Source organism: Theropithecus gelada, chromosome 10 (genome assembly GCF_003255815.1).
Source record: "Theropithecus gelada isolate Dixy chromosome 10, Tgel_1.0, whole genome shotgun sequence".
Lineage (NCBI taxonomy): Eukaryota > Metazoa > Chordata > Mammalia > Primates > Cercopithecidae > Theropithecus > Theropithecus gelada.
The window spans coordinates 7,389,503-7,528,219 of NC_037678.1; the positions used below are offsets into that span (position 1 = coordinate 7,389,503).

Here is a 138,717-nt window from a genome sequence, read left to right on the forward strand (position 1 = left end):
CCCTGTCATGGGGGAGCAGTTAGCTGGAGGGAGACAGAGACCCACCAATGGAGGGGCTGTGATAAGGGGTTCACCAGAGCAGAGCAGGATCTTGGGAGGGGAGGGAGGGCGCAGTCAGGGAGGCTTCCTGGAAGAGGGGACACAGAGATGGGTCTCAGAAGGACACGCAGGAACCAGGGTTGAGGGTAGGGAAGGGCCTCGGAGGCAGAGGGAACAAGCACGAAAGATGAAGCTGTTGTGTTTGGGGTACCAGGTGTTCGGTGCACGTGCTGGGTGGCGGACTGGATGGGAGGCAAGCGGCCTAGGGCAGGAGGAGCTGCCTACCTGGGGCAGCTCAGCAATGGTGCTTCACCTGCAGCCTCGCCCACGTCCATCACCACCTATGAGACCTGCCAGACCTACGAGAGGCCCATTGCCTTCACCTCCCGCTCCCGGAAGCTCTGGATCCAGTTCAAATCCAATGAAGGCAATAGCGGCAAAGGCTTCCAAGTGCCCTATGTCACCTATGATGGTAAGACCCAACTGTCTTCACGGCCCACTGTGCACGGCTCAGGCAGGGCCCTGGAGACAGAGATGAGTCGCACGTCCCCACCCTCAGGGAGCTGTGACCTGGCAGGTACAGACCCGGAAGCAGAACGAACCCTGTCAGGGGCCAGAGTCAGACAAGCCGAGGGTGGTACCGGGTGGTACAGGCAAGGCAGCAGTGAGTGGCATCTGCAGGCTTCAGCCAAGATGCTGCCCAAGCAGGGTTTTGAGGGCTAAATAGGGGGTTCTTAGCGAAACCCCGAGGAGGACAATACAGGTGGAGGGAGCCCCAGGTTCAAAGCCAAAGGCAGAGCTGTGGCCAGCCATAGCCTGGAGCCCGTGGCTGGAGCAGGGGAGGGAGGGCAGAGGCTGGAGGTGAAGGGGGAGCATGTGGGTCTCAAGCCCCTTGCCTTCCTCTCCCCTTGCTGACCCACGGCCCAGAGGACTACCAGCAACTCATAGAGGACATCGTGCGCGATGGGCGCCTGTACGCCTCGGAGAACCACCAGGAAATTTTGAAAGTGAGTGAGTTTATTGGAAGGGAATCCATGTAACCCTGGGATGGGGCCTGTGATGAGCCAGGACCGCCCCTGCCCCAGCCCTGGCCCCTGGAGGAGCAAGGGAGGGTGGGTGGTGATGGGAGAGGAGCAGGAGGCGTGGGGGTCCCAGAGCCCTAATGGTGGGGACTGGGCCCTGCATGTCTATCCCTCCAGACCAGGAGGCCTGAGGGAAGCTGTTTGGTGGGGATGTGGGGACCAGGACCTGGTGATGTGGCCTCGGGCACGTTCCTCACCAGCTCTCAGCCTCACTCTCCTCATCTGTAAAATGAGGGTATTCTGGGGGGTGTCTCAGAATCAGTGGGATCTACCCAGTGCCCCTGTCACTTGGAGACCCCCTGCCACTGGGACTGGGTTCCCTCCTCTTCCTGCTTCCGGCCTGGAGAGGCAGGGCCACCTGGTGTGTCATATGGTGGGTACTGGCCGGAGGCCCAGGGACCCAGGACTCACCCAGCTTAGCCCTGAGCAGCAGCACCGTCAGCCCAGGAGCCCAGGGGTGTGGAGGACGAGGGCAGAGCTGGAACGCTCCCGCTGTTGCCTCGTCTGAGGAAAGGATGCTTTGCAGAGTTTGGGAAGATTCACTTGAGTCTCCCCATAGTCTGCCAGTCGCGTGCTGCCGCCCTCGGCTCCTGATTTCCTCCTCAAGCCGTTTGGGTGGAAACCAGGGATGCGTCCTGGGTTCTCTCCCCGCATCCCTGTTCCCCCAGCTCTGCCCTGGGAGCATCACTCCCAAACTGAAAGCGTCCTGATGCTGCTTTGGGGACATAAACCCCAGCCAGGGGGCCGCCCTCCTACACAGCAGTTCCCAGCTCCTCACACTCACCAGGGCCCCTCGGCCCATCCTTCCTTCCCCAACCTCTTTCCCCAGCAAACGTCCCCCCAGCCTTCCGCCCTCAGCTGGGACATCCTGTCGTCCTCTGGGCAGCCTGCCCGGACCCCCTGACCTGGGTACACCCTTCGCAGCCCTTGGGCCCCACGCGCCCCGCCTTCCTGGCAGCCACCAGCACTCACTTTAGCTTTGTTCTGTGAATATTTAGTCCCCGCCCCCCTTGCGGGGGAGGAGCTGCCAGGGTTCATGGTCAACGCTGCCTCCAGCGCCGGCCCCGCCCCAGCACAGAGGAGGGCAGGAGTGTCTGTCTCCAGGGTGTGGCTTCAGGGCACGCGTGTGTGGGGAGTGTGGGGAGTGTGCTGTGTGGTGTGTTCATGGAGGCATGTGTGCTGAGTTTGGAGGTGTTCAGTGTGTGTGGTGACTGGTGTGTGTGTAGGGGTGTGTGGTGGGTTTGAGTGTGGGGTGTGAGTGGGTGTGTGTAGTGTGTATGTAGGGGTGGGTGTGTGGTGGGGAGGGTGTAGTGAGTGGGGGTGTGGTGGGCGTGTGGTGTGTATGGGGGTGTGTGTGGTGAATGGAGGTGGGGGTGTGTTTGGTGAGTGGGAGTGTGTGGTGTGTCGGGGGTGTGTGTGTGGTGAATAGAAGTGTGGGGGGGTGGTGAGGGGGGTGTGGTGGGTGTGGTGTGTGTAGGGATGTGTGGTGAGTGGGTGTATGGTGTGTATATAGGGGTGTGTGTGGTGAGGGCGGTGGTGGGTGTGTGGTGTGTGGGGGGGTGTGTGTGGTGAATAGAGGTGTGTGGGGGAGTGTGATGGGGGGTGTGGGGGGTGTGGTGTGCGTAGGGGTGTGTGGTGAGTGGGTGTATGGTGTGTATATAGGGGTGTGTGTGGTGAGGGCGGTGGTGGGCGTGTGGTGTGTATGGGGGTGTGTGTGTGGTGAATGGAGATGGGGGTGTGTTTGGTGAGTGGGAGTGTGTGGGGGGTGTGTGTGGTGAATAGAGGTGTGGGGGGTGTGGTGTGTGTAGGGATGTGTGGTGAGTGGGTGTATGATGTGTATATGGGGTGTGTGTGGTGAGGGCGGTGGTGGGTGTGTGGTGTGTGGGGGTGTGTGTGTGGTGAATAGAGGTGTGTGTGTGGGTGATGAGGGGGGTGTGGTGGGTGTGGTGTGCGTAGGGGTGTGTGGTGAGTGGGGTATGGTTTGTATATAGGGGTGTGTGTGGTGAGGGGGTGTGGTGGGTGTGTGGTCTGTGTAGGGGTGAGTGTATGGGGAGTGGGGGTGTATGATGTGTGTAGGGGTGAGTGTGTAGTGAGTGGGTGTATGGTATGGGGTGTGGTGGATATGTACGCAGAGATGAGTGTGTGCCAGGACAGGTCCACCCTAGGCACAGCAGATGCAGCCAGAGTCAATAGGACGAGGAGCCCTCACGCCCCAACAGGTGGTGGTCACCATTTGCTGAGCACCTTCCCTGGGCCAGGCTCTGGGGACTCTGTCAGGAACCAGACCTACGCCAGGCCTCACCTCTGCTCCATAGTTTCTGCCCAGGGTGGCAGCCAGTGCCCCACTAGAGAGACGAGAGCCTGGGGCTCAGAGAGGGTAGGGACTGCATGTGCCCTCCAGTGACTGCTCCAGAGGACAGCCCCCGTTTGCTGCCTAGATCCCCACAGCAAACCTGTACTGAGCACCGCTGAGGACAGGCTCTCTGCTCACGCCAGTGCAGACCGTTTTCCTCACAGCCCCAAGAAGAGGCATCTTCTGTGCAGGGAAGCTCTCTGTGCAGGGAAGAATGAAATTCAGAGCAGCAAAGCTATGTCCCTGAGGTCCAGCGGGCCAGCTAGCAGGCCTGAAGTGATGATTTGGGATCTGCCGGCTGCAAAGCCTGTGCTCTTGGCTGAGTGTTCTCTGTTTGCAAATGTTGGTTGTGTTGTGTTGTTTTGCAGTGGAACCCTTTGTTAGTAAAATCTTTTTTGTTATTTGTTTTGAGACAGTCTAGCTCTGTCATCCAGCATGGAGTGCAGTGGCGTACTCTCGGCTCACTGCAACCTCTGCCTCCCGGTTTTAAGGAGTTCTCATGCCTCAGCCTCCCAAGTAGCTGGGATTACAGGCATGCACCACCACACCCAGCTAATTTTGTATTTTTAGTAGAGATGGGGGTTTCGCCATGTTGATCAGGCCGGTCTCGAACTCCTGACCTCAGGTTATCTGCCCGCCTCAGCCTCCCAAAGTGCTAGGATTACAGGTGTGAGCCACTACACCTGGCCTTTAGTAAAATCTTATTGGAATCCCAAGAGTTAATGCCAAGGATCTATTTAAAAACCAGTTACGGGCCAGGCGCAGTGGCTCACGCCTGTGATCCCAGCACTTTGGGAGGCCGAGGTGGGTGCATCACCTGAGGTCAGGAGTCTGAGACCAACCTGGCCAACATGGTGAAACCCTGTCTCTACTGAAAAGACAAAAATTAGCCAGGCGTGGTGGCACATGCCTGTAATCCCAGCTACCCGGGCAACTGAGGCAGAAGAATCACTTGAGCTCAGGAGGCAGAGGTACAGTAACCCAAGATCGCGCCACTGCACCCCAGCCTGGGTGACAGAGCAAGACTCTGTCTCAAAAAAAAAATTAAAAAAAACCAATTATACTATTAAAACCAAAAGGTCTGTGGGGTCCTGAAACCCACGAGCCAGCCCAACTCTCTCCCCTCCCCCAGCCTGGCAACACCCCACAGACCCTACAGGCCCCAAGCCTCCCCCACCTCCCACCCACCCTATCTTACAGGACAAGAAGCTGATCAAGGCCCTCTTCGACGTGCTGGCCCATCCCCAGAACTACTTCAAGTACACAGCCCAGGAGTCCAAGGAGATGTTCCCACGGTCCTTCATCAAACTGCTGCGCTCCAAAGTATCTCGGTTCCTGCGGCCCTACAAATAACCGGGGGGAGCGGCCCTGCCTGGGGGTGGTCTGGTCCACGGAGGGCGCACCTGCCCTCCACAGTGGGAGCTGCATGGGCCACCTCGTCGCCTTGGGAACCCCATGGCACTGCTCTTCAGGGAAGCCAACCAGCCCATGGAGACCGAGCCCAGGCACCCTTCGGACCCGCTGCCCCTGTGGGAGCACCCTGCTTCAGGAAGCCTCCCTCCCTCCCTCCGCCTCCCTTCCCCAGGACACCAACAGCGCCCTCTCCTGAGCCCTGGCGGACGGACTGCAGGTAGCAGGATTGCAGGACCTCCGCCTGGCCTGGCATTTTAGGAGAGAGGGGAAGTAGGGCCTATGCTCTGGGAGGCGTGGTCATCCGGGACAGGAGGCCAGGGCAGACAGGAGGGGACAAAGGTGCTGTCTCGGGGAGGTCGATGAGCCTGTGCTAGCATCCGCAGGCCCCACGCTCTGCCAACTCCTCCAGCCACAGGCAAGGCCATGGCTCCGGGCTGTTACGCTCTAGGGGTTCTGTGATGGGATGGAACAGAGCTGCTGGGGAGGAGACTGGAGGTTTCTGCGTTCCTTCAACAGAACATTTAATGAAGTACTCTATATATATATATATATAAAAATATAAATATAAATATATATATATACACTTCTATTTGTGGGTACTTTAGGAAAACGCTCTTTGGTCACTGTAAATATGAATTGTGACCCCATCCCTTCCCGCATGAGCCCAGTGAGTCCTAGCAGCTCTCAGCCTCCCTGAACGATTCAACAGCTCCTCCCAGCATCTGCCCTTCTGTTTCTGTGAGGCCGGCAGCCCTTGGGGCTGGGGAGAGCACAGCTTGCCTTGGACTTGCTTCCCAACACGAATTTTTCGAGAACTAGCTCAGATGCTCTGCTGGAGTGCTGACCTCACCCGTCCCCTTGCCAGCATCATCACTGCCCTTGGACAAGACTCAGTGGAAGATACTTCCCCTTGGACCTGTTCCTAGGAGGTGGAGGGGCCCCGCAATAAACTGCAGAAGGGGCCTTGGCTCTGACCCTGTGGCAGTGACCTTGGGGTCCGTACTATGCCCAGGTGTCAGCAGGAAACAAGGCCTTGCTCACAGGAGCACAGGCTGTGCCACCACAAGGAGACTCAGAGCGGCCAGTGAGGAAAGGGGAGAGAGAGGAGCTGGCTGTCAGAGGCCTGGCTCCCAGCGCAGCCTCCTCTTGCTACACCATGCCGCCCGCCCCCACTTAGAGGGAAACCTCTTTCCTATAAAGGAAAGAGGTTGAATTGACTCAGAGTTCAACATGGCTGGGGAGGCCTCCGGAAACTTACAATCATGGCGGAGGGTGAAGGGGAAGCAAGCACCTTCTTCACAAGGTGGCAGGAGAGAGAAGCAAGCAGGGAAATGCCGAGGGATGGAGAGTCTGGACTATGACCGAGTGCATGTGTCCCACCCAGCCGGGAGGCCAGCGCTGGGGATGCCGCCAGCAGAACTCCGCGCCGAGGTCCAGGAGGCCATGCCTGCTCTTCATCTGCCTGTGCGCTGCGGGACCTGCGTGGGAAATGGTCTGTATGTTTCAGGTTAACAAACACTGAAAATCCCAAGGACCTGGGAGACTCTTAAAATGAACTCCATTCTTCGGCTTGAAGTTGCCTCTAGGGTTCCTCCTGGTCACCCCTGGGCCCAGCCTGGCTGGCGAGACATGAACACGGTTTAAGAGGCTGTGGCACACTGAGGACTGCACAGATGGAGGCAGGCAAGCGAGGTCCCTGGAGATTCAGGGCTTGGTGACGAGGTAGGCCGGTCATCACATATTCTACAGCCCAAAAGAGGGCTTGGAGCTCAGGAATTATGCTGTCACGTGTGCCCACAGCAGCGGGTTCCCTGGCCTGGCTCCTGCTGCCATCAGCTGCCTTCTCTGCTGAAGTCCGACTCAAGGTGGAGAGAGAGTGGAGCCTCTGCACTTGGTGGGTAGGTCAGTGTCAACTAACAAGCCCTGCCGGGGGCCACTGCCCCTCCTCTGGCCACAGTCCACGCAGGCCAGCCCTGGTTTCCGGAAAGAGGCCTCCCTCCCTCCCTTTGTGGAGCCATCAGTCATCCCCAAGATGAGAGGCGAGCGTCCTCCTGAGTGAGCCTGCAGCAGCAGCTCCTGAGGGGGTGCCGGGACGGGTGTCGCCTCTTCATGAGTGTTCTCCAGAGAAACAGAACCCAGAGGATACAGACGTAGAGCTGTGAGGGGCTGCATTATGGGAATTAGCTCACGGATTCTGGAGGCCAAGAAGTCCCACGATCTGCTGTCTGCGAGTGGGAGACCAGAAGAAGCGACACCGTCACTCAGTCTGAGTCCAAAGCCCGAGAAGCCGGGGGCCACCCTGTGAGTCCCAGCATCCAAAGCCCCGAGAACGAGGAAGACGGATGTCCCAGTTCCAAAAGGGAGGGTTCTCCCTTCTTCCCCCTTCTGTTCCACTGGGGCCCTCAACAGATGGGATGGAGTGGATGTCTTCACTCAGTCTGCCGGTTCCCATCCTAACCTCTTCTGGAAACACCCTCACATGTTTTCCCAGCTAGCTGGGTATCCTCCACCCAACCAAGACAACCATGCAATCAACCATCATACTTAAGGGTTTTTGGTTTTTGTTTTTTGTTTTTTGAGATGGAGTCTCGCTCTGTCGCCCACTAGAGTACAGAGGCACGATCTCGGCTCACTGCAAGCTCCGCCTCCCGGGCTCACGCTATTCTCCTGCCTCAGCCTCCCCAGTAGCTGGGACTACAGGCGCCTGCCACCATGCCCAGCTAATTTGTTTGTATTTTTAGTAGAGATGGGGTTTCACTATGTTAGCCAGGATGGTCTCAATCTCCTGACCTCATGATCCGCCCTCCTTGGCCTCCCAAAGTGTTGGGATTACAGGCATGAGCACCGCGCCTGGTCAGGGTTTTGTTTTTTTTTTTTTTTAATCCTTTCCAAAAACAGAAAGAACTCTTAACCTCTCTGAGCTCTTTCTGCAGTTCCTTTGGGTGGTTTTGAAAGTTGCCACCCACATACCCACAGATCCACTGCCCGCCTCCCCTCCCCTCATGTTCCAGGACTCACCACCGTGGTCAGACCGTGCCCAGCGTGCCCAGGGCAAAGTTGGATGGGCAGGTGCAGACGCAACCCAGCCTTCATCTTGCTTTCCCTCGCAAGCCCTTCTATAGCTCCCGGCCCACGGGAGAGGCCGTGAGGAGCGCAGGGTCGCCAGCAGTCCCCCTGGGCCTCCCACACCATCTGGGTGACTTGAAGTCCAGGGTTGGGCTCTGTCTTGAGTCTCCACATCAGTCTCACACTGGGGAACTTGGGGTCCCCCTGTTAAAACTAGAGCTGACCCTGGGCCTCAGGGCAGGATGGTCCCAAGGAGAACTCTGTGGACAGCAAAGCGCATTTCTTCCAGTTGGTGTGTTGTTGAAGCCAACGGCAGCTTGATGTGAAGTGGCTATTCCACCTGGTTCAAGATGGAGGTGTAGAGAAAAGAGAAGTGGGGAACAAGGACTGGGCCAGGTAGGATGGATCCACGTAACAAAGCCCAAGAAAAGATGGAAGCTGAGGGCGTAGAGTGCAGGAGGCCCCTATGCTGTCTGAGGGGGAGGCCAGCACAGCCCCTCCTCGACTGTCGCCTGAGCAGCTGATGAGGTCCCCAGCGCCGCACACTGTGCTCCAGGGAGAGGCGCCAAGAAGCGAGCAGGCTGCTGAGAGTCTCCGCCCTGCTATCTGGCTGGGACGGAGGCAGATGCCCGGTCTCCAGGCTCCTCTGAGCTTGGGTCAGCTCCTAGTAGAGCACTGCACCCCAGGGAACCGAAGGACCTGTGTGAAGACAGGCATGGAAAACCAGAGTGTCTCCCGTACAGCTTCCCAGGAGTTAGGGGGAACCCAGGTGTGGGGGGACTTTCTGCCTCACATTCCTGGCATTCCCCCCAAGTTTGTTTCCACTTTCCAGAAACAAACCACGGGAAGGGAAGGAATCTGCAGCAGGGTTTCGAAGCCAGCCAGGCCCTCCGTGAGTGAGGGCTCGTGTAGCTGCTGAGGGTAGCCTGCAGCCAGGCGGCCTCATCCGCTGCCCAGATTAGGCTGTGCCTTTTCCCATTCCTTCCCCGCGCCAGAGCGTCGCAGCCACAGCCACGCCAACCTCCCTCCTCCTGCTCTGGGCTCTGCACCGTCCTCTCAAGCAGCAGAATCAGCCTGCGCTCCCCAGCCTCAGTGCCTCTGCCCCACACAAGTCGCACTGGCCAGGCGGTGACCAGTTTCCCAAACGCTGGCTCCCCAAGGGGACAGTGTGGCCCACTCCTGCCCTGCCTCCATGGTGGCCCAGGCTGCAGGGCCCACGGTGGAGGCCTCGGGCAGCTTTCTCTCCGGCTACCCATTGGCTTGGGACACACAGATAAAATAGAGCTGAAACATGGGCCAAAACATCCCAGACAAGGATGGCACAAGAGGCCAAATTTGAAAGCCCTAGGAGAGAAGCCATTTCCCCCACTTCTAGCGAGCATGGTTTCTGTCTGAACGGCCTCCCTCTCATGCTCATTCTCCAGAGACGCGCCGTCCGCAGGCAGCCTCTGCATGAAGCCGCTCCCCGGGCTTGTCCACGGCAGGAGGCCCCTGGCCTGTCTAAGCCATACCGATGCTTAATGTACATTTTTGGAGTTGAATATTATTCCGGCACCTCCACCACCCCCAGCAGAAAAAAATAAGATACTGAAATAAGTTGAGTCATTTAGCAAACATTTACTGAGCACCTCCTGTGTGCCAGGCTCCTAGAAAGACAGGGAGTTGGTGCCCTGCACAGACGACAAACTGCCCCAGACAGCAGACAGACAGACAGACAAACTGCCCCCGACAGCAGACAGACACACTTCTCCGGACAGCAGACAAGCTGCCCCAGACAGCAGACAGACAAACAGACACGCTCCCCCGGACAGCAGACAAGCTGCCCCGGACAGCCTGCTCACCTTGCCTGCCACAGTGCATGCCCCGCAGGGAGAAGCTTTCCTTCTCACGCAGGGGGTCCAGCCATTTTCACCTCCCCTGGTCCATGCTCAGGAAGTCTGGTTGCCCTGGCAAACTGCAGCTGACATTGAGGTCCCTTTTCACCAAAGATGCACAAGGTGTCCGTGCCGAGCTGACATCATTCAGGCTAAGGGCAGAGGATGTAATGAGGGGTGAGGGAGGATGTGGAGAGAGAGCAGAGAGCTCCTCCTATTCTGCTGCAGCTGCCTCTGCCCCCACAGCACCCACAGATCCCTGGCCCTTCCAGGAGTAAGTCCTGGGCAGGCAGAGCTGGGGTTGGCCTGATCCCACCTGCTTTGCTCTTGGAAAGGACATCAGGTGTGTGCAAAACATCCTTGGAGCCCAGACAACACAGGCATGGCCTGCGTGCCCTCCCAGCACCTGCTGCGATGGCCTCAAGGCCTCTCCAGTCACCTGCTGTACCATGCCACTCAGAGCCCCTGGGTGAGCCCCCTGGAACTGTTTGCATCCCCCAAGCCCCAACAGGAAGAAGGGAAGAGCAGGGAAGCTGACGCTCACTCACTGCCCACTGGGTGCCAGGCTCTGCGCTCAACCCTCTAATATCCACACATCCCATCCTCCCAGCCCCGTGTGGATGGTGGGGTTAAGACCATTGTTTAGATGTGGAAATGAAGGCTCCAGGAGACCACAGGACATGCCCAAGGCAAAGAGCTGGTAGTCCCTGGATTTGGGAATCAAACTCAAGCCCATCTAATCCCAGCGTAGGAAATGTCTCTAAAACGTTGATCAATCGGAAGCTTACAGACTGGAAACTGGGCCAGGTCAGCCCTCGCGGTGGAGTTCAGAGACAGAGAGAAGGTTGCAGGGAGGGGAGAGAACAGGAGGATCCGGGGCCAGGGTGACTTCAGTGACATTCCCTCCCTCCTTCACAAGCACGAAAAACTCGTTTGGAGAGAAGACAGCTTCTGCCTTCCCTACCAGGCAGACAGGGCATTCACTGTGCCAGTGTGAGCAGACACGGCCCGAGGCTCAAGTGCCCTTGCCGAGTGTCCCCACTGCCCTTGGGGAGGCCCCGGCACAGCCCTGCAGAGATGCGAGTAAGAGTGCCCAGTGCCCTCAGCAGATGGGTGGCAGAAAGCAGGAGGAGGAAGAGGGAGCTGACCAATGCCGGGTGTCTTGTTCACTGAGATCAGAACCTCCAACATGCCGAGCAGACCCAGGCCACGTCGCTCGGGGAACAGGACACCAGGGCATTGTGCTCAAGGCCCGCAGGCTTCACTTCTGGCTCCTGCGAGGGCACTGTACGGTCCAGGCGCTTGGCAACGACTGCCTACAAATACCGACATAACCACATCTTCCTTTTAGTTGCCACCAATATTCAGTTTTGTTTTATCCATCATGTCCTCCATATGCATGTAATGAAACATTTGTGAAAATCACTTTAATAATAAACAGGAAATGAACCTAAATATTGCTCTTTTCTCTTATTCAGCAGAAGTCATGAGTTGAGGGGAAATGCTAACTGGAATCCAGAGAAGAAAAAATAATGGAAGAAATTTCATGACGCTGTTGAGGACTGAAAGCTACAGTAACCTCTGGAAAACAAAGCAGCGAGCTGGAGATCTAAGTGCAGAGGCAGGGGGCGCCCACATTGAGGGAACAGACATGCTCCTAACTGGCAGAAGGCAAAATGTCCATATTGCAAATCCCATTTCCCCTCATAACTCATGATGAAATGAGAGTTCTTTTTTTTTTTTTTTTTTCCAGACAGAGTCTCGCTCTGTCACCTAGGCTAGAGTGCAGTGGCGCGATCTCCGCTCACTGCAAGCTCCTACTTCCGGGCTCACGCCAGTCTCCTGCCTCAGCCTCCCGAGTAGCTGGGACTACACACCCGCCACCATGCCTGGCTAATTTTTTGTATTTTTTGTAGAGATGGGGTTTCTCTGTGTTAGCCAGGATGGTCTTGACCTCCTGACCTCATGATCCACCCACCTCAGCCTCCCAAAGTGCTGGGATTACAGGCGTGAGACACCATGCCCAGCCAAGAGTTGTTCTTTGACACTGGGCCTTTAATCTGGAAGTCATGGTCACAGTGAGCCTCAAGGAATGTACAACTCGTCGAAATTAGGCACACAATGCTGTGTGTGTGTGTGTGTGTGTGTGTGTGTATGCGCATGCACAGATACACATTTCTATTTCTCTGGGAATATGGCCCACAGCGTTCCTCAGGTTCTAAAAGAAATCTAGGGCTGGGTGCAGTGGCTCACACCTATAATCCCAGCACTTCGGGAGGCCAAGGCAAGAGGATCGCATGTGTCCAGGAGTTCGAGACCAGCTTGGGCAACATGGCGAGACACCCATCTCTACAACAAATGAAAAATAAAAAATAAAAACTGAGCAAAAGACATATACATGCATTTCACAGAAGAAGAAACAGGATGGCCAATTACCTTTGAAAAAGTGCTCAATCTCGTTAATAATAATGGAAATACAGGCTGCTCTGCCTAGGAGTAGTCATGCTTTTGTTTCTTCTCTGATAAACTTGCTTTCACACACACACAAATGGAAGGATAAATTAAGACAACAAAAATATACCATGGTAGCACTGGGTTGGCAAAGAAAAATAAGTGTGATAAAATCAGAATCAGAGAGGATATAGATCAACTGACTACATACAAATGGGGAATCTCTTTTACATATATGTTCCAGGAAATATACAAAAATATTCATAGCTTCATGTTTATTAGAGCAAAAAGCTTAAGATAACCTAAGTCTCTTAGTGAAAGACTGCATCATAGTCACATAATTAAATATTATGTAGCTATGACAGTTAACATCCTGCAACAAAAGGGATATGTCTTAAAAACATCACGTGCAGGAACAAGACCAGGATGTGTGCCCGCACCACTCTGCTGGAGGTCTAGCCAGGACAAGTAGGCAGGAAAAAAATATAAACGGCATCCAGACTGGAACGGAAACAAAATTACCCATTTCACATGTCCTGATCTTGTATATGGAAAATACTTAAGGAATCCACAAATAATTACTAGAGCTAATGAAATTCACAAGGTTACAGGACATAAGATCAATATATAAAAATCAGTTGTAGGCTGGGCACAGTGGCTTACCCCTGTAATCCCAGCACTTTGGGAGGACAAGGAAGGTGGAGAGCCTGAGCTCAGGAGTTCGAGACCAACCAGGGCAACATGGCAAAGCCTTGTCTCTACCAAAAATACAAAAAATTAGCCAGGCATGGTGGCACACACCTGTGGTCCTAGCTACTGGGGAAGCTGAGGTGAGAGGATCGCTTGAGCCTAGGAGGCAGAGGTTGCAGTGAGCTGACATTCAGCCACTGCACTCCAGCCTGGATGACAGAGTAAGACCCCGTCTCACAAAAAGAGAAAAGAAATTAAAGAATATTTGTATTCATGGGTTGGAAGACAGTATTGTTAAGATGACAGTACTCCCCAAATTGGTCTACAGATTCAATGCAGTAATGATCAACATCCTAGCTGGCTTCATGCACAAACTGACATGTGATTCCTAAAATTCATACAGAAATGCAAGGGACCCATAGTAGCCAAACAGTCTTGAAAAAGAACAAAGTTGGAGGATTCACATTTTTAAAACTTACTACAAGCTTACATTAATCAAGATTGTGTGGTACTAGCAGAAGCATAGACCTATAGATCAATGGAATAGAATTCAGAGTCCAGAAATGAACCCTTAAATTTATCATCCATCAGTTAGTTTTCAACGACAGTGCCAAGATCATTTAATGGGGAAAAAAAAAATAGTCTTTTCAACAAATGGTACTAGGACAACTAAATATCTACATGCAGAAGAAGGAAGTTGGACCCCTACCTCGTACACAAAAAATCAACTCAAAGTGATCAAGGACTGAAATGTAACAGCTAAAACTATAAAACTCTTAGAAACTAAGACAGATAAATAAGTCTTTGGAATCTTGAATTAGGCAGCAGCTTCCTTTTTTTTTAACCTCAATTTTTTATTTCCGTTAAGTTTCAGGGGAACAGGTGGTGTCTGAATACATGAGTAAGTTCTTTAGTGGTGATTTCTGAAAACTTGGTGCACCCATCACCCAAGCAGTATACACTATACCCAGGCAACGGCTTCTTTTTTTTTTTTTTTTTTTTTTTTTTTGAGACAGATTTCGCTCTTGTCACCCAGGTTGGAGTGCAATGGTGCAATCTCAGCTCGTCGCAACCTCTGCTTCCCAGGTTCAAGCGATTCTCCTGCCTCAGCCTCCCGAGTAGCTGGGATTACAGGCACGTGCCACAACGCCCGGCTATTTTTTTTTGTATTTTTAGTAGAGATGGGGTTTCACCATGTTGGTCAGGCGAGTCTCGAACTCTTGACCTCAGGTGATCCGGCCGCCTCGGCCTCCCAAAGTGCTGGGATTGCAGGCGTGAGTCACTGCGCCCAGCGGCAATGGCTTCTTAAATGTAACACACAAATAATAAGCCACCAAAGAAAAAATATATAAATTGGACGTAACAAAAATTGAAAATTTGTACTTCAAAGGGCTCTGTGAAGAAACTGGAAAGATAACATAATAGGAAAAAACCTTTACAAATCATGTCTGATAAGACTCCATCCAGTATCCAGGATATGTAAAGAACTCTTACAACTCAACAATAAGACAAATAACCTAACTTAAAAATGAACAGGTCGGGAGCAGTGGCTGTAATCCCAGCATTTTGGGAAGCCAAGGAAGGCGAATCACCTGAGGTCAGGAGTTTGAGACCAGCCTGACCAACATGATGAAATTGCGTCTCCACTAAAAATACAAAAAAAAATTAACCAGGCGTGGTGGCACGCACCGGTAACCCCAACTACTTGGGAGGCTGAGACAGGAGAATTGCTTGAACCCAGGAGGAGGAGGTTGCAGTGAGCCAAGATCGCACCATTACACTCCAACCTGGGCGACATGAGGGAAACTCCCTCTCAAAAACAACAACAACAACAACAACAAAAAGAGCAAAGAAGGCCAGGCACAGAGGCTCATGCCTGTAATCCCAGCACTTTGGGAGGCCAAGATAAGAGGATCACTTGAGGCCAAGAGTTCAAGACCAGCCTGGGCAATAAAGCAAGACCCTATCTCTGTATCAACAACAACAATGGACAAAGAGGCCAGGCACAGTGGCTCACATCTGTAATCCAGCACTTTGGGAGGTCGACACCAGTGGATCACTTGAGGCCAGGAGTTCAAGACCAGCCTTCACAACATGACGAAACCCCGTCTCTACAAAAAATACAAAAATTAGCCAGACATGGTGGCACATGCCTATAATCCCGGATACTTGGAAGGCTGAGGCAGGAGAATTGCTTGAACCCAGGTGACAGAGGTTGCAGTGAGCCAAGATCGCACCACTGCACTCCAGCCTGGGCAACAGAGCAAGACACCATCTCAATATAAATAAATAAATAAATAAATTTTATGTATATATATACTTACCAGTTTATAAAAAACATTTGGATCCAAATTATTTTTCTGACAAAATGGGAAAAGATTAAACTTTAAGAATTTTTAAAATACGCCAACTTATAAAGATTGTGAGCCAAATTTTGGGTAACACAGCCTAAGTCAGTTACCAATACACTGGGTTGCACCGAGAATAGTGAACTGTGAAAACATGACTGCATTATGTGAGGAGGCCTAAAAGATAGAAGTGACTCCAACCAGTCTGCACAGTATTCTCCTGGACTCAATTTTTTCTCCTTGAAGAAAAGAGTGTTGCCCTCTCTTTTAGTATAGGGAGGAAGTCTTTCCATGAGAACTTAATCTTTTGCTTTTAAGAAACAGCATGAAGTGCATAATGATTTTCTTTTTGTATCTCCTGGTTGTCAAGTGTTTTTACTTAAATAGTCAGTATTCTGTCTTTCTCTCTTCTTTTTTCCAGTGGTGGGGGTGGGGGGGATTGGTGGCGGTAATGGGAGGAGACAGGTAATTTTATGTTGATTAAATACACATTCAGTGCCTCTTTAGAATATTTCCCCTGAGAAGAATGAGTCAGGATTAACAAAGTGAGCATGGGGGAAAGGGCTTTCTGGCAGAAGACAGAGCACAATGCTTTCCAGGAGCCGAAGACAACCAGAGAGACAGGGACTCACAGCGTGAGGGGAAGAGTGTGATGAAAAGAGGCTGGAAAGGTTGGCAGTGTCCGCTCACACAGAGCCTTGGAGCTCACATGAAGAGCTGAACCACAAAGGGTTCCACGTAGGGATCTGATACAACTGGGTTTACATTTGGGGAGGAGCATGTAAAAGAGGCCTGCCCTGTCAGAGCCTCACATTCTCCTGGTCAAAGGGGCTGGGTCAGGAATGTTCACATGATCTGACCAGTACCTGAGACAACTAAGACTCAGGCTGTCTTCCCCAGCAGGACGGGATACCTAGGAGAATGTGGGCTGGGCAGGAGCCGCTGAAGCTATCTTATTACCACAAGAGGATGGTCTACTGGAGAGTGAAGCTGAAAGAAAATTATGACAGTGAAGGAGATCTGGCCTGACCAAATCCATCTTGCCTTTAACATCCAAGCTGCCTGTATTAGTTCATTTTCACACTGCTGATGAAGACTGGGCAATTTACAAAAGAAAGGGTTGAATGGACTTAGAGTCCCACACGGCTGGGGAGCCCTCACAATCATGGCAGAAAGCAAGGAGGAGCGGCCGGGCGCGGTGGCTCAAGCCTGTAATCCCAGCACTTTGGGAGGCCGAGACGGGTGGATCACGAGGTCAGGAGATCGAGACCATCCTGGCTAACACGGTGAAACCCCGTCTCTACTAAAAAATACAAAAAACTAGCCGGGCGAGGTGGCGGGCGCCTGTAGTCCCAGCTACTCGGGAGGCTGAGGCAGGAGAATGGCGGGAACCCGGGAGGCGGAGCTTGCAGTGAGCTGAGGCAGGAGAATGGCGGGAACCCGGGAGGCGGAGCTTGCAGTGAGCTGAGACCCGGCCACAGCACTCCAGCCTGGGTGACAGAGCAAGACTCCGTCTCAAAAAAAAAAAAAAAAAAGAAAGCAAGGAGGAGCAAGTCACGTCTTATATGGATGGCAGCAGGCAAAGAGAAAGAGCTTGTGCAAGGAAACTCCCATTTTTATTTATTTATTTTTTTATTGTTTTTAGATGGAGTCTCGCTCTATTGCCCAGGCTGGAGTGCAGTGGCATGATCTCAGCTCACTGCAGCCTTCACCTCCCAAGTTCAAGCAATTCTCCTGCCTCAGCCTCCCGAATAGCTGGGATTACTGGTGCCCACCACCACGCCTGGCTAATTTTTATATTTTTCAGTAGAGACAGGGTTTCACCATGTTGGCCAGGCTGGTCTCAAACTCCTGACCTCAGGTGATCCCCACCCTGGCCTCCCAAAGTGCTGGGATTACAGGTATGAACCACTGCGCCCGGCCTAAAAATAAAAATTATAAGACTGACAAAACAGACTCCTTGTTGCAATAAGATACCGAATTTCAACCTGACTCTGGCATTGCATCACATGCTCTCTGAGGGCTGCCACCTAAGAAACTTCTTAGGTAACAACGGCCTTGGCTTCCACAATCCCTTTATCTTAAGCATTCTTTTCTACTGACTTCTTAAATCTTTAGACAAAGCTTAACTCTGTCTGTCAGCCAACTGCCAATCAGGAAATCTCTGAATCCACCTGTGACCTGAAGCCCCCTTCCCAAGATACTCCACCTTTTTAGATGGAAGCAATGTACACCTTCCAGGTATTGACCTATGTCTTTGCTTGTTAACAGCTGTCTCCCTAAAATGTATAAAACCAAACTATAACCCGACCGCCTCAGGCACACTTTCTCAGGACCTCTTGAGACTGTACTCTGGGCCATGGTCACTCGTATTGGCCCAGAATAAACATCTTTAAATATTTTACAGAATTAGTTTTTTCATCAAGTGTCAAAGACAACAGGTTTCAGTTTGTATGGTTGCTGATAATAAAATAATTGTGAGTATGACATATACTATCTACATAGTCATGACTATAAGGCATGAGAAATAATATAGTCAGGCCATGTGCAGTGGCTCACGCCTGTAATCCTAGCACTTTGGGAGGCCAAGGTAGGTGGATTGCTTGAGGTCAGGAGTTTGAGACCAGCCTGGCCAACATGGTGAAACCCCATCTCTACTAAAAATACAAAAATTAGCCGGGTGTGATGGTGCGCGCCTGTAGTCCCAGTTACTTGGGAGGCTGAGGCAGAAGAATCGCTTTAGCCCAGCAGGCAGAGGCTGCAGTGAGCTGAGATTGCACCGTTGCACTCCAACCTGGTCAACGTGCGATACTCCATCTCAAAATAAATAGATAATATAGTAAAATAGCATCACAATGCTGGGCATGGGGCATGCTGGCTCACACCTGTAATTCCCGCACTTTGGGAGGCCAAGACAGGAGGATCGCTTGAAATAAGGAGTTTGAGACCAGCCTGGGCAACAAAGCAAGACCTCAACTCTACAAAAGGAATTTTTAATTAGCCAGGTGTAGTGGTACACACCTAGTGTACCTCCCAGCTACGTGGGAGGCTGAGGCAGGAAGATCTCTTGAACCCAGGAGTTCAAGACTGCAGTGAGCTATGATAGAACCACTGCACTCTAGCCTGGGTGACAGAGGAAAACCCTGATTCAGAAAAAAAAAGAAAAAAGAAAAAATATATATATATGGAATTTTGCAGTGATCAGGTCTATGAAGAAGATATTTCTTACCTAATTGCAATATAATATTGTTATTTACTGAATAGTCACAGTGAGATCCTTCTGCCCCTGCCTCCTTACAACCTGAGTTGTGCCTGTTCTGTGTCCTGCAAGATACATGGAGCCTTAGGGAAATGATAGCTCAGGTGTAAATGAAATGTGTGGGAAATGGAGGCAATGGTTCCACTCTACATTGTATAGAGAAGGCTGAACACTTTTGCGGCCATGGTGGTTTTGTCCCCTTTAATGTGGTATAAGTCTAGTTCATACATTAATATTTAATATTTTATTCCTACTGTGCAATATAACTTTTTCAGGAGCAATAAACTAAAACAAAAACATTCCAGAAACTCATATTTCATTATAAATTAAGTTCTGAATTTCGATTTCTCAAAGTTGATTATGAAGGTGAAACTTCCACAAAATGTCAACCTTTACCTTCTATCATGGAGGTCAAAGATAGATCACCAGCCTCAAACAAGATGATACAATTCTGATTCAGAAGCATCACATCTATCAAAAGTTAGTAATTATTTTAAGACTGTGCCTGAAAACAAGTGGATCTGCAGAAGTGGATTTACATATCATCCTGTAAATCGTGACTCTTCTCTTAGATCAAATTTTTCCTCAGAAAAGTACTTCAGTGTGGGCCGGGCGCGGTGGCTCAAGCCTGTAATCCCAGCACTTTGGGAGGCCGAGACGGGTGGATCACGAGGTCAGGAGATTGAGACCATCCTGGCTAACACGGTGAAACCCCGTCTCTACTAAAAATACAAAAAAAACTAGCCGGGCGAGGTGGCGGGCGCCTGTAGTCCTAGCTACTCGGGAGGCTGAGGCAGGAGAATGGCGTGAACCCGGGAGGCGGAGCTTGCAGTGAGCTGAGATCCGGCCACTGCACTTCAGCCTGGGTGACAGAGCAAGACTCCGTCTCAAAAAAAAAAAAAAAGAAAGAAAAGTACTTCAGTGTGATAGTATTAACAACACGTTTTTCTGACTGGGCGAGGTGGCTCAGGTCTGTAATCACAGCACTTTGGGAGGCTGAGGTGGACGGATCACTTGAGGCCAGGAGTTTGAGACCAGCTTGGACAACATGGTGCAACTCTGTCCCTACTAAAAATCCAAAAATTAGCTGGGTGTGGTGGTGCATGCCTGTAATCCCAGCTACTTGGGAGTCTGAGGCACGAGGATTGCTTGAACCCAGCAGAGAGAGGTTGCAGTGAGCCAAGATTACACCACGGTACTCCAGCCTGGGCCACAGAGCAAGATGAGACTGTGTCTCTAAAAACAAAAAGGCCATTGCAGTGCCTCACACCTGTAATCCCAGCACTTTGGGAGGCCAAGGAGGGTAGATCACCTGAGGTCAGGAGTTCAAGGCCAGCCTGGACAACATGGTGAAATCCCGTCTCTACTAAAAATACAAAATTTAGCTGGGCATGGTGGTACACACCTGTAGTCCCAGCTACTCGGGAGGCTGTGGCAGGAGAATTGCTTGAACCTGCAAGGTGGAGTTCCAGCATGGGCGATAGAGCCAGACTCCATTTCAAAAAAAAAAATAGGCCAGGCGCGATGGCACACGCCTGTCATCCCAGCACTGTGGGAGGCCGAGGTGTGTGGATCACCTAAGGTCCTAAGGTCAGGAGTTCGAGACCAGCCTGACATGGTGAAACCCCGTCTCTACTAAATACAAAAAATTAGCCAGGCATGGTGGCACACACCTATAGGCCTAGCTACTTGGGAGGCTGAGGCAGGAGAATCACTTGAACCCGGGAGGCTGAGGTTGCAGTGAGCCGAGACTGCACCATTGCACTCCATCCAGCCTGGGCAACAAGGGCAAAACTCTGTCTCTAAATAAATAAATAAATAAAATGCTTTTCTCTGCAGCCCTCGCCAACTTGAGTTCGGAAATTTGAGCCTTTGCAGAACCACCTGCTTCCTACAATGGAATCGAACAAGTCCTCTGAACTGGCGCATTTCGTTCAAACTCAGTTCAAACATGTTATCAAAATAGCATCTGAAACTCAAAAAAATTCTCAGCCTTTGTTTTTTTAGCAAATTACAATTCTTACAATATTGCAAACAGGAAGACATTAAAATATATCCCTATGGAGCAATAAAACTCAATGAAAGTTCAAAAGAGAATGTCTTTTAAAAGTCTGTAACTGAACTGTTTTTGTCTTTTAAAGAGGGATGCGGAGGCTGGACTTGAATTCTTGGGCTCAAGCGATCCTCCCGCCTCAGCCTTTCGAGTAACTGGGACTACAGACGCCGCCACCACCGCCAGTTCAACATCCTGACATGTAGGAGTAAACTCTTCTGACAGGTACACTTGGTCTTAATTGGATCAAATGACATTCCGAATCCAAATATAATTGACAAGGGCCACGATTTTGCAGCATCCAAATCTGGTGAAGCACTCACAAGAATCGAGAGTTCCTTACTCCCCGGGGGCGGGGGCCTGCGAGCCCTGTGTGCCTGGTGCAGGAACAGCAGCGCCGCGTCACCCAGTTCCCCCTTCCCGGCAGTAGGTGGAGCCTCTTCCTGTCCTGACAGCGCCGGACATAGGCACCCCGCCCTCCCGGCATTCCCCTGGGTCGCCGCAGGCTGAGCGAGAAAAGCTCCGCCCCCATCGGGTGCGCGTGCGCACACGGCGGCAGCCAAACCGCAGGCGCCGCCGCAGGCGCGCGCCCCCTCCCCGCAAGCTCGCGCGCTCACGCCCGCGCCCCGCTGACGCGCAGGGCCTGCCCGGGGGCCGCGGCGAACCGGGCTGGAGGCGGGCTGGGGGCGGGACGAGGGCGGGGCGGGGAGGGCCGGCAGGAGGGCGGGGCCGAGGGGGGCCGGGAGGAGGGCAGGGCGGGGCGGGGCGGGGCAGGGCGGGGTGGGGGGCGGTGGGGAGGAGGGCGGGGCCTGAGGGGGCGGTGCTGGCGGCCGGGGGCGCCGAAGCGGGAGGGCAGGGCCAGCGGGCGGCGCTGGAGTCGGCGCGGGTGCAGGCGCCATGGAGGCCGAGTGGCGTCCGGAGCGCCCGCCTGCGGAGCGTAGCAGCCCGGGCCAGACGCCGGAGGAGGGCGCGGAGGCCTTGGCGGAGTTCGCGGCGCTGCACGGCCCGGCGCTGCGCGCTTCGGGGGTCCCCGAACGTTACTGGGGCCGCCTCCTGCACAAGCTGGAGCACGAGGTGCGGGGAAGGGCGGCGGGCACGTGCGGCTGCCGGGGTGGGAGCGCGGCGGGAGCCCGCGGCGCGGGGCAGGAAAGGGCGCTCGGGCGGCGGGAGCCGCGCTGAGCCACCCCGACCGCGTTCTGGGCAGTTCTGGAGCGGCGTGGAGTTGGGGGCCGAGGAGTGACAGCAGGAGACCAGGGTACCTGTGGCCCTGATCTGCCTGGGCCCGAGGCCGGCCGAGGGCTGCGGTGGAAACTTTAGGTCCTCCACACACGCGAGCCTCACAAAGCCCTTTGAGGAGTGAAACTCATCTCTCCCACTTCACAGATGAGAACACTGCGGCTCCGAGGGTCCCTTCAGAGGGATTCTTTCAGCCGCTGCCTCACAGGGTCAACGGGAACCCCGTGAATTTGTGTGACTGTAAGTGTTGGGTTCACCGAATTCAGTGTTTTTTCATTTTATTTGAGCCTCGGGTTCCCCTCATCTTGCAGATTAAAGAAAACAGGCTGTGAGAGGTGGAGGAGAAATCTTAAGAAAAATGGAAAAGGTCGAGAAGCCTCTAGGTTCTCTCCCTTTTTGTGAGGACGGCCCATCCTGCTCACCTGCCTCCTCCACTCCAAAGCGTTTTCCACTGTCCTGGCTGGGGATGAGCCCTGAATTTTGATTGCGTGCCCAGGGGCTGAAGCCACAGCGCCTTCCCGGGCTGGCTGGGGGGTCTTTTCTTTAGCTGGGACCCGGCATCTCCTCCAGGTGCCGCCTCCCCGACTGAGATGAGCCAAGTGGCGCAAGTGATGAAGTGGAACCCCAGAGCCAAGAACAGGGACCCGGGCCGGGAGCTAGGAGTCCCTGAGCCTGGCTGCTGGCCAGACCCTACGGTCTCTGAGCCAGTTTTTCTCTGTGTAATCCTGTTTGGACTAAGAACCTTCCTGCGGGAAACGTACAGTGAGTGGCACCTCCTTATGCTACAGTGTCACACGGAGTTTCCTCTGCCCCTCACTTCTGCCATATGCTTTCCGAGGCCCACTCTGGTCCCAGGCCTGTGCTGGGTGGAAGGGACCCTGGTTTGTTCGTGAGGACAAAAGATTTCCCATGTGCTGCGTGAAAGGAGCACAGTGGGAATGACCAGCTCCTCCTGCCCAGCCAGCTTCCATGGCAGCACGCCCTCCCTCGGGCAGTCACTCGCCCATCTGAGTCCTGTTCTCCATCCGGGAAGGGGATGGTGAGACTCCAGCTGGCTCCCACAGTATTGGAGGGATGGGAGGTGGCATGAGAAATATGCCCAGCACACAGGATGGTCGCCACTGCATCGCGTCCCCTGCCCAGGCTGCCCTGCCTGCTGTTGCCCTACTAAGGGGCAGCAAGTGTTTTTACGTGACCCTCCCCAGCCATTAAGGGCAGAGCTGAGTCACTGCTTTACCAGACACAAACTTGCAGCTCTTCCGAGGGAAGCCTCCCGCTGCTGCTGGCCCAGGTGTGGGGGAGGCCGCCAGAAGCAGCAGCACCGCCTGCCAGTGCCGTGGGCCCTTCCACCCCTGGCCATCAGCCCTCCTGCCTCACCTTAGGCTGGCTGCCCTGGAAAGGATGGGAAGAGATTTTTTTTTTTTTTTTTTTTTTTGAGACGGAGTCTGCTCTGCCACCCAGGCTGGAGTGCAGTGGAGTGATCTCGGCTCACTGCAAGCTCCGCCTCCCAGGTTCAAACGATTCTCCTGCCTCAACCTTACCTAAGTAGCTGGGATTACAGGCGTGCACCACCACACCTAGCTAGTTTTTGTATTTTTAATAGAGATGGGGTTTCACCATGTTGGTCAGGCTGGTCTCGAACTCCTGACCTCATGATCTGCCCTCCTCGGCCTCCCAAAGTGTTGGGATTACAGGTGTGAGCCACCGCGCCCGGCCAAAGAGATGTTTTTAAAATGTCTACTCTTCTGTCTGCACAAGAAACCACCCCCCTTATCTCCTGGGGAGCTCTTCCAGTCCTGCCATGAAGGGGTTGTGGTTACCCCCATTTCACAGCTGGGTTGAAGCCAAGGCAGGCTTAGGCAGGCTGTCTCCCTCAGCCTCAGACTGTCCCCTGGGGATTTGGGGTACTGGGGCGGAAGCCTGAGGTCTGGATTCCAGCCCTCTGAGCCTCCCCCCACTCCTAAATTGGAGAAGGCAGTAGCCTCCCCGGACCCACCTTGAGGACTAAAGGAGAACTGGACGCCCCTTGTCTCAGGTGCCTTGTCTCTCACGTGACCCCTGGTTTGCTCCACCCTGGGCTATCTGCCTCCAGGCCTTCGCTCTTACTCTTCCCTCTGCCTGGAGTTCCTTTCCATCCTCACCCTGTAGCCTCATGTTTAAATCTTCCCTCTGGCTATGGTTCCTCAGCCATAAAGTCTTCCCAGGCCCTCCAGGCCCCAGAGCAATTTACCTGATACTCTCAGGTGACCTAGAACTTACTCAGCCATGAGCTCCCTGAGCGAGACCATGAGTGATTCATCCTCATGCCACCAAAGGGCAAGTCCTGCCCGGTGCACAAAAGCTGCCTGCACCTGAGTAGTTAACTAGTTTCCAACTGCCGTTTTTAATCGAGTCGTGGGAAATAGGTGATCAGGAGGAACTGGCCTTTGTTGAGCCTCCACTGTGTGCCGGGACTTTATGCACGCTGTTTGATTTCATTCCATCAGTGTCCTGAAAGGTGGATGACACCCATTCTCACAGGTGAAGAAAGTCTCAGAAGCGTAACAATGGCACCCCGTGCTTATAGAGCATTTGCTGTGGCCGGGCCCGACTCTGAGCTCTGGGTATGAATCATCTGATCCTCCCAGTAGTCCTCAGAGGGAGGTTCTGTTATTCCCATTGTGTGGATGAGGAGACACCCACAGGATAGTTAAGTAACTTGTTCAAGGTCACTTGTCTAGGAAGTGGTGAAACCAAGATTTGAACCCACACAGCCTGACTCCAGAATCTGCCCGGAAGCCCTCCTTGCCGGCTTGTGGCAGACAGTGCGTGAGTGTGGCTGGGCCAGGGACCTCTCTGCTCCACGCACACCAGAAAAGGTCACTTGCCTGCTTGACTAGCCATGTGAGGCAGGACCAAGGCCCTTATCTTCCCGTCCCACCTTGACCTGGGGCCTCGCTTCCTGTTGGCCTGGAGTGGGTGGGGCTGGGCTGGAGGAGGCTTCTCTGTGAGTTGACTCAGCTGTCCTAGTGTTGAAGGGTTCTTCTGTGAGGGACACATTGGGGTGTGCCCCCAGCCACCAAGATCCTGACTCTTGCATTGACTTCTCTGCCTTTGGGGCCTCTCTTTCCCTGTAATGTGAAGAGGGTGGACTACAGATACCTCCAGCCAGTACTCGAGGTCCCATCTCCATGCACAGCATCCCGTGGGACAAGGGGCTCTGGATGACAGCTCAGGCGATGGTGGGGTACGTTAGGTCCCCATTCTGACCCTGACATCTCCAGGAGCTTCAATCTGCCCGCCCATAAGACTGTGTGTAGTTGCATTAAACGGGTCCCACTCCTCTGAAGGAGACAAGTTTGTCTTTGAGGCCTGGGTGTGGCACCTTGGGTGGCTTTCTGGAGCCGGTGGTGAAGGCATTAGGCGTAGGGTCTCCTGCCCATGCCCCTGCTGACCTGAGCTCTGGCCCCCAGGTTTTCGACGCTGGGGAAGTGTTCGGGATCATGCAAGTGGAGGAAGTAGAAGAGGAGGAGGACGAGGCCGCCCGGGAGGTGCGGAAGAAGCAGCCCAACCCGGGGAGCGAGCTGTGCTACAAGGTCATCGTGACCAGGGAGAGCGGGCTCCAGGCAGCCAACCCCAACAGGTAGGAGCCTGGCCAGAGACACCACCACGACCTTCGCCTGGTGAAAGGTGGGAGATGCGGTAATGCAGATTCTCCTGCCCTGCACCTCCGCTGGACATCTTCCTCAGGACGGCTTTGTGGCAAGCACATGTGGCCAGTGGTGTGTCCATCCGGGCTTCAGAGTAGTGTCCATGGCAACACAGAGCATTCCTATGGTGACCAGATGGACTGTGGCCTGACAGCCTCTCCCAGCAGTCTCATTGTCACAGAGGTCCTGCTGCAGGGCATTAGGAGTTCATTTTGCCCGAGGTCACCCTCCAGGTTAAGGGTGCAGGTCAGCCTTACTCCTCCCCAGTCACAGCCCCTTTCTGGTCCTGCTGAATTGGAATCTGGGCTGGGCCCTGGAACACCTGAGGACTTGAGACCCAGAGCAGGCCTGGCCTTGCCAAGGGCCATGGAGTAGTTAGGGCAAAGCTGAGACTGTACCGCAGGCTTCCTGCCCCTAGGGACCAAGAGTGGCTATCCCTAGGACAGGCCTGCAGGCCCCTCTGCCAAAGGTTTTGTGGACCCTCGGAGAAACTTGCTGGGCGCCTGTGTCCATGCACAGCTCTTTGGGCAGGGGTCTGGTCTCTTCTGCAGAGCTTCTCCCGCCACCTCCTCCAGCTGTGAGTGGGCAGTAGCAAGTCACCCCAGAAAGATGGAGAGCCCAGCACCCCGGCCCATGCGTGCTCGGGCTCACCCTCCCCTTCAGGTTCAGTGAAGTGAGTTCTGTGCTGCTCAGGCCCAGGAACAGGTGAATTCAATGCAGTGGCTGCCCTTGGAGCTCCCAGCTCACATTCTCTCTCGGGCGTACAACCACAGAACCTGCTGCTAGCCGTGTTGTGGGTGGTGGGAGGCTGGGAATCCAGAGTCTTGGATTTGGAGGCTGAGCGTTCAGTTCAGCCCTACCTGCTTCTGGGCCTTTCTGCTTCCAGGCCTTCATCCCCCTGAGTCTCCCCTGATTGCCAGGCCCCAACAAGCTCTCCATCCTCATCCCCATGCCTATCTTTGTACAGCACCGCTTGTTGCACGTGCCAAGGGTCACCCCGAAGGTCTGGCTCTGCCCTGCATCCTGTGGTCACCCACTCTAGCACAAGCGCAAGAGTAAACCCACTTATTTTAGGACGGGCCAACAAAACTCATGTAAGCACAAGGAGATAAATACTCCTGAACTTGTCCCCCAGCCTAAGAACTGGAACATTGACTGTCCCTTTCATTTTAAAAAGGGGACAGAGACGGAGGCAAGCTGGCACCTGTTTGGTGCTTCCTAATCCGGCAGGGCTCTGGGAGGATTATGGTCAGCCCTGTGTCCTACAGGGTAGGGACGGCTCGTCCTGTGCCACAGCCCCAACATGCTTCTGTAGGAGCTCAGCTGCAGGGATCCTGTGTGCGGGGACTGGAAGTCTCTCCCACAGAAAAGCCTTGGTGCTTCCAGAAGACCTGGCTGCGTGGGTGAGGCGTGTGGCAGCCCCCGTGCTGTCTGCCTGCGCTGGCCTCTGGCGTGTAGGGCCTTCGCTTTTGTTGAGCAGCTGTGGTGTGCCCGGCCTGCAGGCAGCAAGATGGGAAGCATGGGCTAGCCCTGCAGTGGCCCGAGGTCCAGGTTCATGCTAGTGACTGCTGGTGTGTTTATTGCAAGTGCTTGGTGGACAGTGGGTATACCACATATCTGGTCTCATTTGCTGCTTGTGACAGCCTGGTGACAGGCGGTAGAGACCCCTGCTGCCCTGTTTGAGAAGCGTGAAGAGGAGGAGGCGCTTGCTCAGGATCACACAGGCAGTGAACAGCAGCGCCAGCACCTGACCTAGGCTCACTGGAGTCCAAACTGGGCATAAGTACGGCACCCGGTAGACCAAATCTCAGGAAGCTTGAGCCCTGGTCCCAACACAGCCCTGGGCCTCTTCCTACCCCCACTTCCCTTTGCCCCGTGCCTGCCCGGCAGCCTCACACTGTGGCCTGTGCCCGCAGCATCTTCCTCATCGACCACGCCTGGACGTGCCGTGTGGAGCATGCACGCCAGCAGCTGCAGCAGGTGCCCGGGCTGCTGCACCGCATGGCCAACCTGATGGGCATTGAGTTCCACGGTGAGCTGCCCAGTGCGGAGGCTGTGGCCCTGGTACTGGAGGAGATGTGGAAGTTCAACCAGACCTACCAGCTGGCCCATGGGGTGAGTGGGTAACTGGGCCCCAGGGACGGGGAGGACAGGCATGGGCACAGACCTCTGCTGCCCTGTGCCATCAGGCCGGGTGAGGGGCTGTCCAGAGCAAATAGCTCACATTCTCCTGTGGCTTCCTAAGGAGCATGCTATCCTGGGGACCTCTGAGCTCACAGGACGCAGCCCTCTCAGACTCCTAAACTCAGAGGGCCCAGATGACTCAGCTGCTGCTTTCCTGGCGCCTCTGATTCTGTCACTCTCTTTTTTTTTTTTTTTTTTTTTTTTTTTTTTTTTGAGACGGAGTCTCGCTCTGTCACCCAGGCTGGAGTGCAGTGGCCGGATCTCAGCTCACTGCAAGCTCCGCCTCCCGGGTTTACGCCATTCTCCTGCCTCAGCCTCCCGAGTAGCTGGGACTACAGGCGCCCGCCACCTCGCCCGGCTAGTTTTTTTGTATTTTTTAGTAGAGACGAGGTTTCACCGTGTTAGCCGGGATGGTCTCTCGATCTCCTGACCTCGTGATCCGCCCGTCTCGGCCTCCCAAAGTGCTGGGATTACAGGCTTGAGCCACCGCGCCCGGCCTGTCACTCTCTTAAAAGCCCTCAACCGTCCCTCACCCACACCCGTTGGCCTCTCCGCGGACTCACCCCGTGCTCCAGCCCCTCACCACTCTTAGTTCAGGAAAAGACTCCTGCTTGTTTCTTATGATTTTAGCTTAGATGTCACCTCCTCCAGGGAGCCTTCCTTGAACTCAAAGACTACTCCCCCCACCTCCCAATTACCCACAAACCCAGATACAACCCTACGGGTGCTGGGCTGTGTGCCTTGTTACCAAACGCCCTTTTACCACGAGTTGTCACACTGCGTTACCCAGGCCTGTGTCCTGGTCTGCAAAGGCAGGGCTGCTGTCCCGGAGCCCCTAGCTTAGCTAAAGGGCCTGGGGTATATATGAGAGGGCCTCCAAGATCAGAGAGGTGGCTGTGGGCTGATGGGTGCTCGATGTCTGGGTTCCGGAAGGGAGTTCCAGCAGGTGGACGGGTGAGCGAGCAGTGCCATGTGTGCTCTGTCTGCAGACAGCCGAGGAGAAGATGCCGGTGTGGTATATCATGGACGAGTTCGGTTCGCGGATCCAGCACGCGGACGTGCCCAGTTTCGCCACAGCACCCTTCTTCTACATGCCCCAGCAGCTGGCCTACACGCTGCTGTGGCCCCTGAGGGACCTGGACACTGGCGGTAAGTCCAGCACCTGCCCACCCTGGAAGAGGGGCCTCAGCCCAGTGTCCTGTCACCCTCTCTGATGGGCACGCGTGTCTTGGCACAGAGGAGGTGACCCGAGACTTTGCCTACGGAGAGACAGACCCCCTGATCCGGAAGTGCATGCTGCTGCCCTGGGCCCCCACCGACATGCTGGACCTCAGCTCCTGCACGCCTGAGCCACCCGCCGAGCACTACCAGGTGCGGCCCTCCCCCACCCCCGGGCCTGTCTGGTAGCTTCCAGAATGTTCTCTGTGCAGACACCAAATATTATTTAACCCCAGCCGGGTGCCAGGCCCTGAGCCGGTTACCATGGGAGGCAGAGAGAGTTCTGGGAGCCTCTGAGAGACGAGGGGCTCAGAGAGTGAACACAAGCTGCCTGCGGCCGTGCGACTGGGGCTCCAGATCCCAGGGTGCCTGGTGCTGGCGTCCGTCCTCAGAGGGTCCATGCTGCTCCCTCAGGAAGGAAGGGGCTGTGCAGTTGGTCTTGGCCGTGAACCCCACTCAGCCCCGTCCTCATCTCACCGAGGCACAGAAACACCCTGTGTTCACATATCGCGTGCCTCCCTCACTCAGCAGGCCTGCAAGTTACCATCATGGTCACTGTTATTGATAACAAAAGTGCTTTCAGTCTCGGTCAGGGCCCCAAGGGACCCAGCTGGGCCACTCGGAAGTGCCTGGCTGGAGGTAAGAGCTCATCCAGGCCCCATACAAGGAGGCTGGCGGGTTAGGGAGCCAGAGTTGGTGAGGCCCCAGTGCCAGGGGAGGAAGAGGAGCCTATGGGAACGTAGCCACCTCCAGGACCAGTCAGGGCTGGGTAGGGGGTTCCTACCCTGACCCGTCTCTCCTCCTCCCCTTCCCCTCTCATCTGTTGCTGCTTCCGTAGGCTGGAACCAGCCTACAGGGGAGCCTGTGCTTAGTAGTTTGTGGCCATGTGCCACTCAGTTCCTTACAATTTTACAGTTCTGTTTTTATCTCCATTTTACTGAGGATGAGGACATTGAGACACAGAGAGGTTAAGTCATTTGCCAAGGGTCACACAGCAGGTGGAAGAGCTGGAGTCCAGAACCAAGGGGACCTGGTGGCTTGTGGGCTGAGGCTGCAGGCTTGCCCCACAGTGACTGAAGTCGTCCTTTTTGCACACCAGGCGCTCACTAAGTGCCTCGGAGGGTTGCGGGAAGGGTTAGATGAGTGGGCGCGTGGAGTGGTGGTGTGCTTGTGAGGGCACTCCTCACTGCAGGGGTGGGCTGTAGGGGGGCCTCCTTTCACTTTCGGTCTAAGTCAGTGACGATTGAACCAACCATGCCAAAAACAAGGGGGTCAGTCTTATTGGTTCAAAGGGTGCTTACAAGCCTCCCGGAGCCCCTGCACCAGGAAGGTGCTTAGTACACGTTTGCCTGAAAAAGTGAATGCGTTTGTGGATGCAACTGGAGGGACAAACGCTTCCTGGTCTTGGGCTTGTTTGTTAATGGAACATGAACTAAAAGTTCGTGTTTTTCCTTGGGAAGCTCTGCGCTGACCAGGAAAAGGAGAAGATACAAGGCCAGGTGTCCTTGTTTTTTTCCCATTTGACCCTTCACAATCAGGTCTGTGCTCTGGGCCCAGGATTGCCTGTATCGATTAGCTATGGCTGGGTAACAAGTAACTCCAAAACTTAGCACCTTAAAACAGCAAACATTTATTCTCTCACACGATTTCTGTGGGCCAGGAGTTCAGGAGTGGCTCAGCGGGGTGCCTCTGGCCTCAGGTCTCCCTCAAGGTACACAGGCTGCCCGTCAGGCTGCGGACCCGCTTCTGTACGGCATATGTGCATGCCTGCTGTGTTGGTGCTGGCTGTTGGCAGGAGGCCTGGGCTCCCTGCCTTGTGGGCCTCTCTGTAGGAGTGCTCAGGTGTCCCCAGGATGTGGCACCTGGTTTCTCCCAGAGCAAGCGATCCGAGGGAGAGAGCGAAGAGGAAGCCTCGGGCTTCATGGCCTTGTCACAGAAGCAACCCTGTCCCTTCCACCCTTTTCCTGCTTATTAGAAGCAACTCAGAGATGGATGCGGCTCTGCCTTTGGAAGAGAGTGTCAAAGAGTTTGTAGGCATGTTTTAATTTTTTTTTTTTTTTTTAAATGGGGTGTTGCTTTTGTGCAGGCTAGAGTACAGTGGCATCATCCTAGCTAACTGCCACCTCTAATTTCTGGGTTCAGGCAATCCTCCTGCCTCAGCCTCCCAAGTAGCTGGAATTCCAGGCAACGGCCACCAAGCCCCGCTAATTATTTAATTTTTCTGTAGAGACGGGGTCTCAGTATGTTGCCCAGGCTGGTCCTACACGCCTGGGCTCAGGCGGTCCTCCATCTCAGCTTCCCAAAGTGCAGGCATTACTGGCTTGAGCCACCATGTGCATCCACATGGGCATGTTTTAAATCATCACACTGCTGAAGCTCCTGGCAGCTCTCCTAGGACCTGACACTGCTGAAGCTCCTGACAGGGCTCCTAGGACCAAGCGGCTCCTCCCAGGAGCAGTTTAGCACCTTCTTTCCCGTGTGATTTCGAGGTAGCATTGAGAAGATGTGCAACAGTGTTTACCTTGTTCTTTTGCCACCAAACTAAGACTGTTCAGCACCTGAGGGGCCTGGAGCCCCAGAATCCTGGGGTGAGGGGGTGGTTAGAGGCTTTGGGGTATTGGGAGGGAGGAGCAGCCATACGCCCCGTGAGGCCATAGTACCTGACACCAGGCAGGGAGCCTTGTGTCCCCTCCCTCTCTTCCTTTTCTTTTCTTTTTTTTTTTTTGTTTTTTGAGATGGAGTCTTACACTCTTTCCCAGGCTGGAATGTAGTGGCGTGATCTCGGCTCACTGCAACCTCCGCCTCCTGGGTTCAAGCGATTCTCCTGCCTCCGCCTCCTGAGTAGTTGGGATTACAGGCACATGCCACCACACCCAGCTAATTTTTATATTCTTAGTAGAGTCGGGGTTTTGCCATGTTGGCCAGGCTGGTCTTGAACTCTTGACATCATGTGATCCACCTGCCTTGGCCTCTCAAAGTGCTGGGATTATGGGAATAAGCCACCACACCCAGCCTTTCTCTCCCTTGCTTGACCTCATCTCTACCTCCGATGTGTTTCCTTCTAGGCCATTCTGGAGGAAAACAAGGAGAAGCTGCCACTTGACATCAACCCCGTAGTGCACCCCCACGACCACATCTTCAAGTGCGTAGCCCCCACTCCTTAGCCTGAGACTTGTCCCCAGTCGCTGCCTCCCACTCTTCGTGGTTCCCACAGCCCCAGAACAGTGCTTGGCGCATGGCGCACAGCAAGTCAGCTGTGTCCTGTCTGGGCGCTGCAGTGACAAGTGCAGGGAGTAGTTCTTAGGATCCCAGAGAAAATGCCGCGGAAAGTGCAAGAGTGAGCAGGGCTTTCTGGAGATTTTTTTTTTTTTTTTTTTTGAGACGGAGTCTCCCTCTGTCACCAAGGCTGGAGTGCGGTGGCACGATCTCAGCTCACAGCAACCTCCGCCTCCCAGGTTTCACACCTCACCCATGAGGCCAGGCATGGTGGCTCACGCCTGTGATCCCAGCACTTTGGGAGGCCAAGCCAGGCGGATCACCTGAGGTCGGGAGTTCAACACCAGCCTGGCCAGCATGGTGAAACCCCGTCTCTACTAAAAATACAAAAAAAAAAAAAGTATGGCATGGTGGCAGGCGCCTGTAATCACAGCTACTCAGGAGGCTGAGGAGGAAGAATCATTTGAAGGCTCTTCCTGCAGTGAGCTGAGATCAGGCCACGGCACTCCAGCCTGGGCTACAGAGCAAGACTCCTTCTTAAAAAAAAATAAAATAAAAACATCCTTGAGGCCGGGCGCGGTGGCTCAAGCCTGTAATCCCAGCACTTTGGGAGGCCGAGACAGGTGGATCACGAGGTCAGGAGATCGAGACCATCCTGGCGAACACAGTGAAACCCCGTCTCTGCTAAAACTACAAAAAAAAACTAGCTGGGCGAGGTGGCGGGCACCTGTAGTCCCAGCTACCCGGGAGGCTGAGGCAGGAGAATGGCGTGAACCCGGGAGGCGGAGCTTGCAGTGAGCTGAGATCCGGCCACTGCACTCCAGCCTGGGCGACAGAGCGAGACTCCATCTCAAAAAAAAAAAAAAAAAAAAAATCCTTGAAAGTTAAAAATAGGAATAGGCCATGGAAATGCTGGCAGTGGGTAAAGGAGTCCCCTGGGCAGAAGCGTCGGCCACCACCAGTCCCCATCCCACCCCGTCCTCTGGGCATCAAGGGGTCCCGTCACCAACCCTGCATGCCATGGGGCTGCTCCACTTACCCGGATGCCATGCTCATCCAGTCCTGGAACCCGACACCAGCCAGGCCTGTGCATGCCGGCCCTCCCCAAAGCAGGGAGCCTTTGCTGGCTGGGAACGTGCTGGGTACCTACAGCAGGCACCTGGGCTGCCAGGAGGTGCCCCTCCCGAGAGGCTGCAGGTGTGGCTGGTGAGTTAAGGAAGGCCAGGCCGGCAGGTCCAGGCTGGACACCTTGTGGAAACAGGCACAGGTGAGGACCCAGAGATGCAGAGCAGGTTCCGCCTTAGCCTTCACAGGAGCCCCTCCCTGAGGCTCCCAGATACTCCCCTTGGCTGCCTAAATTTGGTCCAGCCAGGGACAGGCAGCCTGCTCCACTCTGTCCCCTCCACTGGGCCTGAGGGCTTTCCTCCCTGCTGGCCTCTGCCCCAGCCGGGCAGCCCAGGGGCTCTTGCTGAGACATGAGTCTGGTGGTGACCTGGCTGGGGCCTAAGGTCCCTCCACCTCCTCTGGGGCAGAGGCCTCACGGAGGCCCTTGGTGTGCCCGTGTGAAATTGGAGGCCCTGGGTTCATCCTTTTTCCATGTGAGAGGAAAGAACTAGCACATAATAAACACCCAAATTATGTCATTTAATTTTAACGACAAATGTGAGGTGGACGGTGTGGTCCAGTCCTGAAGATGGGGAACCAGGAGTCACAAGGGTACGGGTTGTCCCCCTCCCTCAGCAGATCGGAGGGAGCAGGTTCTGAACCTGGGCTGTCCAACATCGTGACTCGAACCCAGGACTCGCCTCTGCCTCATTAGCTTCAAAACAGGGAGGGGAGTCCCTGAGCTAGGGCTGGTGCTGGAGTCCCACTTGGACACTTGGGAGCCGGGGTCACCCAGCTCGGGCTCTCCCCACAGGGTCTACACGGACGTGCAGCAGGTGGCCAGCAGCCTCACCCACCCGCGCTTCACCCTCACCCAGAGCGAGGCAGACGCCGACATCCTGTTCAACTTCTCACACTTCAAGGACTACAGGTGAGGGCACCTCTGGCCACAGGAGTCCTCCCAGTCAGGGCCTGTAGGCACTGCCAGCCTTCCCTTGAGCTGGCGCACCTGCCTCCACCCTGCAGGAAACTCAGCCAGGAGAGGCCGGGCGTGCTCCTGAACCAGTTCCCGTGCGAGAACCTGCTGACTGTCAAGGACTGCCTGGCCTCCATAGCGCGCCGGGCCGGCGGCCCCGAGGGCCCACCCTGGCTGCCCCGAACCTTCAACCTGCGCACCGAGCTGCCCCAGTTTGTGAGCTACTTCCAGCAGCGGGAAAGGTGGTAAGTCTCAGACACGGCATCGGTGTGCTCCATGGCCCTTTCCCCCAGCCCAGCCTCTGTGTCCACCTGCTCCTCCGTGAGCACCCACTGTGGCAACCGTGGTGCGGGAGCCGAGCTCTGGGTCCCGAATGTCACGGCTGGCCTCATGGACTGCAGGACCTCTCCAGGCTTTTGCTGGGGCTGTCCTCTCCACTGCAGCACAGCTCCCTGGGCTCTGGCCAACCCCTCCTCATTCCCCAAGCCCCTGCCTCTGACAGCTCCTCTCTGGTGCCCACTCAGTTCCCAAGGAGAAGTGGGCCACCCACTTCTGCCGCTGTGTCCTGGGGTGGCATCATGTGGGAACACAGGCCCCAGGTGCCACCCAGACAGCCCTTCTGCTCCCCAGGGGCGAGGACAACCACTGGATCTGCAAGCCCTGGAACCTGGCTCGCAGCCTGGACACCCACGTCACCAAGAGCCTGCACAGCATCATCCGGCACCGAGAGAGCACCCCAAAGGTGGGCCCTGCAGCCCAGGAGCCCCGGGACTCAGGGCCCTGGCTGGACAGTGAGAGGTGGGGCAGAGGGGACCGAGTGTCATGGTCCTCGTGGACAGGTCCAGGCTGGGCAAGATGGCTTACACCTATAATCTCAGCACTCTGGGAAGTGGAGGAGGAACACCTGAGCCCAGGGGATTGAGGCTGCAGTGAGCTGTGATCGTGCCACTGCACTCCACCCTGGGTGACAGAGCAAGACCCTGTCTTTAAAAAAAGAACTGTCGGCCGGGCGCGGTGGCTCAAGCCTGTAATCCCAGCACTTTGGGAGGCCGAGATGGGTGGATCACGAGGTCAGGAGATCGAGACCATCCTGGCTAACACGGTGAAACCCCGTCTCTACTAAGAAATACAAAAAACTAGCCGGGCGAGGTGGCGGGCGCCTGTAGTCCCAGCTACTCGGGAGGCTGAGGCCGGAGAATGGCGTGAACCCGGGAGGCGGAGCTTGCAGTGAGCTGAGATCCGGCCACTGCACTCCAGCCTGGGCTACAGAGCAAGACTCCGTCTCAAAAAAAAAAAAAGAACTGTCCTGGGTGCGTCTACCCTCCAAGTCCCTACCACATAGCGTGCCAGGTATGGCTGCCCAGCAGGATGAGGTGGCTGAGCCTGGACAAGGAGCCTCTCAGAGCCGTGGTAAAGATTCGTAGTGAGGGGACATCCAGAGGCAGTATCGGGATTGCAGGGCACAGCATCTGCCTGGGCTGTATACCTTGTCAGAGGCTGGCAGGAAATGCACCACAAGGAGGATTGGAATGGAGACTTCAGGCCATGGGGCGGGGGTGGATGGAATTATGGGTGAAAATTTATATTCCATTTCAATTAAAAATGGATATAAAGACTTTGCTGCAGAGCGTGGTGGCTCACGCCTATAATTCTAGCACTTTGGGAGGCCAAGGTGGGCAGATCACCTGAGATCAGGAGTTCGAAACCAGCCAGGCCAAAATGGAGAAACCCCTTTCTGCTAAAAATACAGAAATTAGCTGGGGGTGGTGGCGGGCACCTGTAATCCCAGCTACTTGGGAGGCTGAGGCAGGAGAATCACTTGAACCTGGGAGGCGGAGGTTGCAGTGAGCTGAGATTATGCCATTGCACTCCAGCCTCTGTGACAGAATGAAACTCCATCTCAAAAAAAAAAAAAAGACTGGGCACAGGCACAGTGGCTCACACCTGTAATCCCAGCACTTGGGGAGGCCGAGGCGGGCAGATCACAAGGTCAGGAGATCGAGACCATCCTGGCCCACACGGTGAAACCCCGTCTCTACTAAAAATACAAAACCTTAACTGGGCATGGTGGTAGGCACCTGTAGTCTCAGCTACTCAGGAGGCTGAGGCGGGAGAATGGCCTGAACCCGGGAGGCGGGGCTTGCAGTGAGCCCAGATCACGCCACTGCACTCCAGCCTGGGCAACAGAGCGAGACTGTCTCAAAAAAAGACTTTGCAGCAACCTCGGCAGGTTTGAAAAGGCAGAAGGAGGAGTAAAGTGCAGCCCTGTCTTTGCCCCCGCGTGGTTTTGTGTGCTCAGGAGCCCCAGAGTGCTCTGTCCTGGCCCAGCAGAGGGGAGACGAGGGCCACCAGTGAGCTTGCGCCTGTGTCCTCCAGGTTGTGTCCAAGTACATTGAAAGTCCTGTATTGTTCCTTCGAGAAGACGTGGGAAAGGTGAAGTTTGACATCCGCTACATCGTGCTGCTGCGGTCAGTGAAGCCCCTGCGGTTGTTCGTGTATGACGTGTTCTGGCTGCGGTTCTCCAACCGGTAAGTGGAGGGCTGGCTGGGTCCAGGGACAGGGAGCTGGGGGACCGGGTGGAGGTAGCAGGTGGGCGATGGGCCCTTTTTGGAATCAGAAAGTGTAGTTGGAAGGTGCCCTCCATCACTCACCCCGCGAGCAGCCCTTGGAGCTTGTCTCCCTTCGTGGTAGTTGGCGGTGACTTGCCCTGCCCACATGAGAGTTCTGGCATTGCCCACAGTAATGGATGTGAACATTCTTTGTAAAAGAACCAGGTGCCGTTTTTATGGACCTGCAGAGACTTCACAGCTAGTATCTCACTCACCTCCACCCCACCTCAGTGAGGCCGTGGGGCTCCCCCACCCACACAAACAAGGGAACAGGCTCCCGCCGGGGCAGCAGGTGGTCCTGCCCCAAGCCCTTAGCCCCTAGCTGGGAAGGTTGAGTGGGTGGCACCTCCCTCGCAGGGACAACGCTGGCTCAAGAACCCACACGCGCTTGTCTTCCAGGGCCTTCGCACTCAACGACCTAGATGACTACGAGAAGCACTTCACAGTCATGAACTACGACCCGGACGTGGTGCTGAAGCAGGTAGGGCCTGAGGGAGGTGCAGAGCAGGTTCACACGGAGGCCAGGGCACACCCAGACCCCACCCCGCCCACACTGCCTCCTGGGAGGACTGGCACACGGGCCGGTCCCAGGAGCCGCCTCCTGAGTTCCTGCTATGGAAGGTGATTGTTAGCCCTGCCACGATGAGCCGGGCTGGGCTCTGTGTTGTCTCAGGTAGGCCTCCGGGTGCTCGCTGTGTTTGAGATGATGCGGACACGGGGATGTGGCCAGCAGCAGGTTGAGACAGTGTGTTCCCAGCCAGGGCTTAATCCTCACCGCCACTTCAACCGGAAAAGCACACCACCCTGTGAGCGCCAGGGCAGGCAGGGCCGGGAGGCACAGAGACGCATACGCTGAGAGGCCCCACCTGGTCCAGCTGCCTGCTGGCCCGTGACCCTGCCCGGGTCTAGGACCTCCTGTCCTCCCTGGTGCACAGTGCTGAGCAGTGCCCTGTGCAGTGGGCACTCAGGGAATGGCAGCTCCACCATCTGAGCACCTGGAGCTCAGGGGCATCTGGACAAAGGCCCTTCCAAGATGGGGGCGAGAAACAGAGGTGGCCAGCCAGTGCACAGGGACAGGTAGGCACAGCCTCCACAGAAGCGAGAGGCCAGCTCTGGGTACAGGAAGGAAGAAAGGAAGTCCTGGAAGGCCTCTGTGACCTGGCTGGTTAATGAGTGTTTCAGATGCACAAAATGCCTACCCCACCCTGCCTATCACCAGCCTTGCAGGCGCCCTGGACTCCCCATGCAGCCAGCCCCAACGCTCCCCGGCTCCTGAATTGTGTGGCTGTCATTCCCAGGCGTGTCTTGATTCTTTTCAGCATGAGTATGTCCCTGACCATTCAAGCTGCTATTTTGCTTACTTAAGTTTTTTGTTTTGTTTTGTTTTGTTGAGAGACAATGTCTCACTCTGTCACCCAGGCTGGAGTGCGGAGGCGTGATCTCGGCTCACTGCAATCCCAGTCTCCTGGGCTCAAGCCATCCTTCTGCCTCAGCCCCCTAAAGTAGCTGGGACTACGGGCACGTGCCTCCACGCCCAGCTAATTTTTTTGTATTTTTAGTAGAGACAGGGTTTCACCATGTTGCCCAGGCTTTTGTCAAACTCCTGGACTCAAGCGATCTACCTGCCTCGGCCCCACAAAGTGCTGGGATTACAGGCATGAGCCACCACGCCCGGCCTCCTACTTAGGTTTTTATGTAAATATCATCTTATGGAACAGATCCTTCTGCAGCTTGCTTTGTTGGCTGAGTGGCGTGTTTTGAGGCTCAGGGTTGTTGCTAAGTGTGGCTGCAGGTGGTTATCCAAGGTCTTCGCTAAAAATAAACCATGGCACGTGCACACGCGTGGAGGCACCTGTCCATGCCCAAGTCTGAGGAGTCCTCTAGGAGGACTTGGAGAAAGGGCCCTACCATGCCTTGGTGACTGTACCAGCACACACTCCTCACGGGGCCCAGCGGTCCTGTTGCTTCTGTCCCTCTTATCCTTGCCTGTGTTGAAGCCTACTCCCTAGGATCCAGAGCCCCCAGCAGGGCCCCAGGACGTTGCTGGAAGTCGCCCTCAGGTTACCAGCCCCTCCCTTCTGTACTGCGGGGGATCATCCCAAGAGCCCTTTCCTGGAGCCCTGTGCCTGGGGACGTGCGTCCAGCACGGCGTGGATGGCGGGCTTGCGTAGGGGCCTTTCCTGGCTTGTCCTTTACTGGGAGAAACCTGAGCCGACTGCCACCTTCATCGGGTGTGTTTTGGGTAAAGTCTTGAGGCCAAAAAGATCTTGCGTCCCTCAAGCACTCCGAGCTGGTGCTGAGCCGAGGCACAGGCGGGCCCCGCTGGGGGTTCTGAGCTCCGCCTCCTTCGCACTGTACTGAGCTGAGTGTGAGGCTGGGTGCTGGCTCAGGCCCTGCAGTTTCTGGAGCTCTCGATGTTCAGTGTCTCGCGTGAGCCTCACAGCTGCCTGGCAAAGTCAGTTTACTGGGCAGGGCACATTTTTTCCACTTCACAGAGGAGGAAACAGGCTCAGAGAAGTTAATCCGTTCGTCCAGAGTCACGCAGTGAGACCCGGGGCCCAGACTCCATCTCCTACCTTCTGTTTGGACCCTGAGGGGCTGGGGCTGGCTGCCTGCTCCTGGAACCCCCACCCAATGTCAGAAGCTTCTGGTCTAGGCAGTGGCAGGCTGCCTGCTCCCCGGCCCGGCAGGGCCTGTGCGGAGCGTGATGGGCCCTGTGCAGAGCGCGATGATGGGCCCTGTGCGGAGCGCGATGATGGGCCCTGCGCGGAGCGCGATGATGCGCCGTGCGCGGAGCGCGATGATGGGCCGTGCGCGGGACGCGATGATGGACCCTGTGCGGGGCGCGATGATGGACCCTGTGCGGGGCGTGATGGGCCCTGCATGATTTGGACTCTGCGGAGCGTGATGTGGACTCTGCGGAGCATCATTTGGACTCTGTGCGGAGCGTGATGGGCCCTGTGTCTGTTGCAGGTGCACTGTGAAGAGTTCATCCCCGAGTTTGAGAAGCAATACCCAGAATTTCCGTGGACGGACGTCCAGGTAAGTCCTGTCCTGCACACCATCGCAGGCCAGTGGGGCAGGTCCCGGGCTGGGGGCCTGCAGGAGCTGCTCCCCTCCCTCTCGGCTGGTGTGGGCTGGGAGGGACCTTTGTCTTCTGCAGTTGATCCTTCTCCCCAGAGGCTGGCGAGACAGCGTGGGCTCCCCTCCCTTCCACCGTAGGCATTTGTGGGTGCTCCTGAGAGGGAGGGAGCTGGAGGGGCTGGTGGGGCACCCCTGGGACAGCCAGAGGACGGCAGCACTGCCTGAGCCCGGAATCCCAGTCATCTGGAGACGTAGGCTGGGTCCCCATGTCCGGCAGCAGCATTCTGGGTGCTGTGTTGAGTTCCTTGGGGCAGTGGGGAGCCACAGGGGGTCTGAGGCAGGAGATGGGCAGATTTACAGAAGGTGGGCGCCAGGAGTAAGAGGGCAGGTGCTAGGTGGAGGCAGCCATGGTGAGGTCTAGAGACATGAAGATGTGGGAAGGGGTGACTTGGCCCATGTGGGGCCCGGGGCTTGGACAGGGGCAGCAGACCCCCATTGAGAGGCTGTCTGAGGAGGCCTCATGACTCAGCCTCCTCGGTCCCCAGGCTGAGATCTTCCGGGCCTTCACGGAGCTGTTCCAGGTGGCCTGTGCCAAGCCGCCGCCCCTGGGCCTCTGCGACTACCCCTCATCCCGGGCCATGTATGCTGTCGACCTCATGCTGAAGTGGGACAACGGCCCAGATGGTAAGAGGGGCGCCCCATCTCCTGATCCAAACCAGCAGGCGCCCCCTCTGCCAGCCAGCCACATGCCTGGAGAAGGCAGGGGGCTGCCCCAAGCTGTCCTCTGGCTTGAATCAGCCAGGAATCTGGGTTGGGGGAAGTGCCTGCGGTGCAGAGACTGTAGGGGACGAGCTGCGGGTTGGGCCTCTGTGTCGGGGAAGAGCTCACAGGACAGGAGACCCGTGTGAAGGACACCCTGACCCCAACCCACACCACCCTGGCTGGCCTCCCCTGTGCCAGACCCACACACTCTCCACCGCTGCTGCATGTCTGCTTTTTTTTGACTAAACTGAACATCCAAGCCTAAAGGGCCAGGCTGTCATCCCTAGGGCTAGAGGCAGCCCTGGCCTCTCCTGGAGAAGAAGATGTCAGGCCAGGCCTCCCCAACAAAGTCAAGAGACCCAAGTTCTAGGTTCGGGCTTGCCCTGCTCATCCCCTGGGAATCAGGGCCCAGGTTCACAGCCTCCCCAGCCTTTGCTGGGTCCCCAGGCCATTGGCCTGCAGAGTGAAGCCAACGAGCCTTCACACTCTGCTGCGCTCTTTGCCGTCAGGAAAGCGGGTGATGCAGCCGCAGATCCTGGAGGTGAACTTCAACCCCGACTGTGAGCGAGCCTGCAGGTACCACCCCACCTTCTTCAACGACGTCTTCAGCACCTTGTTTCTGGACCAGCCCGGCGGCTGCCACGTTACCTGCCTTGTCTAGGCACTCGCTGTCCCCAAAACCTGTGCTTGGGGCAGGATTCCAACCTCAGTTCTCTGAGCTGCTTCTGCAAAGGCCCCCATGCCCCTCCCCACATCAGCTCTGGGCATAGCCTCAGCCCCAGGCCTCTGTCCTCCCGAGCCATCCTCCCGGCCTCACACTCCGGGAGCACAGCGTCCTCCTCCCACCTGTGGGTCAGAGCAGGACAGTGATGGTGTCCCCCGGGCTGAGCACCGCCCCAGGCCCTGCCCTCACCCCTCACCACCATCTGTGCACTGATGAGTCTCCAGTTTAGCCAAGGGCTTCGTTCCTGGCATGGAGAATTTGTTCCTGGCTGCTGTGTTTCCAGGAGGTGCTGGGAGAAGGGTTCCGTGGAGTGAGACAAGGTGTCCTCGGGAGCAGGGTTCCACCGGGAAGCGTCTGGGAGCCCTGTGTCACACAGTGCAGGCCGGTTTCTCTTCCGGGGTCTCAGCTCTTATGCATCAGGATGACCTCGGAATGGGTGTGGGGCCCCACACTGCACCCACAGGGCTCTATGCGACGGGGGCCCAGGAGCAGCCTGAGGCTACCACCAGGCAAGCCTGCCTTATCACCCATTCCAGCTCACCCAGGACCTTCACCAGCAAACCTCCTGCTGAGGTCCTGGCAGGAGGCCACTGTTAACTTTTCCGTTTGCTGAGGGTCACAGACCCCGACAGGGAAGTCGATATCTGTCTTCCCAGTGGTTGCCCTGCTCGCTGGGCACTCCACGGAGTCCCACCCTCCTCTGAAATGGGCCAGGATCCTTCAGCAAGGGGCGCCTGGGGCTGGGACTGATTGTGGACGGCGGAGCACCGACAGAAAAGGATTCCAAGGAGAACTTCAGGTTAAAGTCAGATGCCACCTACCAGGGTCTACAGTCAAAATGTTGACTTTTTCTTATTTTTTAATGTATGGGAGAAAAATGTAAAATTCCAGTTCTTTTCTAATTGTGTTTCTGAAATTAGGAGTCAGCTGCCAGCGTTTTTGTGTGGCTGCAGTGTGCCTGGGCCCAGCTCACGGGCAGTGGGTGGCCCAACTCCCCAAGCAGGCGGGAGCTACTTCCAGAGCCTTCCAGTGCGTGGGAGGGCAGGGCTAGGTGTGGCGGTGTCTCCTCTTTGAAATTAAGAACTATCTTTCTTGTAGCAAAGCTGCACCCAGTGATGCTGCCTCCTCTCGCCGTGTTGTCTGGGCCCCTGTTTACAAGCACACCTTGCCCTTTCTGAGGGGAGCTATGCTCTAGCCCCTGGAGAACCTGTTGCAGGGGCAGGGCGGGCCCATCGCCTTTGGCAGCTCCTGGAGAGCTGTTGACATGCAGTCCCCCTTTATTGGTTTGTGCTGCAATAAAGGCCATCTTCTCTTACTTCTGCCCTCTTTTCTCTTTGGACCCCGGAGCCACAGGCTCAGCCTGGCCTATCACCCCGGCTGTCACTGAAAAACCCCAAATACCAAGAAGTCACCCAGAAAAAGTGGGAGAAGAAATACGATGGCCTTTAGATCACAGGCCTCCATCCCAAAGTCTGATTTCTCTGTGCTGGATCTGTTTCCAAGCTGGCCAGGAGCCTCAGTCCTAGTGGCCCTAGAGATAGCGGCCTCCCCACACTTGCCTCCTTGTCCTGGGGTGGGGACAGTGAGAAACCCTGCCCACTGGGGCATCTGCAGAGCCCCTCAGGCCACTGCTGGGCAGGTGCATGGACACCGTCAGTGGGTGGCAGCAGCGCCACATGGTGACCAAGGAGGTTAAGATTCAGAAGGCAGGCCAGGCATGGTGGCTCATGCCTGTAATCCCAGCACTTCGGGAGGCTGAGGCAAGCGGATCACAAAGTCAAGAGATGGAGACCATCCTGGACAACATGGTAAAACCCCATCTCTACTAAAAATACAAAAAAAAAAAAAAAATTGCTGGGCATGGTGGTGCATGCCTGTAGTCCCAGCTACTCGGGAGGCTGAGGCAGAGAAACGCTTGAACCCGGGAGGTGGAGGTTGCAGTGAGCCACTGCACTCCAGCCTGACAACAGAGTGAGACTCCGTCTCAAAAAAAAAAAAAAGACACAGAGCGGCCCCGAGGCAGGCTGCCTGGACTGCGCTGCTTCTCTCCTGAGCCTCCCTTTGAGGGGAGGCCTCAGGACTGATGCCCACATGGACTCTGTCCAGATGCTCAGCAGCCGGTGCTCTCACTGGTTCCCAGCTCACTTAAAACCTGGTGCCCAGGGAGCAGCTGGGACAGCCCCCAGAATCAAGACCACATGGTCCAGGCTTTCCGTGCTTGTAGATAGCTGTTCTCTGTCCCCACATGTCCTTGCACCTCTGCTCACTGCAAATGGACACCCCCAAGGAAGGGTGGACATAGAGACCCAGGGACTCCATGAGCTGGAAGACCAGCCGGCTCCAGGTGCTAAGGCAGTTGCCAGGAGATGTTTATCCCACTAAATACTTCTTCCTGGTACTCATTTGCAGCCTCGTCAATCTGTGTTAAGCCATCCAAAGCCAGAATTGACCAGGCACAGTGGTTCATGCCTGTAATCCCAGCACTGTGGGAGGCTAAGGTGAGCGGATCACTTGAGGTCAGGAGTATGAGACCAGGCTGCCCAATGTATTGAAATCCCATCCTACTAAAAATACAAAAATTAGCCAGGCATGGTGGTACGCACCTGTAATCCCGGCGACTCTGGAAGCTGAGGCAGGAGAATCGCTTGAACCTGGGAGGCAGAGGTTGCAATGAGCCAAGATCGCGCCACTGCACTCCAGCCTGGGCGACAGCATGACTCTGTCTCAAAAAATAATAAACCCACTCAGCATCAAAGCCTTAAGTCCCTAGTGGATGACAGCAGCTTAGAAAAGGGGGTAATGTTGTCTGTTACGAGCAGGGGAAACGTCGCCAGGCTGTTAAAAAGAAACCGGCAGATGAAATGCTAAATGTATTCTCTCGCCCGTTTTTCCAGGGCGTTTTTATGGCAATGCATGTTTTGTGGCCAGCAGGAGCCATGTGGGATATTTGCTACAGATGAACAACCCCACGAGTTGGGCGGAGATGGCAGACGTCTGGGTTGCACTTTCTCCAGTCCCTAAGTGTCTGGCATGCACTCAGGTGTCCCTTGACACTTCAAAGGATGCCCCTGTGCCCTGCGGGGATGGTGCCTGCTCACTGGCATGCTGGAGCGGGAGACAGCCTGGCCTGTAAGTTTCTTGCTAGCAAGGACCTCTCTGCCATCCGCTGCTTGGACTAATGTCTGCACAGAGTTCTGGAGGAATTCAACTCTGAGCGTCTTGGAGAACTTCAGAAATAATAAAAAAGATACACAGAGGCTCCCCAGCTGGCTCCTCTGCACCGGTGAGCGTCAGGAAAGCCATGTGGGCTGAGAGCTCAGCTGAGTGCCTGTGGCCACGAAGCTGTTGGGTCCTGCAGAGTGTGATCTGTTGGGCATCAAACTCTGCCAGAGTCGAGGGAGCGGGAGGCTGAGGGTCAGGATGGAGCGGCTCAGCCTCTGGGCGGAAGCCATCCCTTCTGTCAGAAGAATGCAGTCGACTGTCTTTGCTCATCTTTTCCCTGAGCTGTTCATTCTTCGTGTGTGTGTGGATGTGGGTGTGGGTGTGGGTGTGGTGTGCGTGCGCCAGAGTGAATGGTATAGACAGTCTCCCTATGTTGCCCAGGCTGGTCTCAAACACCTGGCCTCAAGCAATCCTCCCGCCTCAGCCTCCCAAAGTGCTGGGATTACCTGTGTGAGCCACTGTGTCCAAGTTTTTGTGAACGTCAGGTTGCATTTGAGGTTCGGGTCGGGAGAGGACACAGGAGTCGGGGGAGAAGGGAGAGGAGGCAGCAGCCACAGGCTGCTGAGTGATGGCAAGCTCTCTCTGAACATTTTGCCAATTTGAATGAACTTAGCCGCCAAAAACAAAATGCCCAGCAGGTCAGGCCTGGCCGCGGGGAGGGAGCCGCAGGCTGTGTTGCTGAGTGCTGCGTGGGTGTGGTGACCAATAGCAGGATGGAGGAGCGCTGCGTGTGGTTCTTGGCTCGTTTACTCCAAACAGCTGCCTGGAGAGGTCATGGGTCGCCCAGTTGGAAGCCGGGGTGAGGGAGTGAGTGGCTGTGACGCCTCCAATCCTGGCCGCTCTGGGCCAGCAAGGAGGCCCTGTCTGCTGGAGTCGGGACCTAACCTTTCCTGCCTCGGACACCCTCTTGAGCCACCTGGGTGTTTGTGGGGCTATCCCTGGTGCAGTGAGGCTGCCACAAGCCTGGGCCCCTGGGGGACAGGGCAGTCAGCACCCCCAGCTCTGTCCTGGGTAAAAACAGCTGAGGGCCACGCATTGGGCAGGACTAGGCATTGGACACTGGTTGTGGGCCCAGCCATTCAAGGGCCCGGGCTGAGCATCCTGGAAGCCATGGGAAGTGGACAGGACCCCCTCCCTCTGCCGAAGCCCACGGCCCCAGCTGGGTCTGCGCCAGTGTGGGCTCCAGGGTGGCACCCAGGGTTGCTCTGTTCATCTCCTGCAGGGCTTCAGGAGCGTCCCAGGAAGCGTGGGGCAGCCCCAGCCGGATCCAGCCCTGTGTGGAGAAGGCAGCCCAGGCAGATCCCGCAGAGACGAGCTCCAGCGCAGCCCCAGCTCCCCCTCTTCCCTGTGGCTGGGGGTCCCACCCAAGCAAAAAGGCCATGGTAAAGGAAGTCAAAAACTTTATTCAGCTTATAAAATTCCATGTTCCGAGAACATGCTCTGAGCATGCAGAAAGCGCAGGACACTTCTCCTGGGTGGGGGCTCAGGTGGGGCCACCTCTGAAGCTCTGCTGACCCCCTGGGCCAAGGCCCTGACAGACTAGCAGGCCCAGTGGTTGTGAAAGCGTGACAGCCACCATCACTGATGGCACCTGCTGGTGCAGCTGCAGTCCCTGGTGGGCCGGGCACTCACTCTGGCAGCCGCCGGCCCCCACGCCAGCCACGGTTGTCCCGCCACACACAGTAGTTGAGTGTGGTCGCGAAGGCCAGCCAGGCCAGGTAGGGGTAGAGCAGGCGGGCGGCCAGCGGGCTCACCTGGTACCAGGCCACGGTAGTGGCTGCCGCCGCCCCACTGACCAACAGGAGATCCACCAGGGCCTGCAGAGATTGGGGGAGGAAGAACAGGGAGGCCTGAGGCACCACGTCCACCCAAGTGCGTGTCCCACTGCCCAACTGCTGCTGGATTTGGGAGTCAGGAACCTCACTCACCCCCACTCCACCCCTGAGTGACCTGGCCAACCCCCTCCCCCATCTCAGCCTCAGTTTCCTCATCTGTAAAATGGGAACAGTCCTCCCGCCTGACCCATGCCATGTGTGGGGTGCACATGACATGCCTGAAGTGAACTCGGTTTGTTCAAGGGTGCGGTGGTGGCTCAGAGAGGTCTTGCAGGTCCCTTCCCCTCTCTGAGCTCAGAGCCTCCACGGAGGGCAGCGCTGACCTTCCAGCACTACTACAAGGCCCAAACAAAAACCTGCTCTTTTTCAGGTACAGTGGCTCACGCCTGTAATCTCAACACTTCGGGAGGCCAAGACGGGTGGTTCGCCTGAGGTCAGGAGTTCAAGACCAACCTAACCAATATGGTAAAACCCTGTCTTAAGGCCAGGCACAGTGGCTCACGCCTGTAATCCCAGCACTTTGGGAGGCCGAGGCGGGCGGATCATGAGGTCAGGAGATGGAGACGACCCTGGCTAACAGAGAAATGCCGTCTCTACTAAAAATACAAAAAATTAGCCGGGCATAGTCGGGGGCGCCTGTAGTCGCAGCTACTCAGGAGGCTGAGGCAAGAGAATGGCCTGAACCCGGGAGGTGGAGCTTGCAGTGAGCCGAGATCGCGCCACTGCACTCCATCCTGGCCGACAGAGCAAGACGCTGTCTCCAAAAAAAAAAAAAAAAAAAAAAAAAAATCCCTGTCTCTATTAAAAATAAAAAAATTAGCCAGGCATGGTGGCATGTGCCTGTAGTCCCAACTACTCAGGAGGCTGAGGCCGGAGAATTGCTTGAACCTGGGAGGCGGAGGTTGCAGTGAGCTGAGATCTCGCCACTGCACTCCAACCTGGGTGAGAGAGTAAGACTCTTGTCTCAAAAAAAAAAAAAAGAAGCTGTCGTGTAGAGGGGCCAGTGACCCTGCCCACACAGTACCAGGCTTCATGTGGGTTTTCCTATACAGTAGCCCCCAAACCCACCCTGCAACCCCTTCTGCCTTAATAGCTTCCCTCACTGAAGGAGAGTCAGTCGAGGGGAGGCTCCAGGGCGTGGGCTGCTTAGAGCTAGAGAGACATGGCCTTTTGCCTCCCCTGGCCCCACCTACATTGACCCAGTGTCCTATGTGATGCCCCAGGGCCTCCAAGGGTCAGACCCAGGGATCAGGGACACATGCCGTAGCCACACTTACCCAGCCCATTTGTCGGGCACCAAAGAAGATGGGCGGCCACGCCCAGTTCAGGGCCAGCTGCCCGGTGTAGAGGCCCAGGGGAACCACAGCCTCTTCCGTGAAGCCTCCCAGCTCTTTCCAGACCAGGTAGGAGCCATACCTGAAACAGAGGCCGCAGTTCAGAACACCATTAGGAGCAAGGCCAGGAGCCTTGCCCACCTCCGAGTGACACAGTGATGGCTCATGTGTGACCTGACACTGATGGCTGTGTGATCTCAGGGAAGTTGCCTGACCTCTCTGGGCCTTCATTTTTCATAGGGTTGCTGTAGGGATTCTAGTTAGCACACTGGCAGTGCTTCATGCGATACCCAGCATATAGGACACTCAATACACACCTGCCATTATTATCACTGTCACTGCTATGAAGGGGAACCACATGGTGTGACTAGGTAGAGAGGAGGCTCTTAACCTAGCCAGGGCACTGCATAGAGGATAGGACATTTGGGCTGGGCCTTAAAGGATGAATAGGAGTTTTCAGGGGAGGAAACAGGACATGCAAAGACTGTGAGGTGGCTGTGAGGCAGATGTGAGGCCCCGAGTCAGTCTGTGACTGCAGGATGAGGCCCAGGGGGAGGCCTGGTGATGGGAGCTGTTAACACAGGGCAACAGTAACACCACCAGTAACAGTAGGCGATGCCCTCCGGCACTCACAGGAGCCCTACCTATGAGGAGGCCCTACCACTTCCCAAGCATTCACTCATTTCAGCTTCCTGATAATGCTGTAAGGCAGGCAGTATCAGCACCCCCTTTACAGTGAGGAGACTGAGGCACAGGCGGTGAAGTGACTGAGATCTCTTGGCAGGCCATCAGTGGATAAAGTCCGGTCGGCCGGGGCCAGAGCCCTGACTCTCACCTACTAACGAGGGGTTTGCCTTATCCAGAGCTACAGGGAGCCCCAAAAAGTTCCCCCAAAGACAGGCTGGGACCAGGTGGTATAGGAAGGCCAAGCAGGGTGGGGACACTGGAGCCAGGAAAGTGTGGGAGCCTGGCTGGGCAGGGCCTGGGCCGGAAGGGGTGAGGCCCAGGTGACACCCAGGTTCCAGGGCCTTATTCCCATCAGAGCTGGGCACCTGGCCTGGCCTCTGCTATCTGCCCCCTGGAGTGCCTGGCACCTGCGTCCCCACCCTGCATTGGGCTGACACGGAACCAGTATGCAGGGAACATTCCAGAAGGCAGTCAATTCCCCGCCTCCTGGGTGCAGTCCCCTCTACAGCCACCAAGAGGCGCCCTGCCCCTCCCAGCACGTCCTTTCCGGGTGGAATTCCCCTGGTCTAGTTGCAAGGGACTCAGGCCAGACTCAGCCTGAAGGGGGCTGTGCGGGGTCCACACTTGTAAGCCCTGTGTCCTTGGGAGGCCCCTTATCATGGGGGGCGTTGAGTATGAATGAGATGAGCCTGGCACTGGGCAGGAGTTCAACAGAGGAGCTGCTCTCGGGGCTGTCACTGCCGTTGTTAATCTTGGAAAGCATCCATGCCGCTGCCCAAGGCCAACCTTCACACACTAAGCCGGCCTCCGCCTGGAGCTGTGAACACGGCAGGGATGCCAGGGTGGGGTGAGCATCTGACCCGTCCCCCCAGGGGCCCAGGAGGAGAAAGTTCAGTTGTGCAATCAACAGGCCCACAGCTTCCCCACCCTGGCTTGCCAAATGGGGCTGGGGAAACCATGCCGTGGCCCATGGCCCGCCTGGAGGAGACCCTCTGTCCTGGGCCAGGCCTCTCCTTGCAAAGGGCCAGGCTCATCCCCAGGCCAGCGCGCGCGCCCACCTACCCCATGGCTGAATAGAGCGTGCCCCAGACAGGGCCCAGCACCCAGTGAGGCGGGTGCCACGATGGCTTCTGCAGGCCGGCGTACCAGCGGAGACCCTCGCCGTGGACAAAGCGGGAGCCCACGAAGCACCCCAGGCTGGGCGCCAGTGTGAAGCCCATGGCGGGCACCCAGGGCGGGGCCATGGCTGCTGCAGCTGCTGTTCAGGGGAGCTCTGAAAGAAAAGACAAGGCTGGGTGAGGGCATTCCTGAGGCCATGGGGTTAGGCCTGTGTCTCCTCCAGCATCCCTGAAAGGCCTGTCACCCACAGATCAACCAGTTGGCTTATCAGGAGGCGCAGAGATGTGCAGGGCAGGAGTGGCTGAGTGAACACATTTCCAGCCCTGCTCCTGCCCCAGCTGCCTGGCCTCACCTTTGTCCACCCTCACCTCGACCTTGGGTCTCCTGGCACTGACCCCTCCTCCCTGCTGCCTCTTCCGAGGCCAGTTTGGGTCCCCTCCACCAAGAAGCCTTCCCAGCCTGCCTCCCTGGGCCAAGTCCCAGCTCTGGGGGCTCTGTCAGGCCAGTGCTTTACATTCCAGCACTTCACATTCACCTTTCACTCACTCACTCACTCATTCGGTGACTGCTATCAGACAGAGTTTGGGTCAAATCCCTTTCCTCACTGCCTCACTGTGACCTCAGGCAAATCACATCAACTCAGGGCCTCAGTTTCCCCCTCAGTAGAGTGGGATATCAATGCTTACCTACCTTGAACACAGCTCAGTGCACAGCAGCAAGGAGTGTCTCTACACAGCTGTTTCAGCACCCCACACGGGCCCCACTAAAACCACCGCCCCTTCCCCAAGCACCAGAGATGGACAGTGGCCTGTCTGGGGCCACAGTGCACTCTGGGCCAGGCTCTGCCCCGGTGGCAATATGGCTCCCACCCTGGCCTCATCAAAAAATGAAGGACTAAGGTCCCACTCACTCTGATTCTAGGTGGAGAATCAGGGGTCATCTGCTCTTGTCTGAGACAAGAAGCCACACAACCGGATTTAGTTCCGCCAACTTGCAGCAAGGCCTGCTGGGGCGAGGGTTGGGACCCAGCGGGGCACGGGGTTGGGGAGGCCCTGAGTGGGCACAGACTGGGGCTGAGGGAGCCTGGACCTCAGAAAGGGACCCTCTGACCAGGGACCAGGAAGGAGATGCCACAGGAAGAACAGTGAGCACTTTTGCCCCAGGGGAACGCGAGAGACAAGCAGTCCGGGGGTCATGGAGGCAGCCAAGTGGGGGCAGAGGGGGGTCAGCGGAGACTGTGCTGAATGTGGGCTTCGGCAGGGGCAAAGGGCAAAGGGCAAAGGGCAAAGCCGGCCCCAGGGAGAAGGAGCAGCTGCTGGCCTGGAATCCATGGAGCTGGGTGAGCACAGAAGCCACATCAGTGCCCAGCAGCCACCTCAGTGCCCAGCAGCCAGGGACTATTAAAGACTGGCCCCTCACAAACCAAGCTTTTGAAGGCTTTTTAGTGATGAAAAAGTTGTTCTCACTGTAACACGAAGAAAGCAGAATATACATAGACTACAGAATGACCCCAATTTTGGCAAAGAATGGATAATATAGATATGCTTTTTTTTTTTTTTTTTTTTTTAAATACAGTCTCGCTCTGTTGCCCAGCCTGGAATACAATGACATGATCTCAGCTCACTGTAACCTGTAACCCCCGCCTCAGCCTCCCACCTCCCAAGTAGCTGGGATTACAGGCACATGCCACCATGTCGGGCTAATTTTTGTAGTTTTAGTAGAGACAGGGTTTCACCATGTTGGCCAGGCTGGTCTCGAACTCCTGACCTCAGATGATCTGCCTGCTTCGGCCTCCCAAAGTGCTGGGATTACAGGCGTGAGCCACTGCGCCCAGCCGAGATATGCATTTTTTTTTCTCAATTGTAACCAATGCATGAAGATGTTAGCCACAGTCATAATCATAAAGCCAGCATTTCCAGGGAAATGGCTGTATGCCAGGCCAGGCAAGCTTTACCCCAACACTGGCCATGAACCCTCACCCTGCGGGGGAGCAATGCCACCTTATGGCCGTCTGCCAACAGAGACCTGAGGCACAGGGCAGTGGAGACGTCTGCCCAAGGCCCCTCCACAGGCCAGCCACTCAGGATTCCAGAGTCCACCCTCAGCAGCAGGATTTATGATGCTAAGTTCACTACGTTACTTGTTTGCCAAAATATGTATAATGAACATTACTGTATTTTATATTTCAGAGACAGAGTGTCGCTGCTGTCCAGGCTGGAGAGCAGCAGCACCATCGCAGCTCACTGCAGCCTTGACCTCCCAGGCTCAGGGGATCCTCCCACCTCAGCCTGGAGGTAGCTGGAACTACAGGCATGCACCACCATGCCCAGCTACTTTTTGTATTTTTTTGTAGAGACAAGTTCTCTCCATGTTGCCCAGGCTAGTCTCAAACTCCTGGGCTCAGGTGATCCTTTCACTTTGTTCTCCGAAAGTGCTGGGATTGTAGGCATGAGCCACCATGCCTGGCCAGGGCACTTTTTTTTTTTTTTTTTTTTGAGATGGAGTCTTGCTCTGTCACCCAGGCTGGAGTGCAGTGGCAAGATCTCTGCTCACTGCAACCTCCGCCTCCCAGGTTCAAGCGATTCTCCTGCTTCAGCCTTCCAAGTAGCTGGGATTACAGGCACCCGCCACCACGCCCAGCTAATTTTTATATTTTTTAGTAGAGACAGGGTTTCATCATGTTGGCCTGGCTGGTCTCAAACTCCTGACCTGAGTTGATCTGCCTGCCTCAGCCTCCCAAAGTGCTAGGATTACAGGCATGAGCCACCGCACCCGGCCTGTTTTAAAGGAACAATCAGAGATTGTCCTTTGATTCCCATGCTGCAGATTCCCATGCTGCCACTTACTATGATTCCCTCCCCTCCCTGGACCTCAGTTTTCTCACCTGTTGAATGGGGACAGTTACCCCATCCCCCAAGGTTGCTGCACAGATGAGCAGTAAGGATGGACATTCTTGGGGGCTGGGCATGTGACCTAGGTCCTGGCAAGAAATATTCCTGTGTTCCCCCTCTCCCTCCCTTCTGCCCCTCCCCCTCCTGCCCCTCCATCCTGCCCCTCCCCCTCCTGCCCCTCCATCCTGTCCCTCCCCCTCCTGCCCCTCCATCCTGCCCCATCCCCTTCATCCTGCCCCGCCCCCTCCCTCCTGCCCCACCCCCTCCCTCCTGCCCCACCCTCCAGCTTCCAGGGTACACTGCTAATGGGGTGGTAGTGGGGGTCTGATGTCACTACACATATGAAAGGCCACCTTCCCCGGTACAGGAGGTACTGCTGAGCACTGGCCCTGCACCACCGCCAAGTGGATATGGAGCTCTGGACCGCAGCCCTGGGACCACCTCCCAGCTCAGCCTCCCACTACATCCTCTCAGGTAAGCCCAGGCCAGCTCAGCCTGCTGCCCATCTGGGCAACTGAGACATAACCGCCGCTCTGCTGGAGCCTGCGTGAGTCCACAGCTGAGTGACGTTGTGGGGGAACCGTAAGGAGTCTCGTTCAGCCTCCGCTGGAAACGAGCCGGACCAGGGTGCCTGTACGTGCGTTTTCCCAGGATACCCCCAGTTGAGGCCCACCTGCCCCACACTGATGGCCCACTCTCAGTCTCACAAGTGTCCCTGTCCAGGCGAGCAAGGTTAATACCACCAGCATAAGACACATGCACATCCAGAACCCCTTGATACCACACGGAAGCTGATGCACTTTCAGTGATGTTCATGCAACAAATGGAAACCCCAGTGCACCATTCAGCAGCATTTGTATATTACCATTGTTGTGCAACCACCCTCTGTATCAAGTTCCAAAGCATTTTCAACCCCGAAAAGAAACCCTGTATCCATCAGCAGTGGCTCCCCTCCCTCCCCCCACCCCTGGCAGCCAGCAATCTGACTTCTCTCTGGGGACTTGCCCATCCTGGACATTTGGTCTCAATGCAGTGTGTGGCCCTGGTGTCTGGCTTCCTTCACTGAGCGTCATGTTCTAGAGGTCTTCACCTTGTAGCATGTGGCAGAACTTCTCCCTCCCCACGATTCTGTCACCTGGCCCCAGCACCCAGCCAGGGCCAGGCGCACACTCGGAGCCCAGTAAATCACAAATGGAACTCACCCAGTGTTCCAGCTGACATGACCTTAGAGACCACCCTCCAGGTCTCCTGTTGTACAGAACGAATTAAAGTCACAGAGGCATGGCGGCTTTCCCAAGGCCACAGCAAGAGAGAGCAGGGTCTGGAGCCGGTTCTGAGTCCCGTGCTCACACTCCCGCCCCAGGATGCCCCCTTCTCAGGCCTGGCTGTGGTTATGACCCACAGGGCCAAGGGGCTCAGAGGGTCTGCCCCACCAGAAAACAGGGTGGTCAGATGCCCCACATGGAGAAAGCCTGGTGGCGGGCGGGGAGTTTCCTAGGGCCTCTGGGGAACTGCCCGGCTCCTGAATCGCCCAATCAGGGAACAGGTGGGCAGGGGCGGTACCCATCATGATGAGTCATGCTGGGCCGGGCTAGGCAGGGTCCAGAAATCTGCTCTGGGATGGGCCCAGGGAAGGCTGGGGTGGGCCAGGGGGCACACATGGCAGGGACGGGACTCGGGGTTCAGGCAGAGGGGTGAAGCCACCTATGCCCCTTTGTCTCCTTCAAGTGAACAGGGATCCAGACCTCGGCTCTGCCTCCATCCAAGGCTCGTCTCTGGGCCCGGCTTCCCTCCACATCAGGTGGGTAAACCCGCCGTGTCTGCTACTCAGGGGCCTGGGGTAGCTCAAGGGAGGAAGGGGTGGGACAACAACGTTTCCCTGAAAACTCTAGAGAAGAGAGGGCTTGTGGGTATCGGTGTGGGGCCACTAGCCCCATTTCCTCCAGGGGAAGACAGGGCCTCAAGGCTTGGACCTGAGACGAGACCCTATCAGCCATGAGAGCCCCTGGACACTCCACAGGTGAAAATGCCCTGCACGGAGCAGCGCCCCCAAAACAGGGGCAAGATCGGGGCAGGGTAGAGGACGCAGGACGTGGAGGCAGGAGAAGGCTCCAGGCCTTGCTCAGCTCTGGCTGTGCACGGGCCTCTGGTAGACAGGGGCCTGCATGGTGGAGTCCGTGCTCATCCCGATGGTCACTGCCTCGTTTAGTCCCCACAGCGGCCACAGGGGACTAGCTGCTTCTCCCTGAGCCACACGGCCCACTTGGCCTCCATAGTGGACTCATGACTTGTCCCATTTTCCAGATGAGGAAGCTGAGACATGAGAAGTCACGGAACTTTCTAGGTCTGAGTGACTCCAAAACTCATCCCACCCCTCCCTCTGAGCCGGGTGTCTGCCAGCCTGCTCTGGTCTGCATGGCCACTTGCCAGCATCTGTGTCACCAGCCGTCTCAGCCTCCTTCCTCATCTGTAACAGGGCTCATAAAGCCTGCAGCACCAGGATTGGACCCGCAGGCCCCAGGCCACTCCACCCCACCTGTGAACTGTGCCAGAAGGTTCTCCCAAGGCCAGCAGCATTGCTCTCTCCACCTGCCACAGCGACATCCCAGCCCCCACAGAGCTTCAGGCCCCGCAGGATCTGAGCCCTCCCCCACCAAGGGTGGGACCCAGGGTCTCCGGGTCTTGTGAGACTTCACTCCTGGCCCGGAGACCCCAGACCCATAGCTGCCCCAAGGTATCTCATCTCCTGGGCCTCTGTGTCCCTATCTGTGAGGTGGTGGTCGAGCCAGTGGGTTTCAGGGTGTCTTTCTGTTCTCGGAGACCTCCCTATAGGTGACCCAGAAGGCCAGGCACAGTGGCTCACACCTGTAATCCCAGCACTTTGGGAGGCTGAGGCAGGCAGATCACCTCAGGTCAGGAGTTCGAGACCAGCCTGGCTAACATGGTGAAACCCCGTCTCTACTAAAAATACAGAAATTAGCCAGGCATGGTGGCGGGCGCCTGTAGTCCCAGCTATTCAGAAGGCTAAGGCAGGAGAATCACTTGAACCCAAGAGGTGGAGGTTGCAGTGAACCGAGATTACGCCCCTGCACTCCAACCTGGGCAACAGAGCAAGACTCCGTCTCAAAAAAAAAAAAAGAAAAAAACCGAACAAACAAAAAGCAAAACTTAACTAACTAAAAAAAGAAGGCGATCCAGGAACAGAATAAGGAATGTGTCCCTTCTCTGATCCCCACCACCCCCAGCTGCACCCAGCTCCCCTGAGCCTTGTCTCTCCAATGAAGCCACCATTGTCCCAGAGACTTGTTTTCAGGCTTTTAAAAAATGACTCATGGCTAATCGTCCTGACTTTGTGTGCGTTTTTCATTACAAAAGTAACCAGTGGAACAGCCCACAGGTCTGGAAAAATCCACAGCCAACCTGGCCACCGAGTGGCCTGGCAAAGGGTAGGGTGAGGGTGGGGTGTCCAGGGGGAATTGGTTCTGTTAAGAAAGACTCCTTTCCTTTCCTTCAAGGTTCGGGGGTTCAACTTTTTTTTTAGTGAAAAATAAAGAAACAGCCTGGCCGACATGGTGAAACCCCGTCTCTACTAAAAGTACAAATATTAGCCAGGCTGAGGCAGGAGAATCACTTCAACTCAGGAGGCAGAGGTTGCAGTGAGCCCAGCTCGAGCCACTGCACTCCAGCCTGGGCAATGGAGCGAGAGACACCGACTCAAAAAATACATATAAATAAAAGTAAAGAAGAAATTAAGAATGACTTCCCTAGTGGTCCAGTGGTTAAAAAGAAAATAAAATTAAAAAGACTACTGTTTTACACAAAGAGAGCACATCCACGCATTGTTTGCACAATCAAAAGTAAAGAAAACACAAATAAGCCAGAAACGGTGGCTCACGCCTGTAATCCCAGCACTTTGGGAGGCTGAGGTGGGAGGATCGCTTGAGCCCGGGAGTTCTGCAGGAGACTGCAGTGAGCTATGATTGCATCACTGCACTCCAGCCTGCCTACCAGAGTAAAACCCTGTCTCAAAAAAAAAAAAAAAAAAAAAGAAAAAAAGAAGGAAAAAAAGAGAAAGAAAGAAAAACGAAACAAAACAAAACAGAGATTCAAAACTGAAATACTGAAAAAGCTAAAGGTAAATGTAGGCTCCCTCCCTGTGAGCCCAAGCCCTTTACCCCACCTGGAGAACCTGCTGTGAATACTTTCTGGTAGATCCAGCCAGACAGGGTGCCTCATGCCAGGCATAAGTCTGTAGAGACGACAGGACACAGCACGTGTGTGTGCACACACGCACACACTCCCAGGAAAGAAAGTGGCCCTCGGGGCACAGTGGAGGAGGCAGGCTGGGATCAGACTGCACGGGTCCAGGCCCTGGCTCCACCACGCCAGCTGCATGACTCTGGACAAAGGCTTCTTTGGTAAGCCTCCGTTTCCCCCAGTTTCCAGCACTCCCCTGGGGGCCCAGGATTCCCGCGGAGCCTCCCTGTGGGGCTGCCAGCAGCCAGGTGGAGACTCAGGGGCCGCCTTCCCCTGCTGGGCTGAGGCTGGCTCTCCTGCCCTTGCTACACAGCCCCTTTCACCGCCAGTGGAAACCTGCCTCACGCTGCCCTGTCTCAGGCCCCACCGACTCCACAGAGACGCCGGGCCTCGCCCACGTTCTGGCAGCAGGCCTTCATGGGCAGGGCTTGCTGTGTGCCAGGCGAGCTGGGCGACTGCTTCCTGTACACCACCTCTCCTAATATCCTCGCCCTGCCTGAGTCCATTCTGGGACAGCCTCAAGTCCTGTCTCTCCTGCCATCCAGCCCAGGGCACACTGCTGGTATTCCGTAGAGCCGGCCCCTGGCAGGCTGGCCAGAGGGGCTCCAGGCCCACGCCAGGCCATGGCCTCTGGAAGCTGCCCTGGCCAGCAGTGTGTTCACAGCAGGAAGCCCCCGCTTCTCCCACCTGGGCTCCGTCTTCTTTGCAAGGGGCAGGGGAAGCAGACAGGTCCCAGAGGCTGCTCGGCTCAGAGTAAGTCCCGTCTAGGCTGCAGCGCACCTGAGCCCCGCACTGGGAATCGAGGGCCAGGGGGGCCTCTAACCGGCTTTGGGCAAAAAAAACTTCCCCGATCTGGGCTGTTCTCCTCCACTATGAAACGGGGTGTCTTGGGGGATCAGGATCCTGCCTGAGGTCTCCCAGACATTCTGAGACCCCGAAGGGAGCTCCGCCTGGGATTGCCCATCCGCGGAATGGGCGGGAGAGGGAGCGTCGGCCTCTCCTGGGACCGCGCTTCCTGCAGGAGAAGCAGGGGCGGGGCGTGGCGGAGTTGCCCAAGTTTCCCCTCCCGAACCCCCAGTCGGAGGCGGCCCGCGCAGGAACCCCGGCCGCGGAGGCCCAGACCCGGCTGCCCGCCGCCTCCGCCCCTGACCCGATAGCCGAGCCCCAAGTGCTGCCCCGGGCCGCCCCCTCGGGTGTCCAGTCCTCGGCTCCGGCCTCAGTTTCCCTCTGTCCCGCGGCGCTGTCAGAGTCGCAGCCGTGCGGGCCCCCATTTCCCGCTGCCCCCTCCGCGTCCCGTTCTCACTCACCAGCGGCGAGGGCACGCTCCGGGAAGGGCACTGCCTGGCAGGAGTTAGCCAGACCGCTGTGCCTGCATCCGCCCCGCCCCTCTCAGCCGCCCGGCCCCGCCCCGCCACCAGGCCCCGCCCGTCAATCCACCGCCCGGCCCCGCCCCACTACCCGGCCGAGCCCCGCCCCGCTCCGCCCCGCCCCGCCCCGCCTGGCAGCCCGGGCCCTGGACCCACTGGCACCCCCGCGGGACCGGGAGCTCACTCCTCAAAGCCACCTCTCCCGCGGGACGCGCTTCTGCCTCCCCCCGGCCGCGAGCGAGTCTCTCGGCTCCTTCTCCTCCCCACGGTGACCGGTGATGGCCGCCCGGCCAGACCCAGCACCTAAAACGTTGCCGTGTGTCCGCCGGCGGGTCGCTTGTGGTTTCTTCTAGTCTCATTTTCCCATCTATAAAATGCGGCAACAAGACCGATCTCCGAGTGGGGGATTGCCTCTCCTGAGGGCAAGGCCCTGAGCGTCCTCCTGCTCAGCAGCCTTGGCCCCATTTCCGGAGCACCCCAGTTCCTTGAGCTGTTGATCCAGGGCACGGAGGCTGCGCGCTGCACTCTTAGTCCTGGCCCGACCACTTTCTGACTGGTTCTCTGGGTCTCCATCTCCTCATCTGTAAAATGGGCACAAACTCGTGGGACTGATGAAGCCACAAGGCGGTGATGCAGGCAGGACACCCCTCAGATGCTCGGCGCTCAGTGAGGGGAGAGGCTGCCATCATCACAGTCCAGAGGTGGCCTCCAGCTGCCCAGGTCCACTCCCATGCAGGGCGTGTCAATCCCCAGGCCCTTGGCACTGTGGCTGTCTTGCTGCAGCTCAAGGCTGTCCCAGCTCCCTCTGGCCAACTCAGACTGGCAACACCCCTCAGCCTGCACCAGCCACATTGGGCCAAACTGATCCTGCAGGGGCCAAGGAGAACAGTGGCTACTTCTACCCAGACACAGAGGCCAGGAGCCTCCTTCCAGCCAGGCTGTACTATGGCTTTCCTAGGACCTGGCATTGTTGCCTTTGTGAGCCTCTTCCTCTATTAAAAGACAAACATATATAATCTATTTTTGACTGTGTTGGCCTAAAGACAAGGATAACCCAGGCTTGGTTCCATTCATCATTCATCTTTTTCTTCTGGGTTTCTTTTTCTTCCTTCCTTCCTTCCTTCCTCTCTCCCTCCCTCCCTCCCTCCCTCCTTCCTTTCTTTCTTTTTTTTTTTGAGACGGAGTTTCGCTCTTGTCTCCCAGGCTAGAGTGCAATGGCACAATCCCGGCTCACTGCAACTTCTGCCTCCTGGGTTCAAGTGATTCTCTCCTCCCTCAGCCTCCCAGTAGCTGGGATTACAGGCACCTGCCACCACGCCCGGCTAATTTTTGTATTTTTAGTAGAGATGGGGTTTCACCATGTTGGCCAGGCTGGTCTTGAACTCCTGACCTGAGGTGATCCACCCGCCTCAGCCTCCTAAAGTGCTGGGATTACAGGTGTGAGCCACCGCTCCCTGCCGCTTTTACTTTTAAAAAATTCCTTCTGGCCAGGCGCGGTGGCTCCCACCCAGGTGTGTTTCCCTGAGTACTATGTGTGCAGAGAGGCAGCACATCCCTGGCTGGGGCAGAACAGGCGCCATGGCCAGGCCAGAAGACTCCCGGAAAGATAAACTCAGCTGAGTGCCTGGGGTACAGGCTGGGCCCAGCCTCTGTGGGCACTGACAAGAGCCCCCTCTGGGGCAGGCAGAGGGCATGGCTGTGGGTGGGGCTCCCCTGTTTGGACGCTGAGCAGAGCTGTGGCATGGACATTCAGCAGGAAATGGTCAGGGGCATGAGCCGTTCTGTCTCTTGCTTCTGAGCTCACAGTGCCCTGAGGAGTAGGGTGCTCAGACCTCAGAAGCAGGGTGAGGCCTGTCAGGTGGGCCATGTGTCCTCAGCAGACCCAGGCAGCAGGGCAAGAACGGGGCTTCCTCAGCCTGTGATCGGGACCAGCCAGGTGCAGGCAAGAGTCTGGGCCAGGGCCAGGTACAGTGGCTCACGCCTGTAATCCCAGCACTTTGGGAGGTTAAGGTGGGCAGATCATGAGGTCAGGAGATTGACACAATCCTGGCTAACACGGTGAAACCCCATCTCTACTAAAAATACAAAAAAATAGCAGGGCGTGGTGGTGGGCACCTGTAGTCCCAGCTACTCGGGAGGCTGAGGCAGGAGAATCGCTTGAACCCGAGAGGTGGAGGTTGCAGTGAGCCGAGATCATACCGCTGCACTCCAGCCTGGGTGACAAAGTGAGACTCTGTCTCAAACAAACAAACAAAAAAAGAATCTAGGCCAGGCTCGTGGGGCATTCTGTACCTAAATGAGCAGCATGGCAGCAAGGATGTTGGTAATGCCAGCTCTCAACACGTCTCGAGTCACGCTGCTCCCCGCTGGACAGGCTGCACAGGCTGGGTACACACACCATTCCCGGGTCTTTCTTCACCCCCTGGGGATGCCCCCGCCCCCTCCTGCATGGGTCTTTATTTCCTGGATTTCACATCTTCCTCCTTCTTGGTCCCCCCTTGCTTGTGTTGGGCCTGTCCTCCAGGAGTTCTTGAGAAAGACTGCCCGGAAGGTAACATTGCTGAATTCTTGCATCCTACCCCATAGATCCCCATAGATGGCTGACGCTTGGCTGAACTGGAGCTCGTTGTCCTTCAGAATAATGAAGAGACGCTGTTGGCCAGCTGCAGTTGAGCAGGCTAAAGCCATTCTGTTTCGGAAGCCTTTGGTTCTTTTTTGTGTTTTGTTTTTTATTTTTTTGTAGACACAGGGTCACGCTACGTTGCTCTGACAGGTTTCCAACTCCTGGGCTCAAGCAATCCTCCTGCTCTGGCCACGCTGTGGATCCTTTATATGTAACCGATTTTGTTCTTCCTGGAAAGTTTTTAAGATTTTGGGCCCCAGAGTTCTGCAATTTCACACTGATATTCCTCTATGTGGGCCTACTTTTTTTTTTTTTTTTTGAGACAGAGTCTCACTCTGTAATCCAAGCTGGAGTGCAGTAGTACGATTTCAGCTCACTGCAACCTCTGTCTCCTGGGCTGAAGCAATTCTTCTGCCTCAGCCTCCCGAGTAGCTGGGATTACAGGCGAGCTCCAACACACCCAGATGATTATGTGGCCTCATTTCCTCCACTGTGCCCGCACTCAACAGGCGCTTTCCTGCTGGAAGCTCATTCTTTACTTTTCAGAAGTTGGATTATTTCTTTGATTTCCTTCCCTCTATTTTCTCACTTCTCTTTCTTTTCAAATTTGTGTTATGTAGCAATCACTTCTCTTTCTGGAACTCCTATGACTCAGAATGTAGGGCCTCTAGGGCTGTTTTTCTAGGGTTGTTTTTCTAACTTCCTTTTCTCTTTTTTTTTTTTGTTGAGAGAGAGTCTCACTCTGTTGCCCAGGCTGGAGTGCAGTGGCGTAATCTCAGCTCACTGCAACCTCTGCCTCCCCAGTTCAAGGGATTCTCCTGCCTCAGCCTCCCGAGCAGCTGGGATTACAGGCATGTGCCGTGACACCTTGCTAATTTTTGTATTTTTAGTAGAGACAGGGTTTCGCCGCATTGGCCAGGCTAGTCTCGAACTCCTGACCTCAGGTGATCCACCCGCCTCGGCCTCCCAAAGTGCTGAGATTACGGGCATGAGCCACTGTGCCCGGCCGTCTTTTTTTTTTTTTTTTTTAATATCACCTTTTATTTTAGATTCGGGGGTACATGTGCAGGTTTGTTATATGGGTATACTGTGTGATGCTGAGGTTTGGGGTACAATTGATTCTGTCATCCAGATAGTGACCATGGCAGTAGTGGGCAGTTTTTCAATCCTTGCCTCACTCCCGCCCACCTCTAGGAGTTCCCAGTATCCATTGTTCTCATCTTTATGTCCAGGTGTATCAATGTTTCACTCCCATTTATATGTGAGGACATGAGGTATTTGATTTTCTGTTTCTGCATTAATTTGCTTAGGATACTGACCTCTAGCTGCATCCGTGTAACTTCCTTTTCTTGCTGACATTTTTTTTTTTTTTTTTTTGAGATGGAATCTCGTTCTGTCGCCCAGGCTGGAGTGCAGTGGTGCGATCTTGGCTCACTGCAACCTCCACTTCCTGGGTTCAAGCAATTCTCCTGCCTCAGCCTCCTGAGTAGCTAGAATTACAGGCGCACGCCACCACGCCTGGCTAATTCTTTGTATTTTAGTAGAGACGGGGTTTCACCGTGTTGCCCAGGCTGGTCTTGAACTCCTGAGCTCAGGCAATCTGCCCACCTCGGCCTCCCAAACTGCTGAGATTACAGGTGTGATCCATCACGCCCGGCCTTTTCTTCTTCTTCTTCTTTTTTTTTTTTTTAAACAGAATCTGACTCAGTCACCCAGGCTGAAGTGCAGTGGTATGATCTCAGCTCACTTCAACCCCCACCTCACAGGTTCAAGCAGTTCTCATGCTTCATCCTCCCAAGTAGCTGGGATTACAGGTATGTGCCACCACGTTCGGCTAATTTTTGTATTTTTAGTACAGATAGGGTTTTGCCATGTTTGGCCACGCTGGTCTTGAACTCCTGAACTCAGGTGATTTGTCCGCCTTGGCCTCCCAAAGTGCTTGGATTACAGGTGTGAGGCACTGCACCTGGCTTCTGTTTTTTTTTTTTTTTTTTTTTTTCCAGACAGGGTCTCCCTCTGTCACCCAGGCTGGAGTGCAGTAGTTCAGTCATGGCTCACTGCAGCCTCATACACCTGGGCTCAAGCAGTTCTCCCGACCCAGCCTCCTATGTAGCTGGAACTACAAGCATGAGCCACAGTACCCAGCTATTTTTTTTTTCCTTTTGTAGAAACAGGGTCTTTCAAGTATCTGCTTTTGGTGAAGAAAAAAGGAAACAGTCTTGACTATTTTGCCCAGGCTGCTCTTGAACTCCTGGCCTCAAGCGATCCTCCTGCCTCAGCCTTCCAAATCACTGGGATTACAGGCCTGAGCCACTGTGTATGGCCAATAATTTTTTTTTTTTTTTTTCTTTCTTTCTTTCTTTTTTTTTTTGAGACAGAGTTTCACACTTGTTGCCCAGGCTGGAGTGCAATGGTGCGATCTTGACTCACTGCAACCTCCGCCTCCCAGGTTCAAGCGATTCTCCTGCCTCAGCCTCCTGAGTAGCTGGGATTATAGGCATGAGCCACTGCACCTGGCCCAGAGACCCTTTGTTTGTCCCTCTCCCGTGAAACCCCAGATGGGTCCTAAAGTAGGGGAGGGACATCACCCAGTAGGGAGCTGTAGGGGACCTAAAGATCTGTTTCTCAAAGGCATCTCCAAATAATCCTCTTTGTTTTGGCCTTCTTTCACCCTTAGCTCTAGCAGCAGCAGCAGCAGCTGCTGCCCATTGTTACATTTTTGAGGATTCTGTTGTATGCATAAGGACTGGCTCCCAGCCTTCCCCACTCCTGGCAGGGATTTAGCTGTCTGAGATCAGCCCAGTCAGGTAATACCAGCCAATCTGCTTTCCAGCTTCCAGAGATTCTACTGCTGGGGATCTCCTTTCCTGTTCTTCCTGTCCTTGTATATTTATATCTTTAAATATCTCTTTGTTGTGGATTTATGGGCTTCCAGAGGCAGTGCTCTCTCTATGCGTCTTAACCTGAAAGTCTCCTCCATATATATATATATATATATTTTTTTTTTTTTTTTTCTTTTTTTTGAGATGGAGTTTCTTTTTTGTTGCCCAGGCTGGAGTACAATGGCGCAGCGCAGTCTCAGCTCACTGCAACCTCTGCCGCCCAGGTTTAGGCGATTCTCCTGCCTCAGCCTCCCGAGTAGCTGGGACTATAAGTGCCTGCCACCACGCCCAGCTAATTTTTGTATTTTTAGTAGAGACGGGTTTCTCCATGTTGGCCAGGCTGGTCTTGAACTCCTGACCTCAAGTGATCCATCTGCCACGGCCTCCCAAAGTGCTGAGATTACAGGCGTGAGCCACTGCACCTGGCCGAGCCTGTGTCTCTTGAGTTGCTTTTAGGTTAGCATTAGATAACCCCAATTGCCAACCCCTATTCTGTCACTAACCACCTGTCACTCACTATCCATTACAGCGTTGCTGTGAGGAATTAAATAAGCTAATATCTGAAACATACTCAGGGCTTTGTTCAATAGCATAAAGATCTATTGGATGCTTATTATGTGCCAGGCACTCTGTGGTTTGTAAGAAAACATAAAAGAGAGCTGTTATCTTGCATAGTTGGGAGCTGACAACGGATGGTCGGCCATGCCAACTCCTGTGGTTGGGAGAATCATATGCAAGAAATGTGGTTGCTGGCTGGGCGCGGTGGCTCACGCTTGTAATCCCAACACTTTGGGAGGCCGAGGCGTGGTGGATCACCTGAGCTCAGGAGTTCGAGACCAGCCTGGTCAACATGGTGAAACCCTGTCCCTACTAAAAATACAAACATTAGCCGTGCGTGGTGGCGGGCGCCTGTAATCCCAGCTACTGGGGAGGCTGAAGCAGGAGAATCGCTTGAACCTGGGAGGCGGCGGTTGCAGTGAGCAAAGAACGTGCCACTGCACTCCAGTCTGAGTGACAGAGCGAGACTCTGTCTCAAAAAAACACAACAACAAGAAAACCACCAATGTGGAAGAGTTTCAAGTGCTCTTCATGTGCCAGGTAGAAAGCGTAAATATTACATTGCGTTGCGTTATTTATTCCATAAATATCTGTTGAGGACCCATTGTGGTGTGGCATCATGTTCCGTTCTTGGCTGTGGATGTTTAAGTAAACGCATGGGTCCCTCCAGGTCCCCAGAGCGCAGCCTGAAGGACCTCGGAGCCGCGGCGGAACCAACCCCTGCGGAACCTTTCTTCCCGCTCCAGATGCCCCGGGAGCCCCGGCAGGAGATGCGTCAGGGACCACGCTGCGCCGCGCCGCCGCAGGTGGGCCTCGGTCGCCACAGTAACGCGCGCGGGCGGGTGTCTGACCATGAGCGTCCGGGTCGCGCGGACCGCGTGGGCCCGGGGCTTGGGCGCCAGCGGCCGCCGCGGCGTCTCGAGCTTCCCGGTGCCTCCGCCGGGCGCCCAGGGTGTAGCGGAGCTGCTGCGAGATGCGACCGGGGCGGAGGAGGAGGCGCCCTCGGCGGCGACGGAGCGGCGAATGCCGGGCCAGTGCTCCGTGCTGCTCTTCCCTGGCCAGGGCAGCCAGGTGGTGGGCATGGGCCGCGGTCTGCTCGGCTACCCGCGCGTCCGCGAACTCTACGCCGCCGCCCGCCGAGTGCTGGGCTACGACCTGCTGGAGCTGAGCCTGCATGGGCCGCAGGAGACCCTGGACCGCACCGTGCACTGCCAGCCCGCGATCTTCGTGGCATCGCTGGCCGCTGTCGAAAAACTACATCACCTGCAGCCCTCGGTGAGGCCCGAGGCCCCGTGGCAGGAGGGGGAAGGTGAGCTCTGCCTGAGCTCTCATCACCAGGCTGGTCCGCCCAGGGGCTTCCGCCTGCCATTCCGGGGGGCTCCCACGTCTCACTCACTCGATCGAGGTGTTTTTGTTTGTTTGTTTGTTTGTTTGTTTTTGAGGCGGAGTCTGGCTCTGTCGCCCAGGCTGGAGTACAGTGGCGCGATCTCGGCTCACTGCAAGCTCCGCCTCCCGGGTTCACGCCATTCTCCTGCCTCAGCCTTCAGAGTAGCTGGGACTACAGGCGCCCGCCACCACGCCCGGCTAATTTTTTGTATTTTTAGTAGAGACTGGGTTTCACTATCTTAGCCAGGATGGTCTCGATCTCCTGACCTCGTGATCTACCCGCCTCGGCCTCCCAAAGTGCTGAGATTACAGGCATGAGCCACCGCGCCCGGCCTCGATCTAGTTTTATAGAGTTCCCATGTATGCCAAGCAATGTTTTAGGCGCCCTGAGCAAAACAACGATCCCTGCCCTGGGGGACCTTACATCTTAGTGGAGACAGATAGTAAACAGTACATGAGGAGGGGCCCGGTGGCTCATGCCTGTAATCCCAGCACTTTGGGAGGCCGAGGCGGGCGGATCACCTTAGGTCGAGAGTTCGAGACCAGCCTGACCAACATGGGGAAATCCTGTCCCTACTAAAAATACAAAATTAGGCGGGCATAGTGGTGCGTGCCTGTAATCCCAGCTACTCGGGAGGCTGAGGAAGACAAATCACTTGAACCTGGGAGGCAGAGGTTGCGGTGAGCCCAGATCTTGCCATTGCACTGCAGCCTGGGCAACAAGAGCGAAACTCCGTCTCAAAAATTAAATAATAAAAAAAAGAAAACAGTAAATGCAATAACTAGGTAAATTGGATGCTCTGTTAAAATGATAAGTGTTACAGAAAGAAGTAGAGAGCAGGTAAAGGGGATGTGGGAGTGGAGGGCGGTTTGTGGTTTTAAATGATCCTAAATCATTGAATGAATTACTAAATGATTTTTAAAGGATTAAATTTCTTTCTTTTTTTTTTTTCTTTTTGAGATGCAGTTTTGCTCTATTACCCAGGCTGGAGTGCAGTGGCACAAACTTGGCTTACTGCAGACCACTGCCTCCTGAGCCCAAGTGATAATCATACCTCAGCCTCCCGAGTAACTGAGATTACAGGTGTGGGCCACCACGCCCAGCTAATTTTGTATTTTTAGTAGAACCAGGGTTTCTCCGTGTTGCCCAGGCTGGTCTCAAACTCTTGACCTCAAGTGATCCACCCACCTCAGCCTTCCAAACTATTGGGATTACAGGCGGGAGCCACCGCACCAGCCTAAACGGCATGCTTTTTTTTTTTTTCTTTTGAGACGGAGTTTTGCTCTTGTTGCCTAGGCTGGAGTGCAGTGGCTCGATCTGGGCTCACTGCAAACTCCACCTCCCAGGTTCACCCACCTCGGCCTCCCAAAGTGGTAGGATTACAGGCATGAGCCACTGCACTGGCCTAAATGAAGGAACACTGAGATTAGTTGAGAATGTCACTTCATTCGAAGGTGGTGGATTGATTGTTATTAATATTTAATAAGACGGTAAATGTTAAGCTAGCACTTGAGATCCTTTACCCTATTTCACCTTCACAACCACCTTATGAGGTTAATACTGTTATTTGATGGTTGAGGAATGCAGACTCAGGGATATTAGAAGAATTAGTTACGTGTTCCTGTTGAATCATCATCATCATATTCATTCACTGCTTACCGTAGGCTGGGTCTGTGCTAAGCACTGTATAAACATATTCACATAATTCTCTCAGCAGCCCTTTGGGGTAGGTCCTGTTCTTTCCTCATTTCACAGATGAGATAAAAAGCTCAGAGGGATTAGGAACTCTCCTGAGCTAAGAAACCTAGTCTCTGACTCAAAGTCATGCTCTTGGCCGGGTGAGGTGGTTCACGCCTATAATCCAGCACTTCAGGAGGCTGAGGCGGGTGGATCACGAGGTCAGGAGTTCGAGACCAGCCTGGCCAATATGGTGAAACCCTGTCTCTACTAAAAATACAAAAATTAGCTGGGTATGGTGGCAGGTGCCTATAATCCCAGCTACTCATGAGGCTAAGGCAGGAGAATTCCTTGAACCTGGGAGGTGAAGGTTGCAGTAAGCCGGGATCGTACCATCGGACTCCAGCCTGGGCAACAAGAGCGAAACTCTGCCTCAAAAAAAAAAAAAAAAAGTCATGCACTTAACTTGTACACAATGATATGGCCTGAGAGCCTGCTGCAGGGCCACGGCAAGGGAATCCAGAGTCCTGGGTTGGTGTCAGTGTGACCATGGACGCATGGATGGAGTTGACTGGACTATAACTAACCAGGAAAGCTCCTCCTAAATAAAGGGGCAGGACTCAATGGTTGTCAGCGTCACTTCTGTGTGTCCTCTTCCAGCTGGTGCACCAAGTTCGTAGAGCCTGGCTTACTGAGATGCTGAACACCCTGCCATCTCTCCTGGAACTGGACTCCCCGGGAGAATGAGGCCTCACGTTCTGCGTCTGTTCCCACAGGTGATTGAGAACTGTGTTGCTGCTGCTGGATTCAGCGTGGGAGAATTTGCAGCCCTCGTGTTTGCCGGAGCCATGGAATTTGCTGAAGGTACAGGAAGGAGTTTGGTTTTATGCCAGGCTGTGGTCTTGGGCTCATTAGGGATAAGGGACACTGCCAAAAATGATACTGGACCCACTCAGGTGATGGGAAGGGAGCACATGGACGGGTGGCATTGGCGCATGAGGACAGGATTTTGCTGTGATTCCTTTTCAAGGCTGAAGGATTCGTTAGGGATTTCCCTTATTTTTATAATCTCACAAAATCTGCTTGCTGAACTGTCTCACCCACTATCCTGCGCACTTATACCTGCAGCACCTGCCACGGATAGTGCGTGCTCAGTAGATGTTCATTGAATTAAAGAGTAAATAAATACTGGATCTGGAGCCATATCAGTTTTACTTCTTAAGATTTTTGCTGGCCAGGAACCATGGCTCATGTCTGTAATCCCAGTGCTTTGGGAGGCCAAGGCAGGAGGATCACTTGAGGCGTTCCAGACCATCTTGGGCCACATAGTGAGACCCTCATCTCTGCCCCCAACAAAAAACAAAAATTACGTTGGGTGCGGTGGTTCACACCTGTAATGCCAGCACTTTGGGAGGCAGAGGCAGATAGATGTTTGAGCCTAGGAGTTTTAGACCATTGTGGGCAACATGGTGAAAACTTCATCTCTACTGAAAATACAAAAATTGGCTGGGTGTGGTGGCTCACGCCTGTAATCCCAGTACTTTGGGAGGCCGAGGCGGGTGAATCACGAGGTCAGGAGATCGAGACCATCCTGGCTAACATGGTGAAACCCCGTCTCTACTAAAAACACAAAAAATTAGCCGGGCGTGGTGGTGGACGCCTGTAGTCCCAGCTACTCAGGAGGCTGAGGCAGGAGAATGGCATGAACCCGGGAGGCGGAGCTTGCAGTGAGCCGAGATCGCACCATTGCAGTGCAGCCTGGGTGACAGAGCAAGACTGTCTCAAAAAAAAAAAAAAAAAAGACAAAAATTAGCCAGGCATGGTGGTGTGCACCTGTAGTCCCAGCTCGAGTACTTGGGAGGATCACCTGAACCCAGGAGGTCAAAGCTGCAGTGAGCTATGATCATGCCACTGCACTCCAGCCTAGGGGGCAGAGTGACACCCTGTCAAAAAAAAAAAAAAAAAGTTAGCTGGGCTTGGTGGCATGCACCTGTAATTCCAGCTACTCAGGAGCCTGAGGTAAGAAGATCACTTGAGCCCCTGAGTCTGAGGCTACAGTGAGCTGTGATTGTGTCACTGCACTGCAGCATGGGTGGCAGAGCAAGACCCTGTCTAAAACAAACCAACAAGAATCTAGTGTAGAAACACGAGAGGTTATTGGGACTGGAGAGGGAGAAATGGAGAGTGCCTACATAGTGGACATGGAGTGTTTGAAACTAGAGACAGTTGGTGGTTACACAACATTATGAATACCCCAAATACCACTGAATTATACAAATTAAAGTGGTTAATTATATTTTCTGTGAATTTCACTGTAGTGCTTTTTTTTTTCAAAGCATTATAGCATTATTAAGGAAAGTTTCATAATTTCACATTTTATGAAATAATTTTATTACATGTATCATTTTATGTGTACATAATGTGCAGAATTAGGCCTGGTGTGGTGGCCCACTCCTATCATCCCAGCCCAGCACTTTGGGAGGCCAAGGCGGGCGGGTCACCTAAGGCAGGAGTTGGAGACCAGCCTGACCAACATGGTGAAACCCCATCTCTACTAAAAATTCAAAAATCATTTGGGTGTGTTGGTGGCGGGCACCTGTAATGTTAGCTACTTGGGAGGCTGAGGCACCAGAATCGCTTGAACCCAGAAGGCAGAGGTGGCAGTGAGCCGAGATTGTGTCACTGCCCTCCAGCTTGGGTGACAGAATGAGACTCTGTCAAAAAAAAAAAAGTGTGGAATTATAGCATATTTACAATTTTGTGTTTTCTTTTTCTTTTCTTTTTTTTTTTTTTTTTTTTTTTTGAGACCGCATCTTGCTCTGTCACCCCAGCTACAGTGCAGTGGTGCAGTCATAGTTCACTGCAGCCTTAGCCTCTTGGCCTCAGGTGATCCTCCCGCCTCAGTCTCTAGACTAACTGGGGACTACAGGCTCACACCATCATGCCCAGCTAATTTTAAAATTTTTTGTAGAAATGGGGTCTCGCTGTGTTGCCAGGGCTGGTCTGGAACTCCTGACTCAAGTGCTCCTCCAGCTTCAGCCTCTTACAGTGCTGGGATTTCTTACAGGTGTGAGCCACTGTGCCTGGCCTAATTTTTTCCCTTGACATTTTACTTAGTTATTGAATGTCTCTGTGGAAGGACTTCTACGTGCTCTCCCCCGTTTTCTTGTATGTTTTCTTCTACTTCTTTTTTTTTTTTTTTTTTGAGACGGAGTCTCTCTCTGTAGCCCGGGCTGGAGTGCAGTGGCCGGATCTCAGCTCACTGCAAGCTCCGCCTCCCGGGTTTACGCCATTCTCCTGCCTCAGCCTCCCGAGTAGCTGGGACTACAGGCGCCCGCCACCTCGCCCGGCTAGTTTTTTTTTTGTATTTTTTAGTAGAGATGGGGTTTCACAGTGTTCGCCAGGATGGTCTCTATCTCCTGACCTCGTGATCCGCCCATCTCGGCCTCCCAAAGTGCTGGGATTACAGGCTTGAGCCAGTTTTCTTCTACTTCTTGTCATAGGCTCTTGTTCATTTGTTTTTTTAAGAGACAGGGTTTTGCTCTGTCTTCCAGCTTGAGTGCAATGATGCAGTCATAGCTCACTGCAGCCTCTAACTCCTAGTCTCAAGCCTTAGCCTCCAAGTACCTGATGTCATAGGCTCTTTATGTGTTTGTCCTACAGTTCTTGTGTAAGGGAGCTAAAAGTCCAGTACATAGAAGTGCTAAGTGAATGAAGATCTGTCAGGATTTGCTCCTTAGGCCTCTCTGTTGACCTCTGAAATGCTGTGCAGGTCCCTTAATCTCTTTTTGGTCTGCTCATCTCTTCTGTCTGCCCAGGAAGCAGGACCAGGGTGTTGAGGGTCTGGTAGTTTCAGGCCATTCTTGTGTGTGGCTTTGTAGGGTTTTTTGATACAGGGTCTCACTCCATCACCCAGGCTGGAATACAGTGGCATGAACACAGCTCACTGTAGCCTCGACTTCCTGGGCCCCAGCAAAGCTCCCACCTCAGCCTCCCAAGTAGCTGGGACCACAGGCACACACCACCACGCCCGGCTCATTTTTGTATTTTTGGTAGTGACAGGGTTTTACCAAGTTGTCCAGTCTGGTCTCGAACTCCTGAGTTCAAGTGATCTGCCTGCCTTGGCCTCCCAAAGTGCTGGAACTACAGGTGCGAGCCACAGCGACCAGCCCTCAGGCCACTGTTACTATCAGTGGCACTGCCTGCCTGGGCACAGCCTGCCCTCTCTCCACGCTCTTGAGCCACACTGAATCAGGAGTTGTAGGTTTTCGTTCATCTGCCTTGGCTGTGTCAGGTTCTCTAGCTCTAAGCAGGGACAGTAACACTTGACTTAGGACAATTATATTACTGAAATTCATGTAGTACAGGGGCCCATGTCTCTGATGGTTCTTTTTTGTTGTTCTTGTTTTGAGACAGGGTCTTGCTGTGTCACCCAGGCTGGTGTGCAGTGGAGCAATCATAGCTTACTACAGCTGCAGCCTCAACCTGCCAGGCACAAGTGATCCTCCCGTCTCAGCCTCCCAAGCATCTGGGACTACAGGCATGCACCACTATGCCTGACTAATTTTTATTATTTTTTTGTAGGGACAGGGTCTCCCTGTGTTGCCAAGGCTGGTTTCGAACTCCTTGGGCTCAAGCAATCCTCCTGCCTCAGCCTTCCAAAGTGCTGGGATTACAGGCGTGAACCACCACGCCTGGCTTGATCTCTCTTGATAAACTAACTAATAATCATTCCCGGCTTTCACAACAGCCCAGGCAGATTAGATACTATTATCCTTATTTTATTAACTAAAAATTTGAACCTCAAGGAGGTTGTGACTTGGCTAAGGCAATGTGGCTGCTTCCACCTGGTTCCTCTTTACCTTTCACCGGGGTTTCTCAATAGTGGCACTATTTTTTTTTTTTTAAGTGGTGCTGTTGGGCCAGGTCATTTGTTTTGTGGAGGGTAAGGGGAGCTGTCCTGTGCAGTGCAGCACGTTGAGCAGCATCCCTGGCCTCTACCCACTAGATGTCAGTGGCACTCTCCCCTAGTCGGCACAACCAGAAAATGTCTCTGGACACTGCCCCCAGCCTGTTGAGCACCACTGTCCTACTCCAGACCAGCTTTATGGAGGAAGCTCCTTGGGTTAGTTTGCATAGTGCCAAGCACAGCAGCGTACTTTTGGTGGTGAGCGCCTGTGTAGTCGATGGAGCTATATAGAACTGTGGCCCTGTGGGCCGGCGGCAGACACCAGCGTCACTGTCTCTAGTGCAGAGTGGAGCTTGACCTTTGTTTTTCAGGCCTGGCCTTTTCTCCTTCATTCTGTGCCCTCATTTTTCCAAATGCACTTCTCTCTGAACAGGTTTGTATGCGGTGAAAATCCGAGCTGAGGCCATGCAGGAAGCTTCAGAAGCCGTCCCCAGTGGGATGCTGTCTGTCCTCGGCCAGCGTCAGTCCGAGTTCAACTTTGCCTGTTTGGAAGCCCGGGAACACTGCAAGTCTCTAGGCATGGAGAACCCTGTATGTGAAGTGTCCAACTACCTCTTTCCAGATTGCAGGGTGATTTCAGGACACCGAGAGGTGGGTGTTGATGGGAGCCGCCTTCATAAACCCCAGTCGAGTACACAGGGTTGGAACTGCTCCACACCCGTGAGGCCCAGCAGTGTGGCGGGTGCTCTGTCCAGCCTGCTCTTCAGGAAGTATTTTGGTGCCAGGGCAGTGAGGTGGACTGAGTGCTGCAAAGCGGGCAGGAGCAAGAATGCTGCCCTGCTCCACCATGTGTAGAATGGGGTCTGGAACCAACCAGCCAGCCCATGTAAAGGGGCAGGGCCAGGTGATCTCCAGGGCCTTCCCGTAGTACATTCTGGGCTTTTGAGGAGCCTCTGATCTGGTTGCTTCCTTAGAGAAAAGAGATCTGTTTTCTTTTCTTTTTTTTTTTTTTTGAGACAGAGTCTCTCTCTGTCGCCCAGGCTGGAGTGCAGTGGCGCGATCTCCACTCACTGCAAGCTCCACCTCCCGGGTTCACGCCAGTCTCCTGCCTCAGCCTCCAGGGTAGCTGGGACTACAGGCGCCTGTCACCGCGCCCGGCTAATTTTTGTATTTTTAGTAGAGACGGGGTTTCACCACGTTAGCCAGGATGGTCTCGATCTCCTGTCCTCGTGATCCGCCCGTCTCCGCCTCCCAAAGTGCTGGGATTACAGGCGTGAGCCACCGCGCCCGACCAAGAGATCTGTTTTCTGCTAGATCGCTCTGCCTGCCCTGCTTTTTTTAGGTGTCTGTTTTTGCACTGGAGTCCATTTCCTTTCCACCGTCTTTCCTTCCATTTGCTACTTCCCCAAACATTTATCAAGCGCTGGGGACGCACAGACTGATTAGCCAGGGTTCCTAGCATCAAAGGAAGAACCCCTGTGAATGGATGACTCCAGGCTGAGGGGCGCAGTGAGGGTCTGGCTGACTACTGATGGGCCTAAGAGCAACCCCCGGAGGCAGCAGCTGGAGGGTGGGCGTGCATTCACCAGCAGTGGGGCATCCTGAGCAGAGCGGCAGGAGCCCCCTACGGAAAGAGCAGTGGGTGCTGAGTGCCCGGCTCGGGGAATGCAGAGTGAGCGCAGATTGCAGCCCGTGTGAGGGGCTGCTGCCCAGACCAGGCATTTCTGTCTTACTTCGTGTCCCTCACAGCCCATCCTGTGCTATATGGAAGGAAGAGCTTCTTTTTTTTTTTGAGACAGGGTCTCACTTTGTTGCCTAGGCTGGAGTACAGTGGCACCATCATGGCTCACTGCAGCCTGGACCTCTTGGGCTCAAGTGATTCCCCCCACCTCAGTCTCCCAAGTAGCTGGGACTACAGACACAGGCCACCACACCCAGCTAAAGGAAGGGTTTCTTAATCACATTTTCCACACCAGAATGCTGAGGCAGAGAGAGGCGAGTGCTTGGGGATGGTAGCCTGAGCCCGTCTCACTCTGAAGTCTGTTTCCTCCACTTGACTGTGCTTGACTCCCCTTCCCCTTCGAGGGCTCACTGTATGCCAGGCGTTCCCGACTGCCTCCTCTGAAGTAGTGGAAGTTGGCGGGAGCCTCCTGTGACTGTTCTGAGGTGGTAGGCAAGTCAGGTACGGTGGCCCCAGGTCAGTCATGGAGCTCGTTATGCATTCCCTGTAGCAGCCGTGGAAGGAAGCCCAGAAGTGACTCAGGAAGGACCTCCCAGTCAGGGCAGGAGTCTCCCCAACAGGCTCCCAGACAGGTGCACCCAGTCTAGGTGACAACTCCTAGGTTTGTCCTTTTGGTACTTTTTTTTTTTTTTTTTTTTTTGAGACAATGTCTTACTCTGTCATCCAGGCTACAGTACAGTGGCACGATCTTGGCTCACTGCAACCTCCACCTCCCAGGTTCAAGTGATTCTCCTGTAGCTGGGACTACAGGCGCACGCCACCATGCCCAGCTAATTTTTGTACTTTTAGTAGAGACGATTTCACCATGTTGGCCAGGCTGGTCTTGAACTCCTGACCTCAGGTGATCTGCCCACCTCAGCCTTCCAAAGTGCTGGGATTATAGGCGTGAGCCACTGTGCCCAGCTGTCCTTTGGTATTCTTAGTAGTGCCACAGCAAAGAGCTCAGGTGAGGGCAGGGGTAACTCCTCAGTGGGGAAGCCCCTTTCCAACAACTGATGTGAAAAGGCTCCTGGGCCCTGCTCGCCCAACGCCTGGGCCAAGGACCGGCCATTGCAGAGGAGCCTGCTGGCCCCTGTGATGGTGACCTTGACCCCTGTGGCCCTAGCCTGGGACTTGAGAGGGCTCAGCTGTTGAGCCAGAGTCCAGAGACCTTACATGGAAAGCACTTTGAGACCACAGATGCTCCAGGAAGTGCTACTGAGTAGCCATCCCCATACCTGCCAGTCACTCAGACAATCTAGGTGTGGAGGGAGGGGCTTGGGCTACAGAGTCCAGAAGGCCCAGACCAAAGAGGCTCCTGGTTCCTGCAATCCAGCCCTCAGTGGGATGAAGCCGGATGGAGGGTGATAGTGGAGGGGAAGCATGGGTGAGTCAGTACAAGCCAGGTTTTGCTGCAGTGACAAGTAGCCCACATTTCAGTGGTCACAGCAAACAAGCACAGGTCCCACTCCTGGTCTGTGCTCACCAGGCTGAGTTCTGCTGGGTGTCTTCAGCCCAGGACTCAGGCTATGGGAGCAGTCTCAAGGGAACACTGATGGACTAAAGTGGGTGGATGACTTGAGGCCAGGAGTTCAAGACCAGCCTGGCCAACATGGTGAAACTCCATCTCTACTAAAATTAGCCAGGCTTGGTGGTGCACGCTTAAGAGTCCCAGCTACTCGGGACGCTGAGGCAGGAGCATTGCTTGAACCTGTGAGTTCAAGCAGGTTCAGGTTGCAGTGAGCCAAGATCACACCTTTGCACTCCAGCCTGGGTGACAGAACAAGACTCCATCTCAAAAAATAATAATTAAAAAAAATAAAAATTAGGCCGGGCGCGGTGGCTCAAGCCTGTAATCCCAGCACTTTGGGAGGCCGAGACGGGCGGATCACGAGGTCAGGAGATCAAGACCATCCTGGCTAACCTGGTGAAACCCCGTCTCTACTAAAAATACAAAAACCTAGCTGGGCAAGGTGGCGGGCGCCTGTAGTCCCAGCTACTCGGGAGGCTGAGGCAGGAGAATGGCGCGAACCCGGGAGGCGGAGCTTGCAGTGAGCTGAGATCCGGCCACTGCACTCCAGCCTGGGCGACAGAGCGAGACTCCGTCTCAGAAAAAATAAAAATTAAAAATTAAAAGAATATCTGCTATTTTAAAGACCTTTGCAAGTTCTGTTGCTTGCTAACTGTTGCAAGGGTTTGGAGCTGTTGGCTCACCCGAGTCCCCTTCTAAGCTCAGATGCCTCCAGGGGAGCTTTTTGGCATCGAGAGGAGAGCTCTTTTCTCCTCCAGAGAAACCCCAGATGAAGGTGACAATATCCCAGACCCTGCTTTGTGAAATGGGGCTTGAATTTTAGTTGTGAATTTTTATTTTGAAGAGGATGGAATAAAAAGCAAACAGACTGGTCAAAAATTATGAAAGGAGTGATAGAATTCTGAGAACTAACACTTCTTAGATAGTGCTTTTTCCTTTACCAGACACTGTTGCGTGCCTTGTAGGGTTTGCTTTTCCTGGCAGTGTTGTGAAGTAGATGGAATTGTGCTTATTTGAGGGATGAGACAGAAGAGATTCCAGGATGTTAAGTGAATTGCCTGGGGATGGTGCTGGGACAGACAGGTCATATGTCCACATCTAACCGCTGTGGGTCTCTTTGTGGTCACCCTCCCAGTTTGGCCGTGTGAATGGTCAGATCGCTAAAGGCGGATTTCTGGGACACTGCCCGGCTGAAACTTCCTTCCTTCCCCAGGCTCTACGGTTTCTCCAGAAGAATTCCTCTAAGTTTCATTTCAGACGCACCAGGATGTTACCGGTTAGTGGTGCATTCCACACCCGCCTCATGGAGCCAGCTGTGGAGCCCCTGACGCAAGTTTTAAAGGCAATTGACATGAAGAAGCCTCTGGTTTCTGTCTACTCCAATGTCCACGGGCATAGATACATGCATCCCAGCCACATCCAGAAGCTGCTGGCCCAGCAGGTGGTCTCCCCGGTGAAGTGGGAGCAGACGATGCATGCCATATATGAAAGGAAAAAGGGCAGAGAGTTCCCCCAAACTTTTGAAGTAGGCCCCGGCAGGCAGCTGGGAGCCATCCTGAAGAGCTGTAACATGCAGGCCTGGAAGTCCTACAGCGCCGTGAATGTGCTGCAGACCCTCGAACCTGTGGACCTGGACCCTGAGGAGCCCCCGAGATGACTGCAGGGGGCTCAAATGGGATAATGCCCTCTGCCCTCCTGAGGAGAGGCTGTAGGCTGCGCCTGCCACACCCTCCCTTCCTAATGGCTCCTCCTCTGAGGAGTGAAAGGGATTTATTTGCAACGTGCTTTGAAGGCCACATAAAAAGCCCTAAAAATGAGTATTTCTTTACATGACCCAGTCCATTTCTCCCCCTTGGAAAAACGTTTGGATGTTGGGAAGGATGACGCCACGGGGCTGGTGTGTGGGGAAGCTGGAAGCCTGGCCCCGCCTCTGCCAGCCCTGCACCATGGGCGGGTGTGCCCTCTCAGTCGGAAGGGGCATACTGGCTGCTGCAGGCTGCACTGCTCTGTGGATGCTGGGGACATGCTGGTGTGGCCTCAAGTTGGGCCAGTGCCAAGGGAGCCCCTCCTCCACCGCCAGCCTGCCCCCCAGGGCTCCTTGGTCACAAATCTGAAAGGTTGTAGAACCCAATTGGCCTTAGCAGTTTTGTTCACCCCCTCACTTGACAGCTGGGAAACAGAGTCCCACATTTGTTGACATACCCAAGACATATGTATTGAGTGCCTACTGTGTGCCAGAGAGTGAGGGGCTCTGTTCTGGTAGAACAGCCACGGCTGCGTCCTTCTGGCGGGAAGTCTGTGCAGGGAGAGACAGGCATCCCCTAAACAGGAACTGAAAGCCCAAAGGAAATAACCCCCAACAGTGGATTTTACGCCACAGACCAGGACAAGGGAGAAGGCAAACCGTCGGGCCAAACCAAGACGGCATTTGTGGTCCCCGGCTGCAGGGAAGGATCTGATTAGGAACACACAGGCCCTGCCCTCCCCACCAACACGGTGCACCTCCCTGGGGCAAGAGGAAGCCTGTGCAGGTACTGCCAACCCCCAGAGAGGACCAGAGTCTGTTGGAAACCAACATTTTATTGAGCACTCCTGCTCCTTGGAATCTATTCCAGTAGATTCTTTGCCAAGGGCATCACACATCACACAGGGGTGTGGCCAGCACTCCCCCTGCTACCTGCCGTGTGGGCGGGGGCAGGAGTGAATGGCTCTTCCTGGGCACAAGCCACAGTTAACCGGCAACAAGTTCGGAGCCATAGGAATTCATCTCTTAGAAAAAACGAAAACTGGAATTTAAAAAAACACAAAAAACCTGAGTATAAAACCTCAGCAGTGTTCCAGCACTATCTCAGAGTTTAAATATAAAAAGGCATCATGAGAAAACAGTTAAAAAGACAACAGCAGCAGGCCGCCACCTCCAGGGCAGTGGTCACAGGGGTGGGGCCAGCCCCGCCCTGAGCCGCTGGGGCCTCACTTGAGCAGCAGGTGCAGGCCCCCGCTGAGCAGCGCCAGCAGCAGTGCCAGCAGCAGCAGCAGCGCCAGCAGCACCTGTTCACGGGACACCTGCAGGAGCAAAACAGTGGAGTCAGGCTCGGAGCAGGTCCCAGCAATGAGGCCAGACAGGGGTGACAGCAGAGTTCCAAGGGGAAGCCCAGGGAGGTGGGGACTGGGAAGCAGCTCGAGGGAACCAGAGAAGGAAGGAGTTCAGGAGAGGGGGAAAGTGGCCCTGAGGACATGGCCAAAGAGGCCAGCGGCCGCCAGTCTGTGGGACACAGGCAAAGGGTGGACACAGGTCAGGGCGGTCAGCTGCCCTGGTGGTGGGCAGTGCAGAGTGGCACCAGGCTGCCAGGACGGCTGCTCAGGGAGGCCTCTGCCCTGGCGAGGAGACGAGAATCCTGTCTGCCAGGTGAAGGCTCTTGGGCCAGAGGGAGACCCAGGACCACGCACTGGTTTGTGCACTCAACCAGGAATCCCAAACTCAGAAGCCTATGGGACCAGGCGGATGTGGACAACGATGACACAGCAGATGACAGGGAGTGATGGGGACTGTGGCGCCCTGAGGAGCAGCTCTGACAGCCCCCACTGGCCGCAGAGCAAATCAGGGTCAGGAATCTCTAAGGCTCTTACCCAGGACCTGGGATTCGGGGATCTCCAGAACCTCATTATGTTCTCCCTAAGGGTGGTGAAACCATCCATGAAACTTCTAAGAACATCCCTGATGTCGTCCGTCTGGTCGTAGATGAAAGCCAGACCCAGGCTACAGACAAAGAGGATGGGGGGACAAAGCCATTACTGCAGGAACAGGTAGGGACAGCCTGTACTTAGATGACACCATCACAGCTGTGGGGAGCAGGGGCCTGTGCCCTCCCACCCCACAGCCACCCGGGGCCCTTTCCATGGGCACCTTCACCTGCAGGGGCCTGTTTGTGGTGAAATTCATTCTGATTTCCTGCTTCCTTCCCCAGCCAGCCACCTGCCAGTGGCCCTGTCTTCCGGAGCTGGCCACATAGAAAATAAACCCCCATTCTACAGAGCCCTGGCAAGCCACTGCCCACTCTGTTCTCCCACCGGAGACTAGCCGAGAGGCCCAGCCCTCAGGGTCTAGGATCCGAGCTCACGTAGCACCTCCTTTAAAGACCATGGTGGAAATGTACCATCTGGGCTTGATGAGGATGGCGAGAGAAGGGCCCTGGGCTCTGCTTTGTCTGTTGCCCAGGAATGCCAGGGACAGGTGGCAGGGGGCCAGTGCCAGGAGCTGGGCGCTCCCAGGGAGGTGCGGGAAGCAGCAAAGGGTTTCAGTACAGCCCCAGAGTGTCAGGACACATTCCCCACAGGGCTTCCTCAGGGCCCAGCCCTATGCTGCACTCAGGGCCTTTACCCACCGCCCAGGGCCCCTCCCCAGGTATAGAGGCCTGGGCAGGGCACAGGCCGGTTACCTGTGCATGGCCACCTCAGAGAGCTGGGCCAGGCGCGGGGCCCTGAGGCTCACATCCATCTCGTCCCCGATGCAGGCCAGCCGCAGGGCCAACATGTCACTGCAGGGAGCACACATAGGAGTTGGGGTGTGGCTGTGCTGTGGAAGCCACATGTACCTGGACCCACCCAGCCAATGGAATGTGTGTGGCTGGGAGTGGCCCAGAGGATAAAAGATGGTGTCAGATTCGGGGCAGGCATTGAGCGGGCCTCCCTGCATCCCTCCTCCAGCTCCCACTTGGATTCAGAGATACCCGCGAGGTCCCATCCGTGGGTGGCCCCAGAGGTGCCAGAGACACCAGGGAGCAGCACTGCCTGCGTGGTGAGTCCCAGGCCCTCTTGTGCCCGTGACTGCCCACTAGCGTCAGCAGCAGGTGAGTCTCCTGAGGCAGCCTGCCCGTGCACCCAGGGATGCCTGAACATCCAGAACTCGGTCTCTGAACTTCCCTGAAGAATCCTGGGGCAGGCCCACCTGTGGGCTTTGGTGGAAACGGTGGACAAGGGGAACAGGCAGGTCTGGGGAGTGCTGAGCGCCCTGGATGGCTGAGGCTGGCTTCCCACAGGGGTTGCAGCTTACCTTCCTTTGTGGGAGGTGAGGGGGCTCTAAGACCTGTGTCCTGGTTCCCAATCCTGAAACCAGCCCTGTTGGCACCACCACTCTCAGAATGGGGGGACTAAGAAGCCCCTGGTGGCCCCCCCCACTAAGCCACATCCTTGATCCTACACCCCATCCACATCCACTCCCACACAAAGACTGAGACACTCCCCACCCTCCCAGCTTGCTGGTCTGGACCTCCACCAGGGACCTGTGTGCATTCCATCCCAGTGACTACAGCGGGGGAATTCCCAGGGAGGTGGGACTCCTAGGGGCCCTGAGCTGAGGCCGGGCCAGGGCCCTGGCCCCACCTGCCTGACCTGCTAATGCCCTGGGCCTACGCTCCCTACTTGAAGGGGATGCAGGTGGGAGGTGTACAGGGGTGGGCTGGCAATCAGGGTTGGGGGCTGTGGTCCTAACTCCTGTCACCCTGGGGAACCTCAGGCAAACACTGCCCCAGGATGGAAAACACTGTCCATCCATCCTTGTCCATTAATGGACAAGTCCCTCCAGTTCTAAAATCCCAGCCAGCCCAATCCCTGTGTCCAGGACCTTAATGACTAAAAATCCTGAGGCTGACAGCAGAAAAGAATCCTGTGGAACCTGGAGCTGGTCCCTGGCCTGTGGGAAGCGCCACATCAGAGCCAGGATTCCCCAGCAGAAAGCAACAGCTCAGGTCAGGCCTGATCATTCTCTTCCAGGCTCAGGGTAGAAACTACTGAGGTCAGCTGCTCCTGGGCCTTCACATCCCTCATCTGTACCAGGGGAAGAATGAAAGTGCCAGTCTTGGCCGGGCGTGGTGGCTCACGCCTGTAATCCCAACACTTTGTGGGGCCAAGGTGAGTGGATTGCCTGAGGTCAGGAGTTCAAGACCAGCCTGGCCAACATGGTGAAATCCCGTCTCTACTAAAAATACCAAATAAAAATTAGCCGGGCGGCCGGGTGTGGTGGCTCAAGCCTGTAATCCCAGCACTTTGGGAGGCCGAGGCAGGCAGATCACGAGGTCAGGAGATCAAGACCATCTGGCTAACATGATGAAACCCCATCTCTACTAAAAGTACAAAAAATTAGCCGGATATAGTGGTGGGCACCTGTAGTCCCGGCTACTCAGCAGGCTGAGGCAGGAGAATGGCGTGAACCAGAGAGGTGGAGCTTGTGGCGAGCAGAGATCATGCCACTGTACTCCAGCCTGGGTGACAGAGACTCCGTCTCAAAAAAAAGAAAAGAAGTGCGTGTCCTTCCTGCCGCTGGGAAGGCCGGGTGTGCCTGGACATAGCTGGGAGCAGCTGGCAGAGTGCAAGGGTCAGGTCCTACTGGACCTTGGCCCCTGAAACCCCAGGCAAATCCTTTTGCCTCCAGGGGCCTTGTCAGTCCTAGGAAGATCCCTTCATGCCTCAGTAATTCTTTGAAGCTGGGGCCAGGAACTGCATGGCCTCCTCAGCCTCTTCCATAGGTTCTGCTTTTCTTTCTCTTTTCTTTCTCTTTCTTTTCTCCTTCTCTCTTTGTGAGACGGAGTCTCACTCTGTTGCCCAGGCTGGAGTGCGGTGGTGCAATCTCAGGGCTCAGTACAACCTCCGCCTCCCGGGTTCAAGTGACTTTCCTGCCTCAGCCTCCTAAGTAGCTGGGACTATTGGCGCCCGCCCCCCTCCCCGACCCCCATACCCGGGTAATTTTTGTATTTTTAGTAGAGATGGGGTTTCACCATGTTGGCCAGGCTGGTCTCGAACTCCCAACCTCAGGTGATCCACCCACCTCAGCCTCCCAAAGTGCTGGGATTACAGGCATCAGCCATAGCGCCCAGCCCGGTTCTGGTTTTCTAAAATGAGAGCCATCAGAGGCAACTGAACCAGAGCAACTCCATCTTGAATAGTGGCTGGGTAACAAAAGGCTGAGACCTACTGGGTTGCATTCCCAGGAGGCTAGGAATTCTAAGTCACAGTCACAGGAGGAGATAGGAAGTCAGCATAAGATACAGGTTACAAAGACCTTGCTGATGAAACAGGATTCAGCAAAGACGCCAGCCAAAGTCCACCAAATCCAAGATGGCCACAAAAGTGACCTCCAGTCATCCTCACTATTCACTGTGCACCAACTCTATTAGCATGCTAGGATTCACTCCCACCAGTGCCACGAGTTTACAAATGCCACGGCAACGTCAGGAAGTTGCCCTCTATGGTCTAAAAGGAGGAGGAATCCTCAGTTCCGGGAACTGCCCACCCCTTACCCGGAAACTCCTGAATAATCCACCCCTTGTTTAGCATATAATCAATAAACAACTATAAGCATATTCAGTCAAGCAGCACATGCACCTGCTCTGCCTATAGAGCAGCTTTTCTTTTTTTGAGATGGAGTCTCACTCTGTTGCCCAGGCTGGAGTACATTGGTGCAGTCTTGGGTCACTGCAACCTCTGCCTCAGCCTCCTGACTAGCTGGGACTACAGACATGTGCCACCAGGCCAAGCTACTTTTTTTTTTTTTTTTGAGATGCAGTCTCGCTCTGCTGCCCAGGCTGGAGGTGCATTGGTACAATCTCGGCTCACTGCAAGCTCCGCCTCCCAGGTTCACGCCATTCTCCTGCCTCAGCCTCCCCAGTAGCTGGGACTACAGGCGCCCGCCACCACGCCTGGCTAATTGTTTGTATTTTTTAGTAGAGACAGGGTTTCACCATGTTAGCCAGGATGGGCTCGATCTCCTGACCTCGTGATCCATCCGACTCGGCCTCCCAAACTGCTGGGATTATAGGTGTGAGCCACCACGCCCAGCCCCAGCTACTTTTTGTATTTTTAGTAGAGATGGGGTTTTGCCATGTTGACCAGGCTGGTCTAGAACTCCTGACCTCAAGTGATTCACCTGCCTCAGCCTCCCAAAGTGCTGGGATTACAGGTGCGAGCCACTGCGTGTGGCCCAAATTCTTTCTTGCTTGAGATCCAAGAACCCTCTTTTGGGATCTGGATCGGGTCCCTTTTCTGGCAACAGAGCCACCTCCTTCAAGAGGCCTTGATATACTCAGCAGGTCGCTAAGGGCCTGGCCTGTCTAGCTCCCTGAGGCCCAAACACTGTGCCATTTTGACAGCCAGTGGCCCCAGGTCCATCTTGGGACTGTGAACATGGTGGCTGTCCAGGGGTCTGTGAGCTGGTGTCAGGGGAGAGGGGACAGCAAAGCGAAGCCAATCCCAGGGCAGAAGCCTCCATGCCCACATCTGGGGAATCTTCCTCTCAGGGGCCCGGCCTGGGAGGCGTCTGCAGTGCTCCCCCAGTCACAGAAGCTCTGCTCATCCGGCCCACCCCTGAAGTCACTATCAGGCATGGGGTGGGGCAGGCCATGGGGACCTACCTGTCCTCCATACACTCCAAAGGATCGAAGTCCTCCATAGGGTCCAGGTCCTCTTCAGGGTCAGTCACACCAAGAACCTCCATGGTTAGGGGTTCCAGGAGCTGCTCATACAGGAGGGTCTCCATCAAGATGTCTCTGGAGATGGGTCTAACTCCAGACATTTCTCCTCTGGGGCAAAAAGACAGCATATGGCTGGACCCCTCAGAACTGAGCGGTCTGGGGGCTCTCTCACAGGGTAACCGCCAGATTGCATAGCCCTACTCACCCGCTCTTTTGATCCGCTAAAGCTGTCAATATCCCCCAGCCCCAGCTCCTGCAGGCATGAATCCCGCTACATGCTGTGTGCCTCTGGGCAAATTGCCCAGCATCTCTGTTCTTGGAAGGGAGGGACTTGAAGATGATTCATAAGGGCCCTTTCTTTCTTTCTTTGTTTTTGGATACTGAGCCTTGCTCTGTCCCCCAGGCTGGAGCGCAGTGACACAATCTTGGCTCACTGCAACCTCTGCCTCCTGGGTTCAAGCGATTCTCCTGCCTCAGCCTCCTGAGTAGCTGGGACTATAGGCATGCACCACTACGCCTGGCTAATTATTTTGTGTTTTTAGTAAAGACGGGGGTTTCACCATGTTGGCCAGGCTGGTCTTGAACCCCGACCTCAAAGTGATGCAACCCACCTCGGCCTCCCAAAGTGCTGGGATTACAGACGTGAACCAACCGTGCCCAGCCTTTTTCTTCTTTGTGAAACAACATCAGAGTATAAATAAATATTAGAAGTCCTCTGACACCAGACCTCAAGAAAACCCAGGCACCTGCTGTCAGCACAGGGGACAGAGGCGAGGCTGCACAGGCAAGGCAATTCCTCTGCACCACTTAACAGAAGGCCACACCTGTTCTTTGGTGTCTGCTATTTCTCTTGAGAAGACAGGCAGAGAAGCAGCCTGAGAAAAACGTATCACAATCCCCATTCCCAGTGAGACCATCGCTAATTCTTCTAGTGTTTTTCCTAAACACATGAGCGCATCACACATCCTTCTTCACAAATGGGATCACCCATACACAGTGTTTTACAGTCTTTACTGGCAAACGCTATTTACCTCTCCAATATCCATTCCACCTGGCTCCTTGCTGATAGAACCCCAGTTTTCTTCGGGGTGGTCCTGCATTGTCATTCATCTAAGCCAACCGTGGCCCTCCTCTCCCTCAGCTTCCCAGCATCCCTTGCAGCTGGTGGCAACCGTGTAACCCAGTTCTGGTCAATGAGGGCTCAGAGGCTGGAGGCAGGAGTTGGATGCCAGGGAGCTGACACAGCCAGGGCAGCCCCTTCAAAGATGGAGCTGCAGCGGCTGGCCAGCAAGAGCAGAGTGGGGAGGCAGAGCGCCCAGGCCTCAGGGTGTTGCTGAGCTGCCTCCTCCAACTGTTTGTAAGAAAAATGAACCCAAATGTGTCCTCATCGCCATTCATTTGAGTTTCTTGTTCTTTGCCACCAAAGGCCTTCCTAACTGTGATCACTGCGAATTCCCACGTCAATAAATGTTTCATCCTGATGGCAGAGAAGGGTTCTGCGACCCGATTCACTATCATGTACCCCACATTTACCCCACAGTGTACCAAACAGTCTTCGATCTAGACGATGATAATGACGATGACTGTGGCATGGGAATCTAATGGCCTAGTTCAAAGCCCAGCTCTGGCAGTTAGCACCAGTGTGTCAGTTTCTTCATCTGTGAAATGGGTTTCATGGTCTGAGAGCCCTGCCCTGGGCTATTGGGAAGACGAAATAAGGAACTCCTTCATGTACTTTGAACAGGGCCTGGCACGCTGGGAGGAAGCTGGCACTAACCATTACCTTTATGCTTCAACTCATTATTTTCTTACCATAATACCCTGGGTGTTCTTAATTTTCAATTCCCCATGCCTGCTGATAGAACACTCTGCCCTCCCACTATCTCACTGAACTGTTTGTTCACACAGGACACTGAGGCTTAGAGAAGTTCATGACTGAGCCAAGAAGGGACAGAGCTCCAAGTCTCCCTGCCCCCACGCGAGGGAGAACTGACAGCAGGCAGGACCCACAGGGCCGCCCTCCCACAGGCCTAGGCACAAGTATGTGATCACAACTTGCTTTCAGTATTCAAGGGAGATGGATGGGCTGGGTGCGGTGGCTCACGCCTGTAATCCCAGCACTTTGAGAGGCTGAGGTGGGTGGGTCACCTGAGGTCAGGAGTTTGAGACCAGCCTGGCCAACATGGTAAAACCCTGCCTCTAATAAAAATACAAAATGAGCCAGGTGTGGTGGCGCATGCCTGGAATCCCAACTTGAATCTGGGAGGCAGAGCTAGATTCTGACTCAAGAAGAAAAAATAAAATTTCACAGATGGGATGTTTTACATTGTATAGACTGCCAGCACTGTGCGTGTTAAGGTGGCATTAAAAGAACTGTGTCCAGAACTTCCGGCTGCCTTGCGTGTCTATGCAAATGGCATTTCCCTAGGAAAGCAGCTCCAGCCCTTGTTTGCTTTTCCCCCCTTTCCCTACCCCTCGAAAAGGCAGTCTCCTGCTCTGTGCTCCCGTGGAGACCCCGGTACCTCCATGCCCCGCAAAGTGAGAACGACAGTGGAACCTCAGCTCACTGTGAGCTGAGCTGTGAGCTGCACGGAGCCTTGCCTTGAGCCACTGTCCCAACAGCCCCCTTACCCAGCAGGCATTCCCAGAATCCTCAGGCGCCAGATAGGAAGAAGGCCCCAGCCACCAGAGTGGGCTACGCTGTCCAGGGTCTACAGCAGAGAGCAGGCCGGGCCTACCTGAGGAGTCAGTCACCCACGCTCTGCCTTCAAGACCCTTTCAAGCTCCCCACCCCACCAACCTCCCCATCTGAGTAGACCCAGGACCACGTCTCACCTTAGATTAATACCCTAACCCAATCCTTCCTGCCCCAGCCTTGGTTTCCCCATCTATTGTGTTTTTGTTGGTGGTAGTGGTTTTTTTGGTTTGTTTGTTTGTTTGTTTTTTGAGACAGTCTCACTCTGTTGTCCAGGCTGGAGTGCAACGGTGCTATCTCAGCTCAGCTGCAACCTCCACCTCCCAGGTTCAAGTGATTCTCTGCCTCAGACTCCCAAGTACCTGGGACTACAGGTGCGCGCCACCACGCCCCGCTAATTTTTCTATTTTTAGTACAGACAGGGTTTCGACATGTTGGCCAGGCTGGTCTCAACTCCTGACCTCAAGTGATCCGCCCACCTCAGCCTCCCAAAGTACTGGGATTACAGCACTTTGGATTAACTCATTAAATACCCATTACCCTCCACCACATCAAAGAAGTGACCTAATCTGAGCCTTTAACCTCCGGCCTCTAGGCCCAGGCCCCAAGATTGGCTTGATATGAATGGCGAAGATCCCGTCACCAACCGGGCCAAGGCTGGCCTTGGGGCCCAGATCTGCATGGGAAAACTCAGTGTTGAGCCAGGGAGTGGAGGGTGGGGGGCCTGCCCAGGAGGGTCCTTACAGCTGTGGTCTCTCCTGGCCACCCCACCAGCCCAAGAGAGGCCCAGTCCTGGTCAGCTCTTACCTGGCACCTACGCTGAATGCCTTACTGGTCTCCAGCCTTCAGTGGAGCTCTCTCCAACCTAATCTCAAGGTGGCAGCCTCAACCCTGACCCTGTCACTGCTCTGTTCGGCTCCCTAGACCTGGCCTGGTCGGTGCAGCTCACGCCTATAATCCCAGCACTTTGAGAGGTGGAGGCAGGTGGATCACCTGAGCTTAGGAGTTTGAGACTAGCCTGCCTAACGTGGTGAAACGCCATCTCCACTAAAAATACAAAAATTAGCTGGGTGTGGTGGTGCTCGCCTGTAATCCCAGCTACTCGGGAGGCTGAGGCAGGAGAATCACTTGAATCGGAAGGTGAAAGTTGCAGTGAGCCGAGATCGCGACATTGCACTCCAGCCTGGGCAACAGAGCGAGACTTGTCTCAAAAAAAAAAACAAAAACTGGGGGGGTTGTGCCACATCCACTAACAGGCCCTCCCCCTGTGGCCCTGCCACCCCAATCTTGGTTCCCGCCCTAACCACACTCAAGATAAGTACGCTTTCCACGGATGGTGCCTGGTCCTGCCATGCCTCCAAGTCTTCAAATGTGCAGAGCTCACCAGCCAACCTCAGACTGGCCCATGCCTATGCCTATTGGCCCTTTTATAAAAATTAAATTTTATTATTATTTTTTTCACATATAGGGTCTCACTCTTTTGCCCAGGCTGGAGTGCGGTGGCCTGATCATGGCTCACCAAAGCCTCCAACTCCTGGGCTCAGGCAATCCTCCCACCTCAGCCTCCAGGGTAACTGGACAGGTATGTACCATGCACATGGCTAATTTTTATATAATTGTTGTAGAGATAGGGTCTTGCTTTGTTGCCCAGGCTTGTCTCGGAACTCCTGGCTTCAACTCCCACCTGGGCCTGCCAAAGTACGGAGATTATGAGTATGAGCCTGGCCGATTCAGGCATCACCTTATTGGACCCTCAGAGTCTGCGTGTCTCTGCTCCCCTCTGGCTCCAGCTGACCACACTAGCTGCTGCTCAGTTTCGTACCTGTGGCGGGCTGGAGTGTGGGCTCTGCAACTGGGCTGTTGGGTGTCCCTGGGCAAGTTAGCTGACCTCTGTTTCCTTAATTCTAAAATAAAGATGGCTCTGCCTGTAGTCCCAGCACTTTGGGAGGCCAAGGCGGGCAGATCATGAGGTTAGGAGTTCAAGACCAGTCTGGTCAACATTGTGAAACCCCGTCTCTACTAAAACTACAGAAATTAGCTGGGCATGGTGGCGGGCACCTGTAATCCCAGCTACTCGGGAGGCTGAGACAGGAGAACTGCTTGAACCCGGGAGGCGGAAGTTGCAGTGAGCTAAGATTGCGTCACTGCACTCCAGGCTGGGCAACAGGGCAAGACTCCATCTCAGGAAAAAAAAAAAAAAAAAAAATTAGAATGGAGATACTAGTAACACCTATTGCACAGGACTATTGTGGGGATGAAATGATCCGGCACAGAGTAAACCCCTAAGAGGGGAGCTGCTGCTCTTACTAGTTTCTGGTTCTCAGCCCAAGGCCTGGCATAGAGCAGACATACGTTTGTTGACTGAAGACATGGAGGCAATCTGTTCCCAGAGGCCCCCTGTGAGGTCACTGCAGCTGCAGATCCAGGAAACTGGACTGGTTTTTATTATCTTTTTTTTCCAGCAAACTTGCAAATGAGTAGTTGAAACCCTTCTTTGGTGAAGGAAGACACACCTAGCCGTGTGTCCCCACCCAGGCTACAGCCCACACTTTGCCTCCTACACATTCACAGTGGAAACACCAGGCGCCAGTCAGAAGCCCTGTTTTACCCTAAGAGGTTAGGATGCAAATCTCGTGTGCAGAAGAGCGCGCCACACCCATGGCCTTGAGGGTACCTGCAGGGCTCAGAGTGGGAGGGAGGGCAGGTTCTGGGCAGAGCAGCCTGCATTTGGTGAACAGCTCTGCACTCCACAGCTCATCTGGACACAGCTCATCTGGACACAGCTCTGCACTCCCGTGGCTCATCTGGAAGATGGGGAAACGCCATCTACCTCCCAAGCCCCTCCCAGGTTGCGCAGAAGCACGAGCAAGCAGAGATGTGTCCTGCACAGTCCTCAGCAGGTGTTCAAGGGCTGAGGCTGCAGGAGTGTCAGGGCAGGGGTGGGGGGCAGAGGTGGGTGGGGCTGGACCTGAGGGTGGGGTCGAACTCCCGGTAGGGACCCTCAGACTCTCATGATCTCACCCAGTCCTGTCAAAGCCAGGCAGGTAGGATCTGACACTTCCCGTTTCACAGGCAGGCAAACCAAGAGGGTCAGGGGCCACGCTGGGGTCACAGGGAGGGCCGGCTGAGTGGGCCCAGCTAGAAAACCCTGGTCTAGTCTTCCACCTGCAACCCTCCCAGTCACAGCCTGGCCCTGGACCATGAGGGTGGGGACGCAAAGCCCTTAGAGCACACACAACTCCAGTGCAGCCCAGCAGGAAACGCCCTGAGCCTGCAGCCAGGCTGGACCTCAGTTCCACCCCCTGCTCGGCCCCTGCTGTGTGAGGCAGAACAACCAGCTCACCTCTGAGCCTTGCAGAAACAGTGGGGCCTCCAGGGCTGCTGATAGGATGAAAAGATACGCTACTGCCCATTTCCCGCCACCTAGCAGGGGCTCCATAAAAGCTGGTTAACACAATCAATGGCCTTAGAAGGGAGGAGATCAGAGGCCACTCACAGCTCAGGACACCACAGTGGACTGCACATGTTGCTGCCTTTCTGGAGGGTAGTGTGACAATCAGCATCCACCAGTCACACACGCACATGACCCTTGATTTCTAGGGATGCATCCCACATACACCCCTGCGTGGACCTGGCAGCCCTGAAAAACTGAAGCCAGAGATCTGCAGACACCGCTGTGCTGTCATCACAGCCCTTCAGGAGGCTGAGGCGGGCAGGTCGCACGAGCCCAGTTCAAGACCAGCCTGGCCAATATGGCGAGACCCCCCCTCTAAAAATAAATTGACAATAAAAATTTTAGGCCGGGCATGGTGGCTCACGCCTGTAATCCCAGCACTTTGGGAGGCGGAGGTGGGCGGATCACGAGGTCAGGAGATCGAGACCATCCTGACTAACACAGTGAAACCCCGTCTCTACTAAAAATACAAAAAATAGCCGGCGTGGTGGCGGGCACCTGTAGTCCCAGTTACTCGGGAGGCTGAGGCAGGAGAATGCAGGAGAATAGCGTGAACCTGGGAGGCAGAGCTTGCAGTGAGCCGAGATAGTGCCACTGCATTCCAGCCTGGGCAACAGTGCAAGACACCGTCTCAAAAAAAAAAAAAAAAACAGACAATAAAAATTTTAAAAATATATGAAATGGGCCAGGCGCCGTGGCTCATGCCTATAATCCCAGCACTTTGGGAGGCCAAGGCGGGCAGATCACAAGGTCAGGAGTTCAAGACCAGCCTGACTAACATGGTGAAACCCCGTCTCTACCCCGTTTCAAAAAAAATTAGCCAGGTGTGGGGTGCGCGCCTGTAATCCAGCTACTCGGGCAGCTGAGGCAGGAACATCGCTTAAACCTGGGAGGAGGAGTTTGCAGTGAGCCAAGACCGCGCCATTACACTCCAACCTGGGCGACAACAGCAAAAAACTCCATCTCAAAAAAAAAATATATATATATACATGAAATGGAGCTGTTTGATGTTTTTCTTCAAGGTATATTTTTTCTTTTTTTTTTTTTTTTTTTTGAGACAGAGTCTTGCTTTGTCACTCAGCCTGGAGTACAGTGGCCAGGTCATGGCTCACAGCAGTCTCCACCTCCCAGGCTCAGGTGATCCTCCCACATCAGTCTCCCAAGTAGCTAGGACTGCAGGCGCATGCCACCACTCCCGGCTAATTTTTTGGGTTTTACATTGCCCAGGCTATATTTCAAGAAGCTCAAAGTACACAATGCCCTACATCATGACTCCCTCACCACCTGACTGGGGAAGCCCAGGCTCCAGAGCCCGCTGTTAGGAACCTGCACGTGTCCAAAACTGCTCAGTTTGGAAGGGTGGGTCAATTCGCTTCCCATAAGTGATGGAGAATTAGCTAGGAAAAAAGAGGGAAGGCAGGGAGATTTAGAGAAGGGAGGAGAGGGGAGGAGCACCAAAGGAGAGAGGGAAGAAAGAAAGGAATTTCCTTTTTTTTTTTATTTCTTCAAGAGGGAGCCTCGCTCGGTCGCCCAGGCTGGAGTGCAGTGGCGCGATCTCAGCTCACTGCAGCCTCGTCTCTGACAGTGAAGAGCAGACTATGGATGTGCAGGTGGGTATTCAAAGCGTGGTTTCCACTGATTGTGTGCCACGCTTGCACTACTCTACACTGAAGAATCCTCAACCGAATCAAATCAAAGTTGGGGGACATCTGTACAGTAAAGTTGTAAGAGGCCGGGCACAGTGGTTCACGCCTGTAATCCCAGCACTTTGGGAGGCCAAGGTGGGCAGATCACAAGGTCAGGACATTGACACCATCCTGGCTAACACGGTGAAACCCCGTCTCTACTAAAAAAATACAAAAAAATAGCCGGGCGTGGTAGCATGCATCCGTAGTCCCAGCTACTCGGGAGGCTGAGGCAGGAGAATCGTTTGAACCCGGGAGGCGGGGGCTGCAGTGAGCCGAGATCACCACTGCACTCCAGCCTGGGCGACAGAGTGAGACTCCATCTCAAAAAAAATAAAAAGTCGTAAGGGTGACAGTGTAAGGGAAGCACTCTCTCCTTTCCTGCCAGTAGAGTAAAGGGGATCGGGGCCCTTGACACAGTCATCCCTGAAACGTCAGCACAGCAGGGGTAGGGGGCTTGGGCTCTGGGGCCAGCCTGCACAGCTTCACTCATACATGGGCTACTCTTGGGGAAGCAGCTAGCTTCTCTGCGTCTCAGTTTCCTCCTCAGTAAAATCTACCTCCTGGGGTTGCTGTGAAGATTAAATGAGCTAAATCAGGTACAGTACTCATGAGTGAATGCTCAATAAATATGAGTTGTTATGTTTTGGAGGCTCGCAAAGAGCCCTTTAGCTCAAAGTATCCACTATCACAACCTTGTGACAGTGATAGGAAGGAGTGGCCCTGGGTCTCACTACGGCACCTTCTACAGAAAACAGGCGTAGCCGCTGGGCCCAGGGACAGAAACCAGACATTCCAGTCCATCTCCAAAAAGCAGCACACTTTCCCCACATAGCATGAAAAAAAAGACACCTCTACCGCGCTGCAGACATGCATTTAGTTCTAAGAAAAAAAAAATCAGTAGAATGTATCGTTTCCTCAAGTTTCAAGAAAAAAAAAAAAATGAAAGGTCACTTTTTTCTCTTTAAACACTGATGTGTAGCTAGTAACTTGGATAAAAAGGTGCCACCCTACACAATGTGCTCAGGGTGTTCTGATTCCAGGATGGGCTTGGCCGCCTGGGCTGGGCCTGGGAGACCTCCGTCCTTCACAGTGGAAACTGAAGCCGGGTGCCAGGGCCGCATCCGGCTTCAAGATCTAGAATCAGAGCCTTTGAAATTGAAAAGGGGCATCTGAAAGGGCACCCCCACCTGGGGCTTTCGGAGCTCAGGCTCCAGAACAAAGGGGTCACCTGGCTAGTGACAAGATGGGAGTCACCCTGAGCTGCAGCCCCCCCAAGATCCTCCTGTGGGAGGCCCAATATGGAGAATTATCATTTTGGGACAGGGTCTCTCTGTCACCTAGGCTGGAGTGCGGTGGCATGAACATGGCTCACTGCAGTCTCCACCTCCCTGGGCTCAGGTGATCCTTCCACCTCAACTGCCCAAGTACCTGGGATTACAGGCATGCGCCACCACACCCGGCTAATTTTGTATTTTTAGTAAAGACGGGGTTTCATCGTGTTGCTCAGGCTGGTCTCAAACTCCCAACCTCAGGTGATCCACCCACCTCAGCCTCCCAAAGTGCTGGGATTACAGGCGTGAGCCACTTCACCTAGCAGACCTAGCGTGTATCCATTACTTTGAACTTGACAATGAGTCTGTAATTACTTACATAATTAAACATACTATCCCTTACCCCAACCTCCACTGAGGGGGGCTATGTGATCCTGGTCACAGCACCTCTCTGATGCGCTCGCAGGGACAACCACAGGAGTGACACTGAGGCCTACATGAGACTTCAAACCCTGAAACCCTTGGCTGGGCGCGGTGGCTCACGCCTGTAATCCCAGCACTTTGGGAGGCCAAGGTGGGCGGATCACTTCAGGTCAGGAGTTCAAGACCAGCCTGGCTAACATGGTGAAATCCCATCTCTACTAAAAATACAAAAAATTAGCCGGGCGTGGTGGCAAGCGCCTGTAATCCTAGTTACTCTGGAGGCTGAGGTGGGAGAATCGCTGGAACCCGGGAGGCGAAGGTTGTAGTGAGCTGAGATGGCACCACTGTACTCCAGCCTGGGAAACAGAGTGAGACTCCACCTCAAAAACAAAAACAAAACAAAACCCTGAAACCCTTCGGAAACAAGGCATCACCCAGAGGCAGGACACAGGGGCTACTTTCACATCATGCTTCCCCCACCCAGTGGCCCCTCAGGGCCCCGCACAGGGATGCAGATGTGCCGAGTGACAAACAGGCCTGTTTCCGTTTTGCCTGGCATATTGTAGAGATGGTCCAGATGTTTGGTTTAATGTCAGTTTCTCTCTTATCAAGAAAGCAAACCCCACTCCCTCCCACGCACACCCCACCCCATCTGGTACAGCCCCAGACAGAGTCAGGGCTCTTGCGGAGCCTGGCTCTGACAAGGGGCACTTGGCTGCTGAACCCCTGGGCCTGGGCCACGTTGGCCATGGGGCTTTGGAAGAATTCCTTAGCCTCTCTGGGCCCCTAATTCTTCATTTCTAAGACTAGAGTTAGGGGAAGCCAGGTGTGATGGCTCACTCCAAAATGCATTTAAGGCCAGGCACGGTGGCTCACACCTGTAATCCCAGCACTTTGGGAAGCCAAGGCAGGTGGATCATCCGAGGTCAGGAGTTCGAGACCAGCCTGGCCAACATGGTGAAACCCCATCTCTACTAAAAATACAAAAATAGCTGGCTGTGGTGGCGGGCGCCTGTAATCCCAGCTACTTGGGAGGCTGAGGTGGAAGAATCACTTGAACCTGGGAGGCAGAGGTTGTAGTGAGCCGAGATTGTGCCATTACACTTCAGCCTGGGTGACAAGAACAAAACTGTCTCAAAAAAAAAAAAAAATGCATTTAATACATGTAACCTACCCAACCTCACAGCTCAGCCTTTTGGAGGCTCCCAGCACTTTAAGAGGACAAGCTGAGAGGATCACTTGAGCCCAGGAGGTTGAGGCTGCAGTGAGCTGTGATTGCGCCACGGCACTCCAGCCTGGGCGACAGAGTGAGACCCTGTATCAAAAAGTCAGGGGAGAGAGATTTTAATCTATGTCCTTTCCTGTTCGAACACCTATAAAAATAATCCTAACCGTAGAGGAAGTGTAACAGACTAATAATTCTCTTGACTGATTTTGAAATGACCCCAAAAAGGGGAAGCCTGTGCCTTTTTATCACCATGAAGGAAGCAGAGAATGCCAAGCCACCACCTGGGTCTACAGTTGTTAAGTTTCAAAAGTTCATATTTAAAACAAGTTCTGGGCTGGGGTGCGGTGGCTCCCTCCTCTAATCCCAGCACTTTGGGAGGCCAAGGCAGATGGATCAACTAAGGTCAGGAGTTCAAGACCCCCCTGGTCAACATGGTGAAACAATGTCTCTACTAAAAATACAAAAGTTAGCCAGGCGTGGTGGCTGGTGGCAGGCACCTGTAGTCCCAGCTACTCAGGAGACTAAGGCAGGAGAATCACTTAAACCTGAGAGGCAGAGCTTGCAGTGAGCCGGGATCGTGCCACTGCACTCCAACCTGGGAGACAGAGCAAGACTCACTCAAAAATAAAAATTAGGCCAGGCACGGTGGCTCACGCCTGTAATCCTAGCACTTTGGGAGGCTGAGGTCAGGAGTTCGCAACCATCTTGGCCAATATGGCGAAACCTCATCTCTACTAAAAATACAAAAATTAGTCAGGCGTGGTGGCGTGTGCCTGTAATCCCAGCTACTAGGGAGGCTGAGGAAGGAGAATCACTTGAACCCAGGAGGTGGAGGTTGCAGTGAGCCAAGATTGCGCCACTGCACTGCAGCCTGCACGACGGGAGCAAGGCACCATCTCAAAAACAATAAAATAAAGAAAACAAGTTCTGAAATGCTGAGGCTGAAGAATATGAAGACTGTTCACCCTGGGCCGGACCCTGAGGCTTGAGAGGCAGGTGCCGCCCCTGGGCTCCGCTTCACGGTGTTTGGGTCTCCCCTATGAACTTGCGCCCCAGCCCTTTTGCACCCCAACTCCTCCTTTACATCCCCCCTCTGCTACCATCATTCCCCAGGCAGGCACAGGGGACTCTCTCATTCCTTGGGGCTCAGGCGCAAGTCACTTCCTCCCCACCCTCCCCCGGACAGAATTAACTGCTCCTCATCTGTGTTGTCCCAGCACCTTGGGTAAACAGACCTGGATTGGGCACTCAGCCCATCAAGGTCTCATTAAATGTTTACCTGTGTGTCTGACCCAGCCGGCCGGGAACCTGCACGGCCCCAGCACAGAGCAAGGACCCAGTGAAAGCAGGTGAGAGGATGTGGACAGCCAGAGAAAGGCTTGAGAGTTCACTGCAAAATCCTAAGGATGAGGAAAGGGGTTAATCAAGCGCTCGGCTCATGACGGCAGGCTGTTCCTGGCTGGGAGACCCTGGACTGGACAGTATCACCTTCTGTTAAAGGACAGGAGGGAGAGCCCCATGGGCAGATGTAGCCCTGAGAAGGAGGTGAAACGCTGCATGCAGGGTATACATGCAGATCACAAGGTCAGAAGTTCGAGACCAACCTGGCCAACACTGTGAAACCCCATCTCTATTAAAAATACAAAAATTAGCCTGCCATGGTGGCACGTGCCTGTAATCCCAGCTACAGGAGGCTGAGGCAGGAGGATCACCTGAACCCGGGAGGCAGAGGTTGCAGTGAGCCGAGATCACGCCACTGCACTCCAACCTGGGCGACAGAGCAAGACGCCATCTTGGGGAGGTGGGGGGGGTCAAGAATACTTGATCTTAAATATCCAAAACGACAGGGACCCTCACTCAAATAAACAAGTGAGCTTTTCTCTGTTTGCTGCACGGCTTTTCAGTCTGGGTAACTAGGTGCCAAGTTCTCTCCCACCCCCAGAAAAACAGGTTTACTACGCAGGGCCTGGCGAGGCCCAGTGGTGTTTTGTATTGTCACATCCTAATATTGACACTAGGAAAATCAGCTGCCCTTTGTGCCCGCCCCTCTCCTGCCTGCCTCGGGGCCAACAAGGAACTTAGGGGCCGGCCACTGATTTGCTCACATTCTATGTTTCTACCAGGGACCAGCCCCAACCAACCAGTGGCAGGACAAAGGGAGGCTAGGAAGTGATCACATGTGTCCAGTTCAGACACACTGCTGGCTTCCTGGTGACCAGCAACAGTAAGACTGGTGCGGAGACTTCCTCCGTACTGCTCAAACTGTTCTGAGCACAGACGGCAGTCAAAATCTCATGGGATCCACCAAGTCTGCAGCAGGGGAAGCAAAAAGCCATCAATTGTCTACACATTTAATAGGTTCACTAAAAACAGGATGCTTTCCAGGGAGAGGCGAAAATACCACCAGCAGTGGTGTCAGCTTCAAGACTCACTGGCCAATCAAGCCCTTCCTCAATTACCTCCTTCCGTTTATTTGAGACGGGATCAGAAATTGGGAAAAAAAAAAAAAGTACACTGTTCTTAGTAGTCTCTGGTTTCTTTGCAGCTCTGTGGCACAAGATATCATTTTTTTTTTTTTTTTTTTTTTTTTCTGAGATGGAGTCTCATGTTAGCCCAGGCTGAGTGCAGTGAGTGGCACCATCTCTGCTCACTGCAATCTCCACTTCCTGGGTTCAAGCAATCCTCCCGCCTTGGCCTCCCAAAGTGCTGTGATTACAGGCAAGTCAAATGTGTAAGAAACTTGAGCCAGGCGAGGTGGCTCACGCATGTATTCCCAGCCATTGCACTCCAGCCTGGGCAACAAGAGCGAAACTCCGTCTCAAATAAAAAAAAAACTTACAATAACTAACATGTATGCAGCCCCTCTATCTAGCCATAGAGTACCTGAGCTGTAACACATATTGGGGATCTACCATTTGATGCTTTTTTTTTTCCTTTGACAGAGAGTCTCACTCTGTGGCCCAGGCTGGAGTGCAGTGGTGTGATCTCAGCTCAGTGCAACCTCCGCCTCCCGGGGTCAAGCAGTTCTCCTGCCTCAGCCTCCCAAGTAGCTGGGATTACAGGCACACTCCAACATGCCTGGCTAATTTTTGCATTTTTAAAAGAGACTGATTTTGCCATGTTGGCCAGGCTAGTTTCACAACTCCTGACCTCAGGTGATCCATCTCCCTCAGCCTCCCAAAGTGCTAGGATTACAGATGTGAGCCACCGTACCCAGCCTAATGCTCCTTTTTTTGAGACAGGGTCTCACTCTGTCTCTCTGGCTAGAGTGCAGTGGCGTGATCAGGGCTCACTGCAGCCTCAACCCCTCCAAGCTCAGGTACTCCTCTGAACTCAGCCTCCTGGGTAGCTAGGAACAGAGGCACATGCCACCATGCCCAGTTAATTTTTTGCTTTTTTTGGTAGAGACAGGGTTTCACCATGTTACCCAGTCTGGTCTCAATCTTCTGAACTCAAGCAATCCTCCTGCCTCAGCCTCCCAAAGTGCTAGGATTACAGGCGCGTGTCAAATGTGTGAGAATCTTAGTCTTAATATCCTTAAGACAAAATGATGATGATGATAATAATAATAATAATAAAAGGGCCGGGCATGGGGCCACATCTGTAATCCCAGCACTTTGGGAGGCTGAGGCGGGTGGATCGCCTGAGGTCAGGAGGAGTTCGAGACTACCTTGGCCAACATGGTGAAATCCCGTCTCTACTAAAAATACAAAAAAAATTAGCTGGGTGTCGTGGTGGGCGTCTGTAATCCCAGCTACTAGGGAGGCTAAGGCAGGAGAATGGCTTGAACCCAGGAAGTGGAGGTTGCAGTGAGCCGAGATCACGCCCCTGCACTCCAGCCTGGGCAACAAAAGCAAAGCTCTTGTTTCAAAAAAACAAAACAAAACAAAACAAAAAAACACCCAGACTGTGCCATTCCTGAGAACTTATTCCAAAGACATGCCCAAATTAAGTAGAAATCAGGGTAAGTCTTAACTACACGGAGGCTACTAACTTGAGTCGGGCTTTCTTCACCTGGGCAGAAACCTCAGAAATACATTTTGCAGAATGAACAGAAGGAACTGAGGTTCAGAGAGATGGAATAGCCCTTCGGAGGCCACAGGGCTGGAGAGTGGAAAGAGGTTTTGGCTTGGGTTCCATAAAGGGCCCTTGGCTTCCAGCTAGACAACCCTGGCATTTCTGTGCCTCCTGGGACTGAAATCTCCTGTTTCTCCACCTGGAAAACGAGGCCTCCTGCTCCCAAGGACAGGCAGATGTTAAGAACTTCCAGGCGCTAGTGCCCACCAGACTCTGCCCCTCCTAATGTGGGGACATGAGGCAGACACCAACCTCCCTGGGAAGCTCGGGCTCCCAGACCACAGTAAACACTGCGTTAAAACAGCAACAAAAATGTTACAGTAGTAAGAGCAACAACAACATCAACAACCACGTCCTACCCCACGAGTGGCTCATTCTGGCAAAACTGACAATGAAGGGGCTTGAAAGCGATCACATTTAGGAGGCCAGAGCCCAGACGACGACCAGCTCCGAACCCCACAAGCCTTGTCGTGACCGCGCCCCGCAGGCGGGGGGACCCCTCTCGGGTCACCCGCAGGGGCGCACCCCCAATTTACCTAACAAGGTCGCACGCCCCAGCCGGGCTCTAGTCCCCGCGACCAGTGCGGGGCGCACCTGTGCGGGGCGCATGGGCAGGTGTGGGCGGGCGGCTGCGCGCCGCTCCGGGTGCACGTTCCTGTTCCGGACTTTCTGGGCGTCCCGTTACGAAGCATTTCCTCGGCCCTTAGGTGCACAGCGCCTCCGGGAGCCGGTCCCAGCAGCACCGGGCACGACGCCATCTTCCCTCTTTTAAGGGCACCGGGGCTGTGCGGCAGCGGCCGTGGGCTGGCGGTGCCGCGCTGCGCTCTGGCCGGGTCCGCACGACCCCAGAGGTCGGAGTCCGGTGCCCGGAAGCCGCACTCGAGGACGGTGCTAGGGCGATGGAGCGTCCGGCCGTAGCAGCGAGACGCAGAGGAACCACCCCATTGCACAGGCGCGGAAACTGAGGCCCGCAGGGGCCGCGCCTGGCACGATCGGCCGTCGGGGACCTGGAGCCCCGGGCAGAAAGGGGATGTTTCGGAGCCGGAGTCCCGAGACGTCGCCCCACAAGGGACTCGCCAGCGACTTGCTGGGGCGGAAAAACCTGGGCACGGGTCCCCACACTTCCAGCCGCTCGGCACCCGGGCCGCGGCCTGGGCGCTAACCGCCGGGCTCGAGCTGGGTGGAGCGGCGGGCGGCAGCAGGGTCAGGGGCACTCACCTGGCGGCGGCGATGCTGGCAGCGTCTGTGAGCCACCGGAGAAGCTTGGTGTCTACTGCCCGGCTGCCGGCGCGGGACCTAATAGGTCCGGGCGCCCCGCCCCTCCCGCCCCGCCCGGGTCCCGCCCCGCCCCGCCCCGGGAGCGGCCTCTCGCACCCCGAGCGCGGAATCCCGGACTGGGGTCTGAATGGCATTGGCAACAGAACCGCTACAAGTGCAGCCTGTTGGCTTGTTTACAGCCTCTCTGCCCCCTGCGGTTCTGCAAGCTTGTTTTGTCCCGTGCGTCGCTGTTTCCCCTGCGCCCAGCACGGGCGTGCAGTCGAGATCGATCCATTGACAGAATCTGGGTGTATAATCCAAGCCCTTTACACGGATGGCCTCCCTTCGAGCTCAAAGTACTCCTCGGTGCTTTTTTTCACGATCATTTTACCCACCGAGGCTCCAAGAGGACGAAATGACTTGCTAAATGACAGCGTGAAGCCAGCGTTCAAAAACGTGCTCCTTTAGGCTGGCAGCTTCGGGACTTAGGTGTTTTTAAGCCTATTTCACGAATATGAAAACCGAGGTTCACACTTGGGTAGCGGCAGCATCCAGTGCTCCATACCCGAAGCCAGGGGGACTGCCCCTCCACTGCCGCCCGTCCGCAGCCTTCCAGCTGCAGCACCCACCCCCTGCCTTCCCCCTCCCGTCGGGGCTCCGGGTCCGCGAGAGGCAGGCCGGAACGGGAGGGATTGGGGGCAGGGGGCCCACGTGCAGACCTGGTGAGAAGGACCCCAAAGCCCCCGCGAGGGACAGAGAAATCAGGAAGGTTCCAGGCGGGGTGGGCTGGTGGCAGCCTGCCCCGCGGGGATGAGTAGTGCCTAACAGCGGCACTGGGGTATATTGGGGGTGGGAGAAGGCAGAGCGCTCCTGGAATAACAAAGTAACAATTGTCCTGCGCACAGCAAAGCTTGTTTACCTCTGTCTTGATCCCCTCAGAGATTAGGGGAGGGGCAGGGGTTCCCCTCCCCCAGCTCTGTCGTTTGCTACCTGTTGGGTACCCTCACTCTGTTCTTCCCACCTGTAGGGTAATGACTTCCCCCTCAGTGTTCTCATCTGTGAAATGGACAACAGCACCTACCAAGAGCTGGGCTGTTGGGAGGACCAGAGGAGGTAAAGCCTGATAAAGTCTTCAGAGCCCCTCCCTCCTTCTAGGCCTTGGACCTTCTTTGCTTTTGTAGTTTTTTGTTGTTGTTGTTGTTGTTGGTTGGTTGGTTTTTTGAGATGGAATATCACCCTATTGCCCAGGCTGGAGTGCAGTAGCACAATCTCAGCTCACTGCAAGCTCCGCCTCCCGGGTTCACGCCATTCTCCCGCCTCAGCCTCCCAAGTAGCTGGGACTACAGGCGCCCGCCACCGTGCCCGGCTAATTTTTTTTTTGTATTTTTAGTAGAGACGGGGTTTCACCATGTTAGCCAGGATAGTCTCGATCTCCTGACCTCGTGATCCGCCTGTCTCGGCCTCCCAAAGTGCTGGGATTACAGGCTTGAGCCACCGTGCCCGGCCTCTCTTCCTCCTATTGATCAGCATATTATCTTGGGATTTTGCAAAGTAAATAAGTACTGTATTTTCACCCACTCCACCCTTGAATCATCCAAAGTGTCCCCAAACGGTCCTTCTTTCTCCATCTGTTCTGCTAATGTTTACTGAACATCTCCTACATGCCTGGCACTGTGCCTCCAGTCTCAAGACCCCTCTGCAAGCATCTCACTCATATCAGGTCTTCTGGACCCATGAGACCCCGTGTCATTGCTTTACCACCCTGAATCTCTATTTCTTCATCTGCAAAATGCATTCAGAGGGAAGCCCCCATTATGAAGGGTTCCCCACTTCTGACTGTAGCCACAGTCAGGGCAAGCTGCTTTGTAGGGGTTGGAGTTTATGTAGTTGGGAGGCCCTAGAAGAAAAGACTGTTACAGGGCTGGGCGTGGTGGCTCACACCTGTAATCCCAGTACTTTGGGAGGCCGAGGCTGGTGGATCACCCGAGGTCAGGAGTTCCAGACCAGCATGGCCAACATGGCAAAACCCTTTCTCTACTAAAAATACAAAAATTAGCCGGGCATGGTGGCTCATGCCTGTAATCCCAGCTGCTAGGGGGTGTTAAGGCAGGAGGATTGCTTGAACCTGGGAGACGGAGGTTGCAGTGAGCTGAGATTGTGCTACTGCACTCCAGCCTGGGCAATAGGGTGATATTCCATCTCAAAAAACCAGGAGTTCGAGACCAGCCTGGGCAACATGGTGAAACCCTGTCTCTACTAAAAATACAAAAAATTAGCTGGGCGTGGTGACATGTGCCTGTAATCCCAACTAATCGGGAGGCTGAAACAGGAGAGTTGCTTGAACCCAGGAGGTGGAGGTTGCAGTGAACCAAGATCATGCTACTGCACTCAAGCCTGGGCGACAGAGCAAGACCCTATCTAAAAATAATAATAATAATTTCAAGATGAGGCTGGGTGTGGTGGCACCTGTATTCCGAGCACTTTGGGAGGCCAAGGTGGATGTGCTGGGATTACAGGTTTGAACCACTGCACTGAGCTCTGTTCCTGAGTTCTTGACCCACAGACACTGTGAGAGATAATAAATGTTTATTACTGGCCAAGTGCAATGGCTCCCAGCACTTTGGGAGGCCAAGGCAGGTGGATCACCTGAGGTCAGGAGTTCAAGACTAGTCTGGACAACATGGCAAACCCCCGTTTCTACTGAAAATGCAAAAATTAACTGGGCGTGGTGGCAGGCACCTGTAATCCCAGCTACTCAGGAGGCTGAGGCAGGAGAATCACTTGAACCTGGGAGGCGGAGGTTGCAGTGATCTGAGATGGCACCACTGCACTCCAGCCTGGGCAGCAGAGCAAGACTCTGTCTCCATGATAATAATAATAATAATAATAACAACATTTAAATCCCCATGTAACACTGCAATCCCTGGCTCCCCTGCATGTATCACCTGCCCACACACTCCACGGTGCTCCTGTTTATTTTGCTTACCTTCTGTCTCTCCCAGCTGGCATGTCAGCTCCACAAGTGCAGGGATCTTTGTCCGCTTTTTTCTTTTTGCTGTTACGTGCCCAGAGCCTAGGACAATGCCTGACATATAGTAGGGAGTTAAAGAAAGTAATAAAGTACAAATGGCTGGGAAAATGAATCAAATAATCTTCACCTTGAGGGGTAATTACAGAAATGTAATCGAAAACGTTGATGAACTGACCCTTGTCATCCAATGGGGAATGTGTCAAAGGCTCATGGTAGCTGAGGACAGACAGAGGGGAAGTGGCCTTGGGCCTCCCTCCCTGGGAGTGTACTGTGCTTCCCCACAAGGACACAGAACTACTGTTCATTGCTATATCACTGGCCCCTGGGACAGTGCCTGGCAGAGAGTAGATGTTCAATAAAAATTGGCAGAATAAACACATGAAAAAAACAAATCTTGGCCAGGCACAGTGGCTCACACCTGTAATCCCTGCACTTTGGGAAGCCAAGGTGGGAGGATCACTTGAGCCCAGTAGTTTGGGGCCAGCCTGGGTAATGGCAAGACCCCCATCTCGAATTAATTTAAAAATAATAATAATAATAATAATAATAAAAGAGTGGTTAATAGGTGGATATGATTCAGTGGTCTTTTCTTTCTTTTGAACATTATTTTTGCATAGTTATTTGGTTTTGGTTTTGGTTTTGGTTTTGTTTTTTTCTTTCTTTTTTTTTTTTGAGACAGGCACCTGCCACTATGCCTGGCTAATTTTTGTATATTTTTTAAAACAGAGTCTTGCTCTGTCGCCCAGGCTGGAGTGCAGTGGCGCCATCTCCGCTCACAGCAAGCTCTGCTTCACGGGTTCATGCCATTCTCCTGCCTCAGCCTCCCGAGTAGCTGGGACTACAGACATCCACCACTATGCCCGGCTAATTTTTTGTACTTTTAGTAGAGACAGGGTTTCACCATGTTAGCCAGGATGGTCTCAATCTCTTGACCTCATGATCCGCTCACCTGACCTCTGTCGCCCAGGCTGGAATCAGTGCTGCCATCTCGCTCACTGCAACCTCCACCTCCTGGGTTCAAGTGATTCCCATGCCTCAGCCTCCCGAGTAGCTTGGATTACAGGTGTGCGCCACCACGCCCAGCTAATTTTTTTGTGTTTTTAGTAGAGACGGGGTTTCACCATGTTGGTCAGGCTGGTCTCGAACTCCTGACTTCAAATGATCCGACCACCTCAGCCTCCCAAAGTGCTGCGATTATAGGCATGAGCTGCTGCACCTGGGGCCAGACTTAAAAGAAGCTGGACACAAGATAAAGCATGCTGTAATTCCATTTCTATGATGCTCATAATTAGGCACAACTAATCTATGGCGTTAGATGTGAGATTGGTGACGCTTTCTCCAGGGTGGGGATGGGTATTGGCTGGAAGGGGCATGATGGAAGCTTCTAGGGTAACACAGATGGTGGTTGCAGGGGTACATATGTATGCAAACATACATTGAACTGAATGCTTAGGATCTGAGCACTTTTGGGTGTATCAATTAAAACTCAATACTAAAAAAATAAAATCAAAGCAAACACAGTGGATCAAACTTGAAATAGTCAAGATCGAGGATTTTAATCGAGATCTGGATTCACAGCTGCCAGGGTGCTTGGTAGGCCAAGGCCATGGTGAGACCTGAGAGGCCAGCTTTGCTGGTGACAAGAATAATGTAACTGAAAACAGGACCAGTGCATTTCAGAGCAAATTATGGAGGCTTAACCCGCCAGGCCTCTCAGCTCAGTGCCACAGCCATGTAACAGACACGCGTTTGGGCCAGACACTCAAATGGCTAGTGTGACAAACATAATCTATTGTGGCCTGTCAGGGGGATGGAGAGCAGGCCTCCATTCTGTAAGACAATTGCAGGAATCCAGGGTCAGAAAAGAGGTGATCTCAGCTCCTGCAGCATCGCGGAGGCCTTGGGCAGCAGGCCGGGGACGTCCTGCAGTGATGGCCACTGCTGTCCCTGCCAGGAGCAGGCTCAAGGCCCCAGGTTATCACTCAAGCCGGGTCTGACGGGAGGGACTAGGCCCATGTGGTGTAAGCAGGAAGGACCTCCAGTCCTGCGGACTCTCCTTTCGCCCAGAAATAACAGCCCTCCTGGCAGCCGAGCTTATCAGAGTGATAGCAGATATTTTCAAAACAACAGCAGCCCTAGCAGCGCCTGGGATTCAACCTGCACCGTCAATGGGGATGGGGTGGCCGTGGAATTGGCAGTGGCTGCCACCCACACCTCTGCTCCCAGGGCACCCTGGGAAGGATCTCTTCTTCTCCTTTTTTTTTTTTTTTTTTTTTGAGACGGAGTTTCCCTCTTGTTGCCCGGGCTGCAGTGCAATGGTGCGATCTCGGCTCACCGTAACCTCTGCCTCCTGGGGTCAAGTCATTCTCCTGCCTCAGCCTCCGGAGTTGCTGGGATTACAGGTGCCCGCCACCACGCCTGACTAATTTTTTTTGTATTTTTAGTAGAGATGGGGTTTCACAATGTTGGCCAGGCTGGTCTCGAACTCCTGACCTCAGGTGATCCACCCGCCTCAGCCTCCCAAAGTGCTGGGATGAGAGGCCCGAGCCAGCACACCCGGCTGGGAAGAATCTCTTCTAGTCAACCGTCCTCTGCTCTATCAGCCCCAAGAGGGCAGGGCCCATGGACACGGGCCTGTGTGCATTTTTGCTCCTCTGTACCCCAAAAGCGGACCCTCAGTAGATACGTGTTGCACAAATGAGTGGATTTTTTCCATCCCTTTTCATCTCTACAACAACCTTAAGAGACAATTTCTGCTGTTGCCACTTTACAGGAGAGGAAACTGAGGCCAGACAGGCAAAATGATGAGGCGACAATAGTGAGACTCTCTCAAAAAGAAAAAAAAGTGCATAGTTGGGCTAGGCATGGTAGGTCACACCTGTAATCCCAGCACTTTGGGAGGCCAAAGCAGGTGGATCACTTGAGGTCAGGAGTTCGAGACCAGCCTGGCCAACATGGTGAAACCCTCTCTTCACTAAAAATACAAAAATTAGCCAAGCATGGTGGTGCACACTTGTAATCCCAGCCTCTCTGGAGGCTGAGGCACGAGAATCACTTGAACCCAAGAGGTGGACGTTGCAGTGAGCCAAGATTGCACCACTGTACTCCAGCCTGGGCAACAGAGTGAAACTCTGTCTCAAAAAAAAAAAAAAGACCAGCCTGGCCAACATGGCAAAACCCCATCTCCACTAAAAATACAAAAATTAGCCAGGCATGGTGTCAGGTGCCTGCATTCCCAGCTACTCAGGAGGCTGAGGCACAAGAATCACTTGAACCCCGAAGGTGGAGGCTGCAGTGAGTTGAGACTGCAACAGAGTGAGGCCCTGTTTCAAAAAAAAAAAAAAAAAAAAAGAGTGTTGACATGTGGTAGCAAAAGCTAGCCTGGCTCTTTGCCTTGGAAGGAAGGGAGCTACCAGCCAAGTGGCCTACACATGGTAAGGCAGGGAACTGCAGGGGCTAGAGAATTCCAGACAGGAGGCCCCAGTGGGAACCTGGAACCTGCAGGCAGGTGGAAGCCCCTGTCTCAGCTGCCTGTGAAGCATTTGCAGGGTTAGTGTTATTTCTGCTTCTCTCTAACCCGGTGAAGTGTGTATCATGAGCCCATTTCACAGATTTGGAAGCTGATTTCAGCCAGGGTCAGCCCTCCTGCACAATCCCAGTTTGAACTCAGGTGTGTCCAAGTCCCAATTTCTTTTTTTTTTCCTTTGAGGCGGAGTTTCGCTCTTGTTGCCCAGGCTGGAGTGAAGTGGCGTGATCTCGGCTCACTGCATCCTCCACCTCCCAGACACAAGCGATTCTCCTACCTCAGTCTCCTGAGTAGCTGGGACTACAGGAGCACGCCATGATGCTTAGCTAATTTTTGTATTTTTAGTAGAGACAGACACCATGTTGACCAGGCTGATCTCAAACTCCCAACCTCAGGTGATCCCCCCGCCTCAGCCTTGCAAAGTGCTGGGATTACAGGCGTGAGCCACTGAGCCCAGCCCTAAGTCCTAATTTCAAGGTCACCCATTCTCATATTCCCAAACCTTCCCCAGGAACCTCCCCTGAGTGTCCAGACTCTGGGGACACACACAGTGTCTAAAGTCCCGCCCTCAGGGCACTCACCATATAGGGGGTGGTTGGAATTGTGAAAAAAGTTTTCAGCAAATGGTGTCGCGACCTGAGTCCTCCCTTTATACCAAGGTCTTCTTTAGCAGGGTGGGATTGGGGGCCAAGGAAGACGTGAACCCATATGCAGCTCATCTGGGACCAGATGTGTGCTTTGGTCAGAGTGCTGGACCAGGCAGATATTCTCTTTTTTTTTTCTTTTTGAGACGGAGTCTCACTATGTGGCCAGGCTGGAGTGCAGTGGCACGATCTTGGCTCACTGAAACTTCCGCTTCCCAGGTTCAAGTGATTCTCCTGCCTCAGCCTCCTGAGTAGCTGGGATTACAGGTGCGCACCACCATTCCCAGTTAATTGTTGTATTTTTAGTACAGACGGGGTATCACCATGTTGGCCAGGATGGTCTCGATCTCCTGACCTCGTGATCCACCCGCCTCGGCCTCCCAAAGTGCTAGGATTACAGGCATGAGCCACCGTGCCGGGCTGGACCGGGCAGATATTCCATAGGGTCTGGGCCAGGGCTGTGTTGGCCCCAGACAAGCTCTGAGCCTGGGCCAGCCTCTACATGTCTGTGAGCCTCAGGTTCCTTCTGTGCTAAACAGGGAAAACCTAAAGGGGACTGCCGTGGGGTCAAATGGACATCATGATGTAAACCAGACCTTAGTTCTCATTTTCCTGCCTTTCCTGTTGGGGCTAGGAGCTTAACTGATTGACAGAAACTTTTTTTTTTTTTTTTTTAGAGACAGAGTCTCACTCTGTGGCTCAGGCTGGAGAGTGGTGGTGCCATCATCGCGCCTTACAGCCTCCAAATACTGGGCTTGAGCAATCCTCCCACCTCAGCCTCCAAAAATGTTGGGACTACATAAACCCAGCAGGAATTCTTCCGCCATCTCTCGCCAACACAACCCCGCCTTCCTGTTGCCTCAATGCCCTTCCCTGGCTCCCTCAGCTGTGAGTTCTGCCTCCGGCGCTGTGTGTAGCGTGCCTGATGGAGGGAGCAAGGAGGGCTCACTGAAGTCAAGACCCACATTCCCGGCAGTTTGCTGTCTTCAATTCCGCCTCCTCAACAGCATTGCAAGGCCGGGTGCGTGGCTCCTTCTTATTGGAGAAACCAAGGCCCAGGGACCTGGAGGGCTGAGCTTAGGTTCAGTGAAGAGGATCAGGGGTTCAGTTCTCTTATTTATTTATTTATTTATGAGACGGAGTTTTGCTCTCGTCTCCCAGGCTGGATGGAGTGCAATGGTGCGATCTCAGTTCACCACAACTTCTACAAGTCATTCTCCTGCCTCAGCCTCCTAAGTAGCTGGGACTACAGGCATGTGCCACCACACCCAGCTAATTTTGTGTTTTTAGTAGACATGAGGTTTCTCCATGTTGGTCAGGCTGGTCTCGACCTCCCAACCTCAGGTGATCTGCCTGCCTCGGCCTCCCAAAGTGCTGGGATTACAGGCGTGAGCCACCGCACCCGGCTCAGATCTCTTCTGAGGCGGTCTTGCTGCATCCCAGGAGGACCCAGGGCTGAGAGAAGTCTGGGGGTCCTAGCTGCCCACTCGTTACAGGGCACAGTTCTTCCCTCCATCCTTCACAGGCCTTACTGGTCACCTTTCAAGGCCATGCCCATGTAGGTCTCTGGGGTACAGAATAGAGCCTCTCCAGGCAGGTGAAAGCAGCAGACCGGTGACTGGTCAGCCCCGTTAGATGGGGTCTGTGGTGCCTGGGCTCCCTAACCTGCACCCCACATCCCAGGCTCCACTATCCACAACCCCTCACCCACACACCGCTGCCTTCCCCTTCCACCATCCAGCTGATACAGAAGAAACAGCACCAAACACAGAGGCCTCCAGACCTGGACTCAGATCCCCTCCGGAAGCCACTGGCTCCTCCTGGCTTGCAGGGGTCCAACCCCAGGCAATATGAAGGAAGACAGGGGTCCAACTCTGCGCAATATGGAGGAAGACGGAGAAAAGATTGGTTTCCACATCTCACTGGGCCCTGGGGAAGTGGGCAGGACCCAGCTCCTAGGGAGATCAGCCCCATCTTCTTCAGCTGGGGCTCTGCTGTCTGTGCTGGGTGCTGATTTGCAGGGGGTAGGGGAGGAGCTCTAGTCCCTCCCAGCTTCAAGCCCCTTGTCCCAACCCTCCCCACCAACCTTGGGTCCTGCTGTGGGTGGGGTGAACACACACATACACACACACACACATAGTCACTCACACGTGTTGGGAATGAAGTTTTTGGTGTCACAAAAAATAAATAAATAAAAAGTAACGCAGGAACAAATGATCTCTCAGCAAGGTGAGCTTTACTTTCTGCAGAAAGGGTGCTACTCAATAGCTGTCCAGCCACAAGAGCACACTGAACAAAGGAGACAGTTATTTATAACCTAACACGTCTACCCTGCTGCTCTGTCCAGTTTCCACTGGCTGGAATAGGACCTCACATTTTACACTTTACCCAACTGGCTATTAGTTTAAAATGTTTTAATTGGGTAAGGGAGACAGAACAAAGAAAGAAAAGGAAGTTGCCCAGGAATAGTTAAGGAAGCATCTCCAAATAAGGAATGGGATGTTCTATGGGCTGGAGCTTGTCTAGTTGTGTCCAGGCATGCTGGAGCAAGCTAGGACGGCTGATTTGGAATATATATATATATATATATATAGTGGATAGCAATCTTATAGTAAGAAATTGTGACTTTTTATAATCTTTGAATAAGAACTTTCCCAGTTCTCACACACACACACCACACACACTCCCACACTCACACACAAACACAACACACAAATAACACACTCATTCACACACACAACACACATACATTCACACACACTCTCACACTCACACACACTCTCACACTCACACACACACTCACACTCTGGGCATGCGGTCCTCTCTGGGCAGCCTCCCCTTCATCGATCACGAACAGGTTTCCTAGGAGCTGTCCTCTGTGCGGGCTGCACGCTGAGCAGGGTCACCTGTGTGGTCTCATCTGATCGTCACAGCTGCCCCCAGAAGCTCGTTCTATTATTAACTCCATTATAAAGAGCAGAGCGAGCAGAGGTTAAGCACTCGAAGTCCACCTGGCGGGAGGCTCTCCCGGGTACCAGTCGGTACTTTTGTTACTGTCCTTCCCTGACCGGACACCTCCTCAGCTTTATCTAAGTGGACACTTAGGTCCCCAGGACTGGGGAACTGGGGCACGTGGGGCTTGGCTGCCCAGCAGGAGGGCAAAGGGGTGGAATGGACCAGAAGGGAAGTGGGAGAGAAGGAGGGAATGGAAAGCCAGGCTCCCCAAGGGAAACAAACAGACCACCTGTGGGCGGTTCTTGGAGGAATAACAGGTGAGGAGCGGCCCTCGCCTCCCACCAGCTCTGGGGTTGAAGATTATTTTATTTTTATTTTTATTTTTTTTTTGGACGGAGTCTCCCTCTGCTGCCCAGGCTGAAGTGCAATGGTGCAATCTCGGCTCACTGCAACCTCCGCCTCCCAGGTTCAAGCGATTCTCATGCTTCAGCCTCCAGAGTAGCTGGGATTACAGGCACCCACCACCACGCCTGGCTAATTTTTCGTATTTTTGGTAGAGATGGGGTTTTGTCATGTTAGCCAGGCTGATCTCAAGCTCCTGGCCTCAAGTAATCCGCCTGTCTCAGCATCCCACAGTGCTGGGATTACAGGCATGAGCCAGCGCACTCTGCGCGCTTTCTTACTGTTCTCTGAGCCCCTAGGGACTCCACCCTTTGGCCCCAGACCAGGAGGCCTGCTCTCTGGGCCTCAGCTCCAGGGGCTAGAAAAGGGCCTGACAAAGCTGGAGTCTGAGGCCCAGCTGTCTAGCCCCTCCCTAATCCTTCTGGGTGCTCAGGCAAATGGGCGAGGAGGATAAGGAGAGATCCCGAGAGCACCTGGTTCTTTCACCTGGAGAGAAGGCAGCCTTCCCACCTCCATGCTGCAAGCGGGAGAGAAGCGGGGACAGAGACCCTGGGAAGTCAGGACCTGCGGTGGGAAGTTGGGGAGACAGGGGCAAGGCTGCTGGAGGCTGAGGGTGGGGCAGCATGGGGAGGAGCATGGCCAGGTCTATGCAGGTTGGGGCCAGCTGGCCAGCCAGCATGCTGCCGTAGCATGGGGCGCCCCCGAGGGCTCCTGTTGGCCTCAGAGAGAGAGCATCAGACTGGAGCGATGGCAAAGTCCTCGTGTGTGCTACTGGCTGGCACCGTGACAGTGGCGAGCCAGCCTCCTGGTGGCAGTGTGAATGGGGCTGATGCGTTGAGACACCCGCCCAGTGATGATGACTCAGGTAGGGATCGCTATAGTGATGGCTGCCTGGCCTTGGGCAAGTTACTCACCACCTTCAAGCTTCAGTTCCCATATTTACAAGGCAGGGAGGATGTCACACCCGTTAGAATAACTGCTATCAAACAATAGAAGATAACAGGTATTGTCCAGGATGTGGAGGAATTGGAACTCTGGCACTGTTGGTGGGAATGTGAAATGGGGCAGCCGCTGCAGAAAACCCTATGGAGGGTCCTCAGAAAGTTCAATATAGAATTGCTACATGATCCAGCAGTCTCACTCTGGGTATATACCCCAAATAACTGAAAGCAAGGAGCCTGGGCTGGTGGCTCATACCTATAATCCCAGCACTTTGGGAGGCCAAGGCAGGTGGATCACTTGAGCCCAGGAGCTGGAGACAGCCTAGGCAACATAGTGAGACCTCATCTCAATTATTATTATTATTTTTTTTTTTTTTTGAGATGGAGTCTCGCTCTGCCGCCCAGGCTGGAGTACAGTGGCCGGATCTCAGCTCACTGCAAGCTCCGCCTCCCGGGTTCACGCCATTCTCCTGCCTCAGCCTCCCGAGTAGTTGGGACTACAGGCGCCTGCCACCGCGCCCGGCTAGTTTTTTGTATTTTTTAGTAGAGACGGGGTTTCACCGTGTTAGCCAGGATGGTCTCAATCTCCTGACCTCGTGATCCGCCCGTCTCGGCCTCCCAAAGTGCTGGGATTACAGGCTTGAGCCACCGCGCCCGGCCTCTCATCTCAATTATTAAGGAAAAAAAAAAAAAAGAATTGAAAGCAGGGTCTCAGATATATACCTGTGTTCATAGTAGCATTAATCATAATAGCCAAAAGGTAGAAATTGATGAATGGATTTTATTTTATTTTTTGAGGTGGAGCCTCGCTCTATCCCTCAGGCTGGAGTGGTATGATCTCGGCTCACTCAACCTCCGCCTCCCGGGTTCAAGTGATTCTCCTGTCTCAGCCTCCTGAGTAGCTGGGATTACAGGCACCTGCCACCATGCCCGGTTAATTTTTATATTTTTAGTGGAAACGGGATTTCACCGTGTTAGCCAGGATGGTCTCCATCTCCTGACCTCATGATCCGCCTTCCTCAGCCTCCCAAAGTGCTGGGATTACAGGCGTGAGCCACCGTGCCAGGCCTCTTTTTTCGATTTAATAAAGTTTTATATTTGCAAATGTACAGTTGGTTGGACCTGTTCATGCATCGTCACCAGCAGCTGTAGCATCTCCACCCTTGGTATTTCTGGTGTAAATTATTTGAGCTCTGTGCTTTGAAACCAGTTTGTTAAGTCTTTTATTAAGGTGCCCTGGCCAGGGAGCCTCAAATCTTCAGTCTCTCAGAGACCATAGCGGGGCTTATAAGTTTATGTTTGGGAACTTCTTTACAGAGTTTGTCATAGGTAGGTTTGTCAAACACGACTCAGTTATTGAGCTTGTCCCGGACTTTGCCTTTGGACCACTTCTTCTTTTTGGCCCTGCCCCCAGATTTGTTCACTGCGTCTTTGTCTTTCTTAGTGACTTTCCGGTGTCTTCCTTCTTCTTGTCATCCTTGGATGGCATTGTGAAGCTCAGAGAGCAGCAGCAAACCCTTCCTTCCTTCCTTCCTTCCTTCCTTCCTTCCTTCCTTCCTTCCTTCCTTTCTTCCTTCCTTCCTTTCTTCCTTCTTTCCTTCCTTCCTTCCTCCTTCCCTCCCTGCCTCTCTCCTTTTCTTTCTTTCTTTCCTTCCTTCCTTTCTTTCTTTCTCTTTCTTTCTTTTCTTTCTTTTTTTCTTTCTTTCTTTCTTTCTTTCTTTCTTTCTTTCTTTCTTTCTTTCTCTTTCTTTCTTTCTTTCTCTCCTTCCTTCCCTCCCTCCCTCCCTCCCTCTTTCTCTCTCTCTCCCTTTCTCTCTCTCTTTCTTTCTTTCTTTCTTCCTCTTTCTTTCTTTCTTTCCTTCCTTCCTTCTTTCTTTCTGAGACGAGGTCTCCCTGTGTTGCCCAGGCTGGTCTCAAACTCCTGGGCTCAAGCAATCCTCCTGCCTCAGGATCCCAAAATGCTGGGATTACAGGCGTGAACCACTGTGTCCGGTCCAGATTCCACTTAAATGAAGTACTTAGGAAGTCTAATTCATTAAGACAGAAAAGTGAAAGGTAGTTACCAGGGGTTGGGGAAGGAAGGATGGGGAGTTGTGATCAATGGGTAAAGAGTTTTAGTTTTGTGGCCAGGCACGGTGGCTCATGCCTGTAATCCCAGCACTTTGGAAGGCCGAGGCGGGCGGATCACAAGATCAGGAGATCGAGACCATCCTGGCTAACGCGGTGAAACCCTGTCTCTACTAAAAATACAAAAAATTCGCCGGGCATGGCAGTGTGCGCCTGTAGTCCCAGCCACTCGGGAGGCTGAGGCAGGAGGATGGCGTGAACCTGGGAGGTGGAGCTTGCAGTGAGCCAAGATTGCGCCACTGCACTCCAGCCTGTGTGACACAGTGAGACTCTGTCTCAAAAAAAAAAGAGTTTTAGTTTTGTAAGATGATAAAGTCCTGGAGATTGGTTGCACAACAATGTGAATATACTTAAAATCACTGAACTGTACACTTAAAAATGGCTAAGATGGTAAGTTTTATGTTATATGTATTTTACCACTTTTTTTTTTTTTTTTGAGACCGAGTCTTACTCTGTCGCTAGGCTGGAGTGCAGTGGCGCGATCTTGGCTCACTACAACCTCTGTCTCCCAGGTTCAAGTGATTCTCCTGCCTCAGCTTCCGGAGTAGCTGGGACTACAGGCGTGTGCCACCACGCCTGGCTAATTTTTGTATTTTTAGTAGAGACAGGTTTTCACCACGTTGGCCAGAATGGTCTTGATCTCTTGACCTCATGATCCACCCACTTCGGCCTCCCAAAGTGCTGGGATTACAGATGTGAGCCACCGCACCTGGCCTTTACCACTATTTTTGTTTAGACCGAGTTTCACTCTTGTTGCCCAGTTGCCGAGGTTGGAGTGCAATGGCTTGATCTCGGCTCACCGCAACCTCTGCCTCCTGGCTTCAAGCGATTCTCCTGCCTCAGTCTCCCGAGTAGCTGGGATTATAGGCATGCACCACCATGCCTGGCTAATTTTGTGTTTTTATAGAGATGGGGTTTCTCCATGTTGGTCAGGCTGGTGGAAAACTCCTGACCTCAGGTGATCCACCTGCCTCGGCCTCCCAAGGTGCTGAGATTACAGGCATGAGCCACTACGTCCAGCCAATTTACCACTGTTTTCTTTTTTTTTTTTTTTTTTTGGAGACGGAATCTCGCTCTGTCGCCCAGGCTGGAGTGTGGTGGCTGGATCTCGGCTCACTGCAAGCTCTGCCTCCCGGGTTTACGCCACTCACCTGCTTCAGCCTACCAAGTAGCTCGGATTACAGGCGCCCACCACCTCGCCTGGCTAGTTTTTTGTATTTTTTTAGTAGAGACGGGGTTTCGCCGTGTTAGCCAGGATGGTCTCGAACTCCTGACCTTGTGATCCGCCTGTCTCGGCCTCCCAAAGTGCTGGGATTACAGGTGTGAGCCACCGCGCCCAGCCTTTACCGCTATTTTCTAAAAAATGGTGATAAACACCATTAACTCAGCAGAGCTCTCGTGGGGATTGATTGAGGGGAGCAGTGGCCAGCTTCTTAGGGTAGGGCCAGCCTCATGGGCCTGTGACCTGTACAGACCCATAGGACCCTGTGCTCAGACAAGCCCTGCAGTTCGTTTAATGCTGCTGTTGCCATCTTAAAATTCTTTTTTTTTTTTTTAAGACGGAGTCTCGCCCTGTTGCTCAGGCTAGAGTGCAATGGTGTGATCTCGGCTCACTGTAACCTCCGTCTCCCGGGTTCAAACAATTCTCCTGCCTCAGCCTCCCAAGTTGCTGGGATTACAGGTGTGCACCACCATGCCCAGTTCATTTTTGTATTTTTAGTAGAGACAGGGTTTCGCCATGTTGGTCAGGCTGGTCTCGAACTCCTGATCTTAGGTGATCCACCCGCCTCGGACTCCCAAAGTGCTGGGATTACAGGTGTGAGGCACCGTGCCCGGCCTTAAAATTATTATTATTTTTTTAACTTTTTTTCTCTTACAGACAGGGTCTTGTTCTGTTGGCCAGGCTGGAGTGTAGTGGCAGGATCATAGCTCACTGCAGCCTCAATCTTCTAGGCTCAAGTGATCCACCTCAGCCTCCTGAGTAGCTGAGTAGGACTGCAGGCGTACGCGCCTATACCTGGCTAATTAAAAAGATTTTTTTTTTCCAGAAATGGGGTCTTGCTATATTGGCCAGGCTGGTCTGGAACTCCTGACCTCAAGCGATCCTCCCGTGTTAGCCTCCCAAAGTACAATCCCTCCCAAAGGGATTGCAGGGATGAGGCAACATGCCGGAGGGCCACAATGTTTATTGAACACTTTACTATGCCAGGCCCTAAGCATTTCTTCCCTCGGGTGCTGGTGCTGTGCAAGCCTTCACTCACCTCCCGGGTTTAAGGTGAGAACACTGTAGCCAGAAGCCTTGGGACTTCTCAAGGCCTCACAACTAGACAGCCGCTGAAGGGTATGAGTTGGCAATTTGGACTCCAGATTAGTGTTGGTTCCACTAGATGGCGCCAAAAGTAAATGATGAGCTGAATGTGCTCCGGGCCTGGGAGGCGGTTGTGTGGGAGATTATAGGAGGTGATGTTAGCAAAGCTCCAGTCATCACTAAGAAAGCACGCCACCACCCCTCCTGAGAGGCAGCAGCATGAATGGTCAGGCGTCCTGGGTTCAAAGCCAGACTCTGTCACTTACAAGTTGCACAAGTTTGTGTAACTCTTTAAATTGATGAAATTAAAAATGAATAATTGTATAGAAAATTTGGGGTAACACACAGGTCTATAATGAATAATAAACTTCTTTTTTTTTTTTTTTTTTGAGACGGAGTCTTGCTCTGTCACCCAGGCTGGAGTGCAGTGGCACGATCTTGGCTCACTTCAACCTTTGCCTCCTGGGTTCAAGCGATTCTCTTGCCTCAGCCTTCCCAAATAGCTGGGACTACAGGTGCGCACCATCACACCCAGCTAATTTTTGTATTTTTAGTAGAGATGGGGATTCCCCATGTTGACCAGGCTGGTCTCAAACTCCTGACCTCAGGTGATCTGCCCACCTTGGCCTCCCAAAGTGCTAGGGTTACAGGTGTGAGCCATTACGCCCAGCTGAGAATAAGAAAATTCTTTTGGAGGAAGAAGAAGGACATTTCACTTAATTGGGGTTCAAAATTAGTATGTTCCCTATTCATAAATGGATTTCAAACGGCCATACGTAAAAACCATTCTTAGCTTTTAAGCTGCACAGAAACAGATGGTGGGCTGCAATCAGCCAGTAACCTGAGGACATTTTTGTTTGCTTTTTGAGATGAGGTCTCGCTCTGTCACCCAGACTGGAGTGCAGTGGTGCAGTCACAGCTCACTGCAGCCTCAACCTTCCAGGCTCAAGCAATTCTCCTACCTCAGTCTCCTGAGTAGCTGGTTTTCCTTAATGCTTTTCGTCTGAACCAGAACTGTTTGAACTCACTCTTTGAGGAGTCATTCTAATGGCTTCAGACTAAATACCAGAGAACCCAATTGGTCTCTAAGGAAACCCATTCAGCGGCGTGGGTTTCCTTCTTACATTCTAGGGTAATTCCAGAGTTTTGTTCTGAAAACTCTTTTTTTTTTTTTTTTTTTTGAGATGAAGTCTTGCTGTGCTGCCCAGGCTGCAGTGCAGTGGCGAGATCTCGGCTCACTGAAACCTCTGCCTCCTGGGCTAAAAACTCGCTTCTTTTCTTTTTTTTTTTTTTTTTGAGATAGAGTTTCACTCTTGTCGCCCAGACTGCAGGGCAATGGTGCAATCCTGCCTCCTGGGATCAAGTGGTTCTCCTGCCTCAGCCCCCCGAGCAGCTGGGATTATGGGTGAGCACCACTAGGCCTGGCTAATTTGTGTATTTTTAGTAGAGACGGGGTTTCACTATGTTTGCCAGGCTGATCTCGAACTCCTGACCTCAGGGGATCCTCCCGCCTTGGCCTCTCAAAGTTCGGGGATTACAGGCATGAGCCACTGCACCCGGCCTCGAAAGCTCACTTCTTTGGACGTTGTCTCTTTTGATTGGTAGAGAGTATTTGTTCTCATTTGTATTGGGATTTCCCCATTTATCTGTTCTCATCACACGGTCCAGAAATTGCTCACTGTTCTGTCTACTGGGAGTGCCTCTTCTAGCTTTCCAGCTATGTCACAGATTTATAGCAGATGGTCGCTTAGGCAGGAAACCAAATCTGGAAACGAATCTGTTCTGGATTAAGACTATTTCTGTAGTTTAACTATCTTGGCCAGGGGTGGTGGTTTGCTCCTGTAATCCTAGCACTTTGGGAGGCCAAGGCTGGTGGATCACTGAAGGTCAGGAGTTTGAGACCACCCTGGCCAACATGGTGAATCCCTGTCTCTACCAAAAATAAAAATAAAAAACTAGCCAGGCCTGGTGGCTAGCACCTGTAATCCCAGCTACTTGCGCCTGACCTTTGCCCATTTTTGTATTGCTTTTTTTCTCATTGATTTGTGCAAACTCTGTATGTTGTGCATATTAATGCTTTGTTATACACCATGCATGTATTTTCTTTTCTTTTTTTTTTCTTTTTTTGAAATGGAGTCTTGCTCTGTTGCCCAGGCTGGAGTGCAGTGGCGCAATCTCGGCTCACTGCAAGCTCCGCCTGCCGGGTTCACCACGCCATTCTCCCGCCTCAGCCTCCCGAGTAGCTGGGACTACAGGTGCCCGCCACCATGCCCAGCTAATTTTGTTTTTGTATTTTTAGTACAGAGGGGGTTTCACTGTATTAGCCAGGATGGTCTTGATCTCCTGACTTTGTGATCCGCCCACCTCGGCCTCCCAAAGAGCAGGGATTACAGGCATGAGCCACCGCGCCCGGCCCCATGTATTTTCAGTTTATTGTATATCTGGTTTCATAAGTTTTTTTTTCCAACTTATGTGGATGAGTCTTCCTAGGCATGACAGGAAACCAAGCCTATATATAGGAAAATGGTTAAGATTAAAACTAAAAACATATTAAGGAATTCGGACTTTATGGCAATGATTTTATCTTGATGGCAAGATTTTATCTTGAAGATTTTTTTAACTAGGTTTACACAATTAGATTAGCATTGTGAGTTAGGCCTTCGGTTTCCTCTTTTCTCTCAGAACTACTAGCTTCCAGTTAATTTTCACATTGGTCACAAATTTTCCTAGAACTGTATTCACTATTCTTTGGAATGGCCTGTATGCCGCATGGGGGCAGAAGGAAGTGGTAAAACCTGTTAAACACCCTTCTAGGTGCTATTCACATGGGATTTAAATGTTTTCAGCACCCCGAGAGATTACCATTATTTCCAATTCACAGTAAGGAAACTGTATTTAATTAATTAATTATTATTATTTTTTTTGAGACGGAGTCTCGCTCTGTCGCGCAGGCTGGAGTGCAGTGGCTGGATCTCAGCTCACTGCAAGCTCTGCCTCCCAGGTTCATGCCATTCTCCTGCCTCAGCCTCCCGAGTAGCTGGGACTACAGGTGCCCGCCACCTCGCCCGGCTAGTTTTTTGTATTTTTTAGTAGAGACAGGGTTTCACCATGTTAGCCAGGATGGTCTCGATCTCCTGACCTTGTGATCCACCCGTCTCAGCCTCCCAAAGTGCTGGGATTACAAGGAAACTGTATTTAATATGGTGGGTTTGGCTGGACAAGGTGGCTCACGCCTATAATCCCAGTACTTTAGGAGGCTGAGGTGGGTGCATCACCTGAGGTCGGGAGTTCGAGACCAGCCTGACCAACATGGAGAAACCCCATCTCTACTTGAAAAAAAAAAAAAAAGCTGGGCATGGTGGCAGGCGCTGTAATCCCAGCTACACGGGAGGCTGAGGCAGAAGAATCGCTTCAACCTGGCAGGCGGACGTTGTAGTGAGCTGAGATGGCACCATTGCACTCCAACCTGGGCATCAAGAGCAGAACTCCCTCTCAAAAAAAAAAAAAAAAAATACAGTGGGTTTGCTGACACTCAGACAGCTATAATGTATCAGAGCAGAGCAGGGATGTAAAGCCTGTTGTTTCTCTTCTTTCCCACTGCCTGTCAAGTTTCAAGTGCACTTTTTTTCCCCCGAGACGGAGTTTCGCTCTTATTGCCCAGGCTGGAGTGCAGTGGCATGATCTTGCCTCACTGCAACCTCCCAGTCCCTGGTTCAAGCGATTCTCCTGCCTCAACCTTCCAAGTAGCTGGTATTACAGGCATGCACTACCACACCCGGCTAATTGTGTATTTTTAGTAGAGACGGGGTTTCACCATGTTGGTCAGGCTGCTCTCCAACTCCTGACCTCAGGTCATCCACCCACGACAGCCTCCCAAAGTGCTGGGATTACAGGCTTAAGCCACCGCACCCTGCCCTCCAGTGCTCTTTTATAGCTCAGAGCTGTCTGGGATACATGCTTTTATTATGAATCAATTAAACAAGTATTTGAGCAACTACCATGTGCTATGTCAACTACATTCCTTTTATTTATTTATTTTTTTAAATAGTCTTCCCAACAACCCTTCAATGTAGGTGTTATCTCCAATTTACAGACAAGGAAACTGAGGTTCAGAGAAATGAAGTGATCTGCCTAAGCCACATAGCTAGTCGTTTTTTGGAGAGGGGATTCAGATTCAGGTCCAGTTTCAGTTTTAAGGTCCTCACTGGGCCAGGTTGCCTCTTCCTAATGGAAGGGGTTTACAATATGTTTTGAGGAACCCTTAGGAAACAAGGTGTTCTTCAGTGGGCCATGTGTTGATGACCCCATGCTGGGTCCAGCATATCATGTTATCCTTACGACCACCCTAGGAGGCGCCTGCTACCAACATCACCATTTCTTCAGATAAGGAAGCCGAGGTAGCGGGGGTAGGAGAGGCTAAACAGCGGATTAAGACTGAACCTAGGATTCGGACCTAATCATCATACCGCTCTACCTTCCTTTTTAGACTCAATCCCATGCTTCAGACCCTTCTCAATCTCCTTTCTGGGCCCCGAAGGTGTCGAAGTTGGATGGCCTGGCATTTCCTAGGATTTAAGCCCGGAGCATAGTGGGCGCCCGGGACAAGAAGCTCAGAGGAGCCCCAGGCAAGTCTGACTCCGGAAGTAGTCGCAGCGCCGGCGGTCGCGTCTTGGGTTGCCAGGGCTCCGCCCTGGAAGTAGAGTGCGGCGCGGGGCGGCGCGGGGCGGCGCGCCTGGCAGCTGGCTGCGTCCTCCTGCGAGCGCTAGAGAGGCGCTGGAGAGGGGCTGGAGAGGGGCTGGAGGCGGGGCGGGGACGCGGCTCGAGGCATCCCTGCAGGGCGCTCCTCCGAGTCCCTCGGCGCTCCGAGCCCACAGGTGAGGTCCTGTTGCCCAGGCCGCCGCCTCCCGGGCACCGAGGGTGTGGCTGCGCGCGGGCGGGCGAGTGCGCATGGGTGAGAGAGCGTGGGCGCCTATGTCTACGCGGCTGCGAAAATGCGGTTCAGCTACTGCTCGCCGGATCCGCGTCGTCCTGGAAGCCCGCGCTAACCACCATGCCTTTCTCCCTCCGCTGAGTTCCTATGACTTACCTCGTGCTGTCCGGTTGTTGTTATTGCATCATTATGTTTATTATTTGTTATCCCAGACTTTCATTGTTCCTACACGTTTCCCATACATTTGCAATCTGTGTTGTTTCTGTTGGCATCTTTTGCAGGGCGCAGTGTACCTGTGGAGAGAACTCAGGGCAGGAGACAAGAGCCTTGTGTCTTCCCGCTAGGTGACTGGAACAAGACATTTCCCCTCTCTGATTCCCCATCGGCTAAGAGGGCAGGGCGAGGTAGTCATCCTCTCCATAGAGTAGCTGGGGCATTATAGGGGATTAATTCTGGAAGTGAAAGTATCTTACCATTCGTTAGCCCTTTTGGCATTTGCAAAGCAAGTTCTTTGCTCAGGAAACATTTGATGAGCACATTATGGTGCCGGGTTGTGGCGGTACAAAAGATGGGCCCTACTCTGCCCTCAAATTACAGACACTGGTAAGCAGTCACTGTGGAACATGGTACTGTCACCCAGTGCGGGCGTGGAGATGGACAGTGACAATACCGCTGTGAATGAATGCACTGCTCAACGTGAAGTCATCATTGGCATTGTTATTACTTTATTTATTTATTTATTTATCTATTTATTTTATTTATTTTTAGACGGAGTCTCGCTTTGTTGCCCGGGCTGGAGTGCAGTGGCGCGATGTCGGCTCACTGCAACCTCCGCCTCTCGGGTTCAAGCGATTCTCCTGCCTCAGCCTCCCGTGTAGCTGCGATTACAGGCGCGCGCCACCATGCCCAGCTAATTTTTTAAATTTTAGTAGAGATGGGGTTTTGCCATGTTGGCCAGGCTGGTCTCGAGCTCCTGACCTCAGGTGATCTGCCCACCTAGGCCTCTCAAAGTGCTGGGATTACAAGCGTGAACCACCATGCCTGGCCATATTCTTGCGTGTTTTCTTTTTTTTTTTTTTTTGAGATGGAGTCTCACTCTGTTGCCCAGGCTGGAGTGCGGTGGCGCAATGCCAACTCACTGCAACCACCACCTCCCAGGTTCAAGTGATTCTCCTGCATCAGCCTCCCGAGTAGCTGGGATTATAGATGTGGGCCACCACGTGCAACTAATTTTGTATTTTTAGTAGAGACAGAGTTTCACCATGTTAGCCAGGCTGGTCTCGAACTCCTGACCTCAGGTGATCCACCTGCCTTGGCCTCCCAAAGAATCTGTATTTCTAACAAGCTCCAGGTGCTGCTGACCCATGGGCCATGCTTTGAGTAGCACTGGACTAAATGATTGCTTACAACCCAAGTGCCATGGAGAAAATAAAGTGACAATGTGGTAGAATGAGAAGGATTGAGATTGAGTGGTTGGGGAAAGCCACTCTGAGCAGTTGACTTTTGAGAAGGGGCCAGATCTGGAGGAAGAGCAAAGGCTTGAGACAAAATGCAGCTTGTAGGGTGTCAGGAGCTGAAAGAAGGTCAGGGGCTACAGAGGGTTGGTGAGAGACAGGGCCTAAGAGGTGATGGTCCATATCTGCAGGGCTGGCCTTGTAGGCCATGGAGGACCACTAGCTTCGTTTTTAGTGCAATAGGAAGCTACTGTGGGGTAGTGAGCAGGGTGACATGGTTAGTGTTGTGTGTGTCACACACTGGTCCACTGCTCGGTGAGAAATGGGTTGTAGTGGAGTGAGGAGAGTAGCAGGGGACAGAGTGGGGCCTGCTGCAGTTGCCCAGGAGAGAGGGGACACTATGGGAGTTGAGGATGGATTTGGAATCTTCTGGAGTGGAGCTGACCTGATTTGCTGCTGGATCAAATTAACCATCCCTTCCTTCCCAGGCCGCAGTTGAACTGTGATGTGTTGTTGAAGCCCTGTGCTGCAGGCAGGCCTTAACAGCTTGTTGAATGTGTCTCCTGTGCTCCCCGCCCCCGTCTGGGCTCTCAGTTTAATGTCTCTCTGTCACAGGCCTGGCACTGAGTGGCTGTCAGGGCTGTGTGGATGGATGAGAAGTTAAACCATCAATGGCCCTGACACCCAGGGTGTTCGTGGGAAACCTTCTCTTCGAGCTCATGACGATACTACCCCGTTGCCCCAGGAGCGAGACCCAGGCTGTCTTCTGAAAATAACCAGCAGCTGTCTGGTTTCAGGATGGCTTTCTGTGGTGGGCACACCTCAGGTGGTGACAGCCGCAACCCCAGTTCTGAGCTACATTCAACATAAAAGGTCAATATGTCACTCTCTGTTTTTCCTGGTTAGGTTTTTATGATACTCAGTTTAGAAAGTGGCATAACATTCAGATGCATCAATTCACGTGAACCAGGAGAGATACAACATGTTACTCAGTACCCTTAACCCTACTTCCGTTTTTCTGTGTTAGGAGGAAGCAGCAATAAAACAATCTGATATTAGGTATTTATTTACTTTTCTAAGGAAGAGGGCTTAATATTGCTTAGGGTTGAGAAGGAATCACCCATTTTTCTGCACTGTGGGGCATGGCCCGGCAGATCACTTGTCTACACACGATTTTGGAGCCCCACACCAGGCCTAGCTGGCTGCGTACCAGATATGAGAACAGACGCGAGTCAGCCCACTCCTGAGCCAGCCCACTCTGCTGCCCCGCAGGAGGCTGCTATCTGATGTGGGAGGCATATGTGAAACAGCAGTTGCCGTCTGGTGTGGGAGGGAAGCATGTAGGCTGTCCACAGGCTGCCCTCTCTCCTCTTCTTTTTATTCTTTGGCCCCCATTTTCCTCATCTGTAAAATGGGGAGAATTCCTGCTGTATGAGTCTGTTCTCATGCTACTAATAAAGACATACCCAAAACTGGGTAATTTATAAAAGGAAGAGGTTTAATTGACTCACAGTCACAATCATGGCGGAAGGTGAAGGAAGAGCAAAGTCACATCATACATGGTGGCAGGCAAGAGAGCTTGTGCAGGGGAACTCGAGTTTATGAAACCATCAAATCTCACGAGATTTATTCACTACCATGAGAACAGTACATGGGGAACCACTCCCATGATTCGTTTATCTCCACCTTGCCCTGCCCTTGACTCGTGGTAATTATTACAATTCAAGGTGAGATTGGGATACAGTCAAACCATATCATCTGCCTTTGGGCATCACATGAGATGATAATATGAATATACACAGTGGAGAAGAATACTCATAAACTACCCCACCCAGTGCCTGACACATGCTAGTGTTTAATAAGTGATTTGCCAGGGGCAGTAGCTCACACCTGTAATCCCAGCATTTTGGGAGGCCGAGGCAGGCAGATCATGAGGTCGGGAGATCGAGACCATCCTGGCTGACACAGTGAAACCCCATCTCTATTAAAAATATAAAAAAGTAGCTGGGCATGGTGGCATGCGCCTGTAGTCCCAACTACTCAGGAGGCTGAGGCAGGAGAATCACTTGAACCCAGGAGGCGGAGGTTGCAGTGAGCCGAGAACACGCCACTGCACACCAGCTTGGGCGACAGAGTGAGATGCTGACTCAAAAAAAAAAAAAAAGTGGTAGCTTTTGTTCTTTTTTTTTTTTTTTTTTTTTTTTTTTTTGAGACGGAGTCTCGCGCTGTGTCACCCAGGCTGGCTGGAGTGCAGTGGCGCGATCTCGGCTCACTGCAAGCTCCGCCTCCCAGGTTCAGGCCATTCTCCTGCCTCAGCCTCCGAGTAGCTGGGACTACAGGCGCCTGCCACCACGCCCGGCTAGTTTTTTGTATTTTTAGTAGAGACGGGGTTTCACCATGTTAGCCAGGATGGTCTCGATCTCCTGACCTCGTGATCCGCCCGCCTCGGCCTCCCAAAGTGCTGGGATTACAGGCTTGAGCCACCGCGCCCGGCCTAGCTTTTGTTCTTAGTGATGATATAAATATGTCATTCCTTACTCTGCAGGCATGATTGAGCTCCAGTGCCCAGCCAGGGTCCTGGCTGGAATTACTCCAACCTAACCACCTGATGATAAGAGATTGGAGGCTTATGGTTGAAACCTAGAAAAAGCAGGTGGGGAGCCTGCAAAGAAAGAAAGAAAAAGATGTCGGCTGGGCACGGTGGCTCTGAGCCGCCTGTAATCCCAACACTTTGGCAGACTGAGGCGGATGGATCACCTGAGGTTAGGAGTTCAGGACTAGCCTGGACAACATGGTGAAGCCCTGCCTCTACTAAAAATACAAAATTAGCTGGGCATTGTGGCAGGCGCCTGTAATCCCAGCTACTCAGAGGGCTGAGGCAGGAGAATCGCTTGAACCCTGGGAGGTGGAGGTTGCAGTGAGCCAAGATTGCGCCACTGCATTCTAGCCTGGGCAGCAGAGCTAGACTCCATCTCAAAAAAGAAAAAAAAAAAAGATGTTTTAGACAGGAGCTCTGTTTCTATCTTACTTGGCATCCCTTTTGACGAAAATAAAGATTTAGTTTATTTTAATGCCATGATATTGTTAGGTAAATGGCTAGTAGAAAGTATGACACAAAGTAGCAATTTGGTAAACATTAGTAGATAACTAATGTCAAGGAAATTAACCAAACTGCTTTGAGAATCTCAACTTGTTAAATCTCAGTTGGCTCAGTTGATCTGTCAAGACACTTGTAGCTGACACATATCCTTTTTTTGTTTTTTTTTTCTTGGTTAATTATATCAAGAGTTTTGCTCAGGGAAGGTGATCATATCCTCAACTCAGGAATAAATCCTAATTAGCCTAAGCCAGTTTGATATGCTCATTCCCTTGCCATTGGGTTTTTGTTGTTGTTGTTTTTGAGATAGAGTTTGCTCTTGTTTTCCAGGCTGGAGTGCAATGGTGCGATCTTGGCTCACTGCTGACTCCGCCTCCTGAGTTCAAGCAATTCTCCTACCTCAGCCTCCCGAGTAGCTGGCATTATAGGCATGTGCTACCATGCCCAGCTAATTTCGTATTTTTAGTAGAGACGGGGTTTCTGTTGGTCTGGCTGACCTCGAACTCCTGACCTCAGGTGATCCACCTGTCTTGGCCTCTCAAAGTGATGGGATTACAGGCATGAGCCACCATGCCCCACTCCCTGTCTGGCCATTATTTTTTTTTCTGAAAGATTTTCTCACATAAAAAGAAACGCTGAAAGAGAAACAGGCTTTTCTTCTCCTGGAAATGTAGCTGTCTTAACTGGGCTTGACTGAGGACAGAGCCAATTTTCTGAGGATGGCAAAATGTAAAATGGGAAGAACTCGAGCTATTGGTGGTGATATCAAGCCCAGAAATTACCAGCTCTAGAGCCTTGTTAGATATTATTAATGTAACGTAATCAATTATCTGTGTTATTTAAAAAAAAAAAAAATTGGCCGGGCGCGGTGGCTCAAGCCTGTAATCCCAGCACTTTGGGAGGCCGAGGCGGGTGGATCACAAGGTCAGGAGATCGAGACTATCCTGGCTAACATGGTGAAACCCCGTCTCTACTAAAAATACAAAAAACTAGCCGGGCGCAGTAGCGGGCGCCTGTAGTCCCAGCTACTTGGGAGGCTGAGGCGGGAGAATGGCGTGAACCCGGGGGGCGGAGCTTGCAGTGAGCCGAGATCGCGCCACTGCACTCCAGCCTGGGAGACACAGTGAGACTCCGTCTCAAAAAAAAAAAAAAAAAAAAAAANTAGTCCCAGCTACTTGGGAGGCTGAGGCGGGAGAATGGCGTGAACCCGGGGGGCGGAGCTTGCAGTGAGCCAAGATCGCGCCACTGCACTCCAGCCTGGGAGACACAGTGAGACTCCGTCTCAAAAAAAAAAAAAAAAAAAAAATGGAAGGGGCCTGGGTGCGGTGGCTCACACCTGTAATCCTAGCACTTTGGGAGACAGAGGGGGGATGGATCACTTGTGGTCAGGAGTTCGAGACCAGCCTGGCCAGCATGATGAAACCCTGCCTCTACTAAAAATATAAAAACTAGCCGTGTGTAGGGGCATGCACCTGTAATCCCAACCACTCGGGAGGCTGAGGCAAGAGAATTGCTTGAACCCAGGAGGTGGAGGTTGCAGTGAGCCAAGATGGCACCGTTGCACTCCAGCCTGGGTGACAGAGCGAGAGTCTTACTCAAAAAAAAAAAAAAAAAAAAAATGCCGGGTGTGGTGGCTCATGCCTATAATTCCAGCACTTTGGGAGGCTGAAGCGGGTGGATCATGAGGTCAGGAGTTCAAGACCAACCTGGCCAACATAGTGAAACCACATCTCTACTAAAAATACAAAAATTAGCCAGACATGGTGGCAGCTGCTTGTAGTACCAGCTACTTGGGAGGCTGAGGCAGAGAATGCTTGAACCTGGGAGGCGGAGGTTGCAGTGCGCTGAGATTGCGCCACTGCACTCCAGCCTAGGCAACAGAACGAGACTCTGTCTCAAATAAAAAGATTAAAAAATTAGAATAAAAATAAAAAATGGAAGGGGTGTGTGGGGAGCTTCAGGGCAACGCTCTTTCTGCTGCATGTACTTGTTTCAGACAAGTTAGGACTTCCCCGTAAGTTTGTGGGAGGCACAGCTTAACCCATAACACATCTCTATGGGAGCGACTGTCAAAAGCAAAGAGTCAGGTTCAAGGGACTCACCTGGAGGGTTTTCCCGCTCCCTCCCTATGCACTGAATATTTACCGTGGGCCTTGACTGTGCCTGGGCTTGTGCTAGAGATGTTCGAGTCAGGCAGGATGGACTGTGGGCTCTGATGCACGTGCCACACCATAGCCTGGAAATAATCTGTGCAGCTGGGCACAGTGGCTCACGCTTGTCATCCCAGCACTTTGAGAGGCCGAGGCAGATGTATCACCTGAGGTCGGGAGTTTGAGACCAGCCTGGCCAACATGGTGAAGCCCTGTCTCTACTAAAAATACAAAAATTAACCAGGCGTGGTGATGGGTGCCTGTAATCCCAGCTACTTGGAAGGCTGAGGCAGAAGAATCGCTTGAGCCCAGGAGGTGGAGGTTGCAGTGAACCAAGATCGCTCCAGCCTGGGCGACAGAGTGAGACTCTGTCTCAAAAAAAAAAAAAAAAAGAAAGAAAGAATTGCTTGAACCCAGGAGGCAGAGGTTATAGTGAGCCAAGATGTGCCACTGCACTCCAGCCTGGGCAACAGAGCAAGACTTTGTCTCAAAAAAAAAAAAATCACACAAGAGTGGGAACAGGTGACTCAGAGTCCCACCCTCATGTGTTTATGGAAGGAATGTACTTAAAGGGCTGAAATGCAAGGTAGGCAGTTCTGAGTGCCGACAAGGATGGTAGGAGAGGAGACAGAGGGTCTGGGGAGGGCAGTTTAGCTCCAGCTAAGGCCGAGAATGGCTCTCTGTGGAGGGAGTGACCTTTGAACTGTGCCTTGCATGACTGGTGGGAGTTGGAGAAGAGGCCGTGCAGAGGGGCTGTTCCAGGAGGGGCACAGGGTGCACACAGTCTTGCAGGTGGGAGGAAAGGGTCGGGCAGGTGCGGGAAGGGGCTGAGCTCAGCTGGGCGAGGGGTGCATGCCATGTAGGGTGGTGTGGCAGTTTGAGAAGGCCAGCTGGAGCCAGTAAGTAATACAGTTCAGAAATTCTTACTGTAACGGAAGACTCTTAGGAGCATCTTTTAGTGTGCATTTGTTAAACAAGATGCCAGCCACTGAATATTCTAGTTAGTTATGGTTTTGTCATAGTATTCTTAAAATGGTTAAAGAAGCCGTGCACGGTGGCTCACGCCTGTAAATCCAGCACTTTGGGAGGCTGAGGTGGGCAGATCGCTAGAGCCTGGGAGTTCGAGACCAGCCTGGCCAACATGGGGAAACCCGGTCTCTACAAAAAAATACAAAAATTAGCTTGGTGTGGTGGCACTCGCCTGTAGTCGCAGCTACTCAGGAGGCTCAGGCAGGAGAACTGCTTGAACCCGGGAGGCGGAGATTGCAGTAAGTCGAGATCGTACCACTGCGCTTCAGCCTGGGTGAGCAGAGTAAGAACCTGTCTCAAAAAAACAAAAACAAAAAATGGTGAAGGAGTGTCTTCTTAATGTGTGCGATGTACATTTCGTCTGTGTGTTAACTTTTAGGGAAGAAGGAGGGGCCAGCGTCAGTGACGTCAGCGACACCGAGGTGAGCGTGGGCGTCGCCAGTGGTGCTCCATCAGTGCCTATGGTAGGTACAGCCTGAGACGGCCCCTGAGGGACCGTTTGTCCGCACGGTGGGAGAGAGGGACACCTGATGGTCTGGCTAAAGCGCCTGCCTCACTTGCTTAGTGAAATGTGGATGAGGATGTTTGGCCCGTCTGTCTCGGTGGGTTTGGGGTCTCACACCTGGAAGCGTTGAGGCCTGGGGAAGCACTGTGTGAGAATTGCGCACAGCCTTCCTGGTCTCCAGTCACTACTCTTCTGTCACCTCCAGGTAGGTGTCAGTGGCTGGTGTGAGGTCACCCACTAAGATGCTTGCTTTAAGTACAACGTGTGAACCATGCAGCCTGGACGGCGGTGGTTTGGGGGTCCCCAGGCCGCAAGCAGGATTCATCAGGAAATCACGGATGTGGAGGCTGAAATCACATAGTGAAAACGAAAAGTCCCCTGAGCCATTGGCGTGGCCCCCGTGTGTGCGGGTGTGAGGGGTGTGGGATCGGCTCATGCTCTGGGGTGCGGCTCCTGTGGCCCCCGTGTCTGCGGGTGTGAGGGGTGTGGGATCGGCTCATGTTCTGGGATGTGGTTTCTGTGGCCCCCTTGTCTGCGGGTATGAGGGGTGTGGGATCGGCTCACGTGCTACGGTGCGGCTCTTGTGCTTTTACTGTCATCTTGGTGTGACTGCTGAGGTTCCACTGCTGAGGTTCCACATGCACCGTGACAGATCACCTAATGGCAGTCCTTTATACAGCACTTTGTAGCTTCCAGAGAGCCATTCTGTTTATTGCTCGTTGACCCTGTGAGCTGGATGTTGTCATCATCCTGTCAAAGGCCAGGTTCACAGAAGGAAGTGACGGGCTGTGTGGCGAGAGGTGGCACTTTATCACCCTGGCTTTGAATCAGGGCATCAGGACTCCCTTGAGTCTGGTTCCTTTTCTTTTCTTTTCTTTCCTTTTCTTTTCTTTTTTTTTTTTTTTTTTTGAGACGGAGTCTTGCTCTATGCCCCAGGCTGGAGTGCAGTGGCGCGATCTCGGCTCACTGCAAGCTCCGCCCCCCCGGGTTCACGCCATTCTCCTGCCTCAGCCTCCCGAGTAGCTGGGACTACAGGCGCCCGCCACCTCGCCCGGCTAATTTTCTTGTATTTTTGTAGAGACGGGGTTTCACCGTGTTAGCCAGGATGGTCTCGATCTCCTGACCTCGTGATCCGCCCGTCTCGGCCCCCCAAAGTGCTGGGATTACAGGCTTGAGCCACCGCGCCCAGTCCTTTCCTTTTCTTTTCTTCTTTTATTTTCTTTTCTTTTTCTGAGACGGAGTCTCACTCTGTCACCCAGGCTGGAGTGCAGTGGCGCGATCTCGGCTCACTACAAGCTCCGCCTTCTAGGTTCACACCATTCTCCTGCCTCAGCCTCCCAAGTAGCTGGGACTACAGGCACCGCCACCACGCCCGACTAATTTTTTTTATTTTTAGTAGAGATGGGGTTTCACCGTGTTAGCCAAGATGGTCTCGATCTCCTGACCTCATGATCCGCCCGCCTTGGCCTCCCAAAGTGCTGGGATTACAGGCGTGAGCCACCGCGCCCGGCCTCTTTTCTTTTCTTCTCTTTTCTTTTCTTTTGTTTTCTTTTGTTTTCTTTTCTCTTCTCTTTTTTTCTTTTTTTTTCTGACAGAGTCTTGCTCTGTCACTAAGGCTAGAGTGCAATGACATGACGTTGGCTCACTATAACCTCTGCCTCTCAGGTTCAAGCAATTCTCCTGCCTCAGCCTCCTGAGTAGTTGGGATTACAGGCGTGCGCCTCCGTGCCTGACTAATTTTTGTATTTTATTTTATTTTATTTTTTTTTGAGACAGAGTCTGGCTCTGTTGCCCAGGCTGGAGTGCAGTGGCCGGATCTCAGCTCACTGCAAGCTCCGCCTCCCGGGTTTACGCCATTCTCCTGCCTCAGCCTCCCGAGTAGCTGGGACTACAGGCGCCCACTACATCGCCCGGCTAGTTTTTGTATTTTTTTTGAGTAGAGACGGGGTTTCAACGTGTTAGCCAGGATGGTCTCGATCTCCTGACCTCGTGATCCGCCCGTCTCGGCCTCCCAAAGTGCTGGGATTACAGGCTTGAGCCACCGCGCCCGGCCTAATTTTTGTATTTTTATTAGAGATGGGGTTTCGCTATGTTGGCCAGGCTGGTCTTGAACTCCTGACCTCAGGTGATCCGCCCGCTCGGCCTCCCAAAGTGCTGGAATTACAGGCATGAGCCACTGCACCCGGCCAGAAGATTGTCTTAAGTACAACGTGTAAGTTGTACAGGCCAGATGCCTGTGGTGTGGGGGTCGCCAGGGTGGAGAGGCAGCCTCCTGTAGCCTTCCTGGTCGGAGCTGGGGTGGGAGCCTTGAATCTTGGGCTGCCTGAGCAGTTTGAAAACTAGACTTTTCAGAGCAAACTGAGGTCTAGAGTCCTCTTGTAACTGTTACAGCTCCGAGTCCCACCGTGGCGCTGACAGGCCTGGGACTGCAGCCAGTCTGTCTGTCTGATCTGAGCATCCCTCCCGTGCCAGGCATGGAGCTGGGCCCTGGGCACAGAGCAGTGAAGAAGAAAGCAAGCCAGCTCCCTGGCCCCCAGCAGGGACAGCAGGTGCTTCATACGGAGCTCCGGGGTGCCGAGGGGTCCAGCACCTGGTTTGGAGGGTCAGGGACGCTTAGTGGAGCAAGCGACATTCATTTATGCTGGCAGATGAGCGGGGGGCAGCTTAGCCAGGCAGAGAGTGAGGGCAGCGTGCTGCAGGCGGAGGGACCCAGTGTGTGTGAGGCCTGCGGCAGGAGAGAGAGTGGGCGGAGGAAGCCCAGGGTGGCAGAACAGAGCGTATAGGAGAAGGTGGTGTGAGGTGGACCTTGAGAAGCAGGTGAGGGCAAGGGGTCTGTGTGGTTAAGTACCATGGGGAGTCATGGAGGTTATTAAATGGGAGTGATGTGGTCAGATAAACACTTGTTTTAAAAAAATTTTTATTTTATTTATTTTATTTTAATTTTATTTATTTATTTATTTATTTAGAGATGGAGTCTCGCTCTATCACCCAGGCTGGAGTGCAGTGACGCAATCTCTGCCCGCTGCAACCTCCGCCTCCTGGGTTCAAGTGATTCTCCTACCTCAGCCTCCCAAGTAGCTGGGATTACAGGCGCGTGCCACCACGCCGGGCTAATTTTTTATATTTTTAGTAGAGACGGGGTTTCACCGTGTTAGCCAGGATGGTCTCGATCTCCTGACCTCGTGATCTGCCTGCCTCGGCCTCCCAAAGTGTTGGGATTATAGTCGTGAGCCACCGTGCCCAGCCTATTTTTATTTTTTGAGATGGAGTCTTGCTCTGTCGCCCAGACTGGAGTGCAGTAGCACGATCTTGGCTCACCTCTGCCTCCCGGGTTCAAGTGATTCTCCTGCCTCAACCTCCCGAGTAGTTGGGATTATAGGTGCGCACCACCACACCTGGCTAATTTTTGTATTTTTAGTAGAGACGGGGTTTCACCATGTTGGCCACGCTGGTCTTGAACTCCCGACCTCAGGCGATCCGCCCGCCTCAGCCTCCCAAAGTCCTGGGATTACAGGCGTGAGCCACCACGCCCAGTCCAGATAAACACTTATGGTCACTCCGCAGTTACAGAGGGTGACTTGAAGTAGGGAGACAGGCGGTGCCTGGAGGGACATGGGACAGGCATGCCGACCCCCACTTACCCATTGGAAGTTGGCCCGAGGCCCGAGGGTTCCCTTGTCAGGGCAGCCCTCCCCAGCTGCCTTGCCTCTGGCTCTCAGAGCCCCGTGTGCCCCTCATTTGTGGCTCCTGGCACAGTTGCAGTTGAATACTCCCGGGTGGCGACTTGCCGGCTGCCTGTTTCTCCCACCAGACCAGGGTTTCTCAGCCTTGGCATAGTTGACATTTGGGGCTGGATGACTGGTTGTGAGGGGTCATCTGCGCAGTCGGATGTTGAGCGGCATCCCTGGCCTGGACATGCTCGATGCCAGAGGCATCCCCCAGTCATGACAACCAGACTGTCTCTAGACACTGCCAGGTGTCCCCTGGGAGACGGAATCACCCTGGTTGAGAACCACTGTCAGGGTAAGATCGAGTTTGGAGTGGGGCATGCTGTTTAGAGGATTCCTTGGGTTTAAAGGAAAGTGAGTTGTTGAAGTTTTGTAGCTCTGATATCTTGATCTCTTCCAGGATTATGGCAGGAAAAGTAAAATGGGTCACTGATATCGAGAAGTCAGTGCTGATCAATAACTTTGAAAAGAGAGGATGGGTCCAAGTGACAGAAAACGAGGACTGGAATTTTTACTGGTAAGCACGCACAGCAGGGCTGGGTCGTTTCTCTGAGACTTACGTGTCGGTTTTACTAATTCCAGTGCCCTGCAGAGAGTGGCCTCAGAGCTGGTGTCTCCCGTCATTGTGCTGCCTCCCCGCACACGTTTTTCCTTAAGGCTCTTTGTGAGAGAATGTGTTGTGGTGTGTTCCCACGTCACTGTGTTCAGCCTGGGGTATGAAGTCTGGGGTGTTTCAGCTCAGCAACCCTGTGGGGAATTTGGGTGAGAAACAAGAGCCTCAGCCCTCCCCTTCCAGTGAGCATGCATTATAGTTGGGCCAGAGGACAGGACAGAATCTCGCTCTGTCACCCAGGCTGGAGTGCAATGGTGCCATCTCAGCTCACTACAGTCTCCGCCTCCTGGGTTCAAGTGATTCTCCTGCCTCAGGCTCCCAAGTACCTGGGATTACAGGCGCCACCACACCTGGCTAATTTTTTTGTATTTTTAGTAGAGACGGGGTTTCACCATGTTGGCCAGGCTGGTCTTGAACTGACTTTGTGATCCACCCTCCTCAGCATCCCAAAGTACTGGGATTACAGGCTTAAGCCACTGTGCCTGGCCGCATTTTTTTCTTTTATAGAGACAGGGTCTTGCTGTGTTGCCCAGGCTGGTCTTGAACTCCTGGCCTCAAAAGATCTTTCCATCTCGGCCTCCCAAAGTGCTGGGATTACAGGCATGAGCCACCGTGTCAAGCCATAAATAGGAAGCAGTTTGGAGTTACTCTTTTTTTCTTTTTTTGGTAATAAAGCTGGTGTGTGTGTGTTTGTTTGTTTATTTATTTCAGAGACAGAGTCTCCCCATGTTGCCCAGGCTGGTCTCAAACTTGTAGACTCAAGTGATCTTCCCACTTCAGCTTCCCCAAGTGGGCCTTGGCCTCCCACAGTGCTGGAATTACAGGTGTGAGCCACTGTGCCCGGCCCAGCTAATTGATATTTTGAGAGCTCTTGTTCTGGCCGTGCACGGTGGCTCACGCCTGTAATCCCAGCACTGTGGGAGGCCAAGGCCCGTGGATCACTTGAGGCCAGGAGTTCGAGACCAGCATGGCCAACATGACCAAACCTCGTCTCTACTGAAAATACAAAAAAACTAGCTGGGCGTGGTGGTGCCTGCCTATAGTCCCAGCTACTTGGGAGGCTGAGGCAGGAGAGTCGCTTGAACCTGGGAGGCAGAGGTAGCAGTAAGCGGAGATCGCACCATTGCACTCCAGCCTGGGTGACAGAGTGAGACTCTGTCTCAAAAAAAAAATTAAAAAATAAAAATAAAAAAGAAGAGCTTCTGTTCTAAGCACTAAGTGTACTATCAGGTTTACAGAAAAATTGGTTAGGGTAAAACACTGGAAACAACTAAATGTTAAACAGTGTGGGAGGGAGTAAGTACTTTGAGTGGATTATGGTGCAGCCGTGATGGGCCGGGCACAGTGGCTCTTGCCTGTAATCCCAGCACTTTGGGAGGCTGAGGCGGGTGCATCACCTGAGGTCAGGAGTTGGAGACTAGCCTAGCCAACTTGGTGAAACCCCATCACTACAAAAATGCAAAAATTTTTTGCATGTGCCTATAACCCTAGCTACCTAGGAGGCTGAGGCAAGCTTATGGCCTGAACCTGGGAGGCAGAGGTTGTGGTGAGCTGAAATCACGCCATTGCACTCTGGCCTGGGTGACAGAGTGAGACTGTATCTCAAAAAATAAAATAAAATAGGCCGGGCGCGGTGGCTCAAGCCTGTAATCCCAGCACTTTGGGAGGCCGAGACGGGCGGATCACGAGGTCAGGAGATCGAGACCATCCTGGCTAACACGGTGAAACCCCGTCTCTACTAAAAAAAAAAAAAAAATACAAAAAACTACCCAGGCGAGGTGGCGGGTGCCTGTAGTCCCAGCTACTCAGGAGGCTGAGGCGGGAGAATGGCATAAACCCGGGAGGCGGAGTTTGCAGTGAGCTGAGATCCGGCCACTGCACTCCAGCCCGGGCGACAGCGAGACTTCGTCTCAAAGAAAAAAATAAATAAATAATAAATAATAAATAAATAAATAAATAGACTGGGCGCAGTGGCTCACGCCTGTAATCTCAGCACTTTGGGATGCCCAGGTAGGTGGATCACCTGAGGTCAGGAGTTCGAGACCAGCCTGGCCAACCATGGCCAACATGGTAAAACCCTGTCTCTCCTAAAAATACAAAAATTAGTTGGGCTCGGTGGCAGGCGCCTGTAATCCCAGCTACTTGGGAGGCTGAGGCAGGAAGAATTGCTTGAACCTGGGAGGTGGAGGTTGCAGTGAGCCGAGATCACACCACTGCATTCCAGCCTGGGGGACGGGGCAAACTTTCGCCCAAAAAAAAAAAAAAAAAAAGAATTGCAATGGATTGGAACTTATCATATGTGTTTGAATCTGTAAGTTCATACAACTACAAACAGAAAAATACCCCAAAAGCCACATACCCAATTTGTGGCAGGTTAAAGATGGCCATAGGCCAGGGCATTGAACTCTTGGGCACAGTGGCTCATGCCTGTAATCCCAGCATTTTGGGAGGAGTTTGAGACCAGCCTGGGCAATATACTGAGACCCTGTCTCAAAAAAAAATGAGCTGGGTGGTGGGATGCCTGGGTGCAGTGGCTCATGCCTGTAATCCCAGCCTTTTGGGAGGTAGAGGCGGACAGGTCTCTTGAGCTCAGGAGTTTGACACCAGCCTGTGCAAATGGTGAAACCTCATCTCTACAAACAAATACGAACATTATCCAGGTGTAGTGGTTCGTGCCTGTAGCCCCAGCTACTTGTGAGGCTGAGGTGGGAGGCTTGCTTGAGCCCAGGAGGTCAAGACTCCAGTGAGCGTTGACTGTGCCACTGCACTCCAGCCTGGGCAACACAGCGAGACCCTGTCTCTAAAAGAGAGAAAGAGAGAGAGAAAATAAAGATGGCTACAAAGTTCTTGCCACTGCTTCACTCTAAAGTTGAGGTCTTTGGCCTTTCCTCTTGAAAGACTCTTTGACCACATTGACCAGTGGAATACAGTAAAAATCACACATGCCTGGGCCCAGGCCAGTTCCTCTATTGGAAACATGCAAGTGCCCTGAGCTGTCCTGTGAGAAGGTGCTATCCTCAAGCCCTTGTGCCACAGCAGTCACAGGTAGGTTTTTTACATGGCAGTGCAGCTGTGCCCACCTTCCAGCCTCCAGCTAGGCCAGTCAAGGTGCCAAACGTGAAGAAAACCTTCTGGGACCCCCAGCTTATCCCATCGACTGGCTCTAAACTTCTGAATGACCTCAGTCAAATTCTACTCCACAAAGAGGAGTAGAATTGCTCAGCTGAGGCCGGCGCAGTGGCTCAAGCCTGTAATCCCAGCACTTTGGGAGGCCAAGGCAGGCGGATCACGAGGTTAGGAGATCGAGACCATCCTGGCTAACACAGTGAAACCCCATCTCTACTAAATACACAAAAAATTAGCCAGGCGTGGTGGCGGGCGCCTGTAGTCCCAGCTACTCGGGAGGCTGAGGCAGGAGAGTGGCTGGCGTGAAGCCGGGAGGCGGAGCTTGCAGTTAGCTGAGATCGCGCCACCGCACTCCAGCCTGAACGACAGAGTGAGACTCTGTCTCAAAAAAAAAAAAAAAAAAAATTGCTCAACTGAACACTGCCCCAATTCTCAGCCTTCCAATGTGCTGGATTATAGGCCGGCATGGTGGCTCATGCCTGTAATCCTAGCACTGTGGGAAGCCAAGGCAGGCAGATCACCTGAGGTCGGGAGTTCGAGACCAGCCTGGCCAACATGGCAAAACCCCATCTCTACTAAAAATACAAAAATTAGCTGGGTGTGGTGGTGCATGCCTGTAGTCCCAGCTACTCAGGAGGCTGAGGCAGGAGAATGGCTCGAACCTACGAGGCAGAGGTTGCAGTGAGCCAAGATCATGCCATTGCACTCCAGCCTGGGCAACAGAGTAAGACTCCATCTCAAAAAACAAACAAAACAAAACCAAAATAAAACAAAAGTGTTGGATTACAGATGTGAACCACTGCGCCTGGCCAGCTCTTTACTTTGAAAAACTGATAAATAAAGGGAAGGAATCAAGCACTGATTCTGTGTTTTGTGTATGAACTCTTCTTGAGGCATCTAGATTGTTGATGAAGGGAAGCTTTTCCCTATAGAAGTATTCCTGCCGTTGCCAAGCACGGTGGCTCACGCCTGTAATTGCAGCACTTTGGGAGGCTGAGGCGGGAGGATCAGTTGAGTCCAGGAGTTTGAGACCAGCCTGGGCAACGTGACAAAACCCCGTCTCTACAAAAAAAAACTATAAAAATTTAGCTGGACACGGTGGCCCCTTCCTGTAGTACCAGCTACTTGGGAGGCTGAGGTAGGAGGATTGCTTGAGCCTGGGAGGCAGAGGTTGCAGCACGCCAAGATCAAGTCATGACACCCTGGCCTGGGCAACAGAGTGAGACCCTGTCTCAAAAATATATAAATACATACATACATACATACTTTTTTAGTTGTGATACTTATATAAATTAGGATATCACATAATAGAACATGGAGTCTTAAACCATTAGAGAATCTTACAGAAATGCTTTGGATGAACTCATATGATGTCTGGGAGTTGGTTCAGAACATGCCAGTGCTGAGTGAGGTGGAGGTTCAGACTAAACGGGACTGGCCACGTGCCATTAACTGGGGAATGGGGCAATGGGGGTCCCCCCAACGCTTTCTCTCTCCTTCTGAGTGTGGTGGAGGTTTTCCATAATAAAACGTCAAAAAAGATTCCCTTTATTCTAGCCATCCTGGAATCCACAGCAACCCTTTGGGGGCTCTGGGCACCTTCTCCAGGGTGGTGCTGTGGGGTGGGGGTAGGCTGGAGGCACAGGGACCACAGTGCAAGAGGCTGGGGCCACTTGCCATGTTTTGTGACTCTGGCTCTGGGCGGGGCCAGCTCTTCCTCCGTACCCCTTCCCTGCTTCTCAGCGGGTGTGGTGAGGACAGGCGTGTGGCAGGGAGACCATGGCATTCTCAGAGGCTTGGAAGGAATCCATTTCTCTTTCAACTCTGTTGTCCCAACCTTGCCCCTTCAGCAGACTCTCCAAGAATATCGAGTACTGACTCACGGCCCGTAACTAACCCCTGTGATTTTGTTTTGAAAGGGTCCTTGACCTTCCTGAATTTGGGTACAGATCCTGTTTAAATGAGTTTCCTGACTTCAGAGTCTGAAAAGGGTATATTTGTTGACAGTGTTATCATTAATCCGTGTTATCACTAATCAGTAAACATCTATTGAGCCCCTGCTCTGGGCCAGAGAGGGAAACAGCTCAGGGTACAGAATCAGCACAGCTCCTGGCCCTCACACAGCTTGGGTCCTGGCCTGTCCCCGGGCACCTGTTCTGTGCTGCTC

At 53.6% G+C, this 138,717-nt stretch overlaps 6 protein-coding genes across 10 annotated transcripts in view; 4 read left to right on the forward strand and 2 right to left on the reverse strand.

Annotated features, from left to right (window-relative positions):
* SCUBE1 (signal peptide, CUB domain and EGF like domain containing 1) overlaps window positions 1-5,608 on the forward strand; it is a 141,862-nt gene extending 136,254 nt beyond the window's left edge. For both annotated transcript variants that reach the window (XM_025399327.1, XM_025399328.1), the window contains 3 exons: window positions 359-511; window positions 967-1,046; window positions 4,675-5,608. In XM_025399327.1, coding sequence (XP_025255112.1) covers window positions 359-511; window positions 967-1,046; window positions 4,675-4,827 — 386 coding nt within the window. In that variant the 3' untranslated portion in view covers window positions 4,828-5,608. The remainder of the gene's footprint in view (window positions 1-358; window positions 512-966; window positions 1,047-4,674) is intronic.
* A 15,871-nt stretch (window positions 5,609-21,479) lies between these two features.
* On the forward strand, window positions 21,480-42,745 carry TTLL12 (tubulin tyrosine ligase like 12). The gene is made up of 14 exons (XM_025399950.1): window positions 21,480-21,702; window positions 25,317-25,486; window positions 27,470-27,668; window positions 28,727-28,886; window positions 28,975-29,108; window positions 32,021-32,097; window positions 34,090-34,206; window positions 34,302-34,496; window positions 34,882-34,993; window positions 36,628-36,779; window positions 37,260-37,341; window positions 39,834-39,902; window positions 40,490-40,628; window positions 41,216-42,745. Exons 1-14 carry the CDS (start codon window positions 21,526-21,528, stop codon window positions 41,365-41,367), a joined length of 1,935 nt encoding a protein of 644 aa, XP_025255735.1. The 5' UTR covers window positions 21,480-21,525; the 3' UTR covers window positions 41,368-42,745.
* A 3,290-nt stretch (window positions 42,746-46,035) lies between these two features.
* On the reverse strand, window positions 46,036-58,171 carry TSPO (translocator protein). Of its 3 annotated transcripts, none has more exons than XM_025399876.1 (4): window positions 58,083-58,171; window positions 49,571-49,781; window positions 47,765-47,903; window positions 46,036-46,469 (listed from the first exon to the last, which is right to left on the reverse strand). In XM_025399876.1, the coding sequence occupies exons 2-4, from the start codon at window positions 49,750-49,752 to the stop codon at window positions 46,281-46,283; spliced, it is 510 nt and encodes a 169-aa protein (XP_025255661.1). In that variant the 5' UTR covers window positions 49,753-49,781; window positions 58,083-58,171; the 3' UTR covers window positions 46,036-46,280. The 3 variants fall into 3 exon arrangements, with proteins under 3 accessions (XP_025255661.1, XP_025255662.1, XP_025255664.1); XM_025399877.1 differs by lacking the exon at window positions 58,083-58,171 and adding an exon at window positions 57,463-57,771; XM_025399879.1 differs by lacking the exon at window positions 58,083-58,171 and adding an exon at window positions 57,556-57,759.
* A 6,842-nt stretch (window positions 58,172-65,013) lies between these two features.
* On the forward strand, window positions 65,014-77,247 carry MCAT (malonyl-CoA-acyl carrier protein transacylase). 2 transcript variants are annotated; one of them, XM_025400414.1, is made up of 4 exons: window positions 65,015-65,480; window positions 68,046-68,133; window positions 72,612-72,829; window positions 76,643-77,247. In XM_025400414.1, exons 1-4 carry the CDS (start codon window positions 65,058-65,060, stop codon window positions 77,084-77,086), a joined length of 1,173 nt encoding a protein of 390 aa, XP_025256199.1. In that variant the 5' UTR covers window positions 65,015-65,057; the 3' UTR covers window positions 77,087-77,247. The 2 variants fall into 2 exon arrangements, with proteins under 2 accessions (XP_025256201.1, XP_025256199.1); XM_025400416.1 differs by lacking the exon at window positions 72,612-72,829 and having other exon boundaries at window positions 65,014-65,480.
* Window positions 77,248-77,993: 746 nt separating this feature from the next.
* Window positions 77,994-99,993, reverse strand: BIK (BCL2 interacting killer). Its single transcript, XM_025400417.1, has 5 exons — window positions 99,946-99,993; window positions 83,832-83,999; window positions 79,866-79,964; window positions 79,057-79,186; window positions 77,994-78,492 (listed from the first exon to the last, which is right to left on the reverse strand). Exons 2-5 carry the CDS (start codon window positions 83,990-83,992, stop codon window positions 78,400-78,402), a joined length of 483 nt encoding a protein of 160 aa, XP_025256202.1. The 5' UTR covers window positions 83,993-83,999; window positions 99,946-99,993; the 3' UTR covers window positions 77,994-78,399.
* A 20,625-nt stretch (window positions 99,994-120,618) lies between these two features.
* Window positions 120,619-138,717, forward strand: part of TTLL1 (tubulin tyrosine ligase like 1) — a 43,339-nt gene continuing 25,240 nt past the window's right edge. Inside the window, exons 1-3 of the mRNA XM_025399208.1 lie at window positions 120,619-120,792; window positions 128,958-129,042; window positions 133,212-133,328. Coding sequence (XP_025254993.1) covers window positions 133,216-133,328 — 113 coding nt within the window. The 5' untranslated portion in view covers window positions 120,619-120,792; window positions 128,958-129,042; window positions 133,212-133,215. The remainder of the gene's footprint in view (window positions 120,793-128,957; window positions 129,043-133,211; window positions 133,329-138,717) is intronic.

Excerpts from the sequence above, each read along its gene's own strand:
- TTLL12 (XM_025399950.1), top strand. The coding sequence starts at position 21,526 with ATGGAGGCCGAGTGGCGTCCGGAGCGCCCGCCTGCGGAGCGTAGCAGC. Across the intron at positions 21,703-25,316 it reads TGCACAAGCTGGAGCACGAG|GTTTTCGACGCTGGGGAAGT; the intron begins GTGCGGGGAAGG and ends TCTGGCCCCCAG. Across the intron at positions 34,994-36,627 it reads ACCGAGAGAGCACCCCAAAG|GTTGTGTCCAAGTACATTGA; the intron begins GTGGGCCCTGCA and ends TGTGTCCTCCAG.
- TSPO (XM_025399876.1), bottom strand. The coding sequence starts at position 49,752 with ATGGCCCCGCCCTGGGTGCCCGCCATGGGCTTCACACTGGCGCCCAGC. Across the intron at positions 47,904-49,570 it reads ACGCTCTATTCAGCCATGGG|GTATGGCTCCTACCTGGTCT; the intron begins GTAGGTGGGCGC and ends CCTCTGTTTCAG. Across the intron at positions 46,470-47,764 it reads GTGCCCGACAAATGGGCTGG|GCCCTGGTGGATCTCCTGTT; the intron begins GTAAGTGTGGCT and ends CAATCTCTGCAG.
- MCAT (XM_025400414.1), top strand. The coding sequence starts at position 65,058 with ATGAGCGTCCGGGTCGCGCGGACCGCGTGGGCCCGGGGCTTGGGCGCC. Across the intron at positions 68,134-72,611 it reads AGCCATGGAATTTGCTGAAG|GTTTGTATGCGGTGAAAATC; the intron begins GTACAGGAAGGA and ends CTCTCTGAACAG. Across the intron at positions 72,830-76,642 it reads TGATTTCAGGACACCGAGAG|GCTCTACGGTTTCTCCAGAA; the intron begins GTGGGTGTTGAT and ends TTCCTTCCCCAG.
- BIK (XM_025400417.1), bottom strand. The coding sequence starts at position 83,992 with ATGTCTGGAGTTAGACCCATCTCCAGAGACATCTTGATGGAGACCCTC. Across the intron at positions 79,965-83,831 it reads TTGGAGTGTATGGAGGACAG|TGACATGTTGGCCCTGCGGC; the intron begins GTAGGTCCCCAT and ends TGCTCCCTGCAG. Across the intron at positions 79,187-79,865 it reads TCTGAGGTGGCCATGCACAG|CCTGGGTCTGGCTTTCATCT; the intron begins GTAACCGGCCTG and ends CTTTGTCTGTAG.